Source organism: Rhinolophus hipposideros (assembly GCF_964194185.1).
Source record: "Rhinolophus hipposideros genome assembly, chromosome: 15".
Classification (NCBI taxonomy): Eukaryota; Metazoa; Chordata; class Mammalia; order Chiroptera; family Rhinolophidae; genus Rhinolophus; species Rhinolophus hipposideros.
Window position 1 is genome coordinate 284,880 of NC_138061.1, and position 121,896 is coordinate 406,775.

Consider the following 121,896-nt stretch of genomic DNA (forward strand, 5'->3'; position numbering starts at 1 on the left):
AGAAGTGGCCGGCTCGGGGCACAGGGGCCCATGCGCCACCTCCGCTATTCGTGCTCCATGATATCGGTAGCACAGAAAATGCTAGAACCAAGTGACTGTCACAAAAGTGACCCATGGTGACAAATACCTTTGTCCCTGTGTCCAAAGGTGAAGGCAGAGTGAAGGGGGCAAAGACGGGTCTGAGTGGGGTGTCAAGAGCCCTTCCTCGGGAAGAATCGCATGGACGGGCCCTGGGAGAACGGGAGGCAGACCCCCTCACTCTGCTCAGACCCACTCTGCTGGCCATGGGCTCAACTAGCGTCTGCTTGTAGATTCAGGTCACTCGGCACTCTTCTGCTGTAACTGCACCGAGCAGACAGACAGCCCCCCCAACACAGACCAGAACTTTAGGGTGTTCGTGAAGCGGGGAGGTGGGTGCTAAATATTTCATAATAATATAAAAAACTTTTTAAGGGGGAACATTAGGATGCAGAGGGTTGTAAATGTGAAGGGCAATTAGAAACCCACTTTGCGGGCAGGCGATGTCACCACACCTCAGGCCCGCCCACCCTGGTCAGTGAAACCCGGAGCGAGGCTGGGTTTCTGGAACCCACTTCCTCAGTTGTGAAATGGGGAAGTGAAGGTGCCCGCCCACCCGCAGGGTGGCAAGTACTACGCTGCGGGGCTGGGCCTGGACGCAGCACACCATCTGGGAGCCCCGGTGGGTTGGCCCAAGGGTGACCCCGCGTGGCCAGTGTGGAAATCACACCTTCCCAACCCTTCCTTAAAAATTGGCAGCACGCTGTGACACAGGTTTGCAAATCCCTGAACCAGCAGACCTGGTGTCATGCAGGGTGTCATGTGGGGTCTCAGCTCCCGCTCCCCCCATAAGAACGCAGGACATGGTGAGGCCAAAAAGGAACACCCACGGAGCCATGGACAGGGGGTCACACCACTATCGTCTCACTGGTGGCTGGGCTGGAGACACAGGAGCAGGAGCCACACGATCCACAATCCGCTGTCTGCTTCTCTGCCAACCAACCAACCTCACTTGCTAACTGCAATCCACGCATGCTAGCTCAGCCACCATCAGTCCTTCTGGGCACAGCCAGACTTCCTAGGCTTCAATCTGCCATGCTAACTGCCATGGCAGTTATATTAGTGGCCAATGGCTCACAGGTTACAGCTGACGGCCAACTAGCCACAGTTGATGGCCACTTACTACCTGAGTGAGCACCTTTCAACATAAGACCGAGAGCCTAGAAACTGCACTTGTGGTTCTGTCCCCACACTCCATACCTCCAGGGTCTTGCCTCACAATCTACGCGACAAGCATCTTCCGCGAGGGGCCCTGTGCGAGGAGCCTGGAGGTGAATGTAATATCCTGGACACAGCCAGGCTCTCTGGGCACAGCCAGGGTTTCTCAGGGCAGCACCAGTCCTTCTGGGTACAGCCAGACTTCCTGGGCTTCTTAGGGTACCACCAGTCTCCCCAGGCACAGCCAGGGCTCTCAGGGTACCACCAGTCTCCCCAGGCACAGCCAGGGCTCCTCAGGGCACCGTGCTGGAACAATAATGGCTCACAGCCAAGGTGCCCACATATTCTTGATGGCGGCCGGTCAAGACACAAGAAGCAAACATCCACTGGTTCCACTACATGGTGGTACGTTCCCAAGCAAACAGTCAAGCGGTCCATCAAATCAGGGATAGAAGGCAATTGCCCATAGCCCACAGTCATTCGCCAGGGCTGTGCGTTGGCCTCACGTGTGCCCTCTCCACAGGGCGAGGGCTCCGAGTCCTCCCCAACCTGGGGGTGAGGGACGACTCTGACCTCACTGGCATCTCCCACGGAGGACTCAGCAAGCGTTTCCTCCTGGGACTACAAGTCCCGCATCCGGGCTGCCTCAGGAAGCACTTCCCAGCCCACAGGGCCGTAAGCACCTTCGCTTTCTCCGGCCCATGCTGGTTGGGGAACCGTCCATGTCTTCCCACCCCTCCACGGGGGTCCAGCTCTCCAGCAGCTGCTCCTTCTGGTCTTCCTGAGACTGAGTGTTCATACGCACAAACTGCTCCACCGCCCTTTGGAGAGCTTTGGCCGGCACCGTACCCTGCCAGCTGTGCCAGTGTCATGTGGGGTCTCTGGTCCCGTTCCCCACATAAAAACACAGGACATGGTGAGGCCAAACAGGAACACCCATGGAGCCATAGGTGGGGGAGTCATACCATTATATTCTTGCTGGCGACTGGGTTGGAGACAAAGGAAGCGGGAGACACACTATCAGGAACCTGCTGTCTGCTTCTCTGCAATCTGCAATCCACACTCCACCGTGCTAACTGCAATCCACGCTTGCTAGCTCAGCCACCATCTTCTTGCTAGCCCCCATTTGCTGCTAGCATAGCCATGGCAGTTATATTAGTGGCCAATGGCTCACTGGTTACAGCTGACAGCCAACTAGCCACAGCTGATGGCCATCCAATCACAGTTGATGGCCATTTACTACCCGAGAGAGCACCTTTCCACGTGAGGCCGAGAGCCTGGAAACTGCACTCCTGGCTCTGTCCCCACACCTGGCCTCCTCGCCTCTGCAGGAAACGACCTGGAACCCAGTCAGCCAGAAAACTGTGAGGCTGCAGCAGCCTGAATGAGGGTGGTGGGGTGGCCCCGTGTGGGCCAGATGAACACAGGAAACCCTGACCCCCACAGTCCCATCTGCCCAATGCCCCCCCACCCTTCCCAGCTCCTGGGTTTGCACGTTTCTGTGAATTTGGGAAGACTGGATTTGACTTTTTAGTACTCTGGCATCCAACTAGTTGTTGCCAGATGTGTACTTGAGCGAGCAGGGGCTGGGAAGTGCTGACCAGGCCAGGAAGGACAGCGCTGCTGCGGACACACCTCCAGGGACCCCAGGCTGAGCTGGTCCCAGGGCTCCCACAGGCTTCAGCTCAAATGGGACCCAGCAAGGAGATGTGCCTGTCCCTGCCTCCTCTGCTCCAGCTGCACCCGCTGAAAGGAGCATGACCGCTGTGTGCTCAGGTGCAGGCCCTCCAGTGGCCGAGAGTGGGAAGAGCAAGATGGCCGAGTGAAAAGTGAAGCATGATGGGGAGTGGGGAGTGGAGGGAAATGAGGAGTGGAGCCTGACATTCTAGAATGGGTGGCCAGGTGTGGGCAGACTCCCAGAGAGCAGTTTCCAGGCTCTCGGCCTCACGTGGGGAGGTGCTGGCTCAGGTAGTAGATGGCCATCAGCTGTGACTAGTTGGCCATCTGCTGTTACCAGTTAGCCATTGGCCACTGACATAACTGCCGTGGCTAAGCTAGCAAGTGCGGATTGCAGTTAGCAAGTGAGGCTGGTTGTTGGTTGGTTGGCAGAGAAGTGGATGGCAGGCTGCGGATCGTGTGGCTCCTGCTTCCTGTGTCTCCAACCCAGCCGCCAGCGAGACTAGAGTGGTCTGACTCCCCTATCTAAGGGTCTGTGGGTGTTTCTTTTTGGCCTCACCATGTCCGGCATTCTCGTGTGGGGAGCGGGACCAGAGACCCTGCATGACACCAGGGAAAGCCACCAAGACTGGCTTTTGAGGAAATATGTGAAGAAAATGAGGTGGCCGGTTGTTCAGACTGAGGAGCAGTGGGTGCAGAAGGCCTGGGACGGAGAGCCAGGGGTGGGGATCACGAGGGGGAAGTCTTGCCCCGAGGAAGATGGAGGCGCGGGAGGGCACCGGGCAGGCCAGAGGCTCCGCATTCCAGCAGGGAGGTCGTGGCCACAGTGTGGAGGGGCCTGGGTGCAGGGAGACAGCCGGAAGCACGTGTGGACGGGCAGGTACACGCACTGCACGCAGCTGGCAAAATGATGCCGGGAACAGGCTGTCAGAACCTGAGGAGTTCACAGGACGGCCTTGAGCGGCTAAATGGCCACTTCTTTTCTGGATTCTTCCAGTGCCCATCATAGCCGCACACTGTTCTGTGATGGGAGAAACGTGCGTCTTGTGGTTCCTGGGGGCCGGCTGCTCCCCATGGGTCTGATCCATTTTCAGCTATCCTGCGCAGAGACTCTGAAAAGGACACACGTTCTAAAAAGAGAAAAACGCCTCAGATGTCCATCGAACCTGGTGGCCAAGTATGGACTGACCACCTCAGGGCACCCTGCTGCATTGGCCTCGCCCCCCAGGAGAAATGCAACCCCTGGCCCAGCAGCCCTGGCAGGGTGGCTTGACTCCAGGGGAGTGGGGACCCCAGGCCCAGACCCCTCTGCAAGCCCCCCCATGTCCTCAGGGGTCATTGTCCCCTTCCCCTTCACAGTGTAATGGGCCGAATGGTGTGATAGAGTCGTACCTGCTCTCTCCAACCTCACTCTATCCCTCAAGCCAGTCAATGGCTGCAGAGGCAGAGGGCAGGCCCGCAGGTCAAGGAGGGGGGCTGCAAGCTGCGGTGGGGGTGAGGGGAGGACTGAGTGTGGGCAGGATGTGCATGCTGGACACCCCACGGTGGCTGTCACCTGGATATGCAGGCCACACCTAGACCCCTGCCCTGGGTGGCACTATGCATGCAGACCATGCCAGAAAGGTGGCCAGTGGCTGTCGAGCCTTGTCTGGGGTCCCAGAGGAAAGCCAGATGGTTTGACTCTCCCCACACCCTGCCCCAAGCTCCGATCCTCCCTGACCCCTCGCCACCCCCCCCCCCCGCTGTGACCCCAGCCCTGCCTGAGCCGGCTCCTCCTCATCCTTCACCAAGTCCTCATGCCCCCTCCGTTCTGCCCCTGAGCCCCCTCTCCTGCCTTGATGTGTGTCAACACCAACACCGCCCAGCATGACCCACCCCCCATCTCCTGTGGGGGAGGGAGGAGGAGGCTCTGCTCGCCCACATTTCCAGGCCCAGCGGCCTCTGAGCCCATCCTCAGGTCCCCCACGCCCTTCATCACTGCACCCCACTCAGACCCAGGTCCAAGTCCACCTCCCAAACCCACGGGTTCTCACACACATGCCCCCACGTGTGCACACACTCAGCCCCCAGATCCCTTCCTCACCTCCCCCCCATGTCCCAACTCTGACCCTCCATGCTGGGCCGGCAGTGGCCCTGCCTGACATATTTTCTGTGACCCGGAACTGCCTAAGGCAAGAGGGTCCTGGGTTCATTTGGACTTCCCAGCCCCCACAATGGTCAGGGGCAGCAAGTCTGCCCAAGCCACTGGCCGGGGCTCCCTGGAGAGATGCACCCCATGGCCCCCACCGGCCCTACCAGACAAGGGAAGTGGGAAGGGGACACCTTGAGCTGGGAGGGTGTTGGTTCTGACGCTGGCTGGCCCTTGTCCCCGGAAGACAGGCTCACCCTGCTGATCTGGGCCTCGGCTCCTCTTCAGCAAAGGGGGGTGGTCTCAGGCTGTGATCCCTGTGTTCCTGATCCCGAATTGACCCCCCGCCCCGGCCACTGCCAAGGGGCCTGCCACACCTGTGGGGACGCTGGGGGCCTGAGGACGTACAGGATGGTGGGCAGTGCTGTGAAGGCAGTGGCTGCTGCTGGGAAAAGCCTGACTGTGACAGGTCCCTCCTCAAATCTGGGAGAGAGACCCTCCAGGTCCCTGGGACACGGACAGTAGTGACCATGCTGGGGCCAAGGCCAGGGTCTGGGGACCTGGGCTAAGGCTGGTGCCTGGACCCGGGGGGAGCAGGCAGGAGAGGGGTGGGCTGAGCATGTATGTGCACATGTGGGTGTGCAAGGGTGTGTGCACACCTGAGTGACCCTGCAGCAGCCCAGGCTCTGGGCCAGGTGCTCAGAGGGGCTCCCTGCGGGCCGGGCTGGGTGCCGGGGCTGCCAGGTCAGCAGTTTGGACGAAGAGGCCACAGTTCTTGCTCAGGATGGGGGCTCCTGGGCAGGGCCATCTGCATCGTGGCCTTGGAGGGCAGGGGAAAGTTCCCATGGCTGGGCGAGTGTTCCTGATATGCAGGGAGAGAGAAAGAAAATATCAAGAAGCCACAATTATCTCCCCAGGAGGGAGTCACACAGACCAGCCTTGAAACCCTGATGCAGAGGCAGGGGCCTCCCAGGGCCCAGGCTTAACTCTTCGCCTCCCTCCCACTGCTCCCTGGGGCCCATCTCAGGCCCCTGCCCCACCAACACCCCGCACAGCCCAGCCTGGAGCACAGGTCGTGGGGACGCAGCACCTACAGCACCTCCCAGGGGTGCCCAGGCACACAGGAGCCTATGACTCTCCCGAGACAGCCCAGCCCAGGCTGCTGCTCGGGAAACCCCATGCCCATGCCTCAGAGAACCGTGGGCATCGCTGCTTGCCACCTCTCCTTTCCCCCAGCACACAGGTGCCCTTTCGAGGCCCAGACCTGGTATTCCGTCACCCCATCTCTCTGAGCCCACACCGTTTCCATAAACGGGGTGTAGGGGTGACAGAGTTAGCAAATAAATGTTCAGGACCCAGTTAGAGTCCATTTCAGATCAACGATCATTTTTGAGGTGAACATGTTCTCTGCTGCTGGGTGGTGCTCAGTGCCGGGACCCACCAGTCAGGTGGGTTGCTGCCTGTCCCGCTGTGAGTGGGCCTTGGGGAGCTATCTGCTCTGAGGACACCCTTGTGGGTCTGTTCAGAGCCAGTGCTTCTTTTCCTCTGGGGGACACCTGAGAGTGAGATTGCCGAGTCACGGGGCAGACACACACGTAACCTTATGGCTCCAAAAGCATTGGCCATTGTCAGCATCTGCCTGACAGGTGGGGAAACTGAGGCCAGGAGAGGCCTGCACAACATAGCTGTGGCGAGCTGTGATTCTCAGCCACTGACCCTGCCTGGCCTGACACTTGGGGCAGGGAGAACAGCAGGGGACAGTTACTCGGGGAATTGCAATGACACCAAGGGGATGCAGGGCAGGCTGGGAGCCAGTGCAGATACCGAGGTCCCTGTGTCCCATAGTCCAGCGGGCCACACTGGGAACGGGTCTGGAGAGTCCACCAAGGGTTAATGACAGGCTACCTTCGGGGGCTGGCAGCTGAGGCCTGAGCTCAGAAGACAGCTGTGGGAGCCCCACCCCCACCGGAATGGAGCAGAGGGAGGGAGAACCGAGCTCTGAAGGCCACCCCTTATCGTCCGTCCGTCCACTCCAACTCACTGCCAAACACGTCCTCCCAGGGCCCACAAAGATACTCTGTCTCGTAGGCAAAGGGAGGGCTGGGCCTGGCATGTTTGGTGTTGCAGGGGCCACTCTGGGGGTCCACAGTGCCCAGGTTCTGGCTGGTCCCAGCAGGGAGCTCTGTGCCAAGTGACAGGGACCAGGCCACAGTACCCAGGGCCGGCATGCCCTCTGAGGAAGGCTTCCTGGGGGCGAAGTGCTGGCTGGAGGTCCCAGGACTGGTGGGCAAGACCCCACGTGAGCTGGAGGCCTGCTGCTCACTTGTCTGGCCTCCTAGAATCCAGCCCAGCAGGACCGTCCTCCCCTCCACTATGCTCCTGCAAAACTCTGGCCTGGGTCCCCTGCCAGGTAGAGCAGGGATGTGTGGCCCAGTGTTGGGTCTCAGTGGAAGCACTGAGTTCGGAGCCTGGAGGGTGTGTGGGTGCTCCTGCCAGGCAGCCAGTGGCCCCAGCGTCTGTCTACCTGCTGGGTGGGGCCTCCTGGCCTCAGCTCTCTTGATCAGCCCCTTCCATCACCTCCTGCATCTGCAAAACAGGCATGGGGTGGGGGCTGACACCCTGGGGGTCAGGGCTCTCCAGGGGCCACAGCCAGGTCTGCGCCTGTCCCACATCTGCCTGCTCCCTCTGAGCAGCTCCGCACGGCAGCCAGCGGGAGGCTCCTGGACCCAGAATCTACTGTCTCACCCACCGTCATCACCTGGCTCCCCATGGCCTTCTGGACACACAGGGAGTGTGTCCAGCCTTCTCCTCCACTGGCCTCCCATCCAAGCCCTGCAGGCTCCAGCTGTGGGAGACCAGGACGCAGGACAAGGCCTTTGGCCCCTCAACTTCAAAGGGAAAGGCAGGGGGAGGGGTCCCTAGAGGGAGCCATATGTCGAGACTGGGGTTGGGAAGGGCCAGAAACACTTGGATTGCATCCCTCAGTGGCGTGGGGTCCCTACCTGCCACTGCCGCCATCATTTTTACACCCCTGTGGATTTTAAAAGTGCTTTATAACAGTACACATCGATTTCATAATCAGGAAAAGAAGTTTAAGAAAACAAAAAGCTCTGAGGTGCCCTAGGACAGCCCAGGGCCTCTCCCCACCCCTGCTGCCCTCTCTGTCTCCATCTGTTTCTTGCCTCCTTCCTGTCATAGGCCCCCGGACCCAGGATCCCAAGGTCAAGGGCAACAGCGCTCTCCCAGGAGCCCTGGGAAGCAACTGAGGTGACAGTTGCTTGGGGGAGGGGAGGGTCAAGACAGGGTGTGGGAAGGGGGAGGCCCTGCGCAGGGGGGGGTGAAGGGGGGGCTCAGTGTCAGCCCAAGGGTCAGAAGGCAGCGCTCCTCTAGGGCCTCAGTGAGCCTGAGCGAGTGAGCCTGTCTGAGCTTTAGAACAGGCCCCTCCATCAAGGCCTGCCCGCCCCTCTCCAGCAGAGGACAGGATCCAAGGCCCCTTCAGCCCCCTGCCGCTCCTGCCCTGCTGACCCCCTGGTCTCTCTACTCCTCTGCCCGCCTCGCACAGAGCGGTGGCCTGAAGTCCTGGTCACAAGCCCCGGGTACAGGCAGCACAGTGGTCCATTGTCCCGCCCCGCCCAGGTGCTGCCGCTTCTGTCATAGCCCTGGGCCCACATTGGGGGGGGAGGGGTAGCAGGAGGGTCTGAGCCAGGCCGGCAGGGGCCCCGGCATGTCCAAGGCACATGGATGGCCACACTCTCGCCTGGTTTCCCTCACCTGTCCACCTGTCTTTGCACACCCAGGAGCCCACCACTTGGTTAGAGATATGCAACTGCCTGACAAGCCCCCACCCCATGGGGGAGGGGTGAGCGCCAAGGGGCTGCTGCAGATGGACACACGGACACACAAGGATTCAGGCCTCAGGACCGTAGGGCAGGGAAAGTGCCGGCAGAGCAGCCTCTGGAGGAAGGACAGGAAAGGCAGGGCTGACCAGCACAGGCCGCGGGGAGGGCAGCGGGCTGTGGGTGCCAGTGGCAGGACTACCCCAGGCCCCCAGAGACAAGTGTGGGAGCCGAAGGCCACTCACTTTCAGACTCAGGCCACCACTTCTGTCACTTCCCACAAGCCAGGAATTCCTGTGAACAGTGGTGGACAGTCACCCACATGGACCCAGCCATCCCCTAACTCCAGTGGGCACACAGGGCACCTACTTCTACACACACAGGAGCTGAGCTGCCCTGCCTGGGCCCCTCAGCCTGGAGGCACCTCCTGGGAGACGGGGGTGTGTGTGGTCTCTGTGTGGGCAGCGGTGGGCCTTGCAGCAGCTGTCCCCTAGGTGCTGTCTCCCTCTCGTCTCTGCATTTTTACCCCCAAGACTGCAGGGCCCCTGCCATCTCCTGACACGCCCTGGGGCTCTGGGAGCAGAGCTGATACATGTCAGGTGTGTATGGCCCCTGAGAGCTCTCCCCCTGATCCTCGGGGCAGACTGGTGGGGGTGGTGGGGTTTCTGGGGCTCTGTGCCCGGGGCAGTGGGGCAGGAGGCTGGAGGTGCTGTTGCCCACAGCTGGGAACGGGGACGGACGCCCCGTGTGCATTTTCGGGCCCTGACGCAAGCAGTTGCATGTGGGGAGGAGATAAGTGCTGGCCAGGGCTGGCCGTGTCCCAGGGCCCTGCCAGCAGCCCCAGCCCTGTGGGCCTTGCTGCCCGCCCGCCGGGGGGCACAGATCAGCGCTCAGCTCAGAGCAGGTCTTTGTGCCCCGATCTCGCAGGCGCGGGGGTGGACAGGGCCTTGGCCGGCGCAGCCTGCAACCACACGTGACAGTTGCTGCCCTGTGTGCTGGGCGCCAAGGTCTCTGCCGCGTATAAAGGGGGCGTGTGGGACGGAAGCGGCAGAGCCCGGCACTCAGCAGACGGCTCTCCTCCGTGCTCTCAGGCTCCGCTCGCCTCGCCGGCTGCCCAGAACCTGAATGGGAGGCAGGACCAGGTAAGGGAGAGGCTCACGGCCATGGGACCCCCACCTCATTTTTGCAGCGCGTCCTGCCGGCCTCACAGGAGCTTCTCAGGATGGCCGCCCGGGCCCAGCCGCCGCCTCCTCCGTCTCGTGGTTCCTTTTTCCTATGCATATACTTCTTTGAGGGTCTGGCCTAAAGAGGTGTAGCGCATGGGAAAATGGGGTGACGAGGTCCTCCTCCAGCCGCACCTGCATCCTGACCTGCCTCCACTTTCCTGGGACCTGCGGGCTTCCTCGCCCTGCCCTCGGGCAGGGGTGGGTCGCATATCGGAGGACGCGATTGGGAACCTTTGCTGTTGAGGTTGTGCCCTGGAGATGTCCAGGCAATGTGGTCCAGATCCCACCCCCACCTTCGCCCCCCAGGAGCCCCTGTGACAAATCTCTCCGGGGAGGCCCTGAAGAGAACCAGGGTCAGTGGTCTGAGGCCACTGTCCCGGGCTGGGGCTGAGGCCACATGGGTGACAAGGCCATGCTGTGGAGACTGGAGGCTGTGGCACAAATGCCAGCAGAGGTCGTCGCGGGTGATTTCTGCTTCTTCATGCTTTTGTAATAACGCCCAATTGACGTCCTGAACATAAAAATGTCAATAAAGCAAACTTCCTGTGATCTTGAGTGTGAGGTTTGACAGGAGTTTAAAACCAAGCTGCCGCCTTGTGCCCTGGTTTCCTCTCGTTGGAGCTGGTGGGTCACATTAGTAAGTGGTCTTGGGAGAAACCACAAACATTCAGGAGGGGAATGAAATGACTCCCGGGCGCATGGCTGGGGGGAGTGTTCCTCATGACCTCTGGTAACACGGTCACTGGAGGTGGGACACCCCAGGGTGCCTGGTGACAGATGGTGATGGGTGGGCCAGGAATGCCAGGGCCTGACCACTAGGGCACAGTGTGCCCCCAGCACAGACATCTCGGCTAGCTGGGAGTCTGGTCTTAACTTCCTGGTGGGGAAGAATGGACACGGGCTCCCATGAATTGTTGACCATCACTGCTAACCCGTCCAGCAAAGAGGGCGATTAGCTGATTACAAGCACCTCTTCATCAGCGGCCCCACCCAGAATGGTCTCTCCCCTAATCTGTGCTAGGAATCAGCTCCTCCCTCAGAGGTCAGCCTCCTGTGGGAGGGGGAAGTGGGCACAGCAGGGGCTGCAGCACCAGGAGACCCTCCCACTCTGACAGCCCCGCCCCTCCCATCCGTCCTCCCTCATTAAGACTGGGGGTTGGTTGTGCTGAGCCCGTGAAGCTGCCTGCGGGACCTGATAGTAGGGGAGGGAAGCACATATTGCAGCACCTCCAGTGCATAAGCCCTAGCTGCAGAGGCCAAAGCCCATGTCCCTGAATGGCGAGCCCTGGTTGCAGGCACGGCGGGGCAGGAGCCAGGGAGCCAAAGGCTCTGCCTCATTCTCCACTCATTCTGACAGCAGCTGCATGGCACAGCCCTCAGAGTCACGGCAGTGGGGGCAGCATGCACCCCCCCACCCCATCCCCAACTGGCCTTGTGGGTCACACGCTTCCCCCAGCCCAGGTGGGGTTACTGGTCGACAGCTCCCTGTACTGTGAGAAAAGCACAGGGTCCCCCAGGCCAGGCAGTCAGTGTCCTGGAGAGCTGTAGTGTAGCAGGGGGTAGTCACCCCAAACGCCCGAGGAACCGGGGGAGTGGGGGCTGAATCTGTTCAGCAAGCTCATCATGTCCACTCTGATTGTGGGGTTTGTGGGGGTGTCTGGGAGGGGCTGCTATGACACCCTTTCTGGGCACCAAAAACTGGGAGACTCAGGGTGGGGGGGTGTGCCTTGGGAGAATGGTCTACCTTGGTTTTTTCTAACTAGAAAACCAGTTTTTCCAACACCTTCTATTGAATAAATTATCCTGTTATCACATGCTAATAGCCCAGCACAGAACAAGTCCACTTCTGGCTTTCGACTTCCTGAATGAAGCCTCTGGTAGCTTTCAGTGAAGGAGCGGCTTTAAAACATCTTCAGCTGTAAACCTTCAGAATCTTAATGCAGGTCAGGGTCCAGATGCCACCTGTGGATAGGCACAAGGCCCCCACAAGGATGTCAGTGTGACGTCAGTATAAATGGGGAACCTCTGTATGGCCAGGTAGAGGCCAGGCGTGTGTGCGACGGCCCAGCACGTGACACCAGCTGCAGGCTTCTGGGCTGCCATGCTTCCTCAAAAGGCATTCCCGGTCTCTGGCAGGACACACAAGCCCCAGGGCCCCCTGGACAAGGCCGGGCTCAGTGTGTGCAACTGGCTCCCAGGGTCTGGGAGGCAGCAGAGCAGAGGCTGCCTGCCGCTTGGGGCCCACGCTGAGGCCACAGAGGCATGCTCCACTTGGCAGGGGCCCCAGAAAGAGCCAGGAGGCTGTGCCAGCACTGAGGGCCCAGGCAGGGGTGCCCAAGGGTACAGCAGCTGCAGGCCGCTGCCCAGAGCAGAGGGTGGTGGGCAGAAAGCCAGGGGAGTGTAGAGAGCTCCAGGGAGGGGGCCGTTTGGCTGCGAGTCCTGAAGTTGGCGTTTGTGTTTCATGCGGCGATTCTGAAACCAGGTTTTTATCTGTGGGGTAAACAAGATCAGAGTGAGGGGGACGACAGCGTGGTCCTACCCCAGCGCGGCCCGCACGGCCTCACCTGCGCCTCGGTCAGCTGCATCTTCTGGGCCAGCCTCCGGCGCGCCAGGGGGCCCAGGTAGCGCTGGTGCTGGAAGGAGCTCTCCAAGGTGCTGACCTGCTCGGCCGTGAAGGCCGTCCGGACGCGCGGGGGCCGCGTGCTGTCCGCCTCCTTGCTCAACCCTGGGAGAGGACAGAAGGGCGCTGAATCCATTTGGCTACGGGTGCAGCCCACATGACCCGTGGCCCTCACTTGGCAGGTGCCAGAGCTCTGTGACTGCAGATGGCAGGCACAGAGATAAGAAATATGGGGTGTTAGGAAGAGCAGACCGCCTTCCCTTGCCTCATTTTTAAAAACAGCCTCCACTGCTGTCCAGTCCCACTAGGTGTTGGCACAACTGTCAGTCAAGGTGACAGCCCCACCTCCCAGACAAGTGTGGAATCTGGTCTGGAGACGTGGTTCAGGACACTGGCAGGGACGTCGCTATTGCAGAAGGATGACAGGGATGGAACAGCAGTTCTGGCACAGATCCTTCACCCTCTGCCCCAGAGCACCTGGTCCCTTCCTGAAGGGTGACCTCCACCAGCCCCACATCCACCCAGAAAGCAGTTTCTTTTGCCTGCAGACAAGGAACTCCCTTCACTCACCAGGTGAGGGCTGGGTGGAAGTGAGGTGGAACCCATTCGATGCAAAGGCCTGAGTGGCTGGGAAAGCAGCCTTGGTCACCATGAACCAGGCTGTACCCCCTGGGGGCCACCGATGGGCACAGAGCCTTGGCAGGCAAGCCATAAAGATCCGCATTGGCAGCAACAAGGGACTGTCCCTTTCTCGGCACATGCGCAGCAAGGTCAAGCGTATCCCTAAAATGACCTTTCCCTAATTTAAATATTAAAAATCACGCCCAGGGGTGGAAATTTACGAGGCTAGAGAGGCACGCAGGAAGAAGCGCGTAGCCGCCCCGCGCAGGCGCCAAGAAACCCCGCCTCCACAGGCCTGGCCGCAGCCTTACCCCGCCCCGCACCCCTCCACCCCGCCCCGCGCCCCTCCACCCCGCCCCGCGCCCCTCCACCCCGCCCCGCGCCCCTCCACCCCGCCCCGCGCCCCTCCACCCCGCCCCGCGCCCCTCCACCCCGCCCCGCGCCCTTCCACCCCGCCCCAACTTCTCTCGGAGACGCCGGAACCTTCCTTTCTCGGTGTTGCTTCCCTTGTGCACAAGCTTAATAAACCTTTGCCTCTTGCCTGAAATTTCTTGTGGTGATCGCTCTGATTTCCATCCAGGGAAATCGCAAGAACCCCGGGCGCCAGTAACACCTTCTAATTTCTAAATGAGGAGATGGGGGGTTGGCACTGAGCACCCCCACGTGGTAAGGTCAGCCGGTGTGATGTCTTTACTTAACACATGTCTGACCAAGATGCCATCGGTTGTTTTAGGGGCAGCAGGTTTTACAATATTAGTTTTAACACTTACCTGGAAGCGTTCACCAGACAAGAGGGGCACACACTGCCTAAGGAGGGGCTGGGGTGCTGGAGCCTAAGTGCTCAGCATCAAGGGCTCTGATGCAGGGTGATTGGGTTTTGCAGAGGGCTACTGGTTGCAGAGAATAAATTTTAAAATTCACCTCATCAAAGTACAAAATTACTCCATAAAGATTAAACTTTTTTAAAAATGAAAACTTAGATAACATCAACCCCCACTTTCAACCATGACAGTCTTTAAACCTAAACCAATGATTAAGTCACAAAGAGTAAAAAACAAACTGAGAAAGTGCCATCAGCAAACGACAAAGGGTCAGCTAAGGCTTAGGAGCCATGAGACCTCCCAGAGAAATTCACAAATTAACATGCAGGAACGCAGAGGAACGCAGAGGCCGCGTCTTCAGGCAGAGTCCTGGCTGCCCCTGAACCAAACCTGCAGGGTTGCTGGTGGGCTGTGGACTGGCCAAAGACTAGAAGCAAAACTGAGGTGCCAGCTTTGTGGGAGGACCACAACCATCCCCATGACCTGGGCAGCTGTCACAAGCTTTAAGGCATACTTATCTGCGACCTGTGACACTTGTAGAAATGGGTCGACTATTATGGACGTAAAAACCAAGTGCACAAAGGTGCTAACGTCGGTGTCCCCACGGGGACCCAGGCGGCAGGCCTGGGTGGGGGCAGGGGGCCAGCCCCTCTAGGAGGCTGGAGGAGCCCCAAGAATGAGGAGGGAAACCCATTGTGGCTTGTGTTTCCGAGGGGAAGCTTTCACTTGCCAGAGGGTAAGGCGGGACCCCAACCCCGGCCCTTGGGTCCCTTGTCCCACCCAAGCACACGGGATGTGGCAGGGGCATGTTCGCCTCTCTCCAACTTCCATCCCAATCTGGGAAGGAAGGGACCCCCCCACACTCCCAGACCTACCAGCTGTGGATGTTCCTGGCACAGATGCTTCTGAGAACTTCAGCTCCTCCACGCCCACGGTCTGAGGGGCCTCCCAACTGCTGGACACCCTGGCTGGGACAGAGAGGCCCCCCCAGGAAACGTCACCAGGTCTGGAGGTGTGCAAGCGCCCCGCGTGGCTACTCTGGGAGAGCCAGTCCACACAGCCAAAGCTCGAGGTCTGCTTTCGGCTACCGGGCAGTGTGGAGGAAGGATGCATGACTGGATGGTGGGGGCCAGGCGTGGGGTCTGCTGTGGGTTGGGTGGCGGGCGGGGCAGGCTGAGCACTGGATCCACCTTAGGTTTAGCAGGGAAGGGCTGCATTTATAAGCTCCAGAGAAGCGGGTGGGAGGTGGGTGCGTAGATGGCTCAAATCCCCCCAGATAAGTAGCATCTAATTGCCTTCAATTCAGAGGCACAAAGGAGGCCATTCACACCTCCCTCGGCTCCAAGATGTCTGGGGGAGGGGCGGGGCTGCGGTAAATGGTTAAGGGAGCTGTGGTGGCTGGGGACTTGTTACATCCTTTCATCTCTCCCCACCCCCACCAGGACTGGCCTAGGCAGCAAGAAGGTGAGGATGGCCCCTCCCACCTCTGCTCCCAAGCTGGGGCCTTGTCCTGTGGGGTGCCAGACCATCTTCTCTCCCCTGGGTGGGTCTGCAGTGCTGAGGTGACAACTGTGCAACTGAAAGACAGGTCGCTTCAACTTGGGGGAGTCGGCATCCTGCTCTCAGGATGGGGTGGGTTTGACCAGTGTCTGCTGTGTCCAGGCTGTCTGGCTGGGTAGGAATGTAAGGCAGGCATTCCTGGTAGGTGACTGCTACAAGCCAGGCATGGCAGGGAGGATCTGCCCCAGGCTCCCACAGGCCCTTCCGTCTCGTCACCCCCAGCCCCTCTTCTGGGTTTTGTCCCGGTGCCAGAAGTTGCCTCCAGGTTTGGGTGACACAAAGGAGGAGGGGGTCTGCTGCCTCAGGGCTGGAGTACCTCCCTGCGCTGCTTCCAGGAGCAATCCAGCAGGAAGGCCAACAGACTCGCCAGCTCTGGAACAGACTGTAACTCAGTTGCCATTTTGTGACAGGGGACTATGGAGCCTGAGCTTCAGGGGAGTGCCTGGAGGTCACCCTGTCCCTGTGGCTGCTTCTCTCCTGAACTGGCCAGGCCCCGTCCGGGGCCCGGTACTCTGGGGGAGGCAGCAGGCTCAGCCGGGTGGACACGGTGCGGTGGTCGGCCCTCTACCCAGGCTGGCCCAGCCTCATCTGGACCTCTCTCCCAACCTTGGCCCACCGCATCTGTCTCCTGGACAGGACCCGGCACAAGCACACCGGGTGCAGTCGAGGTAAAAACCCACCGCCCGGATCTGAGCACCCCTCCAATGCCGGCTGGGAGTCCGCGTGCGTCCCCGGGGGCCGGAGTCGGGTGCAGGCGCTGGTCCAGCCCCTGAGCCTATGCCGGGGCTTTGGTACAGACGGTTGGGTCAGCGCTTGGGCTCCTGGGGCGCCGGCGCCAGTCTGGGCCCGGCACCGACGTCCCCGCGGAATCAAAGGGCCCGCGGGCCTCGCCCCGGGATTAACACCCCGGCCCCGCCTCCCCAGCCTCTCGGAAGGGAGGGGAAGGGAGGGGTTAGGGATGTGGGAGCCGGGCTACCACCCGCTCAGCGGGAAGGTCGGGGACTGACCGCAACGCCTCTGACTCGGGTATTCGTCCGGCCCCTGCACCCACCGCATTCGGTCACTGGACTCCGTGGGATGAAGCTAGAGATTTGAATCACTCGCCACGTGTCTCGCGGAGTGTGTCGTAAGAGCTGCAGCTCGTGATCTGCGGGGCGCCCCCACTCACTGCGCGGGGCCCCGGACGCGGGTGTGGCAGGCTCCTGGCGCCAACACGACGTGGATGTTCTGCTACCTGGGGACAGAGGCCCGTCCGGTGGGGGCCTGCGCAGAGCTCCTCCGGGACTGAAGGGGCGGGGGTGCCTCACAAACCTGGCAGAAGGAAGTATCCCCCCAGGACAGCTCCACGTGCTCAGAACAGGCCTCCAGATAGAGCCACATTTCCGGGGATGGCCCCGCTACGCGCCCAAAGCTGTAATTTAGGAAATGGGGGCTTCGCGCTTCTACTCTTGGCATCGTCCATTCCAGTCTTCAGGGCCGGGCCTTTGGCCTCCCGACCACGTACCCACACCTGCCGCAGCACCCCCACTAGCGCTGCGCGACTTCCTGTCTAATCCCGACTCTCCAGCGGCCCTCCGCCTTCACTTTCCCAGATTCCCGCCCCCCACCTGAACACCCCTCCCGAGTCCACAGGTGACGGCGCCTCCGCAGGTCAGACAGCCCCCCGCCTTCCGGAGTCCCCCCCCCAGCTCAGGCTGCTGGCCCCCTTCCTGCCCGGCCGTCCCTCCCTCATTCCCTTCAGCCCTGCCGCGGACTGCGGCTGTCTTCTCACCCGGCTGGCTCCTGTCCAGTGGGGTCTCCGTCCCCTTCTGTAGTCTGGGTCCCTCCCTCTAACCCGGCTGCTCCAGACGGTGACAGCTGTCACCCGTGCCTGGCCTCAGCTTCCTCACTGGGCTTTGGATCGGCGTTTGGGGCTGCCGGGCCCTTGCCCCTGCCCTGGCTCTGGGACCCGCACTCCGGGCTTGACACCCCGCAGCAGCCCCCAGGCCGTCTCCCTCGGAGACCCCGCGATTGCACGCGGGCGTGGCCCGTGCCCCCGGCCACGGGCCTCTCTGTCGGGGCGACACCCCCCCAAACGCGCGCCTGCAGGCGGCGGAGTCACCTCCCACCTGGACGCGCGGGGGGCGGGGCCTAGAGCTGAACGGCGGACGCGCTCCCCACGCTCTCAGTGCCGCGTGTCACTCGGGGGCCCAGCAGTCCCGCCCCAACACGCGTCCAAGCTCACCCCTCCCACCGCGGGCCTTCGGCGTCGCGCACCTGGCCCCGGGCGCCCGCAGTCTCGGGCCGTCCCATTCTCGCCGGCGCCCACTCCGGCGCGCCGACCGCTCCTCCCCCGCGGATCCCTCACGGGGTCGGCTCCGCCCCCTCCGCTACGGCCACGCCCCTCCCCACCGCCTCGCCCTCCTCCGCCCCCTTGGACCCCTCCTCTTTGGGTCCCCCAATTGCTTGTTTGTGGAAAGATCCAAGGTGGAAGCGTGGGGGCAAGGTGGGCATGACCCCACCCTAGTTGGGTGAGTCTCAGGAGAGCACCTAGTGGGTGGAGGTGCGGGTATCAAATTCCTAAGGCTGCAAGTGGGATTAGGTAGGTCCCCTCCCCCAGTCTGTAAAGGGTTGCCCCTGGGGACGGGCTCACTTCCGTCTACCTGTCGGCGTCTCCTACCTGTCCGTGGGGTGGGCGCCTCTCCCATGTCCCTCCTTTCCTAGGGCGCCCAGGTCCCTCTCCCCAGGGCAGAGCCTCTTTGCCTGCTGCCGCCACAGGAGACGTGGGGAGCGGGCCATGCCCCCTCCATCCCGCCCTTAGAAGGATGGACTGGCGGCGGCAGGTGGGCGATGGGAAGGGCCTCCCCACTCCCGCAGGCGAGGCGGGGCGCCGGAGGCCAAACGTGCTGTGGGAAGTGGGGGTTCGAGCTCTAGCAGAGGAACAGCCGAGATGAGGGAGTGCTGTTGGGGGGAACCCATGGCAGGTCCCCCCACGCCAGCTGCCAGCTTCCGCCTTCGGTCGGTGCGTGCGCAGTGCGTTGGAGCCACCCACTCAGGCCAGGGCTGGCTCTGCCCCGGAAAACACGCTCCTCTGAAGGAAAGGAGTGCGGAAGCGGAAGTGAACGCGTCGTTAAGGACCAACTGTGCTGGGCGCCGTGTAAAGGCACAGTAATGGAATGTGTTATTTTTCAAAAGGATGCACAGATAGACATGAGACCTGTACAACTGTGGCGACAGCGACAGCAGGCCCGAATCGCCTCAGGTCACCACTGGAAGGTCTCAGAATTTGGTGAAAGGAAGGGGATTTGGTGATCGAATTAAATGTAAATTTAAAGGCGATATTCTGAAGATAGGACCTTAAACCAATGACAACACTAGAATAGAATTTTACCTGAGGACTAAATGTGGAATCAGGTCCTTGTATCTCTGTGTATTGCAGACTGCTGACTGGTCCTTAATGATGTGTGTTCATAAGCTGATTTAAATTAATCTAGGTTTAAAAACCAGTTTCTCAGTCGCACTGGCCACGTTTCGAGCTCAGTGACCACACGTGGCTGTGGCAATGGACAGTGCTGCTCCCAAATGGTTCCGTCCCAGGGTCTGCTGCAGTGTGCTGCTCCAGACACAAAGCATGCGTGTGCCTGGTGTTATTAGAATCAGCAGTGAACCAGACAACTCAGAAGACTGGAGACACATGTGAAAACACATCTGCTCTGGTACCAGCCCTGAAGAGAATGGATGTGGGTGGGAGGCCCAAGTCCCCGGGGGCTTCGGGAGAGGTAAGGGGGAGTGGGAGCTGGGCTGCAGCCCACTGGCTGCCCACACAGAAGCAAAGTGGCCCCCGAGTGTGCTACTGCCACAGCCCCTCACGATGGGACAAATGGCGACAAGGACCCAGGTGTGGTCTTGGTGTGGGCCTGACTGTCCTGAACACACAGTGGTGTGGCACAGAAAGGACACGGGATAAAGGGGAAAAACCAAGCCAGCCCATGTCTCTGAAGCTGCACCCATGGTCACTGCTGGTCATCGAGCTGGTGAGGGACACCAGTGAGGCTTCATGGGCCTCCATGCAGCACGGAGGAGAGTGAGGCTGTCGGTCACCAGGAATGAACACCAGAAAGTGATCACCTGCTAGAAAGATGAGCTAGATGGGTCCACCACACAACTGGATAGTGGGTGTCCAGTCCTCAAGGTGGCAGCGCACACTAATTGTACATGCTGTAGGACAGCCACCGAGGGGTGCCAGCCTCACCCACTAGGACAGCCACTGTCACAAAGACAGAAAATACAGGCTGGGGGCACGTGGAGAGGCGGGAACCCTGTGCACTGCGGGCGGCATGTAAAACGGGGCAACTGTGGGAAGGCAGTGTGGGGGCCTCAGAAAACCCAACACAGAGCTGCCAGGTGACCAGCACTCCCCCTTCGGGGTGATTGTCCAACGCAACTGAGAGCAGGGCCTGGACAGGTACTTGCACCCACGTTCACAGCAGCACGAGTCACATGGCCAAGAGGTGGGAGCTCCGCCTCCCCTTTACCTCTTCTGCGAAGCGCCAGGGGCCTTGGGCCTCCCACCCACATCCATTCCCTTCAAGGCTGGTACCAGAGTAGATGTGTTTTCACGTGTGTCTCCTGTCTTCTGAGTTGTCTGATAACGGAAACGTGGAGCATTACGGAAGGACATTCTGACCGGCCACCACACGGAGGGACCCGGGGACATTGCGCTCAGTGCAATAAGCCAGTCACCAAACGACAAGCAGTGTGATTCCACTCATGAGGTCCCTAGAGGAGTCACATTCAGAGACAGGAAGTGGCATGCTGATTCCCAGGGGGAGGGGCAGTGAGTGTCTAATGGAGACAGTTTCCGTGTGGGAAGAGGAAGAGGTCTGGGATGATGGTGGTGACAGCTGCACGTCACTGTGTGCTTGATGCCATGGAGCTGGGCCCTTGAAAATGGGTAAGGCAGTGAATTGTACGTTGTGTATTTTCCCACAATCAGAGAGAAAGGTATGAACCTGACCAGTGCCCCTTAGTGAGACGGTAGGGGGGTTCTAATATGAACGATGAAGAGTGGGCCCAGGAGGCCCTCCTGGAAACACTGCCCAGCACTCCTGGTCAGGCACAGGGAGATGTGTCAGAGCCAGGGACAACAGTGCCACCAAGGTGTGTTCACCTCACGTGCCCAAAGACAGGCCTAGGGTGTCCAGTATGACAGAGCAGGACTGGGACACACCTTACCCCACAGAGGAGAGCTGCAGGCACAGGGAGTCACTGGCAGGGCCATTGAGAAGCAACTGGGGATTCACACAGCATCAGGAATGGCAGCGGTGAAAATGGTAGAGAAACTAGCCACTGGGCTGGGGCTGGGGCAGGGCACTGCACAGCCCCCATCTCTCCCTTGCAGACCTGTGGCTGTCCAGGAAGGAGTATGCGGATTCATTACCCCAACGGGGCGCCCCAGTCGACGTGGCAGGAAGGCAGATGGATTTTCTTTGGTGTCCTCAGGTATCTCAAACTTGATGCCTTAGGTTGTTTCTTTCCCTCCTCAAAACAGCCCTTTTCAGGGCCAAGGGTTCCCGGTGACGTGATGGGCACACCAATGCGTCCCCACCCCTGGGGATTGGCGGGTTTGCTGGGATGAGGCCCAGTGCTGTCTCAGACCCCAGCCTGCGGCTCTGACCTTCCAGGTTGTGTTGGGGGTGGGGAGATGTTTGTAAACAGGCTTTGGGCAGCTTGGAGACACCAGAGATACACGGGCCAGTGAGTCTTAAAAGTGACACTTGGAATCAGTTCTTTGGGTTTGGTCTTTCTCAGAGCCTTCAGGTCCTGCCATCGATACACAGCTGAAGGGCAGGCTCAGCTAGGTCTGGAGAGATCACCCTGGCCCCCAGGGGGGACTTTGTAGGCGGAGGGTCCAACTGAGGTCTTCACCCACAGCTCCCGAAAAGGGCCTGGGGGAGGGGCTGCAACCCACCGGCTGCTGAGGCCTCAGGAAGGTTGGAACCAGAAGGCCAGGGAGGGAGGGCCCATCCCTTACTGAGCCCGTGGCCCAGGGCAATCGCTTAAGTCCCTTTGAATGAGCCCCTAGTTGGTGAAATGGGCCCCTCCCACTCTACCCCGGCCAGTATTGTTATGCTGGTGAGGCGCCTCAGGCTACTTCCTCCCTCCACCTGGGCAGGGGCACCACAGGCCCCACCCAGTCCCCTCAGCCAGACCCACAGGTCGGGGTGGGGCCCTCAATTACGATTTGAAAAATGCTCAAAGTGATTTTGATAGTCTTAAAATTACAGGTGCCCTGGCCTCAGCCAAGGTCTAAAGTCTCAGACCCCCAGCCCCTAACACCCTGGCCCATCCAGGTCAGTCACCTCCCTGGGGGTAGAACCAGCCCCTTCCCTAGGCGTGCCTTAGCTCTCCTGCCTGTGTATTCCAGACCCCTCAGAGTCCCGTTGCCCAGACTCAGCTCAGGACAGCGGCCTGGGGTTGGTTTGGCCAAGCTGAGACTTTGGGAACACCCTACCCGCGCAGCTCTGGGCGCCTATGGTGGGGGCCAGAGACAGCTCACACCACCCCCATAGGATCAGGCAGACCTGGGCCACCCATTCCCACCCCCCCATTCTGCTGGTGGGGCCCAGCGCTCCCTTCTTCGGCTCAGCAGGGCTCCGTGAAAGGGTGGAGTTAGTGCTTGCCCGCCCCCGCCTGCCGGCTGGTCTGTGTTGACCGGCAGCTTGGTGATATCTGGAAGACCCCAATCTCAGATTCCAGGGGTCAAGAGGCTCCTCCCCCTGGAGAATGGCCTCCTTGGGAAGGCCCTGGTTACCATCCCACCCCGACAACAGGCCGCCTGGTACTCACGGCCCCTCCTTAGGAACGCAGGCCATTTTAACCGGCTCCGACCTCTGCGGGCCTTACCTGCAAGGGGATGTTCTTACCTAGGCGGGCCCTGCACACATTCACCGGATTAAATCGCGAAAAACAATCTTTTTATTGAACGTACCTAGGTGTGGGGGAGGGCAGCGGGACGGGGTCGCGGCCGAGGGGGCGTGGCGCTACGGAAGGGACAGGCCTCACTCGCGCCGGTCCGCCAGGACGCCCCGCTCCGCGGCGGCGCTGCCCAGGATGAAGCCCACCGCCAGGGACACGGTCTGGTCGAAGGAGCCGCGCAGCTGCTCCACGTGCTGGTTCAGGGTCAGCAGCTGGTCGCGCAGCGGGCCCAGGATGGCCACGATGTCGCCCAGGTGCCCCAGGGTTTGCAGGAGGGCGGCGTTCAGCGACGGGGGCGCGGACTGTGGAGGCGCTTGATTCTCTGGGCGGCCAGGCGGCGAGTCGGAGTCTTCCCAGGCGGCGTCGGAGGGCGGCGGCGGCGGCGGGGAGTCGGGGCCGTGGGCAGGCGCCTGGTCCTCTGGGCGGCCGGGAGCGGGGGTGAAGGTGGCGAGCGTCGTCGGGGAGCCGGGGGCGCGGGAGGCGTCCGCAGACTTGGCCGGGGACGAGCTGAACCTGAGCGTCCAGGCTGGGTCTGCGTCGGGGTCGCGCTCAGCCAGCAGCGGCGGGGCGCCTGGAAGGCGGAGCGGGCGGTGGGGCCCGGCACCCGGCGCGCGCCCGCGGCCCCCCGCCCCATCCCCCACCCCTCCTACCTGGCTCCGCCGGCGCGCTGGGGGCCGGGCGGCGGCCGCGCTGCAGGCGCCCGGGCCCGGGGGAGCGGCGGCGGCCGCGTCTGCGCCCGGTGTCGCCGAGCAGTCCCATGAGCTCGCGGATCTGCGCGTCGAAGGGCCCCGGCGGCTGGTCGTGCGCGTCGCGGAGCTTGTTCTTGAGGAACTTGTAGCGGCGGCGGCACTGCGCGGGCGTGCGCCGCACCTGCTGGCGAGCCAGCGCGGCCGACACGCGCCGGTAGATGGGCAGCGCGCGGCGGCGGTCCAGGAGCAGCGCGCGCCACACGGCCGGCTGCAGCAGCGTGCCCAGCAGCAGCTCCGTCTCGTGCGCGCTCCAGGGCGTGCGCTGCGCCGAGCCCGGGGACACGGGCGAGCCAGGGGACGCGGGCGCCGCCGGCGCACCGGGCGAGGCGGGCCGTCCGGGCGTCGTCCCCGGGGCGTCCCCCGCCAGCCGTGGCTCCGGATCCGGACTGGCCGGCGCCAGCGGCTCGGGGAGCGCCGGCGGAGGTGGGCGCCGGGGCCGCAGCAGCATCTCGGGGCGGGGGGTCGCGCAGGGGTCCGGGCCGCGGCCCGCGAGGCCGCCCACACGCGCTCTGAGGACCCCGCGGGCGTCCGCCTTCCGTCCTAGCGGAGCCGGGCCGGGTCTACACGACCCTCCCCCCGCCCCGCCCCGCCCGCCCCGCCCCCTCCGCGCGCCAAGTTCAACCAGCGCTGCTGCGGCGCCCGGCCTTCCCCGCCAGCCTTCCGCCCCGGGGCCGTGAGCACACGGCCAAGCTCCGCCCCCGCCCGACGCGCAGACCCCGCCAGACCACGGCGTCGTGCTTCTTAAATTGTTTAATTGAGGTGCAAGGGAACGACGCAGACGTGGTTAAGCGCAACGTTCAACTCGTGTTTACGCACGTGCCATGCCCGCTCACCACTGCGCCGAAAGTTCTGGCCTCGGAGGGCCGCCTCGCGCCCCCTCCTTGTTGCCCTTGGGCGCCCTAGGATGTTTGCCCGTACGTTTCTGCGCCGGCTCTGCCCCCCTCCCCTTCTGGTGCGGTTTTAGTCCGCACAGAAGGCGGCGTTCGTTACTGCCTGCAGGCAGCTTAGGGCTGCGCCTGGTAAGGAGCGGGGGCCAGTGAGCAGGATTAGTGTCAATTCACACACACACACACACTTCACAGAAAGAAACCTGCGGCAGACATTATGGTTAACATAGTGTATTGAGCATTACGTCCTGAGATTAGGAATAAGAAGGATGTCCAACGTGACCGCTTGTGTTCAACGTTCTTCTAGAAGTCCTAGCCAGAGCAATAAGACAAGAAAAACCAGTGAGATGTATACAGATTGAAAGGAAGAAGTAAAAGCGTCGTTATTTGCTGATGATATGATTGTGTACATGTAAAGTACAAAACCCACAAGCACAGTATTAGAATAAATTAATTTAGCAAGGTCATTGAATGAACAATAAACAAAATCAGTTTTATTCCTGTATTCTGGCTACAGTAGTGTTTACAGCTTTGGAGTTTGGGGTAACTTGATCTGCAGTCATGCTGCCAACACAGCAAGAGCCCCTTTGCTTCCCGGCCATGACCCCTTACGTGGCCGTGGTAGGCTCATCAGAGCTAAGAAATTAGTGTCACTACGACACTGTTCCCTGAGCCACAGACTTTATGTGGGTTGTACTGAGCGTCCCTTTTCTGTCCCAGGGGTCCCATCCAGGGACCTGCCGATAGTCATTATGTGTCCTTGGTGTTCTGTGGGGCTTGGCAGTCTCTCCGTCTAGTTTTCACGTTGCTGACACTTCCAGGACACTGGTCAGTATGTTGACTCTTGGTGTGGGCTTGTCTGGTGTCTTCTCGTGACTCGACTGGGGTTATGGGTGTCGGGGAAGACTACAGAGGTTCCGCGCCCATCATATCCTGTCACGTCAGGGTGTGACAGCGGCAGGACTGATGCTTGCTCCGGATCTCCCTGAAGGTGGTGCCTGAGTGGGTCCCCTGTCGGGCCACCCTCCTCCCGTCCCTGCCCTGCAGTGGGGGTCAGTCACCAGGTCCGCCCCCACTCGGGGTGACCAAGCTGCACCGCCAGGGGCATCTGAGTGTTAGAGATTCTTCGGTAACTGTCCCCGTTTATTTATTCACTACGTTGTCCATCTCTGTCAGTGTGGACTCTGGACGTTCACGTCACTCGTGAGCTACAGTCCGACCCTGTGCAGTGCTCTGCTCCCCGGCTCAGGTCCTGGGAGTCCCTCAGAGCTCTTCTCCTCTTTCCCGCCTGTCCTCTGTCCCCCCCTTCCTTAGTTTAGCCCTTTCTTGCTCCTGACACTCCGAGATGCTCCTGACCGCCTGGTACCTACCCCACTCCAGCCCTACAATCAGCTGATCAGCAATTCCTCCAAACCTCTCTGGTGCCCTCTTTTGGAGAGTGGCATCTGGGAACTGAGATCTGGGTACAGAGTTGCCGGCTGCTCCTGGGGTGTCAGTAGACAGTGGTTCTGGGGGGACTCCCCCCAGGGGATACTTGGCGATGTCTGGGGACACTGTTGAATGTCACAACTTGGGGGGTGCTGCTGGCCTGTGGTGGGTAGAGACCAGAGATACTGTGGAACCTGCAGTGCACAGACGGCCCCTCAGCAGGATGGCCCCTGGACATCTGCAGTCAGTGACGGAGGAGCCCTGCGCAGCCCGGAGCCCACATGTCATGCGTCCCTGTAGTGCTTCTGTACCCGACCCCCTTGCCCTGCACTGGCTCCCATAGCTACCGCTGGTCATTGTCCTGCCCCTGTGGGCATGGAGCACAGCCTCAGAATTGCTAACCTCAACGCTGCGAGTACTCTGGACACGTGCGGTCCTCATGCGTGCCTCTTTCATCTCAGGCTTGACCGGTTCCCTCAGACGCCTTTTCCCACGGTTCCTTAGGTCAGCGCCTGTAGGGGCGAGAGGCAGATGAAGATGGGGGCTGGAGGAGTGGCATCTCCTGGCCCAGTGCCCCAGGAGGACTCCCACTTCTTTGCAATAGACTTCAAACAGGACACAGCAGGACATGTCCCTGGTCTGCAGAGTGACCAGTGGGCTAGCTGCCAGAGTCCTCTGTCGCCAGATGGCACCATGGGTCTGGAGGCTGGTCGGTGGCCTTGCAGCGTACAGCCACACTTTAGTTACTGACTGCAGTGTGACAGGCCACTGCAAGCAGTGGTGAGGGCCGTGCCAGTTCTTTACGTTGGTGATTCTGTGGTCAGAGCTGCGGTGTGGACCAGGAGGCTGGGCAGGCGGGGCTGGCCTCTGCCCGGCCAGCCTGGGCACTGTTTTCCGGGCTATGGCTTAGCTGTGTGGGGCCCCACAGGCCTTCTCCACGTGGCATATGCTGGTGACTTGGTGGCTGGATGGTTGGGCGTCTCTCGACCTCCATGCAGCGCCCCCAGGGCTATGTCGGGCTGCTCACAGCCTGCTGGCCTCTCTCAGGTAGTCAGACCTCATACAGGTGGGGCTTTCTCCTGAGCTTCGGTGCACTGGGCTGGAGGGACCTGTGAGGCGGGAGCCTGGGGAGCTTGGCTTTCACTTCTCGTTGACTTGATTAGACTGGTGCTGTGAAGGGAGGCCTGTGTCCTGGCACTGTCCTGGTGTCTCAGGAAGGAAGCGGTGCCAGGTTCACTGGTTTCCAACTGGTGAGGACGCAAGCCACTCACCCCGCGCCTCGGACCCCGGCACCACCTAACCATGGCAGCAGCTGTCCACAGTAACATGGGTTCACTGCTTCGGTGTCTTGGTTATAAAACTTGACTCTTCCAGACTCTCCTGCTGGACTGAGAGCTTTGTTGTTCATGTGGGAACGTCCCCACACATCTGTCACCTCTTCACGGAGAACACCAGTCTTAAACGCTCCAGCAGGACCCTGCCCGGTATTGCCAGCCACGGTCGTGCCCACAGGTTCAGCTGCGGCCTGGGTATGAGTGTGCACAGAGGGTGTGCCCGGCCGGAGTTGGGCAGGGTGACACAGCAGCCTTGGGCTGTGGCCCCAGGAGGCTTTGGGTCAGCCATTTTGGGTGGTTTGCAGCACTCTCCTCCAGAAGCAAGTATTTCCTGCAGAGCGATTTTGCTGTTCACAGGCCTGTGAGTTACGGGGTCTCAGTGCTGGGACCTGGATGAGGGATGAGCTGGATGAGGGCACTTCTCGTCCCCTCGCCCTCCAAGAGCAACCCTGACTGTCCACTGGCCGTGGAGGAGGCCATCCTGACCCATGAAGCAGCAAGACGAACCACAGGGAAGCTGTCTTGGTAGAAATGATTTTATTAGAAATTTGTACCATGGGACACGAGGGTGCCATGCAAACAGTCGTGCTTAAGCCCAGAGCCCAGTCACTTCCCCGAAGAAACTGTCGCAAGTGGAATGTGTATTTGTGCTGGACACTAAGTCCGCTTCAGCTTTGTGACACTATCTTTGTTAAATTCAAAATCTGAAGACGGGAGTTCATTGGCAGAATGTAACTTTCATATAAAAGCCTAAAAACCACGAAGCTCATTTGCACGGGCAGGACGGCCAAGCTCCCGTGTGGCCCTTTGGAGAAGGCCCTGGGTGTCTCAGACAGGGTTGTGGGAAGCGCGCTGACGTTGGAAGTGCCGCCTTTTGTCACAAATGGCACTTTTTCTAGAAGTACTGCCAGCCAGCCGCTCTAAATCAGTAATTCTAAAGCTCAAAAGAGCGATTGTGGGTCTTGCAGCGATTTGCAACTGACCACATAGGTGCTGGGATGGTCCCGGGGGCCTGGCCTCCTGCTGTGGGGAGAGGGCCCTGTCTGAGGGCGCCCCCCACCCACTGGGCCATGCTCAGCACTAGCCACGTGGAGACAGGCCTGGGGAAGAGCTGGGCACCATCGAGGCAGCAAACTTCATTTCCTCGTAGGTGCCAAAGCGCTACGTGTGGGAGCCCGGCCACAGCGTGTACGCGTCATGCATGGCTGCTGAGGGAGGGTGGGCAGCGGCCACAGCCCTGAGGCCCCCAGGCCCCCAGACACGCAGAGGGACGCTCTCTGGGCCCGAGGCCGCCTCTCTGCCTTGGAGCTGCTATGTCCTGTGTACTTTGCTGGGAAGCAGAACCCTGGCCAGGCCATAGGGGTCCCACCAGGGGCTACTGAAGGGGGGGTGGGTGGAGCCGGCGCCTTGGGGGCTGCCGGTGCGGAGCTGCGAGGCCCAGGCAAAGGCAGGCGGGCTGGGAGGGATGGGGGGAGGCGGGAAGGCTCTGGCATCCCCGTGGGACTGGGACTCCTGTGAGCTGGATCATCAGGACTGGTGGGGGTCGTGAGGGACAGAATATAAGCCAGGCTGGGGCGTGGCTGGCAGGAAGCCTTAATAGAAGGGGTTAGAGCCCCCGGGAATCTGCAGCTGGCATGGAGGTGGTCAGAGGTCAGCCTTGGTCCTCTGTGTCTGGGAAGACAGGCCAGACCCATGAAAAGTGCGCAGAAAGCAACTAAACATCTGTGGGGTGGCCTGGGGAGTGGGCTGGGCTGGGTCACTGGGGCAGTGGCAGAGCCCTGTCTCCCACATGTGTGAACTGTGTGTGGGTGCTGCCGAGCTGACTTACTCTATTTTCACTCAACTTAAGAATTAGGTTGTAAATATTCTCGCAGAAACACCCCAACCTCCACTGACACCCATCCTCTCTCCAGGGCTCCTGGTGCGCTGTTGAGGCAGCGCGCTGTGTGGGCAGCAGGCAGGTGGCTGTGTCGGGCGGGCCTCGTATGGACCCCACGCCCACACCACATCCTCTGTCACTGGAAGGTGGACTTCATTCTGCGTAGCTTGTCCTGAATCCTCCGAGAGTGCTTCTCGCTGGCTGTCTGATGGAAGCTGGTCCTGGTATCAGCCGCTAAGACGGAGACATCGGCCCCGCTGAAGCGGACGATCCTTTGCTTGAGGCACGACTGCAGCTTCGGGTCGGCGGTGAAGGTGTAGGGGTTCTCCTGGAACGCATGCACCTGGCTTGCCACCCTGGCTATGTTTCTGGTCGGGGGAGGAAGGACACGTCAGTCTGCAGGAGGCCACACCTCCTGTCATTGCTCAGGCCCACCTGCCCGTTGCCCGCTCACTGCTGGCACCAGTGTCAGCTGCTGGGCGCACAGGAGCGCTGGGGACGTAGACAGCTAAGGGGTGTCATCAGTGTGTGCTGAGCACAGCTCTCCCCAGCACAGTGCTCAGCGATGTCAGCACAGTGGTGGGAGTGCCACCACCGTGCGAGTGTCTGCACCGCGCGAACCGGCCAACACTGCAAAACAGGGCTTCCCCGAGAGCCAGAGGTTAAGCTGTGAGCAGCAACCCCCGGGTGTCATCCAAGAAAACGGGTGACTCAGAGGAGATGTGCGGACCCTCAGGCTATTCCTGTCCCCAGTCTGGGTGAAGACAGTGTGTCCAGTGTGAGTCACAGGACAGCCAGGTGTGCCTGTATCTGTACACCGGTCTCAGCCCACCCTGTCTGCGTCCAGGCATCCCGGTAAATTTTCAGTCCCCATTCTGCTGATGTGGGTTTTCTGACCTCATACAGCATGTGCCCTGTGGTGTCTCTTAAATGCTGTTTACAGTTGGGTGACTGAGAGGGGCCTTGCACAGAGAGGCTGGAACCAGTGGGTTCCAGGTCCCCAGGCGTGTCCTTACCAGCTCCCGCCTGCCTCCTGTGTGGACAAGAGGAGAAACAGGGAGGGCAGGACAGGGTGGAAAGTGAGGTGAGGACCCCCTGGAATGGTCTGGCCCAGGGTGGCATCAGACATAGACCTGGGGCTCCGGGGGCTAAGGGGCTTCTGAGGGCACGGCTGTGCCAGGCGAGGCAGAAAGGAGCAATGTCCTCTTCAGCTGGGGTCATGGCGGTGGTTTTTACAACCAGACCCCCAATCTGCACCTCCCAGGTGGGCCTCCAGGTGTGCTGGGCTCCCAGGTGTGCGGGCACGGCAGGAACAGGGCGAAGACTAACCATGTGTGTCCTACACAGACAGCTCTAGGGATTGGCCTGAGGTGGACAGTGGAGGCAGCGAGGGGAGATGTGACAGCTGGGGGTCATGAAGGACAGTCACATGCCACTTGAGATGAGGTTCAAGGTGGCCTGGATCTCCCAACAGGAAGGTCACAGCAACCTTGGGTCAATGTTTTGGGAGCAGATGTGCCCAAACTGGGAAATGCTGGCATCAAGTGTGCAGAGAAGGAGGTGGCTGCAGTCACTGGGGCAGCGGGTGGGAGGCCTGGGCCGTGGGGGGGCCGAGGGGGGACCCAGGCCTCAGGAGCGGAGGGGTGAGGGAGGCCCCACCTGAGCTTGCTCCACCTGTGCGCCCCGTTAGTCATGGTGAAGCCCCCCGTCTCCAGCTGCTGGATGTGCATGGCCAAGAGCCGGGCTGCCGGCAGCGTGGGCTGGGTCCTAAAGCGCCGTCCTTCCATCAGACACAGGCTGTCACTCTTCAGGAAGACCTGGTGCCCAGCCGGGGTGGGGTGGGGGGGACAGGCCAGAGATCAGGCTTGGGGCTCAGCTCGGGCCACTCAGCGCAGCCGACCCCAGGTGGCGCCCCCGTTCTGAGTGGCGCTAGCCAGCAGCCCACCAAGATGCAACCTGGATTGTGGATTGGGGACCGAAAGTTGAGGTGTCTTATGCTTGCAGACACCCAGGAGCACTGACACTCATCAGAAAGCTGCACACCTGCCATTACTGAAATGGCAAATTCCCTTCCTGGCTTATTTTCCCACGGGCTCTAGAAAGGAGCCCGGCGACCAAGTCCCAAACGAGACGGAGACCCGGGCTGGCCAGCTGCAGGGACACCAGTCTCTGGTGTCCACCAAGGACACACAGTCCTCCCACCTGCAGGAGCTGTGTTCAGCGTGGGGCTGCCTGGGTGCCTGCTGCCTGTTTGAGGGACATGCCCGTCATCACAAATGGTATTTCCTCACTCAGGATCTCACGAAGCAGACTTTGCATCTTGCCAGCTAGCCAAGCTCAGATGCCCTGGGCACCTGTGCCCTGTGCCACTGGCCCGGGAGGTGGGCTCCTGGAGCTCTGAGCTCCCAGCTGTCTTTGCCAGTTAAGCAGCAGAGGCTCCGGGCGGCTGGCGGGGGGGATGGGCAAGGCAGGCTGCTCCACGCACGACCGGAGGGGACCGTGTGGATTGGGGGCCGCGATGCAGGCTCTGCTGGGCCGGACCCTCGGGTGTGCAGAGTGTCACTGAGGAGGGCCCCGGTGGACGCAGCTGCCAGAGCTCACGCAGCCGTACCTCTACGGCTTTCAGCTCCTCCATGACCTCCGCTACCTTTGCGGGTAACACTCTCCAGGCCTAGAATGAAAGCGCACATGAGGCGGGCAGCGTGCGGTGCCCCCCTCACCCCCCCAGTGCCCTGCACGGCCTTCAGGCGGACTCACGGGGGACTGCCTCACGGCGACATGCTCCAGGCCACCCAGGATCTGCATGGCTGTCGCAAAGTTCCTGTGCTCATAGCACGATTTCGCAATCAGCAAAAATTTGGACAGCAGAGCCACCTGCAGCTGAAACAGGAAAATGGAGCATTCGGCGTCTTGCAGCCACGACGCATGGGTGGGCACATTTTAGGGCGTGTGGGAAGAACCCAGTGCCAGGGCCCAAGGAAGCGTGTGCCCCACGGCGTGTGCAAGGAGCAGGCTGGTGGGCTCAGGTCTGGGCAGGAGGGTGGGCATTAAACACAAACAAAAAGCAGGTGCCCACTTAAGTGCACAGATGTGCGGCGAACTCAGCATCACGTCTCGGTGCAGCCCCTCCCGGGACAAACCACTGTGCCTGAGTGGGACAGATGGGGGCAGCACAGCTGCAGGACCGGCAGGGTGGCCCCCCCCAGGAAGATGCAGCTGATGTGTCCAGAAGCAAAGGGCACAGACGGCAGCTTCTCACTGCCTGCTGGGCCGGCGTCCACTGCGGGATGCGGTTCAGGGTCCCACTGGGATGCGGTCGCATGCCGTCTCACCGCTACCTCGGTGGGCAGCTCGCGGGATTTGACGGGAAGCCCCCAGTGAACAGCTCCCGCTCACAGGGATCTCATTCCTCACGGCCGCACCACTTCACACCAGACCCGAAGGCCCACGTGTAGCACTCGGCGTGCACACAACTGCAGACTTCCAGAAAGTTCTGAATTCAGCGGACCCCTCCTTTCAGAGCTGCCTCAGCCTGCAGACGGTTGCCGTGGCAGGGCCATCTTTCAGGGGGGCACAGTGCCTGGGTCCCGACCCTGACGCCTGTCCACTGGGTCTGACCCCAGCCTGTGGTCACACACACGTCCCTGGCGGTCGTTCACCATGCACGCTCCCATCTGACTTGTGCTGAGGGGTCTTGAAAACCATTTTCCCACTCATACTCTTTAAGTTGACATCTCATGTGTTTCCTCGTATGTTTAAGAAGAAAAGTGTGCAATTTCAGACACTTTCAGATAACTTTTCCACCGCCTTTTGGTTTTTAAAAAAAATTTTTGTGGTGATAAAAATACAGTTTGCGCAGTCATTTTTTACAGTCTAGAAGTATTAACCACGTCCACCGGCTCGTGTCACATCTCCAGCATTCCTGGTCTTGTCGGACTGAAAGGGTCCCCACTGCATGGCGCCCACCCCCCAGCCCCGCCCCCGCCTACGTCCTGTCCGAGTGTCACTCCTGCAGGTCCCTCCTATGGTGGCATCAACTGTACTTGTCTTTTTGTGACGGGCTCGTTTCACTCAGCACAACGTCCCCACGGTCCATCCACGTGGAGCCAGTGCCACAATCTTCCTCCTTTCTCAGGCTGGGCAGCAGTGCACTGTGTGGCCAGACGACATCTGTCCACCGGCCATGGTCACCTGGGTTGCTTCTTCCTCTTGGCTTCTACGTTCCATCACTTTTAAACTTATCTGAGGAAATAAAAATCCCGTTTTGCCTTCAAACTCACCAATTTTCATCCAAGGAAAGACAAGCTTTTCTTTAAGGTGAGAAACTTTGCACTGTTTCCTTTTCTTCTTGAACTTGGATTTCCACCCCATTGCTCCAGGATGTCAAATGAACAGAATGTACTGTTATCTAGTATTGACCGCCCGGCCCAAAGTGTGAATTCTAACAATTTTCTGTGATCCGTTTCCGCCCGTCAGAGTTAGCCTTCTGGCCTGTCCTGAAGGACATCACAGTAAGTAACACACAATGCAGGAGACGGCAGGTGCCGCAGACGTGGTGAGCACATGGGCTAAAGGCCCATGTGCACTTTCTCAGAAACGTGTCCCCTGGCGGCGTGCACTGGGCTCTTGTTGCCACCGGCTCCCACTTCGTGGGTGGGTACTGCTCGTGAGTCTGTGCTGTTTCGCTTACAGGCACGTGGGAGCCCGTTCACATCCATGGATTACCGTCACAGTGACGCCCGCAGTCTGTTCGCCCTTCCAGGACGGGCGCTGACACCTGGCTGTGAGTCTGACGGCTCTGTCATGCTGACGGCACAGCATGGGACCACGGCAGACAGTGGCACTCAGGACGGGAGCCTACCTCTCAGGCTGCGAGGAGGCTGTATCTTGGGGCTCAGGTTCAGCAAAGCTCCCAGAAGGCCGAGGCCTGTGCAGTGACTGTCCTTGTTCACGTCCCCTGGAAGGTCCTCCGTGAAGCCCAGCTACACAGGCTCCTGTGTGACGCCCTGATACGGGCAAGCTGCATTCAATGTCACTCACGACATTTGAAATACCATGGATTAGGACCACCAGTCCCTGTTCCCACATCCTGGCAGAGGGAAGATGGGTCAATCTGTCGGCTAATAAAACCCTAAGCTCGAAAGTTCACCCCAAAAGGGGAAAGGAGTAGAAAGCTCTACAGTCATTAGCGGGACTTGGGGTTGCCTGGTGCGGCTTGGAGAGGGGAACGTGAACAACTACTGCCAAAGGGAAAACAAGTTGCAGAGGCTGTCAGTACCAGGAAGGCACATATCTTGGCTTCGCTGTCCGATGGGGAGGACGTGGCCCTGGTGTTTCCTGCGGCAGCTCCTGGGGCCCTGAGGCAGGTGACTGCCCTCCGTGGCCTGCCCAGTGCCCTGCTTGAAGCAGCTGGGTCAGCTCGGGCTGACATACCTGCGTCCAGCCCAAGCCCCATGGGCCCTAGACGAGGCTGGGCCTCGTCCCCGGAAGGCGGGGGGGGGTTGCCCTTATTGGATCACTGACCTGTGTCACTTGTTCTACAGATTGGCCTAGGCACACAATGTGCTGCCACCAGGGGATGTGGCAGTGACCAAGCTGCTCCCCACCGCCAAGGCGAGCAGGATGGGGGGACAGTCTGCAGTCACCGTTCCTAGCCCAGGGACACCGCTCAGGCAGGAATGTGGCAGGAGCCCCAGGGGTGTACCCTGGACCTCGAGTGTGGGACGTGTGAGCGTGTGGCTGTGTGAGGGCCTGTGTGATGGGTGTGTGACAGTTACTGCAAGTGAGGCTGTACGTACGAGTGCATGCATGTGTGGGAGACATACGTGTGTCTGAGTGGCATACGTGTGCGGATCCAGGGGGGACCGAGGTGTGTCATGGTGGCCCAGAGCCAAGCTGCGTCCCCAAGACACTGATGAACCTTACAGGCTGGGGTGTGACAGGCGGTGTGTGTTGGACGGCTTCACCCGTGGCCGGGCGGCCCTGCGGAACCCCTGCCCTTGGAGCTGTAACGACCGGGTACCACGGGAGGTGTGGTCGGACCCCACACCCGGCTCTGACACCATAGCGATGTGGGTGCCAACCTTGGAGGTCTGGCTGGTCACAATCTCGGCAGCCACCCAGGTGCTGACGTCATCTGCACTTCTTAAAAGGTGTAACAGGTACTTGTCCTGGATGTAATTGGTCAGAAATAAGCTGCTGGTTTTGGCCAACAGAGACTCGGAGCTGGCTCTGGAAAAGACAGAGAGGCCGGCTGTGCGGAAGGTGTGGCTCGGACCGTTTGTGACCCCAGCATCTCCCTTTGGCCAAGAGTGTCCATGAGACACTTAGGTGAAGCCCCCCCGCCAGCCTCCCCCCGCCAGCCATCTGTCCCAGGACAGTGGGGCCGACACCACAGATGGACACTCACTTGGGAATGGCCACACTTTTGTCCGTGACACCCAGGGCCCGTGAGTTTAGGAAGTGGACGGGATGGCACTTTTGAAACAACTCCTGCCAGAGACAAGGACACAGAGGGTCAGGGCGCCTTCCCTTGGGACCTCGCGGTCAAGCCTGGGGGTGACGGGGGCATCTCTGCAGCCACACGCTCAGTGCCCGCCCAGTGTGCTGCAAGGCCCAGCCCTGGCGGCTCTGGTGTCTGCCCAGCTGTGATCGTGCTGGGTCTCGGTCACCGCTGTCGTCTGTGAGGATGGTGGGGCCCAGGACGGTGGAGGGCCCTGGCAGGGGATGCCTGGGGGCGGGCTCTGGAAAAGGGGTGAAGGACCCTGGAGACGCCTGAGCCCTGCAGAGCAGGGGCCCAAAGGGCCACCATCAGTCTGCCCAGCTACAGGACATGAGACCATTGTCCCACTGCAGCGTGCAGTGCACCGTCTCGTGCTCTGGAGGTGGGAGTGTGGGGGACGCAGGTGCTGGTGGGTGGTGGGCCCCATGTGCCCTTTGTGGGCCCAGAGCCAATGCCCCCCCTGAGCCCCCCTTAGGTGGCGGCTGCCAGTGGCCCGTGCGTCTGACAGTTGCCCCCATCACGTGTGTGTAGCCCTCCAGCAAACACCCTCCAGCCCTCCACCCAGCCTGGCCGGCCCTCACCTGCTGTAGCAGCGTCAGCTGGCTGAAGAGCTGGTGGGTGCTGTACTCTGTCAGGAAGTAGGGCCCCTTGGCGCTGGCCTTGGTGTAGGGGCCGCAGAAGTCCTCGAAGAAGCAGGGCTTGGGCAGGGCGGACGCAATGGTGTACTGGTGCTCCTTGTGGTGTGGCAGCGCCAGCCCGTTGCCCCGAGACAGCCTCCAGGGGAAACTCTGCGGGGCCAGCGGAGTCAGACGGCGGGCAGGGCACCAGGTGGGCGCTCGGCCCAGGACCCTTCAGACGGGGTCAGCTACAGCCAGAGAACAAATGCCTCCCGCCCACGGACACCTGCCCTGGTCATTTCAGCAGGTCCCCCATGGACAGAGCTGCTGAGATCCGGGGCTATCCCTATGTGTTATGGAAAGGTTCGCTCAGACGCTGCCCCCACCCAGGCCATTTCCTGACAGTGGTTTCTCCATCTGGATCTCTGGCCCCAGGGTGCCTGTCCTTGCCCAGGGTGAGTGGACAGGACGTGTAGCCCCACAGGGCCGGTCCCAGGCCTGGCAGCACGGGAGCGTGTGTGCACGTACAGGGCGTGTGTATGCTCAGTCCACGTGGGTGCACATGTGTGTATGTGCTGCACACGCATGTGGGGTGCCGCGGGCTGTGGAAGGCCCCACCTTGCGGGAGGTGCCGTCTTCGGAGAACCTCTTACAGATGGCATTGAGAGGCCTGCTGTCCTCCTCGGCATCCTTGGGGTCCTCCAGGCCTGTGCCGCGGGGGCCGCCCTCGGCCCACCGGTCTGCACCCACCTCCAGGAGACCAAGCAGGTGCTCCGCGGAGCCATCCAGGGGCAGGACCTGGACAGAAGCACCGGGCTCACTGCTGCTTCCCAGACAGGCAGTGGTTCCTACTCGCAGAGTGCTGCCTACAGGCCGTTCTGGCCATTGGCCTGCCTAGCGGTCACCTTGGAGGAGATGAAGTCCTCGAGCCTCCCCAGTAGCCCGGCGTTTCCCAGGAAGTCCACGGCGTAGCACTCCTCCACCCAGGCCTGCAGGAGGCAGAAGCTCCTCTTGTAGATACTGGTGAAGGTCGACGTGGGGTCTTGTTGGGCTCTGCAGGCACATGGAGGGGACCTGAGCCGGGCAGGGTCCCCTGCCAACACCATGGGGCCTGTCTTGCCCGGGTCACCCCGCCAAGCAAGGGGGTGAAGATGGGGTCTGAGTGAAGCTCTGCCTTCAAGGGGGCATTTCAGCCCTGACCCTGCCTGCCCAGGAGCGGCAGGCAGCAGGCAGCCCACAACGGGGGCCCAGGGCTCAGCGTCGGGGGCCGGGCCAGTGCCTCTCCTGTACTTGCCACCCCCACAGCCAGTGCACAGGACACCAGAGGGCAGGAAGCCGCGGGAGGGTGCTCCCAACAGGCTGGGGGGAGCCTGGCTGCACACGGGGAGAGTCGGGGTACGGGGCCTCCCGTAAGCCCCTCCCCCACAAGGAGAAAGCCAATGCCGATGGCCCCAGGCTCCCAGCCTGGTAAGAGGTTGCACAGTTGTGTGGGGTGGGGGCTGACGAGCCAGCCCAGAGTGGCCGGAACGGTCCACCTACCACCCTCCACCCCAGCTAGTGGGCTGTGGGGACGCTGCAGGTGGCGGCTGGTGGCTTGCAGGGTCTCCCCCACCTCGGTGTCCTGGTAATGCCCACCCTTCCCACCTGTTCCTGTCCCTGCCCCCTGCCCCCACCCCTTCCCCATGGGCGTCAGCAGCCTCTTCTGGCTGGGACACCTTCATCCCCTCCTGCCATGGCCTGCTCCCTTGCCTCCTCCTTCTCCCGCCGGGCTCTGCCCTCATCCCTCCTCGTCAGGGTCACTAGGGACCACGTCTGTCCCCACCCTTCACAGCCAGCAAACGAGGTGCTGGGTGCCACGGGGTTCGTGTACCTGGCCAGGGAGCTGCTGATGCGGTCGAGCAGGAAGTGCAGGAAGTCGTGCGGCGTGCAGAAGTAGCGGAAGGTGTAGAGGAACTGCTGCACGTAGCCCTCCAGGAAGGCGCCACTGCAGGTGGGGTGGGCGTCAGACCGGAGGACCTACCTGTGCGGTGGGGGGGCTGCCACAGCCTTCACTGGGCTTCTGGGATATGTGCATGGGAGTGTCAGCGAGTGTGTGTGAGTGTGAACATAGTTCTATGTGAGTGTGGAGCTGAAAGGCCCACACAGGACGCAGGGCTTTCTGTGGACATGGTGGGCAGAGCAGTGGAGGGTGGGGGTGGGGGTGCTGGGGTGGCCCAGGGTTCCCGTGACACTGGGTGTGAGTGGACAGCACACCTGCACTTATTGGGGAGCCTGATGAATCCAGTCAGTACTCACACCCAGAGGTGGCGGCTGCAGAAATGCCGCCATCCCTGGGGAGCCAGACAACTGTGGGGTGTTTTGACTCAGGGAAGTGGATGGGATCCAGGTGTGTCCCTGAGGTGCCTGTGTGTTTGAGAAGCCCACTGGGTAAGTTAATCATGCTGAGACCCATGGGCCCAGGCCCACAGATTTGTGTGTGGTGGGGCCTGTGGCTCTGAGTTCACTCAGGCCAGGAGTCTGGCAAAGAGGGCACGTGGCAGTTAACACATCAGCTTAAACTTCTGGTGAAAATCTCTGCTACATAAAAATGTGCGGGCGTCTCAGAGACACAGGCTGAGGCTTTCCCCATCTCTCCCGCCTCCTGTGGGCCCATCTCTCTGTTCCCCTTCCCTTCTGCTCGCAGGAGCCGAGGCCCATGCCTGCTGGGGCACCAGGGGCTGCACCTGGAGTAGAGGTACGCCATGAGCCCCAGCGGGGTGCCGGCCTGCAGGACGCGGGCCTTCCCGTGGCGGCTGCTGCGCGGGTGCTTGCTGACGTTGTAGAAAATGAGGGACGAGCACTCGTCCAGGGGGCTGAAGTCCAGTGTGTCACAGGGGGCGGACGCGACGTTCACCACCACCGGCAGGGTGCAGGGCTCCAGGCCCCACCACTCCGCATACGTGACCTGGGAGGAGAGGGTGGGTCACCACTGTCGGCTGACCCGCTGCCACCAGGTGTGTGCGGGACAAGGGTGCCCAGTCACCCCACCACAGACCCCAGGGCTGGTGCAACTTGTGGTCCCTCAAAAATCAGGTTTTTTTTTTTAACAACTGATTTTCAAGGTTTTAACAGTAGGAAACCCACACAAGGGAGGGAACAGAGATGGAGGACTCGCCTGTAGGTACTTCTTGACCAGCCCGAGAAACTGCACCTTGGACTTCATTTCCTCCAGCTGGCCCTTCAGCTTGGACAGCATGGTCTTGACCTCGGAGCCTGGGGGCAGGGCAGAGTCAGCCACCGTGGCTGTGGCCCCTGGGCCCCTGGCCACCGGTACAGGCCGGGCGCACATGTTCCTACCTTTACTCCGCTTCTCCTTCTGTAAGAGCTTCTGGTAGAACTTCAGAGTCTTCCGGTAGTTTCTTTTCTCCATCATGAGCTGCTGCTCCAGCTCCTGCGGGGGGGGGGGGGACAGCTGGTGAGCCCCCGGCAGCCACCCTCCCTCTAGGTGTCCGTGGCCTTGGGCAGCACTCAGACGTACTTGCCTCTGCTGGCCTGGAGTCACATTTCCGCAGGGCCCACACGGGATGAAAACACATTAGCACATGGGGACACGCGGGGATACGGGACGCACGAGGATGTCTTCAGGGGGTGCCAGCTTGCAGTGAGGAAACGCGTCCGTGGGCAAGTGGGAGTCAGAGCCCTGCTGTGGGTGGCCAGGGCAGACACAGGAGCCGCGGCACACAGGCCAGTCTCTCAGTCAACTCACGCTTGCAAAGTGGATTTGACTGACCCACTTAAAGAAGTGTGGCCAAAAAACAGTGAGACAACTGGCATTCCATCACCCTCTACTAACTGTTCCCAAGAACTCCAGGCCCTCACAGGCCCCAGGACGAAAATGTGGGCAGAGGAGGGTAGGGGTCTGTGTCCAATGCTGGGACCTCCTGGGAGGTGGCTCTGCTTCTCGGGGGACATCACGTTAGTCAGGAGACTGGGCACGTGGGACCACGACTCCTTCAGGCCTCCCTGCCCTGGGGGTCAGTCACAGGGCGGCAGCTGTCACCACCAGGCGTGTGTGGTCCCGGCCTCAGTCGGCTGTTCCTCGGCCACAGGCGTGCCCACCAAGGCCCCACCCCACACTCTGGGGCCCCTTGTCTCAGCAAATCTGCCCTCGTGGAACGACCCCAACCTGGCGCCTTCTGCCGGCTGCCTCTCCTTGGACCATGGAGGCTGCAGCTGCTAGAGGCCTGTGCCAACCTCCCCAGGACACATCCTGCGCTGCTCCGACAGCTTGTAACAGGACACATGAGGACGCAGACCCCAGCAGATGAGCCCTGCTGCCAGCCTATGTGGGACTTCTGCCCAGAGAGCGGAGGACAGCAGAGGCTTCAGCCAGGTCACATCCCCATGAGGGAAGCAGCAGCTAAGGCCCCCAGCTCTGCTTCATGTCCCAGCAGCACTGGGCCCAGCTCCTTCCTGGAGGACTTCTGTCTCCAGAAAGAAGCTGCTACGTCCTCCCAGGAGGAGCCACAGGCTTGCCTGGCAGGGGCTGCCCCACCCCTGCTTTTGCCCACAGTCCTGTGGACATAGCCTGGTCCCCACCACACAGAGGATGGGCAGGGAAGCCCAAGGACAGGCTGGCTCAGGTCAACAAATGGTAGCAATGACCAGGGTCCAGACAGGACCCACCCTTTCGTGGGGAGGACAGCCTGTGTGCCCACCTGTGTCCGGGCTCCCAGCCCAGGGGTGAGGGATAGGTGGTCCTGGGCTCCCACTGAGTGGGGACTCGAGTTCCAGGGGGACTTTGGCTGGGCTGTGAGGTCGGTTACTCCTGCAGGAACAGCATGGGTGTGGAGGGGCCACAGTGAGGGCTGGGGAAGGGGGCAGAGGCCCAGGGACCCTTAGGCCCTGGGGAAACTGCGCCGTTAACTGGGCAGGGGGCCCAGGCCCCAAGCACCCTATGGACGGGGTGTTCACCTGAAAGCAGATGCACCCAGGTGCTCATTTGGGGAAACTGAATCAGCTCAAATGCAAACAAGATTCCCCCATCTCATCATCCTGTGACAGTGGCCTCTGCTTTGTTGACACATTTGTTGCTGAACAATTCTGAAAATGAAAAGTGCAGGACGTGTTTCTATTTAAATGTTTGAATTCCCTCTATCTGCTGGTTCTACAGGGAACGTGGTCCCGCAGCTGAGTCCTTCCAGGAGCTGGTATGTTGACTGCAGGGCAGGAGATGGTTGGCACCACCTGGCCAGGGCTGCGGGCAGGGGGCGCAGACTGAGCACAGCACAGGCCTCTGCCCAGTCTCCAGGTCCCCAAGGACCTCCGGGCCTGGCTGTAGGGGAGGCCGGCACCCGGGAAGGCTGCAGTGATCTCCACAGAAACTCGTGAGGTGCCACTCTGGACGAGGCGGCAGCACACTGGTAGAGCCTTCGTTTCCCTGGGCCCGTGCTTCAGAGCCTGGGCTCTAACGTCACACTGCCTGTGTCCCAGCCTGGCTCCCCCATTTGCTACCTGGCCGCCCCTCGGCACTGTCGGCGGGGTGGGGAGAGAGCACCAAGGGCCGTGTGCAGAACCTGCGCCTCCAACGTGGGGCCACCGGCCACGGTGGCGTCTCTAGTATTAAATGAAAGGAAAATGCCAATGTCTCCATCATGGGGCCACACTTCAAGTGCTCAGAAGTCACACACGGCCAGTGGCCACCCTGCAGACCACACAGATCTGGAACATCCCGTCACGGAGGACAGTCCCGTTGACGGCACCAGGTGAGCCATGGCCCCAGTGCTAGGGGTCCCGAGGAGCTGTGTTCACAGTAGGACTCGCCTCTCCTGTCTGGGCGTCTGGTCTGAGTCAGGCCTGAGGGCTCCGCAGGCCTCTGCACGCAAGCTTCTCTGTGATCCTTTCCGAGGACAGTGGCAGTGAAACTGGCTGACGTTCCCACAGCCTAAGAGGGCAGGATGGCCAGAGCCCTGAGTCCTGGAGCTGTCTCCTCCCTGGGTGGCTCGGGGGTCCCCCTGCATAAGGCCGTGTGGAGCCCCATGGCCTCTTTGTCCTTTATCCAGACGCTGATGTGGACCAACCCCCAGAGCGGGTCTGAGGGCAGAGGCCACGGGACGCGCTGCTGTCTGCTCCTGCATCGGGGTCAGTGTCCTGGGAACCTCAGTTTACGCAGTTAGGTGTGAAGTTCATTAACCTCACACGCTACTGAACTGCAGCCCAATTCTTCAAAAAGGGCTGTTTCAACTGATTTTAAAGGTAAACCTACATGGATTAAAATTCAAACCAGCACAAAGGATGACGGAGAAGGAAACATTTGAGTTGGGTGTCACCTAACAGTGACACTCTGGCAGAAGCACAAGAAACTTGACCACAGGCTGCCTTGGACCAGCTGGGTCCAAATAAAACATTTAGGTGCTTTATTTGTGAATTTACGTGTTTCCCGGGTCTGACCCGACTAAAGGCTTTTTTTATACAGTTAAGAGCATTAGTTCATTGGAGACAGAACCGTGAATGACGTGAGGCAAAACCCAGGCACATCGGCTGGGTTTAACGAGCCTGAAGGCAACTGAACATCGGGGCGCAGACAACCCACAGAGGGAGCTGGAAAAGCCAGGAATTGTAGACAGAAAAAAAGAGAGAGGAACCGAAACCAGAGCCAATACTGGAAACAATGGCTGCTAGCAGCAGGATGGAAGTCAGAGCCCCAGGGGCATCGCAGTGCTGGGCACACGAGAACACGGGCATACACACGCAACACGGCCCACAGCCACACGCAGGTACACGGGCCCGCGGCCCAAGCTGGCAGGTACACAGGTGCACGTCAGCCCGTGCCGGTGGACGGCAGCTGCCACATGGGTCAGTGCTCTCAGCTGCCTGGGCCTGTGCACACACGCTCTCTCTTTGGGTAGCAAACGTGAAATGTGTCTGTGCCTCTCGTTTTTGTTTTAAAACAGACACGGTGGGTTCTCAAAGAGAAATGGGAAACTACAGCCATGGGCTGGTCTCCTCCAACCCCGCCACGATGCAGAGAAGGGCCCAGGAAACTCACCTGCCTGCATTCAGGTTCCAGGACAGCCGTCTTTCCAGTGAGCAGGAAAAAGGGGAAACAAGGTCACTCCTCATTGCTTGCCCCACAGCATCTCCCCAAACCACCTTGCCTCCTCCAGACTGTCCCCCACAGGAGCCACCTGCATTGTGACAACGGAGCCAAGCAGGGTTCCCAGGAGTGGCTTTTCCTGGATCGGTGTTTCAGAGACGGGAGGCCCAGGGAAACTTCCTTGTCCCAACCACACGCCCACGACCACACAGGAATAGATGCTGGCACTCAGCAGAGTCTTTCACCCACGCTGGTCTGACAGCCCACTCTCAAGAACAATCGAAGTGAGATGTAGGGGTGACGCGGGCTCGCCAGGGGCGTCTCCCCGCAAGGGGCCGCCACTCTGAGAACATGGCTTGAGGAAAGGTCCCCATTAGCCTAGACCAGGCACCCCCACAGGGAACCCATGGGCACCAGACAAGCTTCCTTGTGGAACTGCCACCCCCTACCACCTGCCCCAGCAACTGTGACCTGTGACATCAGAAGACGGCCTATGCAATATACATGTTCAACGCAATTCCTATCAAACTACCAACGACGTTTTTCACCGAAATAGAACATATAATCCTGAAATTTATATGGGACCATAAAAGACCCCGGATAGCCTCAGCAATCCTGAGAAATAAGAACAAAGTGGGAGGTATAACGATACCTGATTTCAAACTATACTACAAGGCTACAGTAATCAAAACAGCATGGTACTGGCATAAAAATAGACACATAGATCAATGGAACAGAATAGAGAGTCCAGACGTAAATCCATGCCTATATGCCCATCTAATCTACGACAATGGAAGCAAGAATGTACGATGGGGTAAAGACAGTCTGTTCAATAAGTGGTGTTGGGAAACCTGGACGGACACATGCAAGAAAATGAAGCTGGACCACCTCCTTACACCATATACAAAAATAAATTCAAAATGGCTTAAAGACTTAAATGTAAGATCTGAAACCATAAAATATCTAGAAGAAAATATAGGAAGAAACTTCATGGACATTACCCGGAGTAAGATTTTCACTGATATATCCCCTCGCGCGAGCGAAGTAAGAGAAAATATAAACATGTGGGATTACATCAAACTGAAAAGTTTTTTCACAGCAAAGGAAACCATCAATAAAACAAAAAGGGATCCTACTGTATGGGAAAAGATATTTGCCAATGATATATCTGATAAGGGATTAATATCACAAATCTATAAAAAACTTACTCAACTCAACTCCAAAAAAACAAACCACCCAATTAAAAAATGGGCAGAGGACTTGGGGAGACATTTCTCTAAAAAGGACATACAGAAGGCAAGAAGACATATGAAGAAATGCTCAACCTCACTAACCATCAGAGAAATGCAAATAAAAACCACAATGAGATACCACCTCACTCCAGTCAAAATGGCTATCATCAATAAAGCAACAAACAACAAATGCTGGCGCGGATGTGGAGAAAAGGGAACGCTAGTGCACTGTTGGTGGGACTGCAGATTAGTGCAGCCACTATGGAAAACAGTATGGAGGTATCTCAGGAATCTGAAAATGGAACTACCCTATGATCCAGTAATTCCACTCCTAGGCATCTACCCGCAGAAATCCAAAACTCCAATTCAAAAATCTGTACGCACTCCTATGTTTATTGCAGCACTTTACACAATAGCCAAGATATGGAAACAACCAAAATGCCCATCGGTAGATGACTGGATTAAGAAGCTGTGGTACATTTATACAGTGGAGTATTACGCAGCCATAAAGAAGAAAGAAATCTTATCATTTGCAACAACATGGATGGTTCTAGAGAACATTATGTTAAGTGAAATAAGTCAGAAAGAGAAAGACAAGTACCATATGATCTCACTTATATATGGAATCTAAAGAAAAGACTATGTGAATGAACTAATCAGAGACAGTTTTGGGGACACAAAGAAAAAACCGAGAGTGGTTAGATGGGTGTGTGGGAGGGGGTTGGGCATAAGGGGAAAGGTGAAGGGATTTGGAAGCAGCTGGTAACCACAAGATGGCCTCAGGGTTTTTTTGAAAATTAATTTGGGGAAGGTATTCAATAATGTTGTAAAGATTTTGTTGGGTATCCGATGGACATGCGTCCTATTTGGGAGACCACCTCAGGGATACTGTGGATACCTGATCATGGCATTGTACACCAGAAGCTAAACATTAATGAATGCCAACTATAATTTTATATATATAATGTGATGGCTCGGTGTGAGGTCGGAGGGATAGTGGATGGGGGGAGGGGGGTTCACAGTATGAGGGATATAAATGATGAACGTCTAAGTATTACCTTGTCTTGTACACCTGAAACTAATAAATAAATAAAAAAAAAAGAAAAAAACAAAAGAAGACGGCCTATGATGTCAGAGGGTGACCTGTGACATCACAGGACATGATCTATGGCATTACAGGACACAGCGGGGCTCTCGGGATGAAGCTGGTGGGTGCAGGGAGCTGCCTCTGAGAGGGTCACATGTTCCTTCAGGCTGGGGGCGCAGGCACCCTGCCCCCACACTCACTGGCCCCAGCAGCGGTGACAGGACAGCGCAGCTGATGGGATGCTGTGGACGCCTGGGCTAGAGACGAGGGGAGGGCAGAGGAAGCCACCAGGGACGTGGCCATCCCCCGCCCCCACCTCCTCTAAGATTCAATGGAAATGACGCAAGCCTCGGCTCAATCCTCACGTCCCCAAGGCCAAAGCTTATCGCTCCCCCACTTTTTTGTTCTTTGACTCATTTCAAAAACTTTTATTGGGAACATTTCCACTGTGACAAGATATACATTAAATTTACCATTTTAACCCTTTTTCATCATGCAGTTCAGGGGCATTAAGCACATTTACACAGCTGTGCAGCCGTCGCCACCCTCACCCCCGACCTCCTCATCTTCCCGACAGACTCTGCCCCCTCAGACACTAACCCCGGCGCCCCCATCTGCGTGTGCCCATGACTGTGCCAACTCTAGGGACAAGCTGTGCTCTAAGTGGGGTCACACAGTGCTGCCCCGTGTGACGGGCTCGTGCCACTCAGCGTGCCGTCCTCCAGGTCCCTGGGTGCAAGAGCAGGTGCCAGGTGTCCTCTGCTTGTCTGAAGGCTAAGCAACGTCCCCGTCTGACGGGACACGTGCTGCTTGCCCTCCATCCGGCCACGGACACTTGGTGGCGGCGTGCACCTGCTTCCCATCATTGGGCGCACAGCACGGCCATGAGGTCGCCGGGGCACAGGGCAGTCCCACCACGAATTTTGTGTTTTATTGTTTATTTATGTTACCAGTTTCAAGTGATTAGGCAGTTCCACACCTCACAAAGAGATCACCCAAACAGTCTGCTACCACTGACACCGACATACTCGTCACAGTATTATCGCCGACGTTCCCGGGGCTGTACTTTACAGCCCCGGCCTGTTTGTTTAAATTACAGTTCATTCCTACTGTTAATTTCTGAGCCATCGTACTGTCTTCCGCAGTGAGTTTTCCATTTTCCTCTCCTGCACTGTTTTCCATTTTCACCAACAGTGCTCAGGTTTTCGTTTCTCCACACCCTGCCAACATGTGTAGTTTTCTTTTTTAAATTAAAATTTTGTATAATAGCCACCTAGTGGGTGTGAGGTGGTGTCTCACTGTGGTTTTAACTTGCTTTTTCCTGATGACTAAGGACGTTGATTATCCTTTTATGGGCTTTTCGGCCATTTGTGTATTTCCTTTGGAGAAATGTCTAAGTCCTTTGCTCATTTTTTCACTGGGTTGTCTGTTTTTTGTTGAGTTCTGGAGTGCTTAGTATATTCTGTGTTAAACTCTTATCAAACACATGACTTGCAAACATTTTCTTCCCTTCTGTGGGTGCCTTTTGTTGATAGTTTCTTTTGATGCACAAAAGCTTTTAATTTTAACGAAGTGCTATTCAGTTATTTTTACTTTTGTTGCCTTTACTTTTGGTGTTATATCCAAGAAATCATTGACCAATCCAAAGTCGTGAACTGTTCCCTGTTTTCTTCTAAAGGTTTTTATATTTTTCTCTCTTATATTTAGGTCTTTGATTTTTTTTAGTTAATCTTTGCATCTGATCTAAGGTGCAGCTCCAGCTTCATTCTTTTACATGTGGATGTCCCAGCACCGTTGGTTGCAAGGACTGTCTTTTCCCCTTTGAATGGTTGTGGCACCCTTGTCAAAACGCATGTGAGCATGTCAGTGACGGCTCCTTTCTGGGCGCTCTGCTCTGTCCCACGGTAGGTCTGTCCTTACATCAGGACACACTGGTTTGGTCACAGAAGCTTGGTGGTGTTGAAATGAGGAAGCGAGCGCCCCCACCTTCATTCTTCTTGTCCATAGTTATTTAGGTGACCTGGGTCCCTTGAGAGTCCGTATGAATTTTAGGATGGGTTTTCCTCGTCTGTCAAAAACGTCCCTTTTAAATTCAGCCATCTATATCATGTGCGTGTAGGGATATTTATTTTATACTTTGTTAGAAGGCAGTCCTGCTGGTCAGACTGTCCCAGCACGGCCCACGGGAGCTTTTCAGCTGGTTCCTGGGACCTGACATGCCCGTCACTGTGGTTTTGACCATTTCTTCACTTTCTGGCTCAGCTTGCATTTTTGTGCCTTGGTCCCAGGGTCAGCCCTCCTCCAGGGAGCCCTGGTCCCTGTGACTGGAGGACGGTGTCAGAGACAGACCCAGGTCTGGGCACTGGCTGGCTCCTGGGCTGCTGGGCTTCTCGGCCCTGTCAGCGGACAGTGGGGACACATGCGGGTGTGCAGTCTGTTTTGTCCTCTACCCCCGTCGTCACCTCCCAGCAAACGTCACTGTCCACGGGCTGCTCATGGTCCTCCAACATCGGGACGGCCGTCTTGGGAGGACCCGTTCCACACTCGGTCACCAGGCTGGGGTTGTCATGAGTGGAGGCCCCGTCACTGGTGCCCCCTTGCCTCGCCCCAGCTGAGCAAACCCAGTACCCTCTGCTCCCCTGATGTGGGAGGATGAAGTATCACGCTGCCGCTCAGAGTTGGTTTGTTTTATGCTCCTAGGAAAGGCCACCGCAGGTGGGGACCGAGTGCCACTGGTGACAAGGACACCCCAATTCTGAGCGGGCTTCCCTGTGCACAGTGCATACCAGTCAGGAGTGGGAGAAGGACCCGTGTCTGGGCCGAACGCCAGGCTCTAACCTGTGTTATCCAGCTTCCACGTGGTCTCGGGTACTCTGTACCCTGGGCCCTGTACACGTGGGACAGGCCACACTCCTCACCAGGGCTCGACGGGAGGCCCCAGTCGCCCCAATGCACAGCTTCAGGTCTGGGTGCCCGCGATCACACACGCAGGGCCACCAGCCTTCAAAGCAACCCGGAGGAAACGGCGCGATTCCCTAGAACATGGCCCCATCCCTACATATGCCAGCACCGCTGCAGGTGCCGGACTCTTTCCGGCTTGGGACTGAGTCATAAAGCAAAGCTCCGACGGTGGCGGGCGGTGAACAAGAGAAGCACTGGGAGAGGCCAAATGGGGCCAGAAGGGCTGGGGAGACAGCTTTCCTGCATCCCGGGCTTGGAGGCCAGAGGTGAAACGGGGCCGGAGGGGGTACCAGGAGCAGGACGCCTGACTATGGAGGGGCCCCTCCTGTCTGCTAGCCTGGGGGTCTGGGCCTTGCGCGAGGGAGGCCAGGGAGGGAGTGCCTGCTGCCTGGGTCGCCCGCCACCGACGCCCCCACCGAGTTGCCTGCCAAGGGCAGGTGCTTGTGGGGTCTCCTCTCATCTCACATGATGCTGCCCAGGGACAGGAGCCTGGAGGGCTGACTGGGCCAAGGGTGCGGCACCTGTTGTCACCGCCAGAACCACTGCCCCCTGACCAAGCCTGTGGGGCAGGTGACCTCCCCACCAAATGCTCTGCTAATAAGGAGAGAAGCCACTTCCAGCCCCAGCACGGGGAGGACACGTGCAGACAAGCACTACTCCAAGGATGTGTGTGGTGGGTGCCCAGGCCGGCGGGCAGGTCACTGGGGTGGGGGTGGGGGTGGGGGTCAGAGGGAGAGACTGTCACCTGAGTGACCTGGAATGCTTGTGTGAACGTGGGCCTTGCTCCCCTGACCCCACAGCAGTGGCCGGAGGCCCAGCACTCACCGGACTCGAGGTGTCGGGGGCCCCGCCAGCTCTGCACAGCCCCAGCTCCTCCACGTAGCTGTGGACGTCGGCACCGAAGCACTTGGCCTCGTAGAAGGCGCTGCTCCAGCCCGGGCTGCAGGTCTGGGTCTCGGCTGGGCCGCCCCCCTTAGGCCTGGGCAGCTGGGCCTCTGCCTCCGAGCCGGAGGCCCTTCTGGCTGGTTCCCGGCCCCCCACCTGCTGCCGGTCCTCTCCTGCCTCCGGCCGTGGCTCACTCTCGGCTTTTTCTGACTTCTGAGGCCGAAACCCCACCTCCAAGTTTCCGCGGGAGAGCTCATCGGGGTCCACGCTGGCCAGCACGGGCGCGGGGCAGGGTGCTCTGCTGTGAGCGGCCAGCTTCTCCCTCCCTGGACAGGAAGGCAAGTGGTTAGGGCACACGGAGCCGTCACCAACTGGGACCGAGAGGCTGCCTGCACCCAGGCAGGGATGCCAGGCCCTCGGGATGCCAGGGTGGGTCCCCTCCCAAACCTGGCTGTCAAGTGGGGTGGACGTGAGAGTGGAGATTTAAGGGAACTCTGAGCTCTTTGCAGACAGATGGACACAAAAAGCAGCGAGTCCGTCTGTGCAGGAAGGGCCAGCAAAGGTGATGTGTCGTCCTCGGGAGTTTCCACTTGGCGGTGAGTGAAGATGAGGGTCCTGACCTCACTCCAACAGGCCCACATGTGTGACCGTGGTCATGCAGACTGGTCCCTAAAGCCACGTGCCCCCACCCTGTCACCGAGCTGCTGGCCAGTGAGTCCAGGAAGCAGGAGGTGCCCCCCAACAGCCCATCGGCTTCCTCAACACTCCCCCCAAGATCACCTGCTTGCCACTCACCTGCTGGCCCGGGGAGAATGCCCCCCTCACAGTGCAGACTCCCCCGCCCCCCCGTCCTGGGGACTCTGGGGCACCCCAGGGTAAAGGGACGATTTTCCAGCTACACCAGGAAGGTCAAGATGAACTCGCATGGAGCCCCATCTCTCACCTGCTCTGAGCGGCGAGGGCCGTTTGCTGGATGGTGAACAGCCAGTCAGTGCGAGGGGCTCTGGCTGGGACACAGCGTCCTCAGAAGCGCTGTCATCAGAATGGAGGACACTGCAGCCCATCCCCTCGCTGCCCCTCCCCACAGCCCCACAGCCCCAGCTCCCTCGGCACTGGCACCGCCTCCCCCAGCGCCTACACTGTAAGCACTGGCTCTGAACTGGGACCCCTCAGCGACCGGCCCCCAGCCCCGCCCGCACACCTGCCCAGCACAGGCCCCCAGGTGGGCAGCTCCCCTCTGTGCCCACACTTCCCGTGACCCGAGAGAAAGTCGCTGTCAGTCGTGGAGCACCCTCCTCCCAGGCGAAGAGGAGCCTTGGGCACAGGCTCCCTGTGTGTTCATTTCTTGGGGTCCCCAGACGCCCGCCCACCCCAGTGCTATGGAAAAGCACGGCCTCATGGGACGCAGAGCAGAATGTGTTCCCCTCACTGAGTGTGCGGGACCAGGAGGGCCGGGCAGAGACAGGTGCTGGGGTGTTGCTGACCACGCAGGCCTCGGGCGCCCCACGGCTCCCACGCAGAAGCCCAGCTGCCGCTTGTCTTACCACCCGGTATGGTAAGGGCAGTGAGGCTGCATGTCAGGGCATTGGGGTGCTCCAGGCACAGGCTGCCCAGGGGTCCCCACACGGTCCTCTGCAGCCCTGGGGGGTGGGCTAAGCCCTGGTATCAAGGAGTACCAGGTGCTGCCTGTGAGGGGGGCTGGGGGCTGGGGGAAGGAGAGGCAGAGGGAACCCGCCTGTCCTGCAGCTGCCACCCCACCTTCTAATATTGGGAGGGGAGCTGGCACCCAGCCCTGGCCTGGACAGAGGGGGAGGGCAGACGCTGTTTCCTGTGGGGGGGTCCTCCAGCTGGTCCCCGGGCAGGGGCCTCCTGGCGCCGTGACCTCACAGGTCCCCCTTTCCTCCCAAAGGGGCCCAGAGCCAGAAGGGAAAGCGGTGGGAGCAGGGTGGGCTGTGGGCCATGAGAGGGTCCCAGAGGGCGGCCGCTCTGGGGGGCTGTTGAGCTGGACTCCAGGAGCCAGAAGGCCGTGCACACAGGAGGGTCTGCAGAGGCGCTGTCCTGCAGAGGCGCTGCCTGGGACCCAGGGGGGACACTTACTTCTTGGAGGGCGAGGTCCTCTCGTTCACCACTTTGAAAAGGTTCTGCAGCAGCTTATCCCCCCAGTAGAGGTCACAAAACTTCTCTGATATGGCCCCACAGAAAGTGGCGTAGGTCAGGTCTTTCAGAGCATAAATATATTCCCCTGGTTTTGCAAAAATGATCAGAGAAAGTTAAAATGTGGGCACTTTTCTGGGTTCCCACACTCTACAAACCAGCGAGGCTGGTCTCAGGAGCTGGGGGTGGGGAGGGCAGCTGGGCTGAGGCCAGATGAGCCTTGGGGACCGGCTCCTTGTGCAGCTATAAGTGGAACCCCTTTGTGGTGGCCTGAGCCCCCTCACTCTGAGCCTCCCCCCAGCCCGGTCTGGGGTGTTTCCAGGGCCTGTGTCCCCCTGGTACCCATGATCAGAGCCTCCAGCCTGTTCTCCAGGTAGCCATCGAAGGCAAACTCCTCCTGGATGAGGCGTGTGGCCTCCTGCAGTGATGGGCAGGCCGCCCTCTCCGGGATGGGTGAGGCGTCCACACTGGATGGACACAGCTTGCGGTCTGCTGGCCGGGGCCGCTCGGAGCGACTGTCTGGGGCCTGGTCATCCTGCTCCCTGATGGGCGGGCTCCTGGGGCTGCTGGCACTCGCCCCGACCAGGGAGTGGGTGTGTGGGGCCGAGGGGGAGCCCTCGGTGGCCTTGCTCCTGGGCGGCTTGGGCGGGCGCCAAGGGCCATGGCGGGCTGTGGTGGGCCCTGGGGGGCGGGGCCCGAGGCCTCCAGAAGAGGCTCCAGGTGGGACCTGCTCCTCTGGCCCTTGCTCCTGCGGTGGCTCTTGTGCCTGCAGGGACGGGGCTGGGGCAGAAGTCTGGGGCATTGCCGATGAGGTGGGAGCTGGGGGGCAGAATCTCTCAGCACCCTGGGCTGCATCTCTCAGCACCAACTCTCTGGGGGGTTTTGGGGCTGTGTGCTGTGGTCCGGGCCCAGGTGCCGGCTGGTCAGGGGCCTTCTTTCCATCGACATCCCCGGCCAGCCAGCCTCTCCTCTCCTGTGGCATCTCAGCCGTGTCTGCGGGCAGGGCAAGCACGTCCCTGAGAGCAGGGGGGAAGGACAGGCACTCAGGAGGTTCCTCAGTCCTGCTCCCACCCCCACCCTGGCCCTGGCCACACCTGCCACTCACCTGGCTGCACCAGATGCTGGGGTGAGGATGATGGGCTTGAAGTGCGTGGCCGTGGAGGTGAACGCCACTGGCAGCTCCGAGGCGCCCTCGCAGCAGGAGGGGTGGCTGGGCACAGGCCCCTCCACGGCTACAAGCCTGGTGTCCCCGCTGACCTGCACAGAGCCTGGGGACCAGCGTGGGGTGAGTGTGGGCGGGGGGCCACTCCCCACCATGTGGAGGCTGAGGTTGCTCCTCTAGCCCAGAGCGGGAGCTACGTTCCCTCCCACGGCCTGAAAGCCCTGGGAGACACTAGGACCTCCGAACACAAGGTGAGAGGCCTGAGCCCCGGGCGGCTGGAGCCAGGAGGGAGGCCAGGGTGATGGGAAACCCAGGACAGAGGTGGGTGCCTGAGACGGGACACCGTGGGCTCTGGGGAGGGGACAGGGAGCAGGACGAGAACAAAGGATGTGGAAGGTTTGGCAGCGCAGGGGTGGGAGCCATCCATTCTGGCAGCTGAGATGGGAGGGAATTTGGGAGGCAGAGAGGGAGGAGCAAGGCTAGCCAGGGGTAGGTCCGGCAATGTCCAGATGTGTGTCCACTCCGACAGCACTCCTGGGGCCACACTCTGCTGGGACAGCAGCAGAGGCCCGTTGGGCTGGGAGGCTGGTCCCGGGGGACCCACCTGAGCTGGGCACAGGAGCAGGCGCTGCGCTGGGCTCCAGTTCACCCACCGAGAAAGCGTTTTGGAGACTGATGCTCTCTTCCTCTTGGTAAACCTGGGTAGCAGGACACGATGGCCCCCAGTCGGGATGACATGGGCCAGAGTGGCCACCTGCAGCTCCCGCCCACGCCTACTCAGCTGGGTCTGTTGCTGTTTGCAGCGGAAGCCTTTGGGACACTTTGTTTCCCAAGTCAACAAGGATTTGGTAGTTTTCTCGGGTGTGGGAAGATTGCGTCCTGTCCGAGACTCTGGGGGGCGGTGTGTGCCCGTCTGCTGTCAGAGGGACCTGTCACCGCCCTATGTGGTCCCCCTGGGCGGCTGCTCAGGAAGCTGACAAGCACATTTGTAAACAATGTAGCTACTTGAAGGTCAGTGTGCAGGCCGCTGTGATGTCCCCTTGTCCCCCGCACCGGGTGAAAAGCACTCACACATGCCCGGCAGTCAGCAGAGGCCAGGGCGTGGGGCTGCCGTTCAGGACAGTGGGGAAAGCAGAGAACGCTATGTCAGTCACCTGTCCTCCCTAAACTCCACACCCCTGTACAATCAGCAGTGAAAACGAGGGTGCTCCTGTTCCCGGGGCCCCGGGCAGGCACAGGCCCGCAGCTGAGCCCTGGGATCCTGGCTTACCTTATAGGTGGACGCCCTCAGGTGCGCTAAGATCTTCCTGCTGTCCATGCCACGCTGAAGGAGGTAAGTGCTGCACACCTGAAATCAAGGACACAGGCCACGTGTCTTGACACACGGAGGTGCGGGCAGCTGGGCGCCGGCCCCACTTCACGCCAGGCTGGACAGGAACCGTCAGAGCGTGCCCTGAACGACCCTGCAGGCGGCCCGGCCTCAGGCAGCCCATCAGGATATTCAGCGTCCACGCACCGAGTAGCTGTCCTCCTGGGCTATCTTCAGCTGGGAATACAAACTGCACAGAAATGGCCACGGCCTCCCCACCCTGCCTGGCTGCCAGCCACTTGCATGGAGGGGTGGGCTGCAGGCTGTCGGGCCCCAGAGCTGGAGACAGACACAAGGACACATGGCCTTCCTGGCTCGCCCCTTTGAGGACTACAGAACTATGGCAGAATTAGGGCAGAATCAATCAGCCTGTGCTCTCTCTCTCTCACACACCTCCTGACTGCAACCTAAAACAGACGAGAAAAATCCCGTGACAATCACAACGAATGGGATTTGTGACCTTGACAATGAGGCAGTGGCCGCCTGCAGGATAAATGCAGATGTGGCCTCGAGCCCCCGCCAGGGGCTTAAGCACGTGTTTGTCACTTGACCCTGCCTTTGCCAGAAGAGATTCTGACTGCCCTTAGTCAGGCTGTGTGGGACACTGAAAATGCAGCCAGCCCCTGGGCGCTGGCTGTCACAGGCTCAAGCACCTCATACTGAGAAACATCACCGACGAGATGCTCTGCTTTTCACTGGGCTGCAGACAGTACTGAATGGGAGGACAAAGATTCTTTTTCTTAAGCCCCCGCTTAAGGGACACTCACAAATACTGTCATTTCATAACGGAGCCCAATGCCAGCGAGAACCATGAAAGAACTGGTGAGAACAACCCATCTGGCTCTGGGCTCCTGTCTGGAAAAGCTCGAGGCTGTGAAAGTTCACCCTCTGTTCCTTCCAGTAGTCGGCACAGGCGTGGCCTCTCTTTCTTGGAGCATCCGCTAACAGGCTGACTGCCGCGCACCCTCCCTCGTCGGCTTGGTGACGTGTGTGCATGTCCTACAACCCAGGGATTGCGCCTTTGAAACCGTGGTCAGGACTGGGCTCCACGGGAGATGGGTGTGTTTCCATGGCTGCCAGCAGCAGACACAGCGGGCTCACGCTCCCTGCATTTCCACCTGAGCCCTGAAGCTCTCCCCCATGTCAGTAGTTACTGAATAAGATCCATTTCCACCTCTGACCCCAGATCTCATCCTCACCTGACAGAGCACCCAGGCCCCCCGCCCAAAGCTTCTCCTTCACCCGCCTGCACACGGCCTCTCCTTTTAGAAGGACCCACAGCCGCCTGATCACTGAACCAACAGTGGGCCCTGCCATTGTCCAGTGCTAGTCGGCACACACAGTCATAGGCCACCTGGGAGGAGAGTTAGGACCCAGTCCCGCTGGCCCCAGCCCAGAGAGACCAGATGGGGAGGGGAGGCGGTCTGGGGGGTTGCTCTGCTCCTCTCTGGTAGGGTCCCAGGGCAGGGGGCGGGGGTGACCCCAGGACAACCTGTGCCCACTGTCTGGCCAGGCAGCTGGGGGAATGCTGGGGTGGTGGGCAGCAAAGACCCCATGCCACTGTCCACAACTGAACCACCCAATGCTGGGTTTTCCTGGAAACGAGAAGCCACATGCGGCTGCCCTCCCCTGTGGGCACGGCCCAGGCCCTGCATGCAGCCTGGTTACCTTGATGGCCTCAGCTGCCGATGGCCGCTCATGGGCACTGCGTCTGGCCATGTGCAGGAGGAGGGTTTTGAGCCGGCGTGGCAGGGCCAGCTTGTGGTCTCGGGGAACGCTGAACTTGGCTGCCATCCACAGGACCGCGGCCACACAGTACACCGAGGCCTGGAGGGGAGAGAAGCCGGTTGTGCTCAGCAGACCTGCCGGGACCCCATATGCGTGTTGAACACCTGTCTGCAGGTCTCAAACACTTAAGGGCCAATGGCCACGACCAAGGACTCGGCTGGACTTGCCACCTTTCCTCTCCTCACAAAGGTGAAGGCAGGAACCCGGGTGGCTGAGGGGTTTCCTGAACTGGGGCTGTGCTGCTCAATGGTTAACAAACAGGCTCTCAGAACCAAAGTGCCTGTGGGACACTCGTAAGTTTGTTCTAAGTCTTACTGATGTCAGGAGTGCATAGCACACAGTTTAAAAGAAAGGTAAAAAAAAAAATACGTAAGAAATAAATAAAAGGGGGGTAATTCTTTTTTGTAAGCTTCATAGAGCCAACCGATTCTCACTGAACGGTTCGATTTCCACCTAACTCTGTGCACAGCAGGCGATTCCAACCTGCGTGCTAGCCCGTTTTCGTTCATCTCAATAAGGAAGATGAAAGGGAAACAAGAAACGCAGCCGAAGCCTCGCTGGTTCTGAGCAGCGTCTTCCTGTATCAGAGCAGGTGTGGAACAAAGAAGCTGCTCCTCAGGCTTTAGAGCAGCTGCAGCCAGACCCTGTGAGTCCCATGCGGCATCAATGCTGCCTCCGTCACCTCCGTTAAGCCCACACAGCTGACAAACGCCAGTGGAGCCCTGAACGTAGCACTTGATGAAGCCCACGGTGTAAGTCCCCACGTGGCCAGGTGGTGTGTGAGTGCGGCCTGGCCATGAGCTGCAGAGATGCCACCGCAGCAGCAGAAAACAGCAAAATGAGCTGAAGTTATTCGTTTTGAGTATTTATCAACTTTTTAAAAAATAAAGCTTTTAGTTTGAGGTAACTGTAGATCCACCTACGGTTGTAGAAACAACACAGACGCTCACGTGCCCTCACCACGATGGTGGCGTCTTGTGAAACCTGCACATCGCTAGCAGGCCATGGTCACTGACCATCCAGACACAGGACACGTCCACCTTCAGGGTCAGGAGTGCCCCTGCCCCAAGCCACACGTCCTTGCCTTCCCCTTTAGTCCCTGGCGACTACTCATCTGTTTCCATTTCTGTGGTTTTGTCATTTCATATATGGAATTACACAGCACGTAGCCCTTGGGGCTCGGCAGCACTACCTGGAGACCCATCCAGGTTGTCGCATGTGCTCCACTCTTCCTGCTGCTGTGTTTACCCACTTACCTGCCGACAGACAGACCTCTGGTTGTTCCAGTGTGGGGCGATTACAAATAAAGCTGCTATAAGTATCCACGGAGAGGATGTTGTGTGAACAATTCTCCAGGATAAATGCCTGGAAGTGCCACCTCTGGCTTGTATGGTAGTTGCATGTTTAGTTTTGTAAGAAACTGCCAAAATGCCTTGCAAGTGGCGGTGCCCTTTGCGTGAGCCCAGCCGTGATGAGGGTGTCTCGCCCGCGTGTGACACTCAGTGCTTGGGGTTTCAGTCATTCTAACAGATGTGTGGCGGCACCTCATTGTTTTGACTTGCATTTCCAAAAGGCCACATAAGTTCAGCATCTCTTCACGTGCTTGTTTGCCGTGATGTCTTCTTTGGTGAGGGGCCTGCTCAGATCTTTTCTCCCTTTTTAATCGTGCTGTTTGTTTTCCTATTGCTGACTTTTAAGGGTTCTTTGTGTATTTGGGATACAAGCGCTTTATCTGAGGTGTTTTGCAAATATTTCCCCAGCCTGTGGCTTGTCGTTTCATTCCCTTAACAGTACCTTTTGCAGAGCAGAAGTTTTTAATTAAGTCTAACATCATTTTTTTCTTTCATGGATGACGCTTTGCCTAGATTTACTATGTCATTTTCTGGAAGTTTTATGGCTTTGCCTTTTACACTTAGGTTTCTGATCAATTCTGAGGTAATTTTTGTGAAAGGCATAAAGTCTGTGTCAAGATTTTTTTTTTTTTGCATGGGGATGTCCAGTTGTTCCAGCTCCATTTGTGGCAAAGACTGTCCTTTCGCCATTGAATTGTCTTTGCTCCTTTGTCTAAGACCAGTTGACTATATTTGAGTGGGTTTATTTCTGGGCTGTTTTGTGCCATCTAATTATTTGTTTATTCTTTTGCCAATAATACACTGTTGCTTTACAGTAAGTTTTAAAATCGGGTGGTGTCAGTCCTCTGACTTTGTTCTCCTTCAATACTGTGCTGGCTACTTGGGTCTTTTGCCTCCATAGAAACTTCAGAACCAGTTTGTCGATATCCACAAAAAAGTAAGTTGCTGGGATTTTGAATGGAATTACAATGAACCTATACATCAAATTGGGAAGAACTGCCACGCCGACAACACTGCATCTTCCTAATCATGAACGTGGGCTCGCTCTCCATTTATTTATTTTTGGTTTCCTCAGAGTTCTGTCGTGTTCCTCACATTGACTTTATACACAATTTGTTATATTTATACACAGCACCATTTTTGGGGTGCTAATGTAAATAGTATTGTGTTTTTAATTTCAAATTCCAATTGTTCATTGCTGGTAAACAGAAAAGCAACTGACTTTTGTATGTTAACCTTCTATCCTGTGACCTTGCTATAATTGCTTATTAGTTCCAGGAGATTTCTGTTGATTCTTTAAGATTTTCTACACAGGCAATCATGTCATCTGCAAACAAAGGCAGTTTCATTTCTTCCTTTCGATCTATAAGCCTTTTATTCCTTTTTCTTGTTTTATTCCATTAGCAGGACTTCCAGTACGACGCTGAATAGTTGTGGTGAGAGAAGTCATCCTTGCCTTTTCCCCAATTTTAGGGAAAACATTTATTTTCTCATCATTAATTTTGTTACCAGTAGGTTTTTGGTAGATGTTATCAAGTTGAGAAAGTTCTCCCCTATTCCCATTTTGCTGAGAGCTTTAATTGTGAATGGGTATTGGATTTTGTCAAAAACTTAGGTATCTATTGATATGATCATATAATTTTTGTTCTTTGGTCTATTGATGTGATGGAGTACATTAATAGATTTTCAATTAATGTATGAAGGCTAAGTCTGCCTTTCATACATGGAATAATATCCCACTTGGTCAGTTTTTAATTTTGATCAAGTTCAATTTAACCATTTTTTCCTTTTCTGGAAAAATTTGTTTAGTGATTTTGGTGTGAAGTCTAAAGCCTCTTTGCCTAGCCCTCCACCACAAAGATTTTATTTGATTTCTTTCGTCAGCATTTTGCAGTTTTCATATATGTCCTGTACATGCTTTGTTAGATTTACTATCTAAGTATTTCATTTTTTTGAGTAATATTAAATGTAACCATTTTAAATTTTGGTGTTCCCATGTTCATTGCAGTTATATAGAAATAAAATAATTAATTTTGAATGTTTATCTTAGTCTTGTGACCTTTCAGAACTCACTTATAAATTCTAGGAGTCTTTTGGTAGATTCCTTGGAATTTTCTATGTAGAAAATTGTGATCTGAAATAGCATTACTTCTTCCTTCTTGGCCTTTATGCTTTCTACTTGCTTTTCTTGCATTATCGTTGTGGCAAGAATTCCAGCAGTATGGTGAGCAGGAGAGGTGACAGTGGACGTCCTCGCCTTGTTCCCAGTCTTGGGGGCAAAGCATCTAGTCTTCCACCATTAAGTATGATGTTAGCTGTAGGGTTTTTTGTTTTTTTTTAGATGCTCTTTAATTAAGTTGAGGATTTTTCTTCTTTCTACTTTTCTGAGTTTCTGAAAATCAGGAATGGGCATTGAATTTTATCAAGTGCTTTTTCTGCATCAATTAATGAGAACATAGGACTTTCTCTTTAGTTGGTTAATATGTTAGACTACAAGAACTGGTGTTCAAATATTGAACCAGGCTTGGAATAACACCCACTCTGTCATGATGCATAATTGTTTTTACATATTGCTGAATTCTATTTGCATACATTTTGTCGAGGATTTTTGCCTTTATATTCATGAGGGATATTGGCCTATATATACATTTTTTTTGTACTGTTCTTGTTTGGTTTTGTCATCAGGGTAATATTAGTTTCATAAAATAGATTGGGATGTGTTCTCTCCTCTTCTGTTTTGTGGAAAAGACTGTGTAGAATTGGTGCAAATTCTTTAAACATTGGGTGTAACTCTCCCGTGAAACCATTTGGGCCTACTTTTTCTTCTGAGTTTTAAAGTTACAATTTCCTTAATAGTTACAGGGCTGTTCCATACTAGATGAGTTGCAGTAGTTTATGTTTCTGTAGAGTCTGTCCGTTGAGTCTGTGTGTGCTACTCCATCGTTAGTCTTTTGATGTCTGCAGTGTCTGCAGGGGTTCCCGTGCCATTCCTGATGTTGCTAATTATGTCTCCTTTTGCTGTCAGTTCTGCTAAAAGTTTGTTTACTTTGTTGATCTTTCCCAAGAACCAGCTCTGCTGTCACTGGTTTCCTTTATTGTCTCTGTGTTTATTTCATGGATTTCCACTCTCATCTATTATTTCCTTCCATTTTCTCTGGAGCTATCTTGCTCTCTTTTTCTACGTTTGAGGTGGAGCTTAGGTAACTGACTTGAGACTTTACTTCTTTCCTTATATATGCATTTAGTGCTAGGAATTTCCCTCTTGGCACTGCATTAGCTGTTAACCATAAATGTCAGGGTTGGCACCTACTGACTGCCTTTATTCGCTCAGTACGAGACCCTCCTGGTTCTGGGTACAGCAGGTGATTTTTGATAGAAACCTGGGTCTTTTCATGTTACAACTCTGGCTCTTATCTGGACTGTTTTAGCTGGTGTTCTCCGATACTACTCTGGCAGGAAGAGGGGGCACCACCTCAGCACTGCCACGTGGGGAGAGAAGCCCAGGTTCTGCATTTGGCCCCCACTGATACCCAAGAAGGGGGCCTGCTGGATGGGGGTGGGACTTCCAGTTCCCCAGCTGCTTCCATTCACACCGTGGGGTGAGGGTGGATTCATGAATGCTGGGAAATGGGCCTCCAGGCCCCCTGCAACCCCACCCCAGCTGCGGGCGTTCTCCTCATTACTGATGGGTAGGGGTGGGTCTAGCCCCCCACTGGCATTTTCTGGCCTGCCCCCTCCTCTGGTTGAGAGCTCGGGCTCCTGCTGGTGGTTTTGCTGGTGTTTTCCAGGTGAGGCTTCTTTGGTGCCATGTCCCCGTCTCCACCTTTGAGGCAGGACGAAAATGCAGTGCACCCCTGCTGTGCCGTCCTGGGGAGGCCCCTGGTCAGGCTGCCTTGGGTTCTCCACCCCTCAGTCTTATTGTGGGGGTTTCCCGGTATGCTTCGAGGGGAAATTACATCTCTTCCACCTTCCTGGTGCGGACGCTTGACCTTGGTTCTGAACATAATTTATTTAATTATAAGATGTGCAACTTAACCAGTGCCTTGCAAAGATTCCTGAAAGTTCAGCTGTGGGATCTGGCAAGCCAGCACTCCCTGCCTGGAGCTGTCCACACAGAAGTCCCATCTCAGGGTGACGCTGTCAGAGCCACTGCGTGCCAGGGAACCACCTGTGGGGACGGTGCCCAGGAAAAGCCAGGGCTCTGGTCGCAGCTGCTGCATGTGGGGTCCACCCTGACTCCCCGAGCCCATGTCTCTCCTGCCATTCCCCCGCAGGACCTCTGGATAAGATAAGAGGGGGTGGCACCACTGAGGGTGGGGGGTTGGTGGGGGCCACAGGAAAGAATGGGGGTCAGGTACCTTTTCAGTCACCAGCTTTTGCTCTGCAACCTCGGGAGCCAGGAAGAAGGAGCTGTAAGTCCCTGAGAGAGAAAAGCACAAAGCCCAGCTGAGCCCTCCTGTCTGCCGACCATCTGGCAGTGCTGGAACGCAGCCCTGAGGGTAAGCCCAAGCCGCGTACCCACCATTGACAGGGGGCAGCCCGAAGAGCACAGTCCCGTCTTCAGCCACCAGCACAGAGTCCGGACACAAGTAGGCTGCAAGAGGAGGTGAGGTCAGGGAGGCCAGGCTCACTGCAGGGACCCTGCTCTCCCAGGCCTGCAGCATGTGGTCAGGTAAGGCAGACCACCCAAGGCCCCCGGGTCACCCAGGGGATGTCAGGACACAGGACGGTGGTCAGGGCACTGGCTCAGCCTTCTCGCCTTCCCAGAGGCCCCAGGCCGATAGCCCAGGGGGACAAGGCATGGGGGACCCCTGAGCTGCCCCCATCACCCCAGAGCTGCCTTGCAGCTGCTGGGGACACACTATGCAGGAAACAAAAAGAAGTTGAAAGAAGAGGAGGGGGCAGGGAGGACATGGTCCCCACGCTGTGGCCCTGGGGAGGGGCCTGGAGGGGGCTGGGGCCGGCATGACTTCCCCGAAGGTCTGCAGGTCACGGGACCTGAGGTCACGCAGACGACATGGTTTCTCCTCCCCACTCCCCACGATGTGCTGATACCACAGAGGGATCACGGATTTGTCACACCGCCAGGTAGGGATGAGCTTCGGGGGGGCCACAAAGCCGTGTGCTGTCTAAGGTCCCCTCAGCAAATTTTCACTTCCTTGGGGACAATGTCACCCCCAATGAGGGGTCAGGAGGGTCACTTGCTTATGCCCACATTTTAAGCCTCTAGCCCCCTGCTGCCCTGTCACCCCTTGTCCTGAGTCCAAAGCAGACACTCCCCCAGGGTGACCCCGGTTCACAGTGGAGACACTACCTCCCACACGGGCAGAACGAGGAAGCACAGAACAAAGCGTCACCTGGGTGCTGGTGGTGCATACGCAGGGTGCTGAGGCAGGCGTGGGACAGAGCCCACAGCTCATACTCCTTGAAGGGCCGGCGCAGCTTCAACAAGAGGTCCTGCAGGGAGACGCCCTGGGGAGGGGCCACCAAGCAGTGAGGAGGGGAGGGTTCCCAGTGGAAGGTGACCAGGCACGGGGCTGTGCTTCCCCTGCTACACGCTCCTGACAGAACGGCTGGGAAATGGGCCCAGGTCAAGCAGCACGTGCTGAGGGCACGTGGAGAGGCGGGAACCCTGTGCACTGCAGGCGGGATGTAAAACGGGGCAAGCGCGGGAAGGCAGTGTGAGGGCCTCAGAAAACCCAACACAGAGCTGCCAGGTGACCAGCACTCCCCCTTCGGGGTGATTGTCCAACGCTACTGAGAGCAGGGCCTGAACAGGTACTTGCACCCACGTTCACAGCAGCACGAGTCACATGGCCAAGAGGTGGGAGCAAGAGTCCTTGGAAGGGTGAATGGGTAATGGAAACGTGGAGCATTACGCAGCCTTCAGAAGGAAGGACGTTCCGACAGGCACCACACGGAGGGACCCGGGGACATTGCGCTCAGTGACACGATCCAAACGCAAGGCTGTGATGGGAAGCAGAGTGAGCCCAGGGCTCGGTGTATGAGGTCTTCCTGCCTTGGTACCTGGGCCTCCCTGGACACCGGCCGGTGGGGACAGTGCAGGCTGACATGTACGTCTCTGCACCAAGCACATCAGCACGCCACAGTCACGGGACGGACTTTGGTTTTACAGTTACCACATTTTCACGTAAATTACCCTCAGGTCCTTGTCAGGATGTGAATTAAAAGCTGAATTACAGAGTATACCTCAGTCCTTGGGTTAACAAAGCTTCCTGGGAAATGAGGGGCCTGGTGCCACACCGTCGGCCGTGGTGCTGGGCCTGTACTGCCCCTAGACATACCGTGTGACTAACGGGGTCACAGCGCTTCAGGAAGTGACTTGCTAGGAGCCAAACAAGACAACGTGCTCGGCCAGTTGGGCCCAGGACTCTCAGCCCATGCAAGGGCCTCTTAGAGCCTACAGGGACGCTAAGTACACCCCAAAGTCCCAGAACACGGTTCCAATAGTCCTCTGTCCCTCACTGCCAGCCCTAGAAGAGCCCGTCCTGGCCTGGGGAGACCCCACACTGGCCCCAGGTAGACTCCTTTCTGGCCACAGGGCCATGCAAAACACGCAGTCACTGACCTGCTCCGTGGCTGCATTTCCCGGTTCCTCAGCTCCTTCTGGAATCTGCTCGTCAGCCCCGAAGCTCCCAGGGTCTCGGCCTGCATCTCGAGGGTCTTCAGAAAGGGGCTGGGGGCTTCCCTCCGCAGGGCCCTGGCTGGGCACACCAGTGGCCCCGTCCCCACTGAGGCCCACATTTCGAGCCCCTTCCTGCTGGAGCTCAGGCTCTGGCTCCCGCCACAGCCTGGACTTGGGCTGGGCCTTGAAGCTGGAAAGGCCATTTTTCCCCTCAGGAAAGGCCTTCCTGGGCTCTGGAGGAAAGAATTTGGATGTAGGCAACGGGTTTTTCACAGTAGTCAGTGACAGGCAGAGGGTGCTGGTCTCAGAGCCCTCAGGCAGGAGCCTGGGGACCGTCTGCATTTTCCTCAGGTGGCCCCTCTGCATGGGGCATGGGGCATCCAGGATGAGGCTGGCCAGCCCCTCCATGCTGGGGCTCTCGCCGTTTTTCACAGGGGCTGACAGCAGAGACTTGGAGGGTGGGGTCCTGGGGTACTCTGGGCTCTTGGGGGTGGGAGGGGCGTCTGCGTTGTGGTCCTCAGGCTGCCTCTTCGGCTCCACACTTCTTGGAGCAAGTCTCCCCCTCCAGGCGCTCTCACTGACATCTGGGCAAAAGCAGGAGGCCATCACCGCTACTGGCCGCTGGGAACCCAGCCAGGATGGCCACGTCTGCAACAGCCCACTGCCCCCAACCCCGTCAGGCCACGCTGAACCCGGCTCCTGCAGGACTCCTGTCCTCATGGCCCCCCCTCAGATCCTGGGAAGACCTGAGCACAGGGCCTCCCAGGATGGGGGCCCCTCTCCTGGGCTCTCAGCCCCCCTCTTCCCTCAGTATCAGCCCAGAAACAACCTCTCTCGCCTGGTTAATCACATAATCCCAGCTAATTAACAGAGGCTGCCAGGTCCCTTGGGGCCAGGCCTTGCTTCCCACAGGGCCCCTCAGGCCCGTCTAATTATCTCATCCAAAAGCACATGTCTTCTGTTATGAGGACACAAGTGAGGTTCCCCACAGGACGAAATTAAATCTGACAGCAGCTTCCACATGGTCTCATGGGACCTGCTCCTGACACCTCCCCCAGGGCCTCCGTCAGAGCCACTGCCACGGTCTGCCGCCTGCTGTTTCGGTGTCACACACGCTGCCGCCACCTGCAGGATCCCATATGCCCCTTCCAAGGCTCCTCCAGACACAGTGCAAGCAAACCTGGCATTTGTTCAAAATGCCATCTGAGGCTACGGCAGTCTCCTGTGAGCTGTGGAAACTGATGGGACAACACCAGCTTGCACGGTGGGGAAGTGCCTGCCAGGCGTGGCGTGGGGTTGGCGGAAATGGCCCACGAGGGGTTACGCGGTGTGCCTGCCGAAATGCTCACAGGACCAAGACAGCCGCCTAGCCCCAACCTCAGTTGTTTCTCAACATGACCTTGGATCTCACCTCTGACTGCACGGGGGTCTGGAAAGCGTGACCGCCTGATGTATGTGTGTGCTAGTGTGTGCACGGGCGCAGTGGAAATGCGTGTTCACATGTGTGTGCATGTGTGGTGTGTGTGAGTGTGTGCTTGCTGAGCTGTAGTATAAATAGGTGCCTGTGAGTCCATACACGTGAACGTGTGTGACTGTGGGGGCACACGTGTGATCTGTTTGAATGTGCATGTGCGGGGGTTTTTCCACGGTGTGTGGGTGCACTGGTGTGAGCGTACGTATGTAATCAGTGTTAATGTCTGTGCACACTCGTGTGCACACGTGAGTGGGTGCGAGTGCCAGCTCACCTTGGAAGGTTCCGAAGGACTCGATGGACAGCACCCTCCTCCCGACGGCGGACAGGCTGCGGCACAGGCGGCAGGAGGACGAGCCGGGCAGCTTCTCCTCGCACAGGGCGACGATGCTCTGCGCACACGCGTGCCCTCAGACGCGGGGCGCCCGCCCCACAGCCCGCCCGCCGGCGCCCCTCCCGCCATGCCCGTTTCAGGTTCCCGTTTAAACCCCCTGCCATGCACCAGGCGCAGGCAAGGAGCCCGCGTGCGGGGCCCAGGAGGGGGTGCACGGTGCACGCGCGCGGGCGCGGCTCCAGGGAGGGTCTCGGGGTGCGCGCCCCACCTCGAGGTCCGGCCGGTCCCGCGGGTCCTCCGCCTGCATGCGGCGCAGCAGCAGCTCCAGGTCTGGGCTCAGCCGGGGTTCGGGCCCCGCCACGTACTCAAGCGCCGCCTTCAGCGTGGCCCCCAGGGAGTAGATGTGGGCCTGTGGCACCAAGGAGCCCGTTGGTGCCCCGGGGCACGCACGTTCCTGTCCCCCAGGGCCACCACTCGTCGCCCCGAACACGCGTTTTCGGGGACCACACGTGGGCTTTGCAGAAGCGGTGCCAGCCCCGCGGGGGCAGCCGCCGGTCTCTCCGGTCGGGGTCCGCTCGCGCCCGGGGCCTCGGCCCGTGTCCCCGGAGCCCCTCCCGGGTTCCCGTGGGCCCAGCCCCACGCGAGCGCCGAGCGTCCGTGCTGCGCAGACGCCCGACGTCCTCCCACGGCTGCGCCTCTGAGGGCGGGGCCTTTTCAAAAACCGGAAACGGACGGGAGAAAAGACGGTTTTCTTCCAGCGTGAAAGTCAGTTTTCTCTTCTGCGTGCAGGCGGGTGTGGGCTGCTCAGACCGCGCGCGTCGGCCGGCCACGTGGAAGGCCTGGGCCGCGGGCCCGGAGGGCCTGACGGCGGCCGCTGTGGCTTCCCGTGGCGGGGCGTGGCCTGGCTCCATCCTGTGGGGGCTTTATCGTGCCCATTGTACCCACAGGAAACAGAGTCCAGAGAGGTTCAGAAACTTGCCTGGGGCCACACAGCCAGGCCCTGGAGGAGGTGGCTCCAAAGAAGCAGGTGACACAGCACACGGGGAGGCCCAAGCCCTGACCTAGGGCCAGCTCCCCGCCTTCCTGCCCTGGGGCTCCCTTCCGCAGGCCAGGCCCCCACTCCAGACCCGTGGTGCCCACTCTGGTCAACACCCCATGCAGGACCAGATCCCTGCGTGACCGAGTGGTGAGGTCCTGGCGGGTCCGGCTCTTGCTCTGCGTGGTCTCAGACCCCTCCTTTCCAATCTGTTCTCAGATCTAGGATGACCAGTCCTCTCAGGTATTGCACAACTGTCTGGTTTTCGCTGGTCACTTGGCTGAGACCCCCCTCTCCGGACCCCTCTCTCCATCTCAGCTGCAGGGCATGTGGGGGACCGCCCGCTCCCCGCGCCCTCCCCGCTCAGGGTGTTCCCATGTTTTGCTGGGCGTCCTCACGCACAGATCCTCACATGTCATGTTCCAGCAGCAGGATCACCAGATCCCGCGTTCCATCCGTTGACAATCGTGACAGCTGCTGACAAACTTCTTCCGAAATGACCAGCAGATTTAAACTTGCGTTTCTATGATTGTGATTGAGACTGAGTATCTGTTCATCTCCACTCATCGTTTTAAGTTTTTCCTCTTTGTGGACTTTGCTAATTTCTCAACTGGGTTATGCCTTTTTGGGGTTCACTCTTGGCACATCCGGGGGCTGGCCCCTGTTCTGTGTCACACATGTTCTCTCCGTCTGTCACTTGTCTTTTAATTTTGTTCATGTGTCTTTTGGCATTCAGAAATTCTAATGTTTGTTTAATTTGGGAAATTGGATTTGTTTTTCCTTTAGCAGCTTCTTAGGAGGACCTTCCCTAGCCTGAGATGATAAAAAACAGCTTTCTTGTAATATTTTCATAATGCAAACACCTGGCTCTAATCCATTTGAAAACTGTCTGTCTGCGTGCTGGGACGCTCTAAGCACCTGGGCTTGTTTTCCTCCTACTGGAGAGCCGACTCCCAGGACAGACGAAGACGCCCCCTGCTGCCCCCTAAACCGCCTGCACTGCTCTCAGATCCCAGGGACCAGTCATAGGTCAGCCTCTCCTGCTACTCTGGTCTATGTGTCTCGCCCTCTGTCCAGACTGTGCTATTTTAATTGCAGCTTCAGAGTATATCTTCATATCTGGAGGACAAGTCGACCTTCATTTCTTTTTTCAAAAAGTTTATTTTCACATTTGCCAGGTTTTTTTTTTTTTTTTTTTTTTTTTTTTTTTTTTAAGGAGGGTGCAGCTCACAGTGGCCCATGCTGGGATCTGGCCAGCTTGGTGCTACCAGCACCATGCTCTAACCAACTGAGCTAACCGGCTACCCCAACATTTGCCAGGTTTAAAACAACAAATATACATTCCCCAATTTTCATTAAAAAACAAAAACAAAAATGGTTGGGGTTTTATAGTGTCTGCACTGGTGTTGCAGAATTTAGGAAGGACCAATGCCGTACAAAATAGAATACTGTAGATGTCAGCAAGATGGCTGAATAGGACTTCCCAGATAGCACCCCCTTTCACAACAATTTGCCAACTGTCCACGGACAAAAGTACCTTTGTGCTGGTGTGGTATCTAGCACCATACACCAGAGGGCCTGGCAGGAGTCTTACCCACCTGTGTGTCAGGTAATAGGCAGGCGTACCTCAGTCCTGGCTGTGGGCCCTTCAGCCAGACTGGGAAGAAAAGCGGACACAAATACAATCAGAAATGAAAGAGGAGACATTACAACCAACACCACAGAAATACAAAGGCTCCTGAGAGACTGTTATGAACAGTTCTACGGCTGCAAACTCGACAACCTAGAAAAAATAGATAAATTCCTAGAAACATACAAGACGAAATCACAAAGAAACAGAAAATCTGAATAGACCATTACTAGTAAGCAAATTGGATCAGTAATCAAAACCCTCCCAACAACAACAACAAAAGAGGCTAGGACCAGATGGCTTCACTGGTGAATTCTACCAAACACTTAAAGAAGAATTAATACCAATCCTTCTTAAATTCTTCCTAAAAATTGAAGATAAGGCAACACTTCCAAACTCATTTTAAGAGGTCAGCATCATGCCAGATTAGGACATCACAACAAAGGAAACTATAGACCAATATCCCCAATGACTATAAATGTAAAAATTCTCAACAAAATACTAGCAAACTGAGTTCAAGAGGACAGTAAAAGGATCATACACCATGGTCCAGTGGGATTTACCCCTGGGATCCACAAATCAATCAACTTGATATATCACATTAACAGAACAAAGGATAAAAATCATATGATCGTCTCAGTTGATGCAGAAAAGCACCTGACAATATTCGACATCCTTTCACAATGAAAACTCTCAACAAATTGAGTACAGATGGAATGTGCCTCAACATAACAAAGGTCACAGATGAGAAACCCACAGCACACATCGTCCTCAATGGGGAAAGGTTGACAGCTTTTCCTTTACGATCAGGAACAAGACAGGGAGGTCCATGCTCACCACTCCTAAACAGTACTGGGAGTCCTGGCCACAGCAGTCAGGCAAGAACAAGAAATCAAAGGCACCCAAATTATAAGGGAAGAAGTAAAATTGTCTTTATTTGCAGACAATATGACCTTATACATAGAAAATCATAGACTCTACCAAAAACCTGTTAGAACTAATTGATGGACTTAGTAAAACTTCAGGATACAGAATCAGCATACAGAAGAAATCGATTGCATTTCTATACACTAATAACAAATATCAGAAAGAGAAATTAAGAAAACAATCTTATTTACTTATTTATAATTGCATCAAAACAATAAAATCCCTAGGAATCAATTTAAACAAGGGGGTGAAAAACATGTACACTGAAAAGTGTAAGACTTTGAGGAAAGAAATTGAAGATGACACAAATAGAAAGATGTCGTGTTCATGGATCAGAAGAATATTGGTAAAACGTCCATTCTACCCAACACACCTATAAGTTGAATGCAATTGCTAGCAAAATTCCTGTGGCATTTTTCACAGAAACAGAAAAAAACCTAAAATTCACATGGGACCACAAAAGACCCCCAATAGTCAAAGCAATCCTGAGTGAGCTGGAGGCACCACACCTCCTTCTTTCCAACAATACTGAAAAGCTATAGCAATCAAAACAGTGCAGTACTGGCGCAGAAACAAACACAGATGAGTGGGGCAGACTCAAGAGCCCAGCATAAGGTCATATTTCACATGACTGTACATGTAAGGTCAACTAATTTTTGACACCGGAGTGAATAACACTCAATGGGAAAAGGATGGTCTCTTCAATGAATGGTGCTGGGGACAATCACATGCAGAAGAATGATATCAGACCCTAATCTTACACCACTCACAAAAATGAACTCTACATGGATTAAAGACTTAAATATAAGACTTGAAACTGTAAAACTTCTAGGAGAAGACAAAGGGAAAAGCTCCTTGTCATGGGTCTTTGGCAGCGATTCTTTGGATAAGACACCAAAAGCACAAGCAAAAAAGAAAAAAACAAGTGAGACTACACCAAACTAAAAAGCCTCTGCACAGCAAAAGAAACAACAAAATAAAAAGACAACCTACAGAATGGCAGGAAATATCTGCAAACCATCTATCTCATAGGGGGTTAATATTCCCCAAATACAAGGGATTTACACAACTCAATAGCAAAAAAAAGAAAAAAAAAAGATCTGATTACAATGGGCAGAGGAATGGAACAGACATTTTTCCAAAGAAGATATGCAAGTAGTCAACAGGTACACGAAAAGATGCTCAACGTTACTAATCATCAAGGAAATGCCAATTAAAACCACAGTGAAATATCACACCGGTAAGAACGGCCATCATCACAAAGACAAACAATAACGAGTCTTGGTGAGGACGGGGAGGAAAGGGAACCCTTTTACACTGCTGGTGGGATGTTAATTGGTGCAGCCAGTGTGGAAACCAGTATGGAGGGTCCTCAAAAAGTAAGACTAGAGCTACCTTAAGACCGAGCCGTCCCACTTCTGGGCATTTATCCAGAGGAAATGAAATCATCATCTCCAAGAGATGTCTGCACTCCCGTGTTCACTGCATTAGTCACAGTAGCCAAGACATGGAAACAACCCAAGTGTCTGTCTTCGGATGAATGGATGAAGAAATATGGTGTAGAGACACAGTGGAATATTATTTAGCCTCAAGGAAGGAGGGCCCTGGAGGGCATTATGTCAGTGAGATAAGTCAGACACAGACAGACAAATACTGTAGGATTTCACTTACATGTGGAATCTGAAAAAGCCAAACTCACAGAAACAAAGAGTAGGATGGGGAGGAGGAAATGGGGAGATATTGGTCAAAGGGCCCTCACTGCCAGCTGTCACATGAGTAAATCCCTGGCATGTCATACGCAGGATGGTGACAGCCGTGAATGATACTGTACTATCAACTTTGAAGTCACCGGGACGCAGATCTGAAATGTTCTCACAGCGGAGAATGGCGAGTAGGTGATGGAGCCACCAACCCTCCTACGAGGGGAAATCATTTCACAGTAAATGTTGTCAGACCATCGGGCTGTAGACCTTAAACCTACACAATGTTACGTGCCAGTTATGTCTCAATAAAGCTGGAAAAACACTGCAGTGTGGGGACAGGGTCCGTCGCCTCGTTTTTGTCATCTTGAGCAAGCAGCTCACTCCACGTTTCCAACCTTTCTGCTGCACTGACTCCCGGGCTTTCCACGTTGTGGCAATTACACATGGAGCAGTCTCCATTTCATCTCTCGCTGGGAATTATTAACCCAAAGAAGAGCTGTTTCTTTTCTGGGGTGCATCTTGTTTGCAGCCGGGCCCTGAAGTCTTTTCTCCGTCATTTCTCACGGAAGCCTCTTCGATTCCAGGTCCACAAACCCGTCACCTGCAGACGATGCGATCATGCCCCCACTGCACGCTGCTCAGTGTTGGTGTCCTGCTCGGGCCCCATGACACAGGTGAGCTGCACCGACAGTCCCTGAGGTGCTGTCCTACCTCTCACAGAAGACGTGGGAACCCCCAGCCCTGTCCGCACGCGGAGGGCAACCTGCTCTTGCATCTCATCCACTGACCATATTTGTCACACCCAGAGTTCCCTGCTTGGGTCCCCACACAGCCAGCATCCAGGGCTTCCTGAAGGGGCCAAATTTAAGTCAAGCTGCTGCAGATGCCTAGTTCTGGGGGCCCTACTGGGGGTGGGAGAAAAGGCAGACCCCAAGAGCCCCCACGTACAGGACCTGACAGGCCCAGGCCCCAGCCATGAGTAGCAAGGTGAGGACCCCAGCAATTCACTGCCCGAATAAAATCTGTCTCTGTACCACAGCCAGCAGGCCAGGGTCTGCCCATGTCCCCACCCCTCCCTCTTATGTCCCTCCAGGCACACTGGCACCCATCTATCTATCTATCCATCCATCCACTCATCCATCCACCCATCTCTTAGTCTGAAAATAACTCAGCGAAATACTTCTTACTGTATGTTGGATGGATGCCAGTATCTGCGTCTGTGCCACTCATGCCTTCGCACATTCCATCCCATCTGTCTCGGAAGCCACCGGCCTCGATTCCGTCAACCCTACTCCACTTTGGGTCTCAAGACAAACCTCACTTTCTAGAACTGGCTCCAGGGCCTTTCGATCCCAACGAGGACCCTGTAGTTTCCTCACAAGGTGCCACCCCCTAGGCCCAGCCCACTGCCAACATCAAGGCGGTTCCCCCATGTGGACCATGACCCCCGGAGGCAGGACGCCACCTGCTCTGGCACTGTGAGCCTGGCACTGAGCTCATGTGTTTGTGGATAAGTGACAAGCCAGCAGTACAGAGGGTGATGGGTGCCGAGGTCATCCTGGCCGGGCCCCATGGAAGCCCACACATGCTCAGGGTGACAGGTCAGAGGGAAGCCCTGTGGGGTGGGCTGTGGCTGGGGCCAGCCTGGAATGTTGGTGATGGGCCACATTTTTAGCTCTAGGAAAGTAGGCCACTGCAGGCATTTCCTGAGCAAGGAGTAAGGTATGCAGGGGACAGTCCCAGGAGGACCATCTGCTGTGTGTCTGGGGATGTGGGAGCCCAAGGCATCATCTCTGCGGGGGAGGAGAGGTGGGAAGGACTGGGCCCAGGAGGGTGGCTCCAAGGTGCCTGAGCACACGGAGCGTTCAGCCTGGGACATGGAGGGCTTGGGAGACCCTGTTGTTTTCTCTGTGGGAGAATGTAGACACAAGGTCAGGTTGGCAGGGAGGTGGCTGGGGTGTGGCTGCATGAGTGCCAGTCACTGATGGTTAGGAGGACGTGCAGGTGGGCAGAGGGGTGAGCTCAGCCTGGCCCACACCACAGCCTAACCTCCCTGTGACACCCCAGAGACCCGGACGCCCGGCTGGAGGCTCTTGGTGTCCATGGCAGCAGCTGCTGACCCTGCCCGTGTGCTGGAGCAGCAGTGGCCCCGAGAAGCACATTTGCCGCTGGGTCCCCGAGTCACAGGCAGGAACGGGTCCTGAGCAGGTGTGATAGGCCCACGGGAGACATGGGGTCTCCGCGATGCAGCTGTCACCGTCAGCGCACGAGGCCCAGCGATGCTTCTCCACTGTCCTGCCAGTGAGCGTGCAGCGGGGTCTGCACTGAGCCGGGTCTGCCCCACCACCTGGCCGTGCTGGCCCTGGGTGCGGCCCAGCGGGAGCTCTTGTCCAGACCCGCCAGCGGCCTGCAGGGCGGCTCTGAGCCCGGCAGCACCCTGGGCACCTCGGCTCCCCCAGGGGCAGGTTAACTACTGTTTTGCCCAGGGCCATGCAGGGGAATCCAGCAAAACGTATGAAAGGAAGTTCCACAACATCCCGCACAGCAGGACACTCTTCAGAAAGTTAAAAGCAGCACAAAGGAAATCACGTTGCTTTTAGTGTTCAGTAAGCGTGAGATGGGGACAAGGGAACCCAGAGGGGTGCTGGCCACCAGGGATGGGGTGCAGCAGTGGTGGGAGGGCTGGCTCTCGCTGCCGCGCCAAGTGAGCGGGCAGAGGTCAGAAGGCCCCGCCCAGGCAGGAGAACAGCCGCGCTAGGACCATGACGATGGTTCTGGACCCCTGCAGCCCAGAACCACATAAAACCCAGCGGAGGCCCAGTGGCATCGCAAGGCGCACCCTGTGCTCCACGGAGCTGACCCAGACTGACAGGGCAGTAAGCCCGAGCCCGGCTGATTTTAAAACAAGATGAAGCCTAGGAGGGGCCCATCCTCAACTCATTCTGAGGTAAAAATTTAACCTCATGTTGCTAAGCTAATGAATGAGCCTTTACTGGGAAGATTTTTGAGTTGGTAATTACTTGTTTGTTTACTAACGATGGGTTTACTTTTCTCCATCTTAGAGGACTGTGGGTCCCACAAAGATAGAAACCATGAGTGGACCATGCCCCACTGTGCGCCAGAGCCCAGCTGGCCCGCAGTGGACGGACAACTGGGCCTGTGCAGGGGTCCCCATCCCCACTCACGTCCCTAGGCCATGCTGGCACTGTCGCTCGTGCCACATGTCACTCTGACACCTCATCAGCCTGTGTGTGGCTGGCGCTCACATGTCCGAACCACTGTCCAGAGGTCACATGTCACCTCACAGGTGCGGCCCATCTGCCAATCCTCAGAGAAGGACAATTCCCGCCAGCCACCAGTGGTAGGTAACGTGAGGCAGTTTTAACATGCTAAATGTACTAAATTCACACTCTAGAGACGTATTTACTACTGTGACGACAACCATGCTTCCAAAAGCAAGCTGTCACGGGGGCCCCAGCTGCCTGTGGGGGACCTCGCGTCTGACAGGGTGGGAGTGCAGCCACGGCAGCCGGCTCGGCGCCCAGCACTCTGGGATGCCGGCGCAGTTCCAGTGTTAATGGCACACCACCTGCCGCCACTCACCTCAAAGGTGTTGCCAGTCACATCAAACTCCGGGGGGACGAAGGCTCCCTCAGGGTCATCTGGAGAAGGACAGAGAAGCCACTCTGATCACAGGCCTTGAACTCTCCAGGGGCCAGTGTCTGCCTCCCGCCCTCCCTGTCCCTGCGTCCCTGAGGTTAGAAAGGGAAGACAGTAGCTCCAACGGGAAGACGGAGAGCACGCCGCCTGGCTTCCAGGGGAGGAGGGCTTCAGGCACCCGGCCAGGGCGACAGGCCAGGCCAGAGCTCAGCCCTCCCTGGCCCTAAAGGCCGCTCCCACCTCATCCTCCCTCAGCGGTGCCTGCGGCTGGGGATCCCGTCAGGTGACTAGGGAAGCCAGGCTCCGTGTCGCCCGCCTGCCACCCCACAGGCCTTGTCCCGCCGCAGCCATGCCCTGGTCCTCACCGCTGAGCTGCTCCATGAAGCACACGTTCCCACTGGTGTTGAAAGCCAGGGTGTCTGGCGTGATGCAGAGCGTGTGGAACACGGCCGAGTGGGCGACACTGCGCATGGACAGGCTGCACTCCAGGCACACCGCCCAGGCCTCCTGCTCGCTGAGGCCGCTGTCCCGCAGGGAAAGGATGTCGGCCAGGGACACGTTCTCCTGCCAGCACAGGCCTCGCTGACGGACGGGTCTGCGGACAGGCCCTGCTGCCCACGGGTCCCTCCCCGGAAGGCCCAGCCCCCAATGGCCGGACCAATTCTCGGCCGCAGACAACACGTGACAGCGTTTTACTTTCTGTCAGGAATGAGGCTCTGGGCAAGGCCTTAAAAAAGCACCAGCGAGCCATCCCACCGTTTCCCAGGTGTGAGAGCCACACGGCATCTAGGGAGGTGTGCACGCCTGCAGCCACAACCTGGGCCCATCCCGTGGTCCCTGAGAGCTGGGACACCCCCGCCGCAGGCTCACACATGGCTCGCACATGGGGAGCTGCTTGGTGTGGGCTGTGCAGACGGAGTCCACCCCAGGACGGGGCAGGGGTGTGCAGGAGCCGTGGACGCAGCTGACGGCGTGAGCCGGCGCACGGTAATACACGTGGACACTCGCCGCACGCACTTCACACGGAGATAACCACGTGGCTGCTGCACAGCCACCCCTCACGGTGCCCCGTGCAGGCCACCCTCCAGATCTGGCTCTGAGAGCGTGGCTGTGCTCGTGTCACCAACACTCACATGTCGCACAACACACCTCACACGCACACCGACATATACCAACATGCATTCACACACACGTTTACTCACACAGACTGCACGCACACACATGCTCACACACACACTCCAGGCCCACAGCACAGCTCCCCTGCCCTCCCCTAGGCTACCACACCTATTCATGGTGGGAGCACCTAAACAGGGACATTCTCTGCATGATTTTATGGGGTGTCTTCCATGGGTCCTGAGTCACAGCTTCTGTGTGACGAGGCCTCCACTTACAGCCAGATGGTCTCAGCCCCCCCAAACACTGCTGTTCAACGAGGAGGCAGGATTCAGCCGAAGAGTGGACAGAGCAGAGGAACGCTGCTGCTCCCGACGGGAGGTGTTGCTGCACGCTGAGGGGCGCAAACCCTGGGCCATGGTCACCGGCCCTCTGGGACCTGCTCTGCTCCTGCCTGCTCCAGCCCAGGTGGGAGGAATCACCCTCCCTTGCCCGAGTCTGCAGCCCGAGCAGGGCAGGCGGGAGGATGGCCGTCCTTGACTCGTTAGTCAACGGGCCAGAGACAAGGACAGAGACAGGCCTTGGACAGGCTGCAGGGGTCAGACGCCCACGGCCCCCACCAGAATCTCAGTGGATGCCCCTCACACCCCCCTGACAGACAGGCCGTGAGGGTCCTGCCCACAAAGCTCAGTCCCTGCCGAGGTTTGCTGAACATCCCCAGGCCTGTGAGAGGTCTCTCCAGCCGCCAAACCGCAGGCCTGGGAGGCTTTGACTGTGCCCTGTTGGGGGTCTGTGTGCTTGCCCCAAACAGTCCCCAATTCGTAACTATCACCCCCTGAAACTCTTCTTGGGTCTGCAGTTGCCCGCTGCTCTGAGCTCGTTTTGGCACAGATGTCCCATGGACCCTATAGGGCACAGTGGGAACGTCCCTCCTTCCTAGGCTGCCCCCAGCCGTGGGCTCCTGTAGGCAGGGACAAGGTCCCCATCCACATTCGAGTTCCCAAGCCCAGCCCAGCACTCGTCCTACAGCTGCTGGATGAACTCGAGAGGGACAGACTGCTCCTTACCCCTCAGCGGGGTCAGGGACCGGGAGAAGCCCTGCCCGGTGCCCAAACCTGGCACCTGGCATCGTCCTGTCCAAGCCTGCCCTGTCCTCGCCCCCGCAGGCCCCTGCCCCCCGATGGCTTGGCACATCTTCCTCTTGTGCAGCCGTGGTCCTGTCCTGAACCCGAGCCCTGTGCTGGCACGGTGTGGCAGTGCCGTCTACAGGTGACCAGGGCCAGCTGGCCACAACCACCTGGCCTTGCTGGGTGGGTCGGCCCACTCGCCACGTGCACCAGGGTTCCAGCAGAGTCCTCCCGTGTCAGCACCAAGGGCCATGTGTCCCGGGTCACATGCCAGAGCGAAGCTGACAGGACACAGACTGTGGCATCATCCACATCACACTGGCCACCAAGTTGTTTCCCAAAGCCTGTTCCCCAGCAGCGTGGGGCACCTCCTGCCATCCCAGCCCACTCCAGCTGCCATGTAGCTTTTTGGTTCTTGCCAACTTGGGTTCCTGGAAAGATGTTCACAGCGGGTGTATCTTGCATTATAATGAAGTCAAACATCTTCTCATATGCTCACGGACTATTTGGATTTTCTCGGGTGACACCGTGCAGGGACATTCCAGGGGCTCCTTGGGGACCTGTCGTTCTAGTTCTTGATCTCCTTGTACAGTCAGTTGTTACAACTGGCGAGCTCCTGTGTCTCCTGCAGTTTGCACGTGTCCTGGGTCTGGCGCCCACCAGGCCTCCCTGGGCACTGCCGGTGTCTTCACTGTCCTGGCTCTCTCTGGGGCTGCTTCTCACAGCCTGCGCAGATGACACAGCAGCACCGCTCCTCCCTCACCGTACACAGATGGCTTTCAGGATGCGACCTGACTCCATACTGCTGGAGCAAGTGGAGTCACGTAGATTTAAAACCTTCTACCCTGACCTGGTGCCGTGTGTGCGGGAAGCAGAAAGCCGCACCTGGTGTGTTCTCAGGGGCAGGACATGGCCTGTTCCAGGGCTCAGGCCTCGGGCACCGGCCTCCTGCTTTATGAGAGCACACCCACAGGCAGTGCCTGTCTTTCCAGAGAGGACGTGAGAAGTTGGAAGGGCCCCTGAATGGTCCTGCTTGGTGCTGTGACAACGGTGGCCCCACTGCACCTGGATGCCGTGGCCACAGGACAATGGAGACCCCGACCCTCTGCACTGTGCACAGCTTGGGGGAGCTGGCACCACAGACAGCTCCCGAGAGAGGGGTCAGGGTGGCAGCTTTGCGTCCAGTCCTGGCTCTTGCTGACTATTTGGCACGAGTCCCTGCTTGGTGTGCCGGCACAGCGGCAGCTGTCTGAGTGTGGGGCAGCTCCGTGTGCTGGGGGGAAAAGGGGAAAGGGCGGCGAGGAGGTGAGTCTTCTCACAGATTGCCTGGAATGTGTCCCTTGGAGAGTTTTGAAGGCTGTGGGCTGGGGGCACCCTTTCTTCTTCCATCAAAGCCGTGGAGATACCCAAAGGTCGATTTATTCCCTAGTCTCTCTTCTCTGCAGCTTTTTCTTGCCGAGTCCAGGCCACCATAGGGGAAGGGGGCAGTGCCCACCCCCGGGCACTGTCTCAGTGGCCCTTCCTTCCTGGCCGTGGCTTCCTGAGACAGACCTGCTGCTCAGAAGGAAGGGCTGAGCTCCTGTGGCAGGAGCTCCTGGGGAAGTGGGCTGGGGTGGGAGGCCCTGGGGACTGCCGCTGCGGTTGCCAGGAAGCCCCTTCTCTACTCAAGGAGGCGTGGCTAGGTCTGACTCGCTGGCAGTGGGCTTGCCCAGATAGGCATGTGAAGGGTCTTCAGTGCCAGCCGTTCAGAGGGAAGCCATCTGGCAACGACTGCATGACACCTCAGCAGTGAGCACGGGGAGCCCAGAGATCCCGGCACTTGCCTGCTGGTAACTTGGAAGGCCCTGTGCCCAGGCCCCACAGCCTGGGAGATGAGAGGGTCTTCCCGGGAGCTGCCTCATCCTCTGGGGGTCACCTCTCACACTGAAGGGCCTGGCTTGTTCACGGCCACGGAGTTTATTCACTTGCCCCAAACACACAGCCAAGGGGGCAGAGGGCGAAGCCAGAGCTACAGGGTCAAACCCTGGCCAGGTGGGGAATGGCCTCTGCCAGTCACAGACAACCTGGCTCTGTGGGCACAAACCCCATGTGACAGAGACTCCTGGCCCCTGTTCACCCTGGGTGGGGGACAACCTGGGTGAGGGTGGGGTTCTCTGTGAGCAGGAAGTAGCCCTTCGTCGGTGCCTCCCCCTTCCCACCCTCAATGGTCTGGCCTGATTGGGCTCAGCTGGCGGCACCTCCCGCTGACCTCAGGGGCGGCTGACCGCAGGACAACAGCTGTGCCCCCAGCCTCCACCCAAGCCCGTAATCAGGAGCCAGCCCCTGCTGAGCGCCAACTTCAGTGACAGCCCACGCACTGCTGTGCCATGCTCATGCCACGGGCCTGTCTCCTCCGGGGGAAAATTTAAGGCCGGTGGGGGGCGGTGAGACCAGCTGCGGGATCCCGGTGCTGCCACGACCTGGCCCACGGAGGGGGGGCGGGGGGCGGCGGGAGGCACCCCACCCGAAAACTCTCCGCGGACCCCTCCGCCAGGGAAGGTAACGGGGTTCCCCCGTTGGGGTGGGGGCTCACCTCGTCCTCGGGCAGAGTGGGGAGACGCTCAAAGTCGTAGAAATCCAGGTCCTTGTCGTCCTCCTCGTAAAAATCCGCGGCGGCAGGGTCCATGGCCTGCATCCTGCGAGCGCACTCGGTCCCCGCCCGGCCCCGGCCCCGGCCCCGCGCCCCGATCCCCGCGCCCCGATCCCCGCGCCCCGCGCCCCGCGCCCCGATCCCCGCGCCCCGATCCCCGCGCCGCGCAGGCGTCCCCGGGCGGCCTCGCCTCCGGCTTCCGCGGCCTCTGCGCCAGGGCCGGCCAGGCGGGCTCCGCGGCGGGGTCTGGCTACGCGCGCCCGGGCGCCATGGCAACGCGCCCGTGCCGCCCCGCCCGCGCGCCTGCCGCAGTGTCACCCGAGCCCGGGAAGGCGGGACACTTGGGGCGGAACTGGGGGATGCGGGCGCTCGCAAGGCTGCGCTCACTTTGGCTGGCGCTTGGGTCCCTCGGGGACGGGGCCGCTTCCCGGGCGGGGGGAGGGGAGTGCCTGGCTCGGGAGGGGCGGCCTGTGCGGGGCTGGCGCCCTCGGGGGCGGGCCAAGCCTGTCCGGTGTTCGAGGGGCGCCGTAGGCTGCTGCCCGGGTCTGCGCCCACTTGGGCACACGCAGGGTCCAGGGCCGCGGCCTACCTCCCAGGACGGCGGTGGGCGGGTCATCGACCGTCCACCGGGTCCCTGCTCCTTCCCTCGCTGGCCTTGGGACGGGGCTGCCGCAGTCCCCGCACGGGGTGGTGGCTGCGAGGTGCCCGGGCCGCTGCGCTGGGCTGGCAGGGGCGGGGCTGGCAGAGGCCAGCGCAGGGACCGCTCTGAGATGCTGGAGCTTGGCCTGTCCCCTTGCAGGAGTTAGTCCTATGGACGATATGTGGGGACCAACAATTACAGCCTTACCCGCACCTTGCCAGCCAGCCTTCTGGGTATGGAACAGAACCCCAAAGACCTGACAACCTCTCCTATTTTGGCAGCTGGCTAGCAATTCAGCCCTTCACTGCCCCATTGGGATCGGTTAGCTGGGCTTTGGTCAGCACCCGTGTGAGCCTTGCCCCACGCTGGGGCCTGTGGTTGGGCAAAGAGGCAGGATCCAACCCCTCACCCTGCCTGACAAAGAGCCAGAATGCCCCCCAGGGTGATGGCAATTTACCAATGGGTGGATGGTAATCTCACCACACTGGGTGCGCATGGGTGGCAGCCCTGCCCCCACAGCCTAGCCTGGCTGGCGCACAGCAGGCATTTCATCAATGCTGCTTTGTGCTAAGGCAGAGCTTGGGGCAGGAGCTTTAAAATCCCAGGTGCAGGGGGCAGGTGCACTGCTTCTTAACGTTCTGTCCTTGGGTCAAGTCGCTGTGGCCTCTGGTCTGGGGATGTGACACCCAAGGATTTGAGGGCCTCCATGTCACTGGAGAAACAGATGGGCAGTGAGGCCTCGGGCTGGCAGCCAGGTGGGTGCTGGGCAGCCTTCCCTTGGGCCCACCCAACTCAACTGAAGAAGAAATCTGGGGAGCCTCCCCCACCCTGGGGCATTTGGAAGCTGGGAGCAGCAGACAGGGTAGGCAGGCTGGTGTGGTGGGTGGGGGCAGCAGGAGCTGCAGAAAAGACATCTCGCAGCAGTGTGACTTGGGCCCTGAGTGCTCTCTGTGGACATCACACAGGGACTCAGAAGGAGGGGTTCCAGCGGCCCCACTGCCTCTTTCCTGAGGGACTCTGTGTCTGCATTGCCACTTCTGCCTGCATTGCAGCTCCTGGCCTGAGCTGCCCTTCCCGACCTACGCCCACTCAGTGCCCAGGGCAGGGGCCCCCCAACAGCCACATTCTCCGGCAAAATCTGCTCCCTGCTAGTCTCTGGCCTTTGTCACACTCAGACACTGTCAGGACTTGGTCTTGTGCTTCTGAGCCCCGGCTTTCCACCAGATGGGGCTCCCTCCAGTCCCAGAGCACGCAGGGCGCTGAGCTGGGCCAGGCCGCGTGCGAGGCGGCTGGAGAGGGTCTCCAAGCCTTGGCTGGCATGTTCCCTGGAAGAATTTTTTTTTTTTTAAGATTTTATTGGGGAAGGGGAACAGGACTTTATTGGGGAACAGTGTGTACTTCCAGGACTTTTTCCCAAATCAAGTTGTCCTTTCAATCTTAGTTGTGGAGGGTGCTGTTCAGCTTCAAGTTGTTGTCCTTTCAGCCTTAGTTGTGGAGGGCGCAGCTCAGCTCCAGGTCCAGTTGCTGTTGTTAGTTGCAGGGGGCGCAGCCCACCATCCCCTGCGGGAGTCGAACTGGCAACCTTGTGGTTGAGAGGACACGCTCCAACCAACTGAGCCATCCGGGAGGCAGCACAGCTCAAGGTGCCGTGTTCAATCTTAGTTGCAGGGGGCTCTGCCCACCATCCCTTGTGGGACTCGAGGAATTGAACCGGCAACCTTGTGGTTGAGAGCCCACTGGCCCATGTGGGAATCGAACCGGCAGCCTTCAGAGTTAGGAGCACGGAGCTCCAAACGCCTGAGCCACTGGGTCAGCCCCCAGGAAGAATTTTGAAAAGCTGTCAAACCACTTGCATATTGTGAAGTCGACATCTACATTAAAAAATAAACATAAAAATGTAAATAATTGCAACAAGTGTCATATCTGGTGTGGTGTAAATATTGACATTTTGAAATAAAGTTGTCAATCACTCTTGTAAATGTAGTGGCTTGATGCTCACCATCAGCCGTTACAAAAAAATCAACATGTTTTTCTGTAACAGTCAGAAACCTTCATTGTAACATTTATTGAATTTTGCCCAGAATTTTACTGTGACATATATTTGTGCTTTAAAGTTTCTATAGGTTCCACACTTTTTGGCAACAAGTACACATGTAAGTTTTAATAAATTGAATATTCAATAAATACATTTTTTGACCATTAGACTCATTTGACATTATCAAAGCCTTTGGGCAAAGTAAGTGACCATGTTTCTCTGAGAGACGGGGACAAATGCACAAGGACAGCAGATCCCTGATCTGCCGCTGGGGACTGAGCTACCTTGTCACTCTGTGGCTGTCACTTTGTTCTACACACCCTGACTTGTCCCTGTCCTGCCCGGCTCTCTGTGGGGCGTGCTGGAGAGTAGGGGGAGCCCCCTCTCCGCTGTTCTTCTCTGGGTGGGGGCTGGCAGTTGGGCCTGTTTCCAGCCCCCCTCTGAGAACCAGCCTCAGGACCCCAGCCCCAGGGGGGCCACCCCCAATCCTCAGAGGTCTGGGCCTTGGGTTCTCACAGCCCCTTACCTTTGCCTCCCCCCCTCGGGGTGGGGGGAGCTGCTTTTGCAGTCGCTGTGCTCAGGGAGCCTCACGCTGTCTGCCTGCCAGCCTTCCGGGTCTGAGCACACAGCTCCCAGCACGGCCGTCCTCTCCATGCCAGTAACTGGTTGGCTGCCGCGTTCCCACTGGGTCCAGGCCTGTGCAGCCCATCAGGAGGTCGTGTTGATCTGCCCCCTGCTTCCTGTTGCAGTCACACGAGTGTGCACCCGAGTGACAGAATTGGGGTGTGAGCAAGTGTGTGGTTCCCAGAGGTGTCACGCAGGGGCCAGGGACTTGCATATCAGCTCACAGTGCCCCAGGCCTCCCGCTCACTTTGCCTTCCTGGGGACTCACTCTGGACGCGTGCTTCTGTACAGGGCTTGGGGACGCACAGGGTCACTGTGGACATGGGTCCCCGTCCCACCGCCCTGCTCGTAACACGCCTGGATTGGGGACACTCAAATACCCAAATGTGACTTCTCACACTTGCCACTTCATGAGAGAGTGTTGATGAGGGGCCTGGGCCGGGCCCTGTGGGAGGTGGCAGAGCCAGGAAGGGCCAGCCCCGACGGAGCTGGGGTCTGATCAGAAAGCTGCATCTTTAACACCCCAGTGTGAGGACTGTCCCTCGGGCAGCGTGTCTGTGCTCACATGTGTCTGCGTGTCCATGGCCCCCAGGAGACCCCTCCCTCCTGGCCCACAGGAGCCAGCTCGGTGGAGTTACCCTGTCCCCGACCCCCACGCCTGCAGGCTGACTGTCTCACTGTGAGAGGGACGCTCCTCTCCCAGGAGTGGTGACTGCAGGTCACGTCTGGACAAACTCTCTCTAATGCCCCTTCCTGTTCCTCCTGCCCTCCCAAATGGCCATCACTAAGATTTGACCGTTGACCTCGGCCTTCCCAGGGCACCATCCTCCACCCTGGCCCCTGTGTCCTCACGGGGTTCTTACCCTGTCCCTCTGTCCCCACCCTCTGGGCACACGGACCCCTGCAGAGGCAGGGCTGGCCTCCATCAGGGCCGCTGGTCACCCTTCCTCACTTTTGGGCTGGGGAGCCAACAGACAGCACTATGTGTGAAGGTGACACCTAGGCCAGAGGCCCGAGAGCACCTGCTTCTCCACCCCAAGAAACACCGAGGCCGTGGGGCAGGTGGCGGGACGCAGGCACAATGTGGGCACCGAATAGGGACACCTGGTGCCCCCTGCAGCCACCATCTCTGTGTGGCATGTTCACCACGTGGCTGACACGCACCTGCCCCAGGCCTTGAGTGCTCAGTGCGTGGAGCTCCTCTCAGAGTCCCCGGCCTGGGGGGACAGGCCTCCGGCAGCTGCGTCATTGCAGCCACCAATGCAGTGTGGCACAGAGCCTGGCATGGCGCGGGAGCCCCCAAGACAGCTGCCTTGTAGGCAGGATCCCGGCCCTCGCCCCCGACAGCCTGGTGCTCACGTCCTCTGAGCTGACCTCTGTCCTGAGGTGGCGCTCCAGAGACCAGGGCTCCCTTGACTGCATCTCCTCGAGTCCTGGCCAGGCAGGCAGGATGTGGTGCGAAGAGTGAGGGGCAGGCCCATCCCCTCATCGACAAGGCAGGTGGGAGGGGCTTTTCGCTGCAGGAAGCCCAAGGGGGGATGGTCCAGAGATGGGTCAACGGGTTTCTGGGAGGAATCGTGTCTGGCAGAGATGCCCTTTATCTGACTAATGAACAGCAGGGCTCCCTGACCATGCTGCGGACGACACTGAGCCCTGGGTCACAGGCTCTCTGAGGCCCCGCTGGCCAGACGCCATAATGGCCCTCAGGAATGACTGAAGTTCCCTGGGCTAGAAGTTTCCCTGAGCCCGTTAGGCTGATTAAAGCGGTCACTGCGTCCTGGTATGACCACAGCGTCCCTGTGTGACCACCAAGTCTCCACCCAGTTAGACAGGAGTACACAGGAGGTGTGGCAGAGTGGACGTTCTCTGTGAAGAGCACGCATGCACACACATTCTCACATACACACACTCGTGCACACACACAAACTTACTGCACACACACAATATAACCCACACTGAGCCCCCACACTCACACTCACTCAATGCACACTCACACATGCACACAGCCACACAACCCACATACAATGTACAGACATGCAGCACATGAGCACATTCATGCACGAATACACCTGTCACAAACACACATGCACGCTCATCTTTATACACTTACTCTCATGCATGCTCACGTAAATATTGTGTACACTCATACTCACACAGCTCACACAGCACTTATGCAAACGTGTGCTCACACCCATGCACACTCATGCATGCCCTCACACACTTACACACCCAAAGCACTCTAACAGCACACCACCCACACATAGTCTCACATGCACAAAGGAAGTGACATAAAATGTCAGGCCACAGACAACCTTGGCTCCGACCTCCCATTGCACACCCTTCCAAAAGCTTGCTCCTGCACTGCAGTCATGCTGTGGGTTTTGTCCCCTGGAAACATTACATGCCAATGGACATGTCAGCACACTATTCCCAGGTGGACTCAGGAGGCTGAATTGATATTGAAACACGCGGTTTAATATTTAGTGTGGAGTTTCTTTGGTTTGAATAATGAAGTGAGCTTGTGTTCTGCCAGGGTCACCGACGCTAAGAAGGACCATGGGGCCACACGCGGAGGTGGGATGCCCTCCTGCAGGGCGAGAGACGCACACGGACGCCATTAACCAGCCTCACGAAGGGCGAACAATGCAAAACACTGTATTTCGCCTGACGGTTCTGCGTCTACAGTGCACAGCATGGTGTCAGCTCTCTGGTCCGTGTCAGCTACAGAAGCAGGTGAAGAGGCAGGAACCCCCGGCGGCCTTTGGGTGCCCGTCTGGTTGACCTGTGAGGACACACGGGGTTTGCAGCAGGTACAGACACTGCGGCAAGTTACAACGTCACCATCAAGTTTACACGAATCCCGGGAGGTGGGCCTCCTTGTGCTCAGATGCTGAGCATGGGCCCCCGAGAGCCCGACCCCCGCCCTGCCCCTCCTCTCCCCTCCCCTCCCCTCCCCTCCTGGTGTGTAAGGAAGGGTCTACTCCTGGTGGCGTCCCCCCACCCAGACGGCATGGCACACAGGCAAGTCCCAGGGTGACAGCTGTGCAGAGCACTGGACACCTGGCCCTTGGATGCTGGAACACACGCTGCTCGGCACATGCATAACGTGCCGTGTGCATGTGAGGTGGTGACATGTCACACGTGCGTATGCATGTGTGCATGTGCTTGCACACACACAGGTATGCACATGTGGAGGTGAGGTGGCACTGCATGTGTGTGCACACGGGGTACATGTGTGTAGGTGCACTGTGCACGTGTGGGTGAGAATGTGTGATGCACACGTGTGCACGTGCATGTCTGCACCAGTCTCAGCTGCAGGAGGAGGGGGGAGGGGGGGCGGGGGGAGGGGGAGGGGGAGGGAGGAGGGGGAGGGGGAGGGGGAGGGGGAGGGGGGCGCGCACGGTCTCACGCGCACGGTCTCACGCGCACGGTCTCACGCGCACGGTCTCACGCGCACGTCACACCCCTCTGAGTGTCCGCGGTTCTGCCGCCATGGGGACCAGTGATCCCCACCCGTGGGAGAGGTCACCTCTGTCCTCTGAGTCAGGGCTTTGTGCCCAGATGTTCGTGGAAATGCCAGCCCCTCCTGTTTCCCCCAGAATGCCCATGTTGGTGCGAGACTCAGTCCTGACAGCAGCTGGCTTTGGAAGTCGAGTGTCCACTAGGGGACGTCTGGGCGTCTGCAAAGCACCCCCTGCCAGAGCCCGGCCAGCGCTCTGAAGGCCGACGGTCAGGCTGCGGCCCCAGCGTCTGTGATGCTGTGAGGCCCGGGGGTCAGGGGCTGAAGGGGGAGCCGGTGCCAGGCCGAGGGCCGAGCGGTCCCCTCCCGCGAGGCACGCACAGGACACAGCGGCCGAGGTGACTGGCCTGGTGACAGCACGCTGGGCCGACGGGCAGGCTGCGCCCCCTTGACACAGTGAACACAGAAAACACCGGCGGTGCCTCCAGCGCGGGTGGGCGGCGCAGCGTGGCTCCTCGGGTCGGGCCCGCCAGGGGCTGGTGCTGACGTGGACAGTGGCACCCACGGACGTGGACGCTGTCTGACCTGGAGATTGCCGGGGGTGATACGCCCAAACTGTCGTCCCAGTCGAGTTCTTCACAGCAAGGGGGTCAGCGGGGGTGCCAGCCGCTTCTGAGAGGTTGTCACTTGGTGACCCCCAAACTCACGTGGCAGAGGGGCTCCGCTCTGCTCCAAAGCTCGGCGGGGCAGGTGGCGCGTGGCCGGCTACACGGTCGTCTCGTTCTTCCAGGGCCCCGTCCGGATGCTGCGTGTGCCGTCGCCACCGTGACGCATAGCTTCGCGCACGTCGCCCGTGTGCAGCCCATTCTGGCCGCGGAAGGCCAGGGCCTGTGTCCTCCGCACCATCTCGAAGTGGGCGGCGCCGCGGGCCGCCTGCCGGCCCGGCCGCAGAGGGCAGTCGTAGAGTGTGGGGCTGGCGCTGTGGCGCTCGGGCTGGCTGACCAAGGGGAAGGGCTCGTCCTGGGCGCAGCAGGCCAGCACGTGCACCCTTGCTGGGCCCTCAAGCGAGCTGGTGGGGCTGTCCGTGCGCGAGCTGTGGGCGCTGCCGTCCAGGCTGGACGGGATGTGGTAGGCGTACCCCTGCTCGGCCGTGGCTGCCCGGAGCAGGCCGAAGTGGTGAGGCTCAGTTCTGCTCTGGTGGCAGTTGTGCAGGGGTGGGCCGTGCCCAAAAGGGTCCTCCTCATGCATGTGGACGTGGGCGGCGTCCTCTGCCAGCTGCTCACAGTGCATTTTGGCGCAGCAGGGTGTGGCCGGCGACAGGCAGCTGACATGGCTCTGGGTGGCCTGCAGGTTGGTCATCTTGCAGTGGCCGGCAGGTGGTTGGCCGAAGCCCCTCTGCTTGCTAGGACACGGCGAGTCCTGCAGGTAGGTTGCAGGCCCCAGTGCGTCCCCATTGGCGTCGAGTGCGGGGTGGGCGTCCCTGCGGGAAGGGCAGCAGGACCACCAGCAGTGCCACACATCATCACGCTTCGCACAGTGATGGATGAGCACAAACAGCCCCAGCGTCACGCAGAAGGCGCCGTACAGGCAGCTGAAGACCATGTCCAGGAAGTGGCCCTGGGACACGGCCAGGGCCCCGAAGGTCCACGTGGCTGTGAACAGGAAGAGTGTGAAGGCAGCAGCCCGCAGCTGGGCCTGGAACGGGTGCTCGTTCTGCAGCAGACAGGCGGCCAGGGCGTCACAGCTCGGTGGCATGCCCGGAGGGGCCCTGGGACCGGCCTCCGGCCCCGCCAGCCGCTGCTGCTCCTCCGTCCGCTCCCTGAGCTCATACCTGCGCTCTGGGTGACGCCTCAGCTGGACGTGGGTGCCCAGGAAGTACACGCAGGTGACCAGGGCGATGAAAGCTGCCGGCCCGTAGAACGCTCCTAGGCTGGGCTCCCAGGCCATCCAGCAGCTGCAGGAGGAGAGTGGGTCAGCACTAGCCGCCTGGCACAGAGCCCAGCCGAACAAGGGTCACTGTCTCCAGAGCTCATTTTCCATAGTGACTGAGTGCACTTGTGTGACAAAGACAGATGAAACACAGGAGTGTGGGGGAGTTTGGGGAGCACTGGTGAGACCAGGCCTGTGGTCCACCGTCTGCCTGCCTCTCTGTGCTGCTTTTCTCAGGCCCCTATTGCCTTTCTCCTTCCTCTGCGGGGCTGGGTGCCCTGGACAGGACAGGACCAGTGCATCCTGTGGGCTTGGGCTTTTGGAGGGACAGAGGGAGGAAAGGGAGCTGGCGAGGGCTGGGATGTGACCTGAGCCCAGCACGGTACTGGTGTGAGCGTGGGGGCTGGACTGGCCTCTTCTGCAAAGGGCAGGTGTGGTCGACTGTGGGGGGAGAACCCAGTGGGGACTGTGCATGCCCTGGCCCCTGAGATGCCCGGGTGTAGCCAGCAGGTGGCCTTATGGTCGGGTGTAGCCTGGGAAGACCATCGAGGTAGACTCAGCCGATGGCCAGCCTGCTAGCCTGCCAGGGGAAGGCCTGATGTACTCAGGCTGCTGAGGACCCGGTGCTCATAGGGCGCTCGGGGGGTTTGTCCTGGGGCACTGGAGCCCACAGCACTGGGGATAGGCCTCTCGTGGGGGCAGTGAGAGTGAAAAGGGCAGTGAGGTCCCCGGGCATGGACAGGGTGGGGAGGGTCTGCGGGGTCTGACGTGGCTCCTCGTGTGGCTGGGTCCACACTCTGCTGGCCTCAGCAGTGCTGCCCGGGGGTTGCTGGTCCCCCAGGCCACTCCCATCTTCCGAAAACCAGCCGATGGTGCTCAGGGAAAGAGGTTGGGGGAAACTGAGTCTGTCAGGGAGGAGCGCAGTAACTGCATGGTCTCAGCTGGGCCTTGCCTCATTTCAGGGCATTTCAGTCTGTCATCCACCAGCGGCTGTGACGAGTGGAGGTGGTATCACTGGTCCCGGGAGGACCCTGCAGGAGCCTTGCCGATGGCTATCCCCACCCCCTCAGCGCCTGTACTCACTATGCGGAGTCCTCGTCTTCCGTCCCATAGTTCCTGATGTTCGTGGCGGCTGTGACTCCACAGATAATGAAAGGAACCCCTCCACTGATGAGGTAGAACCTGCGGCGAGAGGGAGGCCGCTCACTGCACTTTAAGCCCAGCTGGGCCCCCCAAGGACAGTGCGGCATTCAGGGCAAAGGTGGGAGTGACGGCCCGGGGGTCCTGGCCAAGGAGTCATCAGTCAGAGGCAGCACCAGCCTCTGACCAGAGAGCCACGGCCAGGGCCTCTCCTCTCCTTCTCCCCTCCCCCTTCTCTTGGCTTTGCGTGCCCTGCTCTCCCTGCACATCCCCCTCTTGCCCTCCCCTCACCCCCAGTCCGCTGGCTGTTGTACTCCTGCAGAGACAGCCCAGGCCAGGCCCCAGTGCCATGTCCCTAGAGAGAGGAATGACATGGGTCTCAGGTCTTTGGGTGGGAGCAGGGTGACCCTGCCTACTGTCACTTTCCGTGACCCCTGGGGACTCTGCCTCCCAGAATTCTACACCCCGAGAATACATCCTTTCTTCAGAATAAAGAGAAATAAAGACATGTTCTAACAAAAATAAAACTCAGAGAATTGCCATCAGCTAACCTGCACTTCAAGAAATGCTAAATGGAGTCCTTCATGCTGACAGACAGTTGGAGGAAGGGAAGAAAGGACACTGGAAAGCTGAACATGAGGGTAAATATAAAGATGTTGTTTCCTCTTCTTTAAAATACATATGATTGTTTAAAGAAAGAGTATTAACTCTGCCTTGTGACGTTTATCATACATGCAGGGGTGTTCATATGTATGGCATCTGTCACATAAGGATGGAGGGAGGGGAGATGGTCCCATACAGTTGCAAGAGTTCTAATATATTTACATGAACTAGTAGAATGTTCCCACTAAATAGACTGTGAAAATGCTCTGGATTTTAATCCTTAAAGCAACCACAAAAGAATAATAGGCAAAAGCTAATAGATAAAGTGAAATTTAAAAAACTATTAAAATAATCCAAAAGAAGGAAATTACAGAGAACAGGAGGAACAGAAGAGAAAAAGAAGTAAAAACAGAAAACAAATAGTGAAATGGAGACCTAAATCCAATGAAATCAAAATTCCATTAAATTTTAATGAACTAAATACTCCAAAGGCAGAGACCATCCATTGATTAATAACAGAGAGCAAGTCACAGACTACCTACAATAGAAGCATTTAAAATATAGAGAGGGAGGCCTGGTGGCTCAGGCGGTTGGAGCTCCACGCTCCTAACTCCGAGGGCTGCCAGTTCGATTCCCACATGGGCCAGTGGGCTCTCAACCACAAGGTGGCCTGTTTGACTTCTCAACTCCCGCGAGGGATGGTGGGCTGCGCCCCCTGCAACTAGTAACGACAACTGGACCTGGAGCTGAGCTGCGCCCTCCACAACTAAGATTGAAAGGACAACAACTTGACTTGGAAAAAAGTGCTGGAAGTACACACTGTTCCCCAATAAAGTCCTGTTCCCCTTCTCCAATAAAGTCTTTAAAAAAAGAAAAAAATATATATGTTGATAGTTAATGGATAGAAAAAGCAACCCATACAAACAGGGGGCCCAACCAGGAGTATCTACATTAACAGCAGATAAAACAGGCCTTAAGAAAAAAGACAAAGAGGGACATTTCATAATGATATCAGTGTTAATTCACAGGAAGACTCTGCAAGCAAGAATGTGTGTGTGCCCAAGAAAAGATTCAAAAAATGGGAAGCAAAATGGACAAAGTTAAAGAGATAAATAGAGAATTCCAAAATCGTAGTTGGTGGTTTTAACTATCCTCCCATAGCAACTGGTAGAACAAGTCGTCAAAAACGTCAGTAAATAAATAGAACAACATTAATTATTTGGCCCTAATTGTTCTTCTTAGAACATCACAACCAACAGTGGCATGGCAGTCATTCTCTTCAAGCACATGTGGTCTGTTCATCATGACAGATGATGTGGTGCTCCATAAAACAAGTCTCAATAAATTTAAAAGCACGAAAATCATGCAGAGTGTATTCTCTGACCACAATTAAATTAAATCAGAAAATAATAACAATAATACAGCTAGGAAAACCACAAATATCTGGAAATAAAATAGCATATTCTAAATAATTCATGGATCAAAGAAGAAATCACAAGGGAATTTAGAAAACATTTAAAATAGGGAGGAAAATAGAACATAAGATTTCTGGGATGCAGCTAAAGCAGGCTAAGAGGGACATTCATAGCTGTGAATGTGTCTGTGGGGAAAAAAGGAAGGTCTAAAGTTCAGTGAGGTAAGATTCTACCTCAACAAAGCAGAAAAATAAAAGATCGGAAAGGAACCAGGAAGGAGATAATAAAGATAGGAGCAGAAACAAAGAAAAAAGAAGTCCTGAGGACGTGATGTACAGCAAGGCAATTACAGTGAATGACACTGTGTTGCATATTTGAAAGTTGCTAAGAGAGTAGATCTTCAAAGTCCTCATCACAAGTAAAAAGTGGTAACTGTGTGGCTGATGGACGTTAACTAGATTTATTGTGGTGATCATTTCATAATATATACAAATATGGAATCATTATATTTTCCACCTGAAACAAATAGAGTTTTACATCAGTTATACCTCAATTAAAAAAAAAAAAGATAAAAATAGTGAAAATTACCAAGGCAGAAGTTGATTTACTGAAAAAAATCAACAAAACTACACACCTCTAGTACGCTGATCAAGAAAGGACAGAGAATACAAATTGTCAGCATCAAAGATGCTTATCATCGCCCATCCCACAGATGGAAGGAGTAAGAGTACAGACGGTCCCGACTTAGCATAGTTTGACTTGTGATTTTTCAACTTTGCGATGGTGTGAAAGCAATTTGCATTCATTAGAAACCATGCTCTGAATTCCAAGTTTTGATCTTTCCCGGGCGAGCAACATTCAGTTTGATGCTCTGGTGGTGCTGGGCTGCGGGGTGATCATGGGGGGCACACCCATACTTTGCAGTGCTCCGTGTGCCAGTGTTTTCAGATATTGTGTTCTGAGCATGTGTAAGGGGGGCTCAGCTAAGCTATGATGTTCAGTAGGTTAGGTGTAGTAAATGCGTTTCCGACCTACAATTTTTCCAACTTATGATATCAGGATGAAACCCCATCATAAGCCGAAGAGTATCTGTATATTATGTACAAGTATACGAGTTCTGACAATTAAGTTCGTGAACTCATCCTAGAAAAAGTGCTACATACCTCACTGCTGAATATCACTATGGTCACCTTCGAAATACTCCTCTTGGGAAGCTGTGCACCCACGCCAGCGCCTAGTCCACCCTTTAAAGCGATTTTGGGACTCTTTTTCTGGAATGGCTATTTGAGTTGTCATCGTATTACCCTTGATGTCCTGAATGTCACCAAAATGTCTTCCTTTCAATATTTCCTTTCTCTTCGGGTAAAGAAAGAAGTTATTGGGGGCCAGATCAGGTGAGTAGGGAGGGTGTTCCAATACAGTTATTTGTTTACTGGCTAAAAACTCCCTCACAGACAGTGCCACGTGAGCTGGTGCATTGTCGTGATGCAAGAGCCAGGAATTGTTGGCGAAAAGTTCAGGTCGTCTCACTTTTTCATGCTGCCTTTTCAGCACTTCCAAATAGTAAACCTGATTAACTGTTCAGTTGGTACAAATTCATAATGAATAATCCCTCTGATATCAAAAAAGGTTAGCAACATCGTTGCAACAAGTTCCTGACTTCCTATGTTAACAATTCAGCAATTCAGATGAAATGGATACGTTTTTGGAAAAAAACCTAACAAATTACCAATATTGAAACATGAATAATTAGGAAGTCTGGATACTCTGTATGTAGTAAGAACATTGATTCAATGTCCACAAACATCTAACTGAGAGACTCCAGATCCCGGGAGGATCACCAGTGAATCTGATCACACATCTAAGGAAGAGACGATACTGGTATGATTTAGGCTCTTCCAGAAGCAGAGGAGGGGGTGCCCTCTGGTGCAGTGTGAGGACAGCATAAGCTGGTACCCAAACCGGAGGAGGACACAGAAAGAAGTGAATGCCCTGGCAACCTCCATCGGGGACGCAGGCACAACATCAGTGACAGTGTGTTATCAAAGGAAATCTAGGACTTCATGAAGAGGATGAACCATCAGACCCATACGATCGTCGTAGAAATGAGCAGGTGTGTTGTTCATAAGCCAGTCACTTCATCATAGAAACGCAATAAGGAGAAGCCACGTGATCGTCTCACAGACGCAGGGAAAGCCTCTGAACACACGGCCATCCCTGCTGAGAGCTCAGCAAACCAGGACACGGGTCTCCTCCATCGGCTGAGGCCTCTGTGAGACCCGTCAGCCAGGTCCTACCTGACGACGAGGTGCTGAAGCTCCCGAAGGTCAGGAACAGTGTAAGGCTGTCCCTGTCCCACTCCTATGAAACACTGTCCAGGAGATCCCAGCACTGTGATAAGGCAGCCAAGAAACAAAGGCTCCCTGAGCGAGGAGGAAGTACTTAGTTTGTGTTGCAGGCACTAATCACCTGAGAAATGCAGTGGGATCCATGGAGAAGGAGGGCTGGGGAGGGAAGGGAATTAGGAAGGTTGCAAGGCTAATACACAAAGGTCAGTGCTGCTTTGTATAGAAGCAGGAAACACCTGGAAAACAAAACAGCTATTTACAATGACATAAAACCATAATCTCAGCAGACTCTTTAAGTTGACAAATTTATTCTAAATTTATATAGATATGTAAAGGACCTAGGCTGTCTACAGCCATCATGAAAAAGACACAAAAAGATGGAGGATTCACATGACCGGACTTCAAGATTGACTATGAAGCCACAGGAATCAGAGAAAACACTGACAAACTGATGACAGACCCTTGGCCCCAGCCCTGCCCAGATGGGCGCTGGGCCCTGGTGGGGAGAACCGCTGAGCGCTGCCTGCTCTGCTGGGCCCCGTTCCTCCTGGGGTGAGGCCGGGGCCCACTTGACCATGAAGCACCCAAACCGAAATCTGTTTGGGCGGCACTTCCAGCCTAATGACAATCAGTGACTGGTGACGAAGCCCTTCCAAGCGCCTGCTTGGTCCAGAATTCAGTCCCCTCACCCGAAGCCTGTCCAGGTCCAGCCCCAGCCCCTGTGCTGGCTCTGCCTGAGCGCCCTCTGCCTGGACCCCCGCCCTGTGCGTCTCAGGGCTCTGCCCATTGGCTGCTCCAGGCTCCACTCTTACCTCCTGAGAAGGTGCTGCATGCCTGTCTCACCACGTTTCGTTCCCTGCATACCTGAGGTCACCCCACTGTGACTCGGGCCAGACCGTGCCTTGTGAGCCTCACTGGGCCCACAAATACATACATACATACATACATACATACATACATAAATGCCAAACTGAAAAAAAAAAGGGACCAGACCTTTCCCGGGGCCTGTGGTGTGGGTAGACCTCTGGTTGGGGGGTCTCCAGCACCCTGACCTCTGTGAGGGGCCTGGGGCTGTCCCCAGACTCGCACACTCGCCTTGCTGCTGATGGGTACTCATGGTCCAGGTGGAATAAACCAACCTTGGGACACAGAGAAGCTGGGTGGGGGCGTAGGGTGGTAGGTCAAGGGTGGTCTCCTAGCTGGGGCTCGCGACTTCCAGGAGATGAGACTTGTGCTTCCCTGCAGCGCTCTGTGGTCACAGCCTGACCAGAGAGCCAGGGCAAAGGGCAGGGCTGGAGCCGGCTCCCTGGGGAGGGCCTTTGCCAGGAGCTGTGGGCCTGTGCCCCGCACATGCAGGGGGTCCCTGGATATGTCATTTTGTCTCAGCATCTGCTCCTCTGGGGACAGGAGGCCGTGGACAGCAGGTGGATCAGGGCCTCTCTGTGGCCCACCCACCATTTCCATTAGAAACAGTGACGGGACCCAGGATGAAACGTTAGGAGGGGTGGTTGCTTTGGCCAGCAGACAGAAGTGCCAGCATCTCAGCATCTCGTCTCCAGCACTGCACCACCGCCCACCACCAGGATCCGGTATCTGTGATTATCTAGCTGACAATGACCTGAGGCCAGTTGGGGTTTCTGAGTTTCAGTGCCACAGGTCTTTTCTAAGCCGGTTTAATGTCTTAAATGGAGCATTTGTTTGAGTCCCTCTGTATATGTTTACAGCTAGTAATTAGCAAGTCCTCTAGAGCCATCTGGAAAATTTAACTTTGAAACCCAAGCGCCTGCCTCCCACAGTGCTAGGCAGCCCACATCCTGCCTTTTCTGATGCATTAACTGTGCTCTGGGATGCAGCTTTCCAGGTTAGGCTCGGCCAGGCCAGGCGTCGGAGGGACCACAAGAGAGAGTGGGGACAGCAGAGTGGGTCAGTTTCGCCCTCTTCTGCAGGGTTTGCACTGTGGCCTGAGAAGCGTTCCTGCAGAGAGAGCCCAGGAGCCGTGCTGCAGCTGGGCAGGGTCCCCAGAGTTGGCACGTGCTGCAGGCTGGACGGAGGTACAGGCAAGTGCCCTCCACCCCTCACGTAATCCAGGTGTAAGTGCATCAGTGCTGGTGCATTTTTCGAGAAACCAGCAGCAGACCTCAAATAATAGGAAAGTACTTAGTGCACTTATCCGAAAGGGCAGGACAGATTGCAAAGTTAGGGTGTGATTACATGCAGTCGAATGGGAAATTGGCCTCTGAGCTTTCACAAAGCCACAGCAAGAAGGTCCATTTGACTCTGAAGTAGCTTCCTTTTGGCTGACTGCTATGGCCTAAATGTGTGTCTCTCAATTCCGATAGTGGAGCTTTAACCCTGAGCGATGGTGGGAGGTGAGCAGGTCTGAGGGGGAGCCCCAGGCTGGGGTCAGTGCCCCAGGGAGCCCCCCTTCTGCCAAATGAGGACAGGGAGTGTCCTTCCCCGGCCATGCAGGTGTCTGATCTGAGACCTCCAGCCTCTGGAACTGGAAAGAAATGTCTGTTGTTTACAAGGCCCCAGTCTGTGGTGTCTGTTTTATTTTTTTAATTTTATTGGGGAATATTGGGGAACAGTGTGCTTCTCCAGGACCCATCAGCTCCAAGTCATTGTCCTTCAGTCTAGTTGTGGAGGCCACAGCTCTGATCCAAGTCCAGTCGCCGTTTTCAATCTTTAGTTGCAGGGGGCACAGCCCACCATCCCATGTGGGAATTGAACCGGCAACCTTGTTGTTAAGAGCTCGTGCTCTAACCAGCTGAGCCATCTAGCTGCCCTGTGGGGTCTGTTTTAACAGCCCAAACTAAGACTTTAAGGGAGGGAGTAGAAGAGTGGAAAGGTCTGTCTCCTCAGACACCCTCCCTGAAGGGGGCCGACTAGTGGAGTTCAGAGGGGACGTCCCACCGTGTGCAGCCTGGCCCACCTGAAACGGCAGCTGTGCACGTGCAGTGCTACCCCCGCCACGTCGGCCAGCGCCCACAGAGCGGCTGTGCTGGGCGACCCGGCTCACTCAGTTATACGCGTATCTCCCACGGTGACAAGATGGCAGGCAAACTAGAGCCGTGGGGAGAGTGGTTTCAGTGGAAGCTAAAGAGAATTCAGGGCACAGAGTCCTGAGCACGTTCACCATCTTTCGGGAGTTGTGCTCCTGTCTTGTGGATAGGGGTCAGCTCAGAGTACGTGACATCCGGCCCTCTTCCTTCTCCTTCAGTATTTCTCAACCCATCTCTTTCTCACGCGCTCTTCTCTCTTCTGTCACCCAGCTGGAGTGAGCAGAGTCGCAGACTTGCCAGGAGAAGGCTGCGTGGCCGTGCAGGAGGCAGGGAGCCTGGGGCCTGTCTACTCTCTGGCGCCTGTGGCTGGCGTCCGGGAACCTGGCTCTGGAGCGTCCTCAGCGGCTGACGGATAGGCTGTTGTGAGTGCTGGGCCCACAGCAGGATGTGGGACACCTGCTTTCCTCCGGGGATCTGAGGGTCAGCCGCTGTGGTGGCTGAGCAGGCAGGGCTGCCTGTGTGGCCAGTCCCACTGAAGCCCCGTCCGAGCAATCAGCCATGTCCCTGGAGGGAGGGGCAGGCTGTGCGTGGGTCCTCCATGTGGGGGCGTCGACACTCGTGTGGCTGTCCAAGTGGTGCCCCAGGCCCTGCCCCACAGATACCCTGCCGGCAAACCCAGCCCCTGGCCTCCACTTGCTCTGGCTGGCTTGGTCTGCTTTCAAACTCAGTGAAGTGACCTCGCCCTTACCCTGGTCGTGCCCTGTATGGCCCTGCGTGGCACGTGGTGACGCCCTCCCAGCCAGTATAATAACCTCTTCCTTTGAAACCTCAAAGGGTTTCATTTCCTCCTTGGCCTGCCCTGGTGAGACGGCTGCAGGACCTTCCCGGCCAGGGGACAGCATTGGGGAGTCTTGCCGGAATCTTCCAGACCCAGTCCTGTGAGTGAGCCGGGCGGCATGAGGCCCTCAGACGGCCCACAGTGGTGGTCAAGCCTGCTGGCCACTCACACTCAATCAGGTGCTGTCCTCCCACATCCAGCTTAGGTTCCGCTCTGACGCTGTTCATTCGAGGACAGTTTAGAAAATATTTACCAAATCTGTCATTTCTCCGTTCAGTTTCAACACTTAATGCGTAGGAGCTGTGTGTCCAGCTCTGAGATAGAGAGAGAGAAATAGCTTTCCCTTCCACCCACAGGGACGGAGCAAAGATCTGCAGTGACACATACTTGGACAGGTGCCAACCACAAGCCATGGGGTCAGGAGGACGGCTGGTGGTGCTTGAGAATCTGGTGGGCTGGACTGTCCAGCAGAGTAGTCTGGCCCAGGGACTCAGGCTGGCATTCTGGACAGAGTAAGTCACCTTGAGGCTGGGGAGCAGATGTTCATCCCCACAGCAGAGTGCCAGGGACGAGGGCTGCTGCCAGGCCTCGGGGCCAATGGGGGGCCCCTGCACGCATTCAGAGGTGGAGACACAGTCAGGCTTCCACATTAGGTAGAAATTCTGGAGGAGGAGTGGGGGCCAGACGGAAGGGTGCCGAGCATGGAGCTGGAGGCCCGGGGGGGAGGGTAAGTCCTCGCCAGGGCAATTAGAGAGAAAGAAATATAAGCCATCCAGATTGGAAAGGGAGAAGTAACGCTCTCCGTATGTGCACACGACACCACGTGAAAGAGGCTGCAGCAAAGCCCCCACAGCTAGCAGTCGGCAACGCCACAGGACAGATCAACCTGCGAGAACCACTCGTCTGACGAGGCATCAACAACGACATCCGAGGACATTAAGAAGGCAGTCCATTCACAATCGCATCAAAGAGTGCTTAGGAAACAACTGAACCGAGGAAGTGGGGCTCGTGCCCTGAAAACCATAAAAGTTTGCTGAAATAACCGAAGACCTACATTAACCCCTGTCACAGGTTGGATTCTGTTAGTGCCACAATGTAAGTGCTTCCGGAAGTGCTCAGTCAATGCAGCCCATCAAAGGCCCAGCAGCCGAGAGTGGCTGTTTGCAGAAGTGGAAAAGCGGACCCTAATATTCACAGGGACCCTGATTTGCCAAAACCACTGTGAAAGAGAAGACCCATGTGCCTCGCTGCTCCTTGACCCGAGGGAAATGTGCTGGATGCCGCAGGTCGGGGGTCTCAGTGGGGCGGCCCCTGCGCCAAGAAAGGACTCACCCAACGCTGGCCCGGCCACATCAACCCCGTGCTCACACAGAAAGGAGCCACGCCTGAAATGTTCAGCCACCCGGGGCCATGCGGCCTTTCGTGGCCACAGTTCCCTTGAACTCTCAGGAATGGGCTTCGTTTTCCCCAAAGCTGAGAAGAGGGGGCTCTTGAGAGACCCCAGCATGGCACTTACAGGAAAGGGAGGGCTCTGAAAGTCCCATAGGCTGACTCCTCCAGGAGCAGCCCCCTCAGTAGCTGCAAAGGTGGCAAGTGTTATCTGTGTGGCCAACTGGCCACCAGCGTCAACGTGAGAAATTAGATAATTGGCCACTGATTTCCCGAAGCATCGAGTGCTCTGAGTTCACAGCTGCTTGCTTCTCATTTCTCATCAGAAAACTAACTGCAGAGCTGGGCTGGGAGGACATAGCTCCTTCCAGCACAGACTCGGCCGGAGATCGGTCGAGGCCCCCGCGGCTTGAGGCCTGTTGGTGCTGGAGAAGCACCAGGCTGCTTCCCAAAAGGGTGCCTGTTGTGGGGCCCGAGGGAAGAGCCGTCTCTGCAAAGGTCGCCTCTGGGTCAAGCTGGAGGAGGAGCTGCTGGGTCCGGGTGTGGACAGCTGACCCTGAGCCCCCGGGGTCTGGGAGAAAAGGCTTGGGCCCCTGGCCCGCTCGCCCAGCCTTTGGGGTGGTCACCACAGCTTCTGGTCTCCTTGGGGAAGGCCCAGCATGTGGGTCGCCAAACCCAGGCCAGACTGGATACACAGAGGCAGAGGGGAAGCCCATGGCTGAGACCTGAGTGGACACCCCCCAAGTCTGCACCCATGGAGAGACTGGAATAGAGTGGGTCCCCAAGTCTGCACCCACGGAGGGTGCGTACACAGAGCTGGATGTGCCAGTGGTCGCGGAAGCCACTGGAGTCACAGCACCACGTGCCCCCACATCAAGGGTTTTTAGTATAAAAGAATGGGACTCAGAGGGAGGGGGTGGTAGAGCGATCTCTAGGCAGCCCAAGAGGAACCGCAAGTTCCAGAGCGACCTGTACGTGTGACCCAGGCCTGCGCCCACAGAGCTAGCAGCACCTGGGCGTGTGGTTTGGTCGCCCACAGTTTGAAGCCACCAGAGAGAAAAGAGCCACGGCCTCCATTTCATTCTTCAAAAAACCAGGCAACTCCTCCATGAATCAATCACAGACCAGGAAATGCATTTTGAGATTGACTTTTAAACCGGTGACTGGGGCCTCCCTGGCAGGACACATGAGCTCACGAGGCCCTGCCCCCGGCCGTGTTGGCATAAGCACCACACCCCGGTTCCACATGGCAACATCTGCTCAGATTTGAAAACCAAACAGTGCTAGGAAAGCTCTGGTAGAGGTCACCTTGGTTACCCAAACAACACAGGGCACTGTCTTATCTGCCTCCAAATGACTTCTCACAGCTTCTAGGCACCGGACGTGTTGCCGGCTGGCCCTTTCTATTAGGAGCTAGACTGAGCTTAGTCTGAGTGGCTGGGCATCCACGGGCCCCTTTGCATGGGCCACAACCTTCACGGGACCACCTGCCCCCTTGAAGCCTCTCGTCCTGAGGAAGTCACAGGACGACCGGCTGGAACGGGGTGTCACGCGGGGTCTCTACTCCTGCTCCCCGCACAAGAACGCAGGACATGGTGAGGCCAAAAAGGAACACCCACGGAGCCATAGGTAGGGGAGTCAGACCACTATAGTCTCGCTGGCGGCTGGGTTGGAGACACGGGAAGCAGGAGCCACAAGATCCGCCACCTGCTGTCTGCTTCTCTGCCAACCAACCCCTTGCTAACTGCAATCCAAGCCTCTCTGCACTCCACAATCCGCCCTGCTAGCTTAGCCACGGCAGTTATATCAGTGGCCAATGGCTAACCCGTAACAGCTGATGGCTATCTACTGCCCGAGCCAGCACCTTCCACGTGAGGCCGAGAGCCTGGAAACTGCACTCCTGGCTCTGTCCCCACAGGGGGCCACTGTCCAAACCCGCAGGCAACCCCAGACCGAAGGCCCACCCACAGTCACCTTGAATCAGCAACGGAACTACCTTGGTTTCCCAGCTAAGCAGCAGGTGCCTTAGATCAGAGACCAGTGAACAACAACCCACACCCGGGTCTTGCTGACCCCACGGGAGCCATCTCCACCACGGGAGCCATCTCCACCACGGCCTACCATCACCTGGAGCTCAGCAGCACTGGAGGGATACTCTGGCTCCCTCAGACTGCAGGCCAGCCGCAGCCCCCAGCACCCTTGCCCTGCACCCTCCCCCTGCACCTTCCCCCTGCACTCTCCCCCTGCACCCCTCCCCCTGCACTCTCCCCCTGTACCCCTCCCCCTGCACCCCTGTCCCCAGCAGCCTGCCCCACTCCTGGCCACCTGTGTGGATTGCATCATCCTTGGGCCACTTTGCGGAGCAGGCTGCAGGTGAAGGGCTGGGGCTTTCACAGCTCGGGGGGCGGAGCTTGGGTACCTGAGCAGGGGCTGCTGGGCGTAGGGCTGCTGGTCAGCGCCAGGGCAGGGCGGGGTCTTCTTGGTCACCTGCTTGTAGATGTTCCGGGCAGTGACTGCAATCCACAGCATGGTGGACAGCGTGGAGTAGTGCAGCACGATTCCCACCTGGGGGGAGAGGCCCGTCAGCCCCCGCCCTCCCAACCACTCATCCCCAGAGCCAGTCTACACCCTCCCACACCTGCTCATCCTCAGGGGACAGCTCAGCAGTAACAGGAAACGTGGCTGCAGGAGGCACTGGGCTTCTTGGGTCAGGCAGACGCCACACTGCACAGGGGCCTCGGAGCTCAAGGGAGTCGCCTGGGCTGCAAAGGGCCTGCAAGCTTTGCTCTCCTGCAGAGGGGTGGGGACGGGGACCCCAAGGGCCTATTCGAGAGGCGTCCCTGGGTGTGGCCCTCTGGGGCTGGCTACATGTGTGGCTCTGAGTGGCATGAGTCCCACACGTGGGCCCATGTGCACACGTGCCTGTGGTTGGACCCTAGAGCTTCAGGGAGCTGGTCTACTGGACCCTCCCCAGACCTTGGTTCGCACAGGTGCCACCAAGTGTAGGAGGGCAGCAGGGGCCTGCCAGGTGCCAGTGTTTGCCTGTGAGAGAAAGCACCTTCCGGATCACATAGTCAAGTCCGCTCCCTGAGAGTCAGGGCTGCTCCCAGCTACGAGAGAGCGTGAGTCTGTCCCATTGCCCATACTTCCTGCATTGCTAGTCAGCCTTCCAGCTCCACCGCTCTGTAAGCGAGGTTACCTTTCAAGTAATAACCTGACATTTTGTAAGGACAAGGAAAACATGGCTATAATTGGAAAGGATATAAATGTTGAAAGAACACAGCTTCTCTGAATAAAGCTAGCATTACAATGACTTATCAAATCCACAGCTCAGTTCCTACTGCTGAGAAAGCTCCACAGCAACTGAGGAGAACTTGGCGGGGCGGGGGCCAAGGCCCAGCGCTGCGCTTAGGGCTCCCCGCGTGCGCGTGACCAGTCCAGCCTTTGCCTCACTGGGCCTGGGCTTCCCTTGCGTCACGTCACGTGGGCTCCGTCTCAAGCACATGGTCTCACCCACCTGGCGACGGGAGGCAGCGCTGGGAACTGAGGGGACGAACTCTGTCAGAAGAAGAGGCAGGCAGGGGGATCGTGTTGCTGGCCCTCAATGGAAGGATGGTCTTTATTTTCAGGGGACAGCAGGGTGGCTATCGTCAGGTATTAATAGAAATAGTCAGAGACGCGTCCTCAGAAGGAGCCTGACCCGAGGTCTCGTCTTGGGAGCTGACCAGGAGAGGAGAACGCCATGCAGGGCCAGGTCTGAGCCTCGCCCAAACAGCACGTTTGGGGATTTTGAGAAGGTGAAAACAGTAGAACGCTGTCTCCCAAACACTGCCTTACGCTGCACACGTGCAGAGGTCACAGGGACAGCGCCCTGGCTTTCAGACAGGCCTCTGCCGCCATCCCAGGCTTCCAGGCCCGGGCAGCACTGATGCCTGTTATTCCGTGAGGACCACGGTAGCCGTGTGCATGTCCATGACCACTTAGTACGTTAATGAGGCACACGGTCAGTTCTGTTGCCATAACAACATCTGTTCTCCCCAGCTTCAGAGCTTTGGACCACGTCTCGTACATTGTTTCACCGGAAGGTGGAGTGGCACTTGGACAGGGGAGGTTGGCCCGAGTCCTGTGTCCAGCACCAGGGCGGTGCTGGGTGTCACTCGTCAAGGCGGGGGCCACCTGGCTGCCTACAGTGAGTTGGCACAAGCAGTTATGGAGACCGAGGAGCCCAGACCTGCCGTCGGCAAAGTGCAGACCCAGGCGACTGGTAGCGTGTTGCTCACTGTGTCCCAGTCCAAGGGCAGGAGACTGATGTCAGAGCGAGACAGGCAGCACAGAGTTCGTCCTCACTCAGCCTTTTGCGCTATTTGGATTCCCAGAGGACTGGGCGAGGCCACCATGCCAGGGAGGCCGTCTGCTTGCCTCGTGATCCCAAACATCCTCACAGAACACTCAGAACCACGTTGGACCCGTCACATGGACACACAAAGCAGCCACAACCCTTCCTGTGCGTCCTGGCCTCTCGTGCACCAAAGGGAGGAAGGACCTGAGCTGGGCAGCCTGGCTGACACAGCCTCTGCTGGCGCCTGCAGAGCACAGGCGGCCTTAGATAACTGTCACCGGAGAATGTCACCTTGAGGGAGGCTCACGGAGGTGGCCAGTGCTGCACTCCCACCCCTGTACCTGCTTCCCCTGCGCTCTGTGGGCTCCTCCCTGGGTGCACTGTCCATGCCCCCCACTGGCAGGGGGCTCTGCACAGTGGAGGAAGGCAGTGTGGGCTTGTTCTCAGCTGTGCCACAGCTCCCACAGGCCCCGATGCATTTCTGGGAATGAACGAGTGGACAAATGAATGATGCCCCTGCTACCTTCTGGAAACACAGTTGGAAGATCAGGACGCATGCCGTCCAGAGCTCAGGGCTGGCTGCCTCCAGCAGTGTTCTGAGGTTGTCACCACGAGACCTGATCTTGGCAGATTTTGCCTCTCCAGTCAATTCCAGGCCTTCACTGGCCCATACCCACCTCGGAGCCTGGCCTCCACACCAGCTGAACTGGCCAGGGCTTGGGCGCCATGAAGGCACCTGGCAGACACAGGACATCTTCCAGGGTTTGGGGAGGGTGTGGGCTCCCCAGGGCCGGGACCTCTGTGTGGAGGGGGGAGGCTGGCTGCACTGCCTGCGGCACCCACAGGCTCTTTCCTCCCTGCTGGGCCCCGGCTCATGGACACTCGGGTGGAGAAGTATGGACAGAGATAGCAATCGTCAGTCAGACACCCTGCTCCACACAGTGCTTACGGGCAGACTGTGCCTGGGACGTCCTGGGCGCTGGTGTCGGTTGTTCCCACACCTAGCGAAAGGTGAAAGGACATGGGTCTGCCTCTCAGCGTGGTTTTCAGGTATGTGCTGGGCCCAGGATGGGCTTCCCGAGGGGTGGGTGGCCCTGAACATGGGCTTTCAGTAAAGTGACGTCTCCTCTGTGTACAGGAGTCTGGGGAGGGTGGGCTCAGGGCACCAGGGTTCTGGAGTAGGGCGCTGTCTCACGGGGGTGGTCCCTCACTTGTGGGTGGGCAGGTGTGGGGACAGGGACTCCCTGCTGATTGACCCCCAAGGCACCCTGCAGGAACCGCCTCATGCCCCCCGGTCTCCACGGTGAGTCACTATCCACTGCCATCTGTGCAGGGGGACAATTGTCTCGTGTGGGCACATGGCCACTGAGGTCAGAGCCAGTACACACGGGTCCTAGGGGATTAGGATGCAATAGCCCCACGGCCTTCAGTTAAAGCCTGTTGAATTCACAGCAAGCAAGGAAACAAGGAGAGCGATATGACCTCCTGGGGGGCGGCTGCCAGTGTCCCCGCCGCGTGGCCTAGGGAGATGTGCCCACAAAATGACAGAAACCAAACACGAGAATCCTTGGTGACATGCTCCATAGTCTGTGGGGCAGCCCTCACCTGGCCCCTACCTGGGTGTTGGAGGACACTGCCCACCTGGGTGACTGCCCACCTGGGGTGACTGTCTGCCTGGAGATGAGCCAGGGACATGAGCAGATGGGCTGGGCAAGGGGCTGGAGAGAGGGGAGTATGGAGGGGGCTCGGGAGTGGCTGCAATGGCCGGGCTCCTCTCCTCACTCTAGTTTGTGGAAAGGCGGCTTCTGAGTTCTGAGTGGCTGCCTGGCCGTGCTCCGGTGATAGCTTCTGCTGCCGGATGAGGTCTCAGCATCAGTGTCCATGGACGGTTCCCTGGACGGGGTAGCGGGGGGCCCCATCCACCCCGTCCTCTGTGAGGCAGTCTCTGTGGGTGAGGGGCGCGTCCCTATTCCTGGCCGAGCACGGTTGGTTGGACAGTAAACTTGCAGTTAGCGTGCAACCACAGGCCTCAGAGCCAGCTGGTGCAATTGAAAAGTAAGTTGTTTACGTGATGGACGCTGGGCAAAGCCACAGACTCACCTGGGTCTGCAGCAGGCGTGCTGGCCGTTTAACCACTGCCCTCGAGACACAGCTGAGCACACACTCGAGTGTGATTTCATGGCAGTTACCACACGTTTCCCCTAGGGAGGAGCACGGAAGGCCCTTCACTGTGTACAGAGTGACAGCGTGCAGCACTCACCGCCTGGCACAGTGTCCGGTACTTGGTGCGGTTGATGCCCCCGGCGAACGCCGTGAAGGTCAAGGCCGCGTGCAGGCAGAGGTTCAGGAGCGTGTGCCGGCCTTTCCTGCTGATGCGAATGGCGCTGCGGGAAACATGGTTTCCATCAGGAGCCGGGTGTGTGTGCATGGGGCCTCAGCAGGTGTGTGTGCATGGGGCCGGGCCGGAGGGGACACCCAAGGACAGGGTCACGGGAAGGCAGACGGACCGCTGAGTGCACCCGCTCGTGGGGCTGTGGGTGGTTTGGCGTGAAGTCGCCCTGGGACACTCAGCTGTAAGGGGTTTGGGGAAAGCTCGAACATGCTGGTCACTGACCGTGAGGACACGCAAGGCCTGTCCAGTCACAGAGACAGAGGGGCGGAAACTCCGGCTCATGCCTCCTGCCCCCCAGGACAGGCTCTCTCTGCCCTCTCTGAGCAGGAGTCTAACACCTTGAGAGGAGGCGTGACTCTGACCGATAAGATGACCCCTAGCAGCACGCCTGTCCCTGCACTCAGACGTGGCCAGTGGCTGTGACCACACCGTGACCCTGCCTGGCCCTGGCTGCAGCCACGGCGCCCCCGCCGTGACGGTGGCTGTGACGGTGGCCGTGACGGTGGCCGTGACGGTGGCCTCTCCCTCTGACTGTGGTCTAGGCGTTGCCTGGGACTTAGATTGGGGGTTTGCCCCTGACTGTGGCCAGGACCCCTCCCCACATTTCCCAGGTGAGGAGGACACTCCTAGGTCACCTCCCCACTCCAAGGCAGAGGTGGCCAGGAAACCAGCTCAGTAGAAAACCAACTAGCCTTCCTTTTCTAGGAAAAAAGGCACAATGCAAGGTGAGTTAGGGTCTGCTGGCTGCTTTAACTTCCACGGACGTGGGCTCTTGGGCACCTGAACTCACTCTGCGTCGTTGGGGGAAGAACCCTCACCCACGGGTAGGAACATAGAGGCTGGAATGAGGGCCACGGCTGTCCCTGACACTCAGGCCGCCTCCAGGGCCACCCGGGGGCTGGGCGGGCTCAAGCTGGCTGGCTCGTGTGAGGGACCTTCCAGGTACTTCTTGCTACAAGGTAGGAGACCCCACTTTAGGGCTTGCCTGTGCCGGTGAGAGCAGGAAGCCTCAGGGCAGAGCGGGGCCTCACCTCCGGTGCACGAGGTATGTGATGACGGAGGCGAGCACGCACAGCAGCATGACCGCCGTGCAGGCATAGACCACCGGGTGCAGGAACTCCCCTGGGTGCTGGGGCAGAGACAGCACGGTCTTCAAATCCTGGAGGGAACACAGAGCGGGGCACGTGAGAAACGTGGCCGAAAGCCTGTGCACGGCAGAGCTGGGGCGTCTCCCGTAGGCCCCCCCGGTGCCCCTGCGAGTCGTTCAGGACATTTTCTGAATCGAGGGGTTTGCTAGGTCTCAGCGAAGCAGACAGCCTGCCACGGTGAGTGCTCCGGCAGGGGGAGCCCTGGCCTCGTGGGCTCCCCACCGGGGACTCTACGTTCAGTGGGTGCTCAGTGAGGCCGAGGGGCTCTGACAGCCCTCGGTCATGTCCCTCGTGACTGGCTCCCATCAGCTGCTGCCCTGGCAGCAGAGAGACCTCCGCATGAAAGTCCCTGGATGCCAAGGGGACCCCTCATAGTCTGACCCCCAAGGGACCCGGCCGACCATGAGGCCAGAAATAGCAGCCGCGGCCAGAACAAGCAGACGACGGGATGCGACCAAGGGAGGCCGCGGTGGTGCTGGCAGACAGCAGGGGACACCACGGCACTTCAGTCCTGACCGTCCACGGTTCAGGGTTCTGCAGGGCTGGCGCGGACGTGCGCAGAGCAGCCGCCTTCCACCTGGAGCACAAGCTTTGGCACATGCACCCAATCCCCCTAAGCCGTGAGCTCGGGAAAGACGGCCATCAGATACCACTGCCGGGTGACAGGGACACCAGGCTGCAGTGCCCACACAGGAGACCTAGTGGTCCTGCCTGCGCCGGCCGACCAGGACGGCCATGCCTGCTGCTCCCTGAGGGGTGTCTGCGGCCCAGGCTCGTGCAGGAAGCCGACCTGGCCTTACAGCCACACACGACAGCGGGCAGGACAGCACAGCTGTGCCCTCCATCCTGCAACGTGGACCCTTCACCTGCGGGGGATGCGCTTCTGCGACAAAGGACGGAACTGCCTGTTGGTGAAGAGCAGTGAAGTGAAGTCACTGAATGCCATCGTTTGGGGGACATTAGCCGCTGACGTCCTGGGCTGCTAGAAGCACTCACACACCCTAACTCTGGGGCATCTGCCATCAAGCGAGGGCGGGAAGCGGATCCTGGTGGCCCCAGAGAGTTCTAAGGTTCGCCTACATTTGTCACGCTTCCTGCCAAATGCGAAACTGCGAGTCACTTTTCTTGGTCAAATCCTGACCTTCAAATTATCTTTTCACTCGCCGTTTCTTCCACAAGTAGGTTGTCGGCAGGAGAATACCTGGGCACCAGCCATGTCCCCAGGCGATTCCTGCCGGGGGGTGGGCGTTTCCCTCCCACGACATCCACCCAGGGTCTAAAACAGCCTCACTGTTCATGTACAGCCGGCTGGCCAGAGCATGGGGGTCACTCTGGACATGCGGTCCACCCTGTGTCCAGCCCCTCCCTACTTGTCAGGCCAGTGTCCTGGTCCTCGCTGAATGGTGGGGTGGGTTCCACACCTCGGGGGCCTTGCCTCCGTGGACTTTCATGGGGGTGCTGTCACTGTGGTGTGAATGCCGGGGACCTGCACTGCCCCCCAAACACCCCTGACTCTTGGTGGGGAGGGGTGTGGGGCGGGGATGATGGCAGAGAGCACAGCTGACGTCCTGACGGCCTGTCCGTGTGATGTGTCACAGCACATCCGTCCCCAGGATTGCAGAAGCACCTGGCACCCAGGACCTACATCAGAGCTTACACTGAAACGCATCTTATCTGTCGGTTCTTAGTCACATATGCAAACCCCCTTTCTGTTAGGTAAGTCACATAGAAGCCAGATGGGTTTTCCTGCAAACACCTTGGAGCGTCCTTTCACAACACAGGCTTTCCCTGCCGCCGCCGGCCAGCGTTCTTGTGCTGGGACGTCACCAGCCTTCGACTCTCTCTTCCCCTCCGAGGGCCCAGTTTCGAGGCTTCTGTGGAGGGCAGGCAGCCGAGGGGCCCCCAAACCCTGAGTCCTGAGCAGCTGCACCCACAGTGTATGTTTTATACGAAACATTCGACTCCCTTTGGACTCCTATTTTTTTTTCTCCAAATCAGTTATCAGCAGTGCCTTTCTACATTTTTAGAGGTGACATTTAAAATTCAAAGTAGGTAATACAGAATGGAGATATATTTTCTATTTTAAAGTTCACACATGTACAAGCTCCTGTTGGGAGAAGGTACTTTGCAAGCTTTCCATGAGAAAATCCTCACGGTGGTCGGGTGTGTGGCCCTCAAAGCTGACTGACTGCTCCAGACACGTCCCCAGAGGCCCCGGACCCAGCAGCACCAGGGCCAGTGGTCGGAGCTGAGGCCTCACAGCAGAAAGGCTGGGGCGCGGGACAGGAGGCCCGGACGCCAGCCTTCTCGCCTCCACGAGGTCTTGGCCAGGCCTGCGGTGGCTAGGGCACACCAAACGTCCTTCCTCCCGGCTCTGTACCAACCAAGACTGATTTCATTACAGGCTGATGTCCCTTGTCGCCTTTTCAATGATAATTGCATCTTATTGACCCGTCAACCTTCCATCAAAGTGTTCCCTCGGGAAAGGCAGAGGCAAAAGATAAGTAATTTATTCATTCGCAGCACAAATTACCCTAATTGGATGTTACATTTACATAGTTTGTTACAGTTGCCTTTGGACAGGCGTGTGGGCTGGTCGGATTCTGAAGAGCTTTGCACAGAAACACGGTGAGAAGGACCAGAGGGACGTTCCTTGCAGACCGGGGGTTACTTGCTCAAAATTGTTCATGGTAAGGGGCCTGGTTAGATGGGTGACACTCCATTTTGGGGATGAAGGTAGGTTTTATAAGTGTTTAGAAATTTAAATATCAGACCGAGTAAAAGCAACACACAAAAGTCACTGAAGTTCTGAAGCGTTGGCAGGACCGAGGGCCGTCCTCCAGGTGCCCCGGCAGGCGGCTTGGCAGTGGCAGCCACGGCCACTCTGCTGGCCGGCTTCGGGCCCGGTTCTGACTCGGCTCAGACCACCCGCAGGTCCCACCCTCTCGGCCCCTCTGCCCCCACCTGGCACCGCCCTGAGCCAGCCCTCCCGGCTCGCCTACGGCACCAGCTTCCTTGGTCCTCACCCCGCTCCCACCCTGCACTCTTTGGGGGTTTCAATTCCTTTGTTCCCTTTTTCAAATGTGGGGTGCTTCTGTGCAGAACAGGGCTGTGCAGGGCACGTGTGTCTCGGCTCCAGGCACGGCTGGGACAGGCCTGGCCTCTCACCCTGTTCTGGCTTTGTGCCCCTGAAGGACATGGCCAAGGACACTGTGACACCACGCTCAGCCCTGCCCTCGGCATGTGGGGGCTCGGCCGGAGTTGCTATGAGAGCCCCAGCCCTGCTGTCTCTGGCACCTTTAGGGCCTAGGGCACCCCCGAAGCGAAGCCACCGAGTGGCCGTTGTGTCACTAGAGACTGGAGCACCCCTCATCGCGACCTGGTGCTGCAGCGACTGTGAGCAGCAGAAGCTGCCACCCCAGGGGCCACTCACTGAAGTCACTTCAGGCCGTAAGCCAGTGGCTGGGAGAGCAGCGCCCACCTGTGAGGCCAGGGCTGCCTCCCTCCCACCGGCCTCAGTCAGACCTCGGACTATCTGAAAGGAAACAAAGTGCGAGGGTTTGGACAATGCCTGCTTCCAGAGCCTGAAGACAGCTCGTTGCCCCAGGGGACTGTGAGGGGTCCAGGAGATCACAGGCCACACTCCAAGGGGCACCCTGGACCTGCTGCTTTTGGGCCCCAGCCGCACAGCACAGAGACACGGTGAGACACGCCGGCCACCTCTGCTGGGTCTCCTGACAGCTGTGATGACGAGAAGGGGATCTGCGGGCCTGGGCTTCAGATGCTGGAGTCTGGGCGGCCACTTGGCCACAGGCCTCCGAGTCCCTACCCCGCACCGGACGCAGACAGAAGCACAGGCTGGGACCCAGCACAATTCAGCTTCAGCGTGTGGCCGCAGACGCCTCTTTCCCCAAAGGATCTAGAAGGTCGCCTGCCAACCTCAGGTGGCAGGCTCCCCATGGCGGGGGCTCCCCCCCCCCCCCCCCCGCGACCCTGTGGTGAACTTGGCCGCACACCACACGTCTACACCGCGGACTCAGACACACACGGCAAAGTGCTCGCGCCAGAGTCGCCGCCCTGCACGTGAGGCTGGGCACTCCACGCCTTCCAGAAACGCGGCCCAGTGCACCGTCCTCTAGGAGGGACAAAACCCCAGCACACTGCTGAAACCAGGTGCTCCAGGCACTGCCCACCCGGCTGGTTTTCGGTCTTGGGCCGGCCAGCGCAGCGTGCAGACCCATTGGCCTCAGACGGAGCCGGGCGTGTGCAGAACGGGCACAGAGCGGACAGAAGGCACGTTCTCAGCTTTGGGGAGACCACGTAGTGGAAGGGCTGACGAGTCAGGGTGGGGAGGCACAGAGGGGGCAGCCAGCGGCTGCGAGGTCTGAGGGGCGGGCCAGCGCCTCCTCCTGTGGCACCTCTCAGCGCGCCCTCCCTCTGCCAGTGGGACCTGTCATGTTCCACTGCCAATGGGGATCCAGATTTGAGGATGAGGAGCTTTGAGAGCTGCCACCCTGGAGGCTGAGGCCCTGCTGGGCGTGGCCTCTGTGGGCAACAAGTGCTCCACGGAGCTGGGGGCCGGGCCAGCTGCCGTCTTCTCTGAGGAGTGGCCCGTGCCCAGGACACGCAGCCTCTCGGATGTCTGAGAGGCAGGTTGCTGCCGTCCTTCCAGCCTCCAAGGCCCCAGTAGGGCAGCTTTGCGAATCATGCTGGTTTTTGGCAAAAAGCATCTCTCCTGTTTGGACATTTCCACCCAAGAAGACAATGAACCAGGTCCTTATGAAGCAGACAACCGGGTCTGCATGAGGACTCGCTGTCGGCATCTGTGCCATGGCCGCTGCCGGCGCACTGTCCGATGGCCATCAGCATTCCCTGCACGCGCCCTGCCACTGTCCCTTACAAACACACACAATGCATTATTCACTCAGCCATCAACCCTCCGGCGTCCCAGTCGGCAGCAGCCACCATGAGGCTCCCGTGAGGACCCGCACAGCCCCCTTTCCAGTGAGACACACTCCCCGTTTGCTGCACGTGCTGCCGAAGCCCACCATGGCGCCCTCCTGTTGTTCTGCCAACTTTCTGAGGGGAAGGGCTGCCAGGGGACAGCCGTGTGCCAGGCGCAGGACAGAGTGGAAGGGACCCCAGCCCAAGGCCATGGATCTGCCTGAGACGGGGGCACAGGGCAGACTCTGCTCTGCTGATGAAGTGATTCAACATTGCGGCAGCTGTCAGCTAATTAGTATGACCCACATGAGCAAGCCAGAGCCGGCAGGCGGCGGGCAGCGGAGTCCCGCCTCCCTGCAGCCCGCCCCCGCCCCACAGGCCCCCCGCCCCCAAGGACCAGCGTGTGCCCACTGCCTGCTAACTGCCCAGGAGACAACTCACTTTTCCTGCCTGGAACCTCGGTGACTGGGTGGCCGCCCTTGGCGTGGCCCCCGCTGGGCCCCAAACGGTGTGGCAGGCGTGGACTCACCATGAGCGCTGCGAAGTTGTGGGTCAGTGCTGGGTGGGTGACGGTGGGTCGCTGGCCACCGGCTATGTGGCGCCTTTCTCCCCGCCAGCCTCCATGGAGGTCCAGAGGTCAAGGTCCCAGACAGCAGCCAGAGTCCAGCCCCAGACCACGGGCCTCGAGGCTGCTCCCACCTGTGAAGACAGGGCTGGTCAGGGCGGGGGTCCGCCCGCTGCTGCAGCCCCCCGCAACCCTGGAGTTGCCACCATCTCGGCTGTTCTCAGCCCAGCCGCCTGTTGGGCTGTCTGGCTCGGGCCTGTGCTCTGCCAGGGACGACCGGGGCTTGGGGGCCTGCATGGCCCTGGTGGAGGCAGACACAGCCAGACTGCCCTCTGGGGAGCTCTTCCTTCTCCATATTTAAAAATCAACCTCTGCTTGTCATCCAGCACAGGAAACTGAAGCCGACCGTTTCGGCTGCCTGTCAGTTTAAGTCAAGAGAATCAAATAAACCTTGAATTAACCTCCCAGAGAACAGCCAGCCCTGGACAGGTGGAACCTTCCGCTGCCCGGATGTGGCCGACCTCGGGCAGCCGTTTTCCCCCGCACACAAGCATTTTGGCGGGGGCTCCATGCCCTCGGCTTGACCCAAAGTTGATCAGAACCTGCATTTCCAAGAGCGGGATTCACCTCAGCCTGTTGGCACTGACGTCCGCCAAATGGCAGTGAACGGACGCTGCGGCCAGACATTGCAACCTGGCCTCCCCCGTCCTGCTGCTTCCCCACCTGGGCCACCCCCGCCCCAGACCCCACGGAAACGCCGCCCAACTTCTCACCTATTTTGGCAGAAACAGCTGGAGTGGCAACAGTGCTGTGCTTCCCCTTGCCGGCAGGACGAGGCGAGCTCCCTGTGCCGGGCAGCAGTCCCCCATCCCAGGAGCGGTGGCTGGGGCTTGCAAGTGGAGTTGTCAACAGATTGCAAGCCTGCAGCGCGGTGTCACAGCCAGGCCGGCAGACATGCAATGCAATTCTCAGCAGGCAGCTTTCAGAACTCGGCGACGACTGCCAGCCGCCTCTGCGCCTGCTTCCGAGGGCGAGGGCGACAGCCGGGACCACGGGCCGGCGGGAAGCAGGAGCCGTAACCATGGGGATGGGGGAGGCCGCCGGCGCGGGGCCGCTCCCTGCGGCAGGCTGGGAATGGTTCTTCCCGCGCCCATCACACTGCAGAGCGATTTAAAGAGACAACCGGCCAGGTTTTGCCTTCGCTTCCAGCCGAGTAGGACAACTCACGTTAACGTGTCTCTGTGAGAGGATGCAGGGGGAGGACTGGTGATTTCATTTTTAAAGGAAACCCCTGTCGGTTGAGGGCTCCAAGCACAGAAATGTGAACACGGGAATTGATTTTGGAGGAATTTTCATAGTGCTTGCGTGAAAACATCACGTTGCTGAACCCACAATGAGTCCCTCCCAGCATGAGCCGGCAGGGTGGTCCTGCAGGTGTGCACCGAGTGGCCAGGCAGCAGGACCTCCATCCAGGTCTCAGCGCCCAGCCCCGGGCAGAGGAGGGGAGGGCGTGGGGAGGCGAGGGGCAGGAGCCCCGTCTGTGCGTCCCGCTCAGTTCTCCAGGGCATGTACAGCTGGGGGTCTGGGCTCAGCTCCCCTGAACCTGGGGGGACCCCACTGCTCTTCCCTTTAGTCTCGAAGGCTGTGACGCTGACACCTAGAGTCCCCAGGTCCCTGCAGTCCCCAGATTTTGAGGGGCCTGCGCCTGTACTACGGGGGTGCCATTAAGAAGAAAGGATCTAGATAGAGGGTTCTGCAGCTCTGGCTTCCTCGGCTTCATGGCACCCTGTCTCTGAGTGGGGTGCTCCCGCTGCTGCTCTGTGGGACACTGCGACGAGCTTAGATCTCAGATGACAGCACGAACCCCGAAGGGTGAAGTGACTTTCCAGGAGCAGAGGGAGTGGTTCTCCGAGCTGGTCCAGACCCACCTGCTCTCCCAGGATTGCTCCCCAGGCCTGGAGGGCAGCTTCGGAGCTCCCTGGCGGCCTGGGCCAGTGGTCCTGGGCTGAAGGACAAGGACAGAGGTGGAGAGACCGAGGGGGGGTCCTGCCCAGACGCCCCCAGGCTGGGGTGGTCTCCACAGCACTTGTGCCCTGATGTCCTGCTCACCTGCAGCTCTTCCCACCAAGACTGTCCAGCTACGGGGTGCAGGGCGTACGCAGGTCAACCCCGGGCTGTCCTCGGGCTCCCAGCCCAGACAGACAGAAAGACAGGTGTGAACAGTACGTCCAGGCCCGGGAGCCCCAGGGCAGTGGGAGGGGCTTGGAGGAGGAGGTCTCTGGCGGCCTCTGCGTCTGTGTGCAGCCTAGTGTGCTGTCCCCGTGCCCTCTCCCAGAAAGCCGGCGATGCGTCCTGGCCTCAGAGCAGCGGCCGGGGTCAGAACCCAGCTTTCCAAACCCTGCAGAGGCGGCTCTGGGACAACAGAAGATGCTGCTGGGTGGGGGGGCCAGCCAGGCCTGGGCAGCCCTGGAGAAGCCCCTCCCTGCCTGGCTCTGTCCCATCTGTGTGCCCTGGGCTGGGCCTATAGTCTCAAAAGGAAAAAGCTGATCAAGTCTCAGGCTCACCTGGGGTTCGGTGGGGTGCATGGAGGGTCCTGGGGTCTAGTGGGGGGTGGCCGGAGGGTCCTGAGTGTTTGAGGGGACCCTAGAGTCCAGATGGGTCACATGCAGGGTTCTTTGAGCAACGTGGGGCCCTCTGGGGTCTGAGTGGGGTACAGGGAGAGTTCTTGGATCTTTGGGGGGGCTCTCTGGTGGGCCCTTTGGGCAGACGGCCTGGCTGGCTGCTAACATCCTTACTGCACTCCATGGGCTGGACCCGGCGGCGACCTGGGTGAAGGTGGCGTGTCCCTCGGGGAGAGCTGGCTGTGTTGCTGTATGGCCACCCCAGGAAGCACACCTGTGGGCCTCTGGCTCTGGGAGGGGCTGAGGTGCTGGCAGGCGGCCCATGCCCACTTACAGCTGTGAGACCCTCCTGGGTCTTGGTTCCCGGGCACCCAGGACTTGGAGCTGTCACGGAGGCATCTGCTCCAGACCTGGTCTCAGGCCGGCAGTGGGGGCCAGGCTGTAGCAAACCCCTCGCACAACCCCACGTGGCTGGTGGCGCTCTGCACTCGACACAGAGCAGCACACCTGTGAGATGGGGAAACCGAGGCAGAGAGCTCACATGTGCTGGTCGCCTGGTCAGAGTGGCACTGCCGGGCTGGGGCCACTCTGCCTTTGTTGCTGCCGGTGCGGCCGCTGCCCTCAGAACCACTGCCATGGCAGCGAGCCCCCAGTCTCTCCCCTCACAAGACGACAGGCTCAGCTCAGAGAACTCAGAGGGACCACGTTTGATGTGACTGCATTTTGGAAGTCACTGTGCTTTGTGATGGGGACGTGCCCGTGGCTGGGCCGCCTCAGGCGACCTCTGCCTGTGCCCTGCCGTGCAAACACTGTCGGCATCCTCCTTGCCCGCCCTGAGCCCCCGTGCACAGGCTCATGTTCTGAGGAAGCGTCCATCAGACCCTGGCCTCCCCACGGCGCCGAGAACCCCTCCTGAAACTGACTGCGTCTGCAGTTTAATTGGAATAAAGGAGTCACGTTATCCCAGGAAAAGTGTGTCCAGTAGCCTGTGGGCTCTTGGCCCTGCTCGCTGCACTGAGTCTCCACTTCCCTCCGGAAAGGTCAGCTTTCTGGCACGTTCTATGAGTTCAAGACTGCCCCTGAAATTTGCGTCCATAGGATGAGCAATCCCGGCCTCCGGTGGGACGTCAGAGTGCTGACTCCATGTGCTCAGTAGCCCTCAAGTCTTCCCTTCAAGCCACGTCCTTTCCTCCTGTCACGGGAGCCACAGCAACGTGGCGGTGGCCGACTGCTCTGTGGCAGGGCTGCCTGGCGCCTGTTCGGGCCCCACCTCATCAGGGAGGGGAGTCCATGCGGTGAGCCCACCCCTGCTGGGACAGAGCAGGCCGGCTGCGCCCGCACGGCCAGAGGGCCAGGGTCCTAGGGTCCCACGCCTGGCACATGCTGGGAACCGGTTTCTGTCTGCACCCCTGGCTGCTGGCACCTGTGGTGGGAGAGCAGGAGATGTTGGAGTGGGTGCTGGGGCCGCCTCAAGACAGACGTCTGGGTGGACGGAAGCAAAGGTCGGCAGGAGGGTCTGGAGGTGGTCAACCCAGTGACAGGGCTGTCCCAATGCAGCTCCCCTCTCTCCCAGGTAAGTGTCCGGCCTCACCCCTCACACAAAGGCGGTTGCTAAAAACGCAACACTGCTGGAAGAGCGTGGCTGCTGACATCTCAGCCGGACTTGCCTTTCTGAACACTTTCGAGAGCTGTGGAGTCGCCCCACTTTCAGCCATGTGTGGGTTTCTGAGGACGTGAAGTGGGGAGAAGCCCGGAGACGTTGGAGGTGGTGTGTCCTGCGTGTGCAGCCTGGCTCATGGAGTGGAATTAAAGCTGGATCTCGCGTTGCCGTGGAAACCAGCCGTCTCTCTCTCTCTCCCCCCCACCCCCCCGCAGCGTCAGCTTGAATTTGTGCAGTCCTTTTCCACAAAGACTTATGCCCACAAATTCAACCAGCCCTGAGGTGAAGCCTAGTTTGAGAACCAGATAATAACATCAACCAACTTAGAATGGTCCCAGTGATGCCCTTCCTTTCGTAAAGCGCCCACGCAAGAGCCCAGCAGACCCCAGGACACAGTCCTCGTCTAGGCTCACGGGTCGGGGGCACAGGCCCCGGTGGCCTGGCTGAGCAAGCCCCCCCAGGCTGGGCATGGGGGGCATTGAGTCCAGCGGACCATCTTTGTCTCTGAGTCCCCAGTGCCCGCCCCAGCCTGCTGCCCTGCTGGGACTCTCAGGCCTGGCCCACCCCCTGCACCGTTTTGGGCCCATCAGAAGGGCGACTCTGAAAAGATACTGGAATGTTAAGAATGTACCCATTTCTCCTTTGTCCTTTCTGGCCATTCCCAAGTGGTTATTCCATTTTTATTCCCTCCATCTGGCAAGTCACATTTTCTCTTCTCCTTCTTAGTCCTTAGACTTTCACCCCAGACCCTGGGCCCCTCTGTCCTGGGGCTACAGGCATGGAGAACCGAGGTTCCACTCAGTGGGGCTCAGGCAGAGAGTGGGGGGAGGGCGCTGGCTGCAGTGCTATTTGGGACCAGGTGGGGGGCCTGGCACCTGCGGGACCCTTGCTGTCTCTGGAGGTACTGGGGCTGTCATGTCCAGAGCTCCGTGGATGGACTCTGGGCCTGACCTCATGGAGGCTGGTCAGGGAAGGCGGTGAGTGAAATGCTTATAGTCGTGACATTAGGCTTTTTTTTTTTTAAGAGTATATTGGGGAAGGGGAACAGGACTTTATTGGGGAACAGTGTGTACTTCCAGGACTTTCTTCCAAGTCAAGTTGTTGTCCTTTCAATCTTAGTTGTGGAGGGCGCAGCTCAGCTCCAGGTCCAGTTGCCGTTGCTAGTTGCAGGGGGCACAGCCCCGCATCCGTTGGGGGAGTTGAACCGGCAACCTTGTGGTTGAGAGGACACGCTCCAACCAACTGAGCCATCCGGGAGGCAGCTCAGCTCAAGGTGCCGTGTTCAATCTTAGTTGCAGGAGGCACAGCCCACCATCCCTTGCGGGAGTCGAGGAATTGAACCGGCAACCTTGTGGTTGAGAGCCCACTGGCCCATGTGGGAATCGAACCGGCAGCCTTCGGAGTTAGGAGCACGGAGCTCCAAATGCCTGAGCCACTGGGCTGGCCCCAACATTAGGCTTTTTTGATTAGTTGTGGTCAGTTGGTTTGCTCTGCTGCTTGCCTACATTACAAAGTGGGGAAAGAAAAATTACTAAAATAAATTTAATACCAAAAATCAAGAAACAAGAAAAAAGCAAATATTTTGATAAACAGAAACAAAAGAAGAAAAATACCTTGAATTCTGAAAAAGGATCACAACCTGTGACTCTAAGTAGACATTTTCAAAATCCCCCGGACTCAAACTCGATCCTATACAGACCAGGTCACACGCGTGTCTGAAGGCCAGCGTGGGGGTGGCGCATGTCCCTGGTGAGGATGTGGTGACGACAAGCCTGGGCTTCAGAATCACTCCTGTGGCGGGCGCAGGAACAGGTGTGTCTGCGGGGAACACAGACCGTGGGACTGCGGGCAGGGCTGCGGCACCGTCCCCGGAGGCTTCTCGGGGCCATGGTGTCAGGGAGGTTGCGGGGAGAGTGAAGGGCAGAGGACAGGGTGAACGCCAGACCCCAGGACACTCCAGTCAGAACCAGGCGCCCCGGCTCTACCCACTCCGGGCGACGAGCAGGGAAGCCGACTTCACACGAAACTTAAGCCCCTCGGTCCCCGGTCAGTGTGTTTATCCAGGAGTTAACGGAATCTCAGATCCCCATTAGTTGCACAATACGGTTCACAGACTCCAAATATTTGACCAGTGTGCCCACATGTCCCGAGCTTCCTCAGTCAGGCAGAGGGGAGCTTTGGGGAAGCACAGGAAGGGGGTGGACAGGTGCAGGGAGCCAGGGGACATGTGGCCTCCCCTGTGCTGCTAGGGCACCTGTGGGTGGGGCGAAGCATGCAGGGAGCCCCAGGGGCAGAGACCCCAGCCATGTCCAGTGCAGGAGGACCCTGCTCCACCTTGGGAGCCCTTAGTGCCTTGGCCAACACCCCAGCACGGCCATCATCCTGGTCTCGCCTGTCACCTGGTGGTGCGTGGGCCCCTGGGAGCGGGAGATGAAGCGCCCCATCTCCTTCCAGGTGCCTTGGCAGCCTGTGTTCCTTCTTCCCTCCTGGGCACACTGAGGTCTGACCCAGCGCCCAGTGTCCTCCTCTCCCTCTGAAACCCCTCTCCCAAGCCAGGGCCCACAGACCTGTCTGCATCTCTTCCCCTCACCTGTCACATTCTTCCCACGCTCCCTGGGGCTTCCCCACCTCTGACAATCCGCCTCAACCTGCTCCAGCCCCAGCCCCATCGCCTGTCACCGTGGGCCCTGGGCTCCCCACCCGCAGGGCCCCGAGGGGCTCACACCTCCTGTGCCAGCCCAGCCTCCTCAGTGCTGCCCGGAGGCCCAGAGGGGGCACCCGGTGGGTATCACCGATGACCAGGCTGCCATCAGCTCTGCTCGGTCCATTTGTTTTCAGGCCGACGGGTCGTCCAAATCCCAGGGCCCAGCCAGGCCCACGGTTCACTCTGCTTAGAGGGAGAGAGCCGGGCGTCCCAGGCCTGCACACCAGACTGGCCTGGAGGCGGGACCCCTGAGGTTGTGGGGACACAGTGCAAGGGAGGGGGCCTGGGCTTGGGGATCGGTGGCAGTAATGGAACCCAGGAACCAAGATGGGGGACGGGCCCCGGGTCCCAGCAGTCGGGAGTGGTGTGACCCTGCCTCCTGTCCTGCACTTCGTGACACAGCACAATGACGGTCAAGTACAGGCTTGGACTGCGGGGGGGATGGCTCACGGGGGCCGAGCCACGCCTGACCCGGAAGGGAATCACGGCCTGGGACCCCGGTGAACACGCAGGACTCGAGGGACCAGTTTCACAAAGTTTCCTCTTTCCTACGTCAAATGCCTGCAGCAAATGTGCTGTCTAATCCTGAGTCCCTTGTCACCTAGGTCGGACGAGCCCGCCTAATCGCTGGTTTAACACGAGACTCCTGATGGAGCAGCTCTCTCCACGAGCAGCTGGGACACAGCAGGATCTGTGAGGTCGGCTTTAAGTCCACGTTCCGACGTCCCTCGAGTGTCCACTCAGCCTTCCACTCCTGAACATCAGGGAGTCCCAGGGCCGAGGTGAGCTCCCAGGTGCTTCCCACCCTCGAGGGGCACAGGACCCGGAATCGGGGTGTCCCCAGACCTTGCCTGTGGGAGCCACCACTGCTCCTGCTGCAGACCCTGGGGCACCTCCCAGGTGTGGCTCCAGGATGGGGCTTCGTACTGCTGTGGGCCTGTGGCCAGTCCTGTGACAGCACCGGACTTGCCCGCGTGGCCTGCAGGGGGCACCTCTGGGCCGCACGCCAGGTACCAGCGCTGACGGAGGCTGCAGGCTCCCCGGCACTCTCAGACTGAGCCGACTGGTTCACACCTGCAGTGCTGGCTTCCAGGGGCCACAGACAGGTGACAGCGTCGTGGGGAGGGGGCGCGGGGCGTGCGTGGGCCCATGTAAGACAGGCGACACTGACTGTTCCCAGAACCACGTCCCCAGGCGCGTGGGCGGACCCTGGTGACCTGCGCCCAGGGAAGTCGGAGAATTAAGGCGCCTGCTTTCCAATCAGCCGCTCGGCAGGTGGCTGCACCTGCGCTTAGTAAGTCCTGGTCCCAGGTGCTCCATGCGCACCCTGCTGGGGGTCCCGGAACTCTCCAGAACTTCCCAGACTGTGTTCCAGGGAAGCACTTGACACAGACAACATTGAATTGGAAATGAAATGTGCAAATGTGCAAATTCTGTAAATGAGACACTTGTGGTTCTTAAATTTCCAACGAGGTGTAATAAGCACGTGTAAATGTGACATTTTGCATCGAAACCAGTGATGAGGCTCCCGTGACGAGAGGAAATGGCGGCCCCGTGTCTTCGGCTTGTCAGGCTCTGTGGGGACAGGGCCAGGGGCGCAGTGTCCAGGCTCTGGCCTCACGGGGAAGGTGCTGGCTCAGGTAGTAAATGGCCAGCAGCTGTGGCTAGTTGGCCGTCAGCTGTAACCCGTAAGCCATTGGCCACGGATATAACTGCTGTGCCTGAGCTAGTGGGGTTGGTTGGTTGGCAGAGAAGCGGACGGTGGATTGCAGACCATGTGGCTCCTGCTTCCTGTGTCTCCAGCCCAGCCGCCAGCGAGACTATAGTGGTATGAACCCCCTATCTATGGCTCCGTGGGTGTTCCTTTTTGCCTCGCCATGTCCTGTGTTCTCATGCGGGGAGCGGGAGCTGAGACTGCATGACACCCTCTTTGTGCAGCCTGGGGGTGGGGCAGTCTCTGCTTGGGTCCAGAGAGCACAGAGCAAACGGAGAAACCGAATTTCCCCACAGTTGCTTTGAGGGCTGGCACCGTGGTCACGATGGAGCTAGGCTTCTCCAACACCTTCCAGAACATGCGAATCCCATGGGGGACGTCCTTACTGGAGGGTAGTGTGCTGCCTCTGGGAAAGAGATTGGTGTAAGGGCTGCATTGAAGGCGTGGTGGGACAGGAGCGAGACGGGGGCAAAAGGCCGTCCACTCTTAAGGAGAGGAGCAGGCAGGCAGGTTTCCTGGAAGAGGCAGGAAGCACCTAAGAGAAACGGGAGCCCACAGAATGGGGACTCACTGTGAGGTGGCAGGGCAGGGATCAGGTGGGGCTGGCGTGTTTGCAGAGGAAGCCGGCCGTGACCGATGGCATGGCAGAGAGGTTCAGGCCTGCTCGCCAGACACCTCCAAAGTCAGTGAGGAGGGACTCCCTTGAGTGCACCAGGAAGGAGGAGTGTCAGTCAGAGTGAGCTGGAGGGGACAGCGAGGCTTGAGAGGCCAGGAGTGGTCAGACGGGCTGCGTGAGGGTGGTGTGGCTTTAGGCCGCTGTGTGTGGGACAAGGAGGGAGCCCCTAGATTCCAGCAGCCCTTGCCTCTCCCCAGAATAATACAGGCTCCAGGCCTCTCCTCAGGGGCCAGACTGTCCCCCACCCTCAGCTCCCTCCTTAGACGCGCCCCAACTAGCAGCGGCACACCA

At 58.3% G+C, this 121,896-nt stretch overlaps 4 protein-coding genes across 11 annotated transcripts; all 4 read right to left on the reverse strand.

The window, feature by feature from the left end:
* Window positions 1-12,154: 12,154 nt before the first annotated feature.
* VENTX (VENT homeobox) lies at window positions 12,155-15,278 on the reverse strand (the record flags this gene model as incomplete). Its single annotated transcript, XM_081074079.1, has 3 exons — window positions 12,155-12,593; window positions 12,668-12,828; window positions 15,041-15,278. 3 exons carry the CDS (start codon window positions 15,276-15,278, stop codon window positions 12,213-12,215), a joined length of 780 nt encoding a protein of 259 aa, XP_080930205.1. The 3' UTR covers window positions 12,155-12,212.
* Window positions 15,279-22,765: 7,487 nt separating this feature from the next.
* On the reverse strand, window positions 22,766-23,879 carry UTF1 (undifferentiated embryonic cell transcription factor 1; the record flags this gene model as incomplete). The annotated part of the gene is made up of 2 exons (XM_081074742.1): window positions 22,766-23,253; window positions 23,333-23,879. The coding sequence occupies 2 exons, from the start codon at window positions 23,877-23,879 to the stop codon at window positions 22,766-22,768; spliced, it is 1,035 nt and encodes a 344-aa protein (XP_080930868.1).
* Window positions 23,880-26,422: 2,543 nt separating this feature from the next.
* Window positions 26,423-79,540, reverse strand: KNDC1 (kinase non-catalytic C-lobe domain containing 1). Of its 6 annotated transcripts, none has more exons than XM_081074180.1 (31): window positions 79,363-79,511; window positions 74,916-75,114; window positions 74,494-74,552; window positions 65,863-66,003; window positions 65,535-65,652; window positions 63,733-64,373; window positions 62,501-62,615; window positions 61,666-61,737; window positions 61,502-61,563; window positions 55,672-55,830; window positions 53,905-53,982; window positions 53,239-53,332; window positions 52,578-52,740; window positions 52,316-52,488; window positions 51,416-51,560; window positions 50,262-50,350; window positions 49,259-49,644; window positions 43,106-43,135; window positions 39,415-39,508; window positions 39,233-39,330; window positions 38,802-39,022; window positions 37,949-38,062; window positions 36,984-37,131; window positions 36,697-36,876; window positions 36,043-36,249; window positions 35,369-35,451; window positions 35,043-35,190; window positions 31,717-31,839; window positions 31,571-31,630; window positions 30,619-30,776; window positions 26,423-29,327 (listed from the first exon to the last, which is right to left on the reverse strand). In XM_081074180.1, the coding sequence occupies exons 1-31, from the start codon at window positions 79,462-79,464 to the stop codon at window positions 29,096-29,098; spliced, it is 4,692 nt and encodes a 1,563-aa protein (XP_080930306.1). In that variant the 5' UTR covers window positions 79,465-79,511; the 3' UTR covers window positions 26,423-29,095. The 6 variants fall into 6 exon arrangements, with proteins under 6 accessions (XP_080930306.1, XP_080930305.1, XP_080930303.1 ...); XM_081074179.1 differs by having other exon boundaries at window positions 50,262-50,287; window positions 51,815-52,488; XM_081074177.1 differs by having other exon boundaries at window positions 51,815-52,488.
* A 6,387-nt stretch (window positions 79,541-85,927) lies between these two features.
* Window positions 85,928-113,365, reverse strand: ADGRA1 (adhesion G protein-coupled receptor A1). Of its 3 annotated transcripts, none has more exons than XM_081074515.1 (7): window positions 113,004-113,365; window positions 112,195-112,364; window positions 106,605-106,732; window positions 105,442-105,565; window positions 101,262-101,407; window positions 89,191-89,289; window positions 85,928-88,132 (listed from the first exon to the last, which is right to left on the reverse strand). In XM_081074515.1, exons 2-7 carry the CDS (start codon window positions 112,195-112,197, stop codon window positions 86,944-86,946), a joined length of 1,689 nt encoding a protein of 562 aa, XP_080930641.1. In that variant the 5' UTR covers window positions 112,198-112,364; window positions 113,004-113,365; the 3' UTR covers window positions 85,928-86,943. The 3 variants fall into 3 exon arrangements, with proteins under 3 accessions (XP_080930641.1, XP_080930642.1, XP_080930643.1); XM_081074516.1 differs by having other exon boundaries at window positions 106,559-106,732; XM_081074517.1 differs by lacking the exons at window positions 112,195-112,364; window positions 113,004-113,365 and having other exon boundaries at window positions 102,360-105,565; window positions 106,605-106,625.
* Window positions 113,366-121,896: the final 8,531 nt, after the last annotated feature.

Coding starts and splice junctions, on each gene's coding strand:
- KNDC1 (XM_081074177.1), bottom strand. CDS start 79,464: ATGCAGGCCATGGACCCTGCCGCCGCGGATTTTTACGAGGAGGACGAC. Junction 51,561..51,814: donor GCTGGAGGCTCTGATCATGG/GTACCAGGGGGA, acceptor TTGCAAAACCAG/GGGAATATATTTATGCTCTG. Junction 29,328..30,618: donor CACAGGTGGAGCAAGCTCAG/GTGGGGCCTCCC, acceptor TCCCCCGACCAG/AAACATAGCCAGGGTGGCAA.
- ADGRA1 (XM_081074515.1), bottom strand. Junction 105,566..106,604: donor ACATACCTCGTGCACCGGAG/GTGAGGCCCCGC, acceptor TGTTTCCCGCAG/CGCCATTCGCATCAGCAGGA. Junction 101,408..105,441: donor ACCGGACACTGTGCCAGGCG/GTGAGTGCTGCA, acceptor CTCTCCCCCCAG/GTGGGAATCGTGCTGCACTA.